The sequence below is a fragment of the Ptychodera flava genome, chromosome 3 (assembly GCF_041260155.1).
Source record: "Ptychodera flava strain L36383 chromosome 3, AS_Pfla_20210202, whole genome shotgun sequence".
In the NCBI taxonomy this organism is placed as follows: domain Eukaryota; kingdom Metazoa; phylum Hemichordata; class Enteropneusta; family Ptychoderidae; genus Ptychodera; species Ptychodera flava.
Genome location: NC_091930.1, coordinates 38,732,702 through 38,854,597, shown reverse-complemented (window position 1 = coordinate 38,854,597; position 121,896 = coordinate 38,732,702). Strand labels below are relative to the sequence as shown.

Genomic DNA, 121,896 nt, shown 5'->3' with positions numbered 1-121,896 from the left:
ATTATGAAATACCGAACTTTGCTGATAACTTTGACATTTCACGGGAGTATCGTGCATGACTTGACCCCCTCCCCCGACTGTTCTTAGCGCCAGTAGATGAGTGAGTGGTGACGTCATACTTGCCCTTAACGCTATCGCAGATAAGTCTTTCCAGGGCAGCCTTTTATTATCTAAGCAATGAACCACGCCTAACAACGGTACACCACCTGATTTGCATACCCGTTGCTGGGTGTGTTCACTACGTGCTATTATATCAGAACAGTATATTGAACATTTGGTATGACACGTCTAAATGGTATATTTCTCTAGCTTGGAGTTTGTTCATTTCCGACAACCCTACTACTAGTATATCGCGAATATATTTCCACGTCTCGACCAATCAGATCGTTGTATGAGTGCCATCAACATACTAGTATGATATAATTAACATTTATCCATAGTGGCATACGGTCAAATTTCTTTCAATTAACATTTGATAAATTGACCCCAAAATACGAGATAATCGCTCGTACTCTGTATGTTGTTGTCGAATTCATCGCTATCTGGCTTGGTCGGATAAATGAAAGTTTCGAGGAGGGATTAAATAGTAACATTCTTGTTTAATTTCAACAGGTATTGCAAACATTCTATAAAAGAATCTCACCAGCCTCGGTCAGGTCAGTTTGATAAGGCCAGATTACGTCATATGACATCAAACCATTCATGGTACCACAGCGAATCACACCACATCACAAAACGCTACATCACATTACATCGCATTATATCATGATTTCGAAAGAATTATGCGCTGCGATAATTTACACCCTGTAAAGAAAGACAGGCTGGCGATCAGCAGATCCACGAAAACGCAACTTTCATCCTTACACTTTATTAATCTTTGACCTGCCCACCTGTATGTACATTTTTTATCGTGAAACAAACGACATAGTGTTGTTATCATAAGGTAAACTCAGTGTTGTTATTAATGAGTCACGCTGTCATGGTCACTAGAAAACCACGTGGTGACATCTACAGGACAATTGCGACAATAAACCATCATCAGTTTAAAGTATTACGCTCTTCCAAATCGAGAGCATTAAACTTTTGCTCAAACAAACTCAGAGAAATGAAACTTTAAAACAAGGCCTTTCAGGGTCACTGTGCAAAGTTTGGTATTGGAGAGACAAATTATCTTTTACCGATATTTGAAATTGAAAATTGCCACCATCCCTGTGCTACTGACTTCATGGGGAAATGAAATTTCTCACTTTAGAAAAAACTAGGACGAATGACATTTTTTCTTACTCAAGCAGCTTTAAAGTGAGCCCCAACGCCTGGTAGTGAGATTTGTGACAGTCTGAGAGTCGAAATATCTAATCCCGAGGTACATTACACCTTTAATTAGTTTAAGTTTATGGATGATGCACTACAGAAAGTGACAGATATCTTTAACCTTGATACTGGTGATATAATGATATCAACTGATTGAGTAACATGCCAAATTAATTTCCCAGTACATTAGTATTGATGAAACATTGATGCAACAGTAACATAACTTGGCCACGTTTGCAACGCTATATAAACACAGGCTTGAGTTTTGTGTAATTCATTCTTTTTATTTCAACAACAATTCGACATAGTACTACAATTCATTATGGATCTTTGCTTCCTCTTCTTTGTACTTCGCTTTTTCTTCATCATCTGCTGTAGAACACACTTGTGTAGCATCTAAAAGAAAGCACAAATATATGTAGTTATATCGGTTACATTCATAAATACGTAATGGTGACAGACAGAGACAGACAGACAGACAGACAGACAGACAAACGCTGTCAGACAGATAGATAGATAGATAGATAGATAGATAGATAGATAGATAGATAGATAGATAGATAGATAGATCCTCGTTACGGGCAAGTTCACGATTTCTATGTTACCTGTATGTTTCATCAACTTAGGAATGAAATCATTCCAGAATGCACACTCCTTGGCTTTCAGAGCTCGTTTGGTTTCCATCTTTAGTGACAGGTCTTTGTACGCTAATCCGGGTACTTTGAAGAGTGGCCATTCTGTTTGCTTCTCATCTTCTGTCAATTCTGCGTCACCATCGGATAAGTTGGGGTTTCTGAAAATGAGTCAAAAATTGTCATAGCGTCTACAGGTCTTTCTGTCTTTCTGTCTGTCTCTGTCTGTATGCATGTACGTACGTAGGTATGTATGTATGTATGCATGCGTTTGTGTGTACGTATATATATATATATATATATATATATATATATATATATATATATATATATATATATATTCTTCTTAGGCAAATTTATATAAAACTAGGATGATGGCCCTCAGGACTGACGTCAAAAGCTTGGTTTTATGCCTAACTCGCCCACTTTAAGGTGTCCATCAGAGAGGGACACAGGCTTTCTGTTATAGTTGGTATACGTGCAAAGTGAAAATGTTCAGATGTTATTCTGCTATTATTTTGATATTTTCACAATGCAACAAATTATGCAAACATTTGCTGGCTGATCTGTTGTATTTACTGTTTCCTTATCTTACCCTGTTTTTGCAAAGTTGGTCCAATACTTCATGACCTTTAAGGTCACAGTGACGTCGTCTTCAGGCATTGTCCAGTTCAGTGCACTGTCGAAGTGCCAACCGAAGACGAATGGAAGGTCCTCTGCGTGCGTGGCTTTCAACCATTTCATCCGTAAGATGGAGTTAGCGGGCACGTGAGTCATTTGATAGAGGTACACGTTAGAACCTGCTTGTGAGTGAACTCGTGCCGAGTTATCAGCGGGGCACACAAAGTATATATCGCCCTGCGTCTGGCTTAGGGTCTCCGCGTAGTCAGCGTCCTCCGAATCGGCGTCCGCCCAGTTGACGTACATGAGCTTGACGGCATCGGCCACGGCCTGGTTAGACTTCCTTTCGCCTCCTAAGAAGGCAGGGTAAACGGCTTCATAAAATGTTTTGTTCATGGAGACTTCTGTGTCGTTTGCCTTCTCGGGCATAAGTAGGAGTAAAAATAACCGGCCTTCATCAGCCAGCGCCCCGATCATAAAATCTAGTCCCCTTTTAGGAAAGGTGCCGTCGCGAATCAGGTCAGCTGGTGCCGCGGACACGACGTTCCCATCGATGACTGGAGGAAAAGGGATAGATTCAAGCTCCGCTCCAAGTCCTGTAACATTTCCCAGTTTTCCCTGTATGATAGACATCAATTCGAAAATAAAATAAAATCAGTATATCAGTATTAATTCATAAAACGAAAATATTCACACAATTGGCCAAGAGGCGATACGGAGCCTCGCTGTGAGTTCATCGATTAGAATCATTGATAACCGTTACATGCTCACACCAATTAAACACACAGACGTGGACACATCACCTCAAGATATGCAGTATTTCATATATGTCACGTAGCGGTAGACTCCTGACTGGATTGGAGCACAACAGGGAACGAACTTTGCAATCATTAATGCACAAATTTATAAATTCTTGATACAGACGCCGTTGGCCCCTGAAGAGGGAAGACATATATCAGAACGTCGATTTCAGAGAGAGACTTAGTACATTCTGTAAATTAGGGGAAAATAGAGGATGACTGCCATTCCTATTAGACTGTTCTCTGCAAAATGACGGTCACCTTAGACTGGAATACCTCTCTCAGAATACTGTCAAACAGAAGTGAATACAACTTCGAAAACAGAACAACCATGGCTTCTTACAAAACATTTGTAAATTTGTTGTCAAGGCTCCCTCCATTACAGTCAGAGTCTAATGTGTAACATTCTACAAATAAGTGTATGATTAAACAGTCTATGTTTGTGTGGTTTTTCTACGATTCCAGAAGTCTCTTATGTACAATAAATACTACTATGAGAACGAGGGTATATCTACCGTGCAACATGGTAAATATCATAGGTGTAACACAAGTGTTGTCAGGGTAAACAATGCCTTCTTACAGAAAAATTTGCCTATTCAAATTTCACATTCATTTGACCAAAAGTGAATAAGGCAATCTAGACGAACGCTGTATGAAAGAAGGTTACTGGAAAAAAAACAAAAAACCATTCAATACAGGCATTCCTATAAAAAGCTACATAGCAAATTTCAAGGCATTCTGAGCATCTCAGAGATGTGTGCATAAGATATGAAAGGATTCTGAGCAGCGGTTTCTGGGGGAAAAAGGGCAAATTCGACGGAGGATGACAGATGGCAAAGGCTACCTTCACGATCTAAGTTCCTCTCACCATGAAGATAGGAAGAGTTGTCCTACCTCCACGCTCGCACTAATGCTCCGCGTCTCTGAGAGCGGATCTAAAATGAGCGGCGTTGTTCAATAAAAGGCTTTGTTACTTGTGTGTGCGCCTCCGTCTATCAATATTCTTCGAAACATCATCGCACAATCGTGCACACATGCAACGTGTGCGTCACATATCCCACACATACGCACTCAGACGAACACAAAGAATGAATACCAGATCTCACATTATTGGAATTAGATGCGTCACAGAGATCCTCAGCAGGCACGGTACGGAGACAGTCAACCAATTCCTCCGAAGTTTCTTTCTCGCATCCGACGAGTTTGCCTAAGCCGTGAGCCAACATTTTCTGCCATGCCACGTCGTCACTGAAAAACCCGGGCAGACTCGCTGTTCCACTCTGCACGAGAGAGAGAGAGAGAGAGAGAGAGAGAGAGAGAGAGAGAGAGAGAGAGAGAGAGAGAGAGAGAGAGAGAGAGAGAGAGAGAATGAAGACACTTAGAAATTTGTTCAGCACATATAAAAGGCCATAAATAAATATAATCGTTGCATTGTCTTCAACAGCACAGGGAACAGATCTAGTAAATCCATCATTGTCAGCGTAATCGTCTGTCCTCGCTGTGACACAGTACTTAACCTCACATTCTTAAATATTAATCCACTAGACTCGGGGCGATGAATGTTTATGTATCATCATTTTCACATCGAGAAAATTTAATTGAGTAGCTAAATAAACTACACTGTTTTCCTAGAAGGATTATCATAGTGTGCAGAGGACTTGTTCACCGCACCAAGTACAAATGGTACACTGGCACTTGACAAACACAAAATTGACCAAAATGAAGAGCAACTTTGTCGTTCGGAGACGAATATTACGCTTTCTGAGCTTTTGCTGTACCGCACTTCCGGGGAAATTCAGGGGAAAGTTGCGGAATACAGCTAATGACCCGAGTTCCACTCTAATACGACCATGTTGTCTCAAAAAAGTTCCCTAATGTATGACAGCGTATTTTAGTCTCAGAGACGAGTTCGATTATGCATTTGGTAATTACAGTGTTCAAAACAGCGGTGTTGAATTTCTTCTTCTCGCATTTTTTTCCTGTTGTCTTGACTGTTTAAATATTGCTACTCCTTTCATCGCCGTTGAAAGTTCAAGAATTTTGCTATATTCCGCCTGGACATTAGTGAACATCTCGTCATGTTTCAGTCTCGCGTTGTCTGATGGTGAGAACTTGATCTTGCAAAGGCTTTCTTACGAAGCGATTATCGAATTACAGTTGCAAGTATTATAAAAATGGAAATTGTACGAGACGAAGGAAAACTCCTTCCTTACACTTTTCCTTGCCCAAAGAAGACACATTGACAGGACTGCTTTTCAACTTCTTTTGATAAAATTTACCTGCAAAATCGCACGATGAAACAGGCCGTCGGTCAAGGGAGATAACGCGAGATATTCGGAACTTATCCCTCCGGCACTCTCACCGAAAATCGTCACTTTGGTGGCATCGCCGCCGAATGCTGTGGAATGAAAGGAGGGAGGTTGGAAAGAAATAGTTGAGAAAAGTGTGATGAGGAGGATATCAGAGAAGGTTAGAGTAGGGATGGAGACGGTAGTCAATTACGAAAGACGGCTCTTGCATAGGACTGTCCACGGTCCTTTTGTGGAGAGACCGTGGACTGTCGGCCGCCCCTGTACCCGTTTTGTTTGAACTTGGAATTGCATTGTCATTTTAAGCATAGACCCTCGACAATGTTAAAAGGTAGTGAGTGTCTCGTAAATGAAAGACGTAAACGTTTGCTCACACATTCTTCAATGAAACTGTCAACCATTCTCTTATCAAGTCAGGAGTAAAAATCAGGAGTCACTCTGCAAATTTTGGTACCAGAGGAAATAATTACCGAACAAACTTTGACGATATTTGCAGTCAAAGCCTCTAAAACAAATGGAAATACCTGGGTGCTTGCGCTTAAAAAGTGATCCAGGAATTCTTTGTCGACATACATGAGTCAGACAAATAACGAAAATAAACATGAGAATGTACAATGTATCCTATTCAGATGGCAAGAAAAAGTAAACGTAGGGTGGTATTTCAAAAATACTTGTTTAAAGTTCATCTTCATTTTGACTTTTTTAATTATTTTCAACAAGCTCTCTTTACCTGCTATGTTGTCTTGAACCCACTGCAGAGCCAAGACTTGATCCAGGAAACCATAGTTACCGGATGAGTGTTCGTCTCCTGTTGAGATACAACGAAGTTTAAACAATTATCGAATGCTGTGGCCGATTCTTTCTCATCATGGCGTCACGGAAAGAAAGATTGCAAGTGGCAAAAAAGACAAGCATCTTAAGTTTTCCCATTCCATCCGCGAGTTTTGACCCGTTGCTGATACACCCCCGAGCTTCTCAATTTCCCTTCTACGATGTTCTCTCTATTTCCCACACACATGCCAAATGTATGATCATCTTCCCGTTGCCAACCGGTCCCAGTGCCTCTACATACGGCTAGTGTTTTGTTTACAGTATTTGAACTGAAGACACAATTGTTGGTAGAAGGATTAGATGGCTTACCTGTTGACAAGAAGCCAAAGGGACCTAGTCTATAATTGATTGCCACCAAGATGACGTCACCAAGTGCGGCCAGCGGCGTTCCGTCGTAGTTTTGTCCTCCCGAGCCAAGGATGAGCGCTCCACCATGGATCCACACCATGACCGCTAGTTTATCCGACTATCCAGTGTAGAAAATGACGACATAATTGGTAAGAAAATTTTAACGCTTTAGTATTATGGACAAGAAATCACTACTTTCACATGAAGCCCAATAGTTGCGAATGTGTAATAAACCGAGCTCAAAATTTCCCCAGTTTTTCAAAAGTTTCTGTTTAAGACCATTTAAAGACTGAAAAAGTGTATAACACTATCATGAGTGTTGGAAGGACATACAAATTCAAACGTTTTAAACATCATTCTAGATTTCCAGTCATTTAACCCTTTCACCACCATGGTTTATCCCAAATGCATTGTTTTCTATGGTAAAGTCGGACCTGTATACATGGAACTGGGGTGAAAGGTTCAAAGAAACTAATCATGTGACAGAGAAAATAACGATTACAACAGCAAAATGTTGGCCATTGTGTGTTGTGCATTCAATTGAATGACGCCATTCTTGTTTCTTTTATGATGATGCAGTGTACGTGCAGGAAATACTGCATTTTTTGCACTTTTACGCGAGGGCGCCATTTGCTGAGTGCGGCAGCCGTTTTCACGGTCCAAATCAGCGAGCAGTGATACTTCTATACACGTCGTCCAGTTAGCACATCTGCATGAACCAACTTTGATTTGAAAATAAAATAATGAAAATAATGCATGAAATTCGCAGCTATTGGGGCTTTCAAGAATACCCTGTCGTTTTCATAACGTATCGCAGTGAATGTGCCGACGACAGTATCCTGAAATTCCATGTTTTATGTGTACAAACCTTAGGGTCTGGAAGGCAGCTCTTTTAGTTTTCTAATTTTCCCCAACTTTACTTACTGCATATGTATGTAATTTACTGTACATATATCTAGTGTCCCTGCGTGGAACGCACTCCTGATATCCGCTGTGTGCGTAGTTCGCGTTTGCATCACTCTTTAACATGTATACATGTGCGTCCTTTCTTTATAAAATCTCTCGTAACTTATTTTACATGTGACGTCTTGACGCCAATCTGGTTAAATCAATGATTAACGCACTGTCCCCTGTTCGTCTGCTCGTCAACACAGCTTAGCCTACGTAGTCACACTTATCGCATGGCAACCAGATTAGCGAGCCGCTCTCGATGGCATCCGCTTATGTTGGTTTTTACCCCTGTCACGTCAACGTTCAACGGAAAATTGTATTCAGTATTTCACTTCTACCTTTTTTTCCCTACCGACATGTTCGATGTTAGTTCATATTCTTTCACCTCCGCTGCTGCCATCATATGTGTATGAAACGAAATGGATATTCGCTTCCATCATAGACACTTCTACGTCCGTGCTTCCTCCACAGTCCCTTTCGAATTGACTGTGTTCCGCTGATTGCGAGATCTCGCGAGACTTTTATACATGCCCGTAGAAACATGATTCCAGCTTAGTAATACAAGTCAAACTTTCTATGGAACTAGAAAAAGTGCAGAACTGAGCAAAGATTGCCACTTCATATATTTTATGCAGTGTTTAACGTAATTAGCGACTTGTCCTGTTTTACGCAGTTTGTCCTGTGTTGCGAGAACACGTCCACTGCGAACCACACATTCTCGCGATATCTCGCGCGGTTCGGAACATGGTCTATTGCAATGTGTAGTACCATTGTACACAAGCTTGGTCTTGTGTCAACACATTTGGTTGCCAACCTCCTTTGTGGAGTTCTTTTGTTGAGGGACCGTGTTCTGTACTACTTTTATTAGTGAGACATATTTGTTCTTGAATATCTGTGTAGCGTCAAAGCCCGTGAAAAGAGTGCTGCCCTATCAATCCCTTTCGTAGATTTCATGACAGAAATTAGTCTCATTTTGTCGAAATTTCATTCGTATGGTCCTGTTTGGGACAGTCTGCGTTGAATTGCAAAGCATTTTCGAGTAATCTAAACCCTATAGACAGTGAGGGGGAAGACCTCCACTGTCTATGTCTCAACAGCCACACAATCAATAATGCATGAGCAAGTCCACGTGTAAGCAGGAGCCTTGGCGATTGAAGTCTCATCGCAAACAATAGACACGTAACTGGACTTCAGTTCAAAGGTCACGATATTGCCTATGCAGTTCATTGTCCCGTAAGACCACTCTCGTTGTTGTGGGATAGACTAGCTCCAAGCATACACGGAGTCTTCCCCTCTACTGTCTATGCTAAAAGAAAGATGTATAATATATATATATATATATATATATATATATATATATATATATATATATATATATATATATATATATATATATATATTGAAGAGAAGATTGAGTAAATAAACCCCATCAGACTATGTTACCCTATGGAGAAAATAAATTTTTGATTTCTGAAAAACTAGGACGATTAAGTTTTTTCTCACACCAAGACTAGTTTTAAATACAGCGTGTTGGCTCCCTCCATGACTGTATATACTTACCCCAATTTGTGGTACATAGATATTCAGGAATAAACAGTCTTCACTCTGTGGCTCGTCCATGGGGAATAATGGTTCGTAGGGTTGGACGCACGCTTTGCCGAGTTCCTTTGCATCGCGAACTCCTTCCCATGGGGCTTTCGGCTTGGGTGCTCGGAATCTCAAGTCACCGAGCGGCGGCTCGGCGTAGGGTACGCCCTGAAAGACGTGCACCGTGCGTTTGACCTCGACGTCTTCGTGGGCGAACTCCACCACTCTGCCGGCGACTTTACCCGATTTCACCTCTACGATCGGGTCGTCGGCGACAACGCAGCCGAGCAGAGTTGCGACAAACACGACGATTCCTACGGACGCCATGGCGGACACTCACCTCTCTTCAGCGTTTACGATCAATCGGTTACATTACGTTACATTACGTAATCAGACAGGTAAATGTTTACCGATTATTGATCAATTCGAGCTCATCGTCAACCAATCATCTTGAGCCAGAGTAATGACGTAATTATTATGCAAATGAAAGCTCGCGTGCCTAATCAAGAACCTTGTATCCGCAGAGATTAAAAATCTGCGCTACGGACTGACTGCAATGCTCGTAAGATCACGCTGATCATTGTTTATCGGGAAAGCGATAGTAGTTTCAATCCAGCGTGTTTATATCCACCTAAACTTGGTTCAAGTCGGTGAATTTTTTAAATCATTTACAACGGTTTCTCTTGTATCTCTTCCATTTCATACAAATCTATTTAAAATTTGGCGGTCCAGGTCAGGTTTTCCTACGATCGAACGCGTTACCTTTGAGTCTGCGCAGTAGTGAGTTAGCTTCTGCCGACTCCCCAGGCCTGTTAACGCATACACTCCCCTCATCGCTTTCAGTCCACTCACGCGTTTCACAATCATCGCGTTCACCCCATTCAAACATTCACAAATCACAGACTCGAATGAAGTCTAGTAAGACCACTCCACACATTGTTTTGTCGGGAAAGCGATAGTACTTTTAATCCAGCGTTGTTTATATCTTCCTAAACATCTGTCCCTACACGGAAGAAAAAGCGCTTGCGTGAAAATATAGCGCAACACCACGACAGTTGCGCTCGTGTGGTACAAGAACCAAACACACTGAACGTCTGTGTCAGTCAAAACAATATTATTTGTTGCTAGGACCTCCTTAACTCAGAAGAGGAAATACGCATGGTCGAATAATTTAAAACGGCACAGTTACCAAGGGATATTAAAAATATTTCACACATTTTTAATTATGGTCGTTTCAAAAATGATAGTAGAGGGGAGCATAAACGAACAATTAATTGGCGTGACAAACCCGTCACCTTCACACAACTGGCGCGCATTGACGATCGCCTACGAAAGGCTGAAACGTATTCATCAAACGAAATATTACTTGTGGCGAGGAATAAGTGCCGTTACGGTTGCTGCGAACTGTTTTTTTGAGAAATAGTCGTCACGAATAAATATACATTTTCATGATAAAAGAAAAACGTTTTTTCTTATTCTTAGCATTAAGGTAGTATACGTTTCGAAAGTGAAAGACTTAAACTTTTGCTTAACTTTCCACAAGAAATATTTCAACCATTTTCTTTCAACCATTTTCTTTTAGAATTCTCAAGATTTACCAATATTTGAAATGAAATGGCCTCCATCCCTGTGTTCACTCTATTAATAAAAATAAACTTTTCTATTTTCGAAAAACTAAGATGGCGTTCTACCTTAAGGGAAATTTATATTACTATCCTCTCCTTCAAAGCCACCCCCTCCCCCCAAAAATACGTGAGACGTACGCCAGCCATCTATTATTAGCTTGGAAGAACATGCTATGGATTTACTCGTCCTAACGATGAACATACTGTTGCAAGACTCTGGCACTTCACCGACAGACTTGGTTCAAGTGGATGGTTCTGTAAAATGATGTCATTTCAGCAAGCTTTAACGCAATGATATATGGCCGACTTAGTATTTGAAATGTTTTGACTGAGATTTCGTAATACGATTCTTCATGCTTCACGGTGTGAGGTGAATCACTCTGGGTAGTGGAGTTGCGCATGCGTGAGTGAAAGCGATCGGCAATAATGCTGGGTCATTTCACTGCTTATGTGCAGCTTGAATAAGCTCTTTCTCTGATTGGCCCATTTTCACTATTCACAGCCACTTAGGGAGTCTATTGTATTGTTTTCATTATATTGGTAAGATTCAGCTACCCCAGATCTTATTCAGCGCTGCACATTAGCCCTCATTTCATAAACATCGCAGTCAGATAAAACAACAGTCGCGCGCGATTACTCTACATGGCATGCACTAAGTAAGTTTTTATTCGCACACTTCACCAAGTCCAACCAAACCGCTTCGCACAACGGTGAACTTGTCGATAATATTCAGGAGATTTCGAATGTGTTGTAGACCGTCCCTACTGTTAACGGTGGTATGATGCGCCTCGAAAGTGAAAGACAAACGTTTACTAAAACTTTCCTAAATGAAACTTGAAACCATACTCTTACCAAATCAAGGATAAAAATCAGGGGTCGCCGTTCAAAGTTTGGTACCAGTTAAAAACAAATGGCCTGACATTTACTGATATTTTAATTTCTAATTGGCCGCCATCCCTGTGTTACCTCTATGGAGGAAAATAAATTTTCGATAACAATTCTAACTCAAAGAACTTTAAAACGAACCCTAACAAGTGGAAGACCAGAAAAACCTTATCAAAATTTGATAGTCAGAATAACTGTCCTCGAGGTATGTTGTACCTCAAACAATGGCCGTTTGTACCTCCGGACACAATGCATACGTAAGCAGTATCCCGTATCAACGCTTTATTAGTCTGCAAGGCAAAATAAAATACAGAAACAAATCTATGCCCAGCAGCAAACCAATTGTACGGTCAATAAGGTAAGAATGAATTTCGCGAAGTTCGGACGTTCGATAGTCTGTGTCGCCATTCTCGTAAAATGACAACTCGTGACGCCAGGCACTACCAAGGCTAGACCCTGAAGTCATCATCGATATCCTCCTTTTCAAGCTTTCGCCGCTTTTACCAGTCATGTCCTTACAACTAATGACCTTACAACGAAACAATAAGGCATTGAAAAACATTAAATGCAGTACATTTTATTGTTGCCGAAATTTTCTGCTTCAGCCCCGATAATTTCAAGATTCGCTAAAGGTAAAGGGATTTAGTAGCTTTTTTGTGATGGCACTCTTCGAATACAGCATATAAATGAAAAGTTGTCAAACGGTTCCACCATATGGCTGCTTATTTTGCTCTTCTTTGTATTTTGCTTTTTCATCATCATCTGCCTGGCACGCTTGCGCAGCGTCTACAGAGGAAAAAAAATATGGACTCGTATTAGAAATAGGTAGATTGATGGTGTGGACGTGAATCGAGCTACAACTTTCCACCTGTCTCTTACACTCTCCTTTATATGTTTGAGACGTACCATTCTATTTGTAGGTGGTTTTAAATTTTGATAAATAGCATTTGTTTTGGTGGCGACAGTGTGAAATCAACTCAGAGTGTTCAACTGCTTGTTTGTCTGTCGACTGTATGGTTCACAGGCTTCAAATTCAATATCACTGGATAACTCAAAACCTCGAGGACAACTTCAGTTCATTTGTCCGTTACTTGTTTACTCCATCGGGTTCACTAAAATTCTTGGCTTTAAAAATACCTGTATGTTTAATCAGCTTAGGAATGAAATCATTCCAGAATGCACACTCCTTGGCTTTTAGAGCTCGTTTGGTTTCCATCTTTAGTGACAGGTCTTTGTACTCTAATCCGGGTACTTTGAAGAGTGGCCAGTCTGTTTGCTTCTCATCTTCTGTCAATTGTGCGTCACCATCTGATAAGTTGGGGTTTCTGAAGTTGAATGAAAATTTTTATATAAAAAATATTTTCAGAATATTTGAGAGGTTAATATAACGAGGCACATATACACGTAGACTGGCCCCAGTCGTGGATTTTGTCGGCAGCAGTTACTGGCTAGCCAACGCCATCACCCCATGATCTATGCAAAACCATAGCACTAACGCGACAGTCTGCAGAAGTTCATTCCCTCAACTTATAAGTTGATATTTACATGCCCTAAGACTCTGGGCAAGTCAAATATACAGCATACAAATACAAATACATACAAATAGTTTCATAGTCCCTCCCCCCCTCTCTCTCTCTCCGTCAGGAATACATATAATACAAATACATATAAGGAATCTAGCATAATTAACGGCAGGTAGGAGAGAAAATATTTCATCAACATTTTTCGTCCCCCCCCCCAAGTTATCCAAAATACCGAGATCTTCCTCCCTCCGTTGGCAAGGAAAGTTTTGTGACCCCTCCTGCCAATTTCAAAATGTAGAGCCGACAGGCACTAACGTACCAATAAGCTCCTACTCATATCTTATTTTAAACATTAATGTACTTACGAGAGTAAGGTAATTTAAAGCGCATTTCTGTTCAAGAAATTTGATCAATGAGGGAATTTCACCTGAAAGTGTCATTTCTCTGTATGTGATAGTCTATGGTACAAACTATTGACAGTGGTGTCCCCAAACAAAACCAGATATATTTGTGCATTTATAGATATTTATGTTTGACAATTGAAATAAATGTAATTCACTAGAATATGGTGATTAGAAGTACAAATTTGAAAAGGAAATTTGATTTGAAATTTTAACCCAAAGTGTCATTTTCCGATACATGGTTGTCTATTACGCAAACTATGAACAGTTTGTTTACAATACAAAACTGGCAATGTCTGTGCATTAAGGATGCTCTTCAATAGACTGTGATTAAGAGGGCGATAGTGTACAAAAAATTGATTTGGAATTTCTCATTTTCACAACAGTATTACAGCGATCAGCAACTGTAAATGATCATCAGTCGTTGAAACACAGCTGTTTTATTGGATACCCTCAGAAAACTGGCTTATGAAAGATTTGTTTTCTGCCCTGTTCAGAGTGATTTAGTGGTATGATTTGTATTGGTTGGAAATTTGTAGACCCTCCTTATATTATGGTACTCTTGAATTTCCCAAGGCCCCCTGTGAACACTCTGGTCTTTTTTCGTGCCCCATTTCTCTTTCGCCCCTCTCTATCGTTAGTTATGCTCGTTCCCTAAAGTATATTAAATGGAAATGTATAGAAATAAACTATAAACAATGCATGTTAAGGTTGAGTTAAGATAAGAGAAACAAAAAAATACAGTATTTTCAATCTTACCCTGTTTTTGCAAAATTAGTCCAATACTTTATCACCTGTAGAGATAACTTGGCATCATCTTCAGGCATTGTCCAGTTCACCGCACTGTTGAAATGCCAACCGAAGACAAAGGAAATGTCCTCCCCGTGCGTGGCTTTCAACCATTTCACCCGAAACATGGACTTGGCTGGCGCATGTGTCGTGTGATACAAATACACATTAGAGCCTGCCCTCCGAGTGCGCACGCGCCGAGAGGTCTGCAAGGCACACAAACGTCATGTCGCCGACGGTCTGGCTTAGGGCTTCTAAGTAATCGGCTTGGACCGAGCCTGCGTCTTCCCAGTTGACGTACATGAACTTGACAGCGTCCACAACAGCTTGGTTAGACTTCTTGTGGCGTCCGATCATGGCAGGGTACAATGCTTCATAAAGATTTCTGTTTAAGAAGACATGAGTGTCATTTCCCAAGTCGGGCATTGCCATAGATATTAACACCCGTCCCTCATCAGCGAGTGCCCCTACCATCAAATCGATTCCTCTTTTCGGGAAAGTACCGTCACGAACGACATCCACTGGGGACGCTGTCACGAATTTTCCGTCAATGACTACAGGAAAAGGGATTGAGTCAAGATCCTGACCAAGCCTAGTGATACTAGCTAGTTGTCCCTGGGTAATAATATTAAAAAAAACCCATTAAACATCATAAACAAAAAAATTCAACATCACCAAAGCATTGCAAGAAACTGAGTCGGTTGGTATCAGAAGCATATTCAGTATACACGGTTAAAAACACTCTTTATGGGACGTATATTGGTAAGAATCGAATCAAAAGAACAAGTTGAATTCCTGCAAGAATTTTGGTGTTGGAAGCGATGGAAATTTTGCAAAGACTGTTCCAGCGTGTGCAGCTGCGTCGCAGGCTGTAGTTGTGTGATGCAAGATGTCGACAACTGCATTTTAGGCCAGCCTACAGTTCATTCAGTAAAAAATATGTCATATGATGCATTTTGTTGACAATATCAACACTTTGGATTTCAACGTGCTTTAAGAACTTAGAAAAATAACTTTACAATTTTGCTTGAACTCAAACCCTTAAAATACTACCAATAGTTGCGGCCATTGTCTCACTTGCTTGACGATTCCTTGCACATTACAGAAATACTGTGCAGTATATTATCTGGGTGTACCATGTACGTCTGTCTGTCTGTCTGTCTGTCTGTCTGTCTGTCTGTATGTATGTATGTATGTATGTATGTATGTATGTATGTATGTATGTATGTATGTACGTATGTATGTATTGTTACGTGCAGAGAAAAAAACAAAAGGGTGAACTCAGCAGTTTCCGTTTAAACAAAATTTATTACGAAAATAAAACTAATCGCTAAGTCAGGGATAAAGTACAAGCTTTAAAAGTGTACAGACTACTTATCTCAGCCGGGACGGCAAAGCTCCAGTCTCAGAGTTGTAACAGTCAGTCGGATGAATGAACAGTCCTTTGGCTTGCAGGCTTGAAGCTGCACAAAGTCAACAGTATAAATCCAGCGTTCGCAGTGAAGATCTTGAAAAGTCTTGAGAATGACTACTGCTGGAGTTTAGTAACACACAAGAGACACGATCCCAAAAGTCTGACTGGAAGCTGAGCACGTCCCTTTTATAAAGGCATATAAGAACAATCTAGAACTTTTATTGACATGCTAATTACTGTTCTAAAATTATCTCCCTTACACAACTAATCAACTTTCCAGAACATTCCAAACATGACTAATTGAATTCAAGGTTGTGAGGTCATCAAGGGCAGTGACCTTGAGAATGTTCTAGACTATTGAACTCAGGTCATGATGAGTGTGGGGGAAATGACCTACATAACACACCCCCTCTTCAAAAAAAGAAAATTTTTCAAAGAAAAATCTTTCTTTTACAAATGTAATCTTGAAAAGGATTTAAGTACTCAAATTTTGTTTTACTCTAAAGTAAAGTTTCTTGAAAGTGAACAACAATAAATTTCTTGAAAGTGAACAACAATAAACTCTAAATGCGAGAGAGACAGTCTGCAATTAAATTGTCTCTGCCTTTGATATGTCTAATGTCAAGATTAAACTCCTGTAACATTAAACTCCATCTTAGCAATCTCTGATTTTTGCCTTTAAATTTCTGCAGAAAAACAAGAGGGTTGTGATCAATATAAACCACTATTGGCTGATTTGAAGAAGTAACATAAACTTCAAAATGCTGTAAAGCTAATATCAAAGATAAACACTCTTTTCTCAATTGTAGAGTAGTTTCTCTGGATTTGTTAAATTTGCGTGAAAAATAGCAAACAGGATGATCTATACCTGACTATCCTCTTGCAATAAAACAGCACCAGCAGCCGTATCACTAGCATCTACAGCTAATTTGAATGGCAAAGTGAAATCTGGTGCAGACAACACTGGGGCACTTTGCAGTATGGCTTTAAGTGTATCAAATGCCTGTTGGCATTGCTCTGACCAAACAAACTTTACTTTCTTTTTAAGTAAGTTAGTCAAAGGCTCAGTAATTGTGGAGAAATTTGGACAGAATTTTCTGTAGTAACCAGCCATACCGAGAAAGCGCATCAGTTGTCGTTTGCAGTTTGGTATGGGAAAACTTGAAATGGCACTGATTTTGGCATCAACAGGTTTTACCTCACCCTGTCCTACAGTATGTCCGAGGTAAGTTACCCTAGCCCAACCAAACTCAGATTTGGCAAGGTTGACAGTCAACATTGCTTTGCTCAGTCTCTCAAAGAACTTCCGCATGAGCTTGATGTGTTCCTCCCAGGTGTCACTATACAGAACGACGTCGTCAACGTAGGCTGCACACCCGTCTAGCCCGGATATGACGTCGTTGATCACCGTTGGAACGTTGCCGGAGAGTTCTTCATTCCAAATGGCATCACCTTGTACTGGAACAATCCGTCTGGTGTAACAAAGGCGGATATTTCACGAGCACGATCCGTCAGAGGGACTTGCCAAAATCCCTTCAGTAGGTCAAATTTCGTCACATACTTGGCTTTTCCCACTCGGTCGATGCAGTCATCAATCCTCGGGATTGGGAAAGTGTCTGTCTTTGTTAAAGTGTTGACCTTCCTAAAGTCCGTGCACATACGATAACTGTGATCTGATTTGGGAACAAGTATACACGGCGAACTCCAGTTACTTTTACTGGGTTCAATAAAGTCATTGTCCAGCAGGTATTTGACTTCTTCCTGGAGATATTTCGCTTTTGTTGGGTTCAGTCTGTATGGATGTTGTTTTACAGGCTTACTGTCCCCAACATCAACGTCGTGATAGATGACGTTGTCCTCGTTGGAACATCTTGAAACAGGTGTTTATATTCATGGAGCAGTTCTTTCACCTGTTGTTGTTGTTCTGGCTGGAGGTGTGCCAACTTTGTAGACTCCAGCTTCTCCAGGATTTCTGAGTTCTGAAGCTTGACCGAGCCCAGCTTTGAGTTTAGAGTATTTTCACTCAAGTCAGTTTCAGTATCACTATCTTCATAATGGTTTGAACTGACTGCACTGACAGGCTTTGTCTTAGTAGGATTATCCCTATCTAAATATGGCTTAAGCATATTTATGTGACATAGCTGTTTTTGTTTTCGCGTGTCAGGTGTTATTATGATGTAATTTAAATCACTCAATTTCTTATCAATTAGGTATGGCCCAAAGTAACGAGCATGGAGTGGTTTGCCAGGAATTGGAAGTAGAACAAGAACTTTTGACCTGGTTCAAACTTCCGTTTTGAAGTGCTTTTATCATATTTGGTTTTCATTGACTGCTGAGATGACTCAAGATTTTCTCTGGCTAATTCACATGCTTTAGAGAGTTTTGTACGAAAATCTGACACATATTGCAAAATATTCAGACAATCATCATCGTCTGATAGGAATTTCTCTTTAACTAGCTTAAGTGGGCCACGGACTGTATGTCCAAATACAAGCTCAAATGGGCTAAAACCAAGAGACTCTTGAATTGACTCTCTAACAGCAAAGAGCAGAAAATGAATTCCTTCATCCCACTGCTTCTCTGTGTCAAAACAGTAGGTCCTAACCATGTTTTTCAAAGTTTGATGAAATCGCTCAAGAGCACCCTGACTTTCTGGATGATAGGCGGATGACCTATACTGTTTAATGCCTAGCTGATCCATTACTTGTTGAAAAATACCAGACATAAAGTTGGAGCTTGATCGGACTGGACACATTTAGGGAGGCCAAATAAAGTGAAAAATTTGACTAAAGCTCTCACTATAGTCTTTGTCTTTATATTTCTCAGTGGTATGGCTTCGGGGAACCGAGTTGATGTACACATTATTGTCAGCATGTACTCATTTCCTGATCTTGTTTTTGGTAGGGGCCCAACACAGTCTATTAGTATCCTACTAAATGGTTCTTGAAATGCAGGAATTGGCTGTAAAGGGGGCCTTTGGAATGGTCTGATTTGGCTTTCCTACCATTTGACATGTGTGACAAGTTTTACAGAAATGTGCTACATCCTGCCTGAGATTAGGCCAATAAAAGTGACTGAGAATTTATGATAAGTTTTCCTTACTCCCAAATGACCAGCCCAGGGGGTTTCATGAGCCAGGCGCAATATTTCAGCACGATAGGGCTTTGGAACCACAATTTGATGTTTTATAGCCCAATCGTCATCAACCAAGACATCTGGAGGTCTCCATTTACGCATGAGAATACCAGACTTTGTATAATAGGAAACAGAGCTATCTGAAGTTTTACCTTCATCATCTACCCTGTCAACAAAGACAAAATATCTGGGTCTTTGTGTTGTTCTGCAATGAGATTTGATCTAGAAAATGTCTGACTTTGGTCAGCAGAAGTTTTACTGGAAGTTTCAAATCCACGAGGGATAACGGAATGATCCGTGTCAAACACCTGACTGAGAAAGGTGTCATTTAAGTCAACATCTGTGACATTATTTTTGAGAGTATTTTGATTCTCGGAAGTTTTCTTTGACATGGCTCGAGTAATGGCACATGAAGGAAATAAATCGGGTATCTCTTGTTCAATTGGCTCTGGATCCTGATCTAAACTAGGATTATCAGTCACAAGTGGATTAGTAATGACCTTGTCCCCAGCAAGGTCGTTTCCAAGAAGAAGGTGAATCCCTTCAAAAGGCAAAAAAAGCCTAATACCTAAAGCCACAGGTCCAGAAACAAAGTCCGAAGACAAATAGACATTATGGAGAGGAACAGGAATGTAGTCATTACAATCTACCCCCTTAATAAGAACTTTAGAACCTGAAAATGACTTTCAGAAAACGGCAGGGTATCTGCCAACAAAAGAGACTGGGAAGCCCCGGTATCTCTTAAAATTTTGACAGGGGTAGCGGAAGAGAAATCACTAGAAAGTGATATAAAACCATCATGAATAAATGGTTCGAAAATACCCATAATGCTATCTTGAGAAGAATTGACCTTGACCTCATTAATTGGGGATAAGAGGGGTTTAAACCTCAGAAAATGTGTTGCACACATTATTAGACTCTAATTGAGTTGATGAAGAAATAAAGCCGTTTGGCTTAGATCCCCTTTGACCACTTTGACCTTCACGTTTTCTTTTCAATTTGAAACAATCTGACATTAAATGGCCGTCTTTCTTACAATAATTACAAGAAAGTGTACCAAACTGTTTGTCAGAAGGAGATTGAGACTTGGGATCTGATGATGTGGGAGTGTTACTTGAACTGTGTGAACTGTTACCATTTGATTTCCTTCTCTCCTTTGAGAAATTCTTGGATGAAAAGGAGGAGTTAAATTTACCTGCATTGTTTCTGTAGGAAAAGGACTGGGATGGTTTGCTGAGAAATGAAGATTTGTGTGTCAATGAATAATCATCGGCCAAACGTGCAGCAACCTCCAATGTATCTGCCTTTTGTTCATTGATAAACGTTTTGATGTCACTCCGGATGCACCTTTTGAATTCCTCAATCAAAACAAGTTGTCGTAATTTGTCATAATTCTGACTGACCTTTCCTCAGAAGAACACAACCGATCAAACAGTTGTTCCTTGGTTCGAGCAAATTCAAGATAAGTTTGATCCTTCGCTTTCTCACAATCCCTAAATTTCTGAGTGACAGTAAGCTTCAGGCACCAACTCATTGCCCTTTAGGATTAAATCCTTCACGGAATCATAATCTGAAGGCTGGTCTACTGATAACTGAATGTAAATTTCTCAGCCTTTACCCACAAAAGCACTCTGAAAAATCATTGACCAGGGCTTCCTAGGCCAATTCAGACTCTGGGCAATTTTCTCAAAATGAAGGAAATATTTATCAACATCCTTTTCTTGGAAAGGGGGAACTAACCTGAAATGCTTAGTGATGTCAAAACCGTGTGAAGGGAAGGATTTTCCTGACTGTCCAAGCTCTAAACGTTTCATTTCTAATCTTTCCTGCCTATCTTTCTCTCTCTGTCTTTCTTCCATTTCTAACTGCATTTGTATTTTTTCTTTTTCTATTTGTAATTCTAGTTTCTTGATCTCCAAATTTGTCTGCATTTCTAATTCTAATTTTCTGAGTTCAGAGGTAGACTCGGGCTCATAATCTTTCAGGGTGGATTCCTCAAATTGGCCTAAATCAACTAGATGTTTGGCAATACGGTACTGTATTTCCCTCTTGCGCATAGATCTTTTGACTTCTACTTTAAGGAAATTGGCCAGTGTTATGAGGTCGTCTTTTCTGAGGGAATCAAATGTGTCCTGATCAAGGTCATCCATTTCCTCTGGTTTAAATTCCGCCATGATTAAATTTCGCTGAGTTCACAGTATACTGTAGTTTTTGAAAAGGCAGGCAAAATGTTGTCAAACGGCTCAAAATATTCGTATCCCGGACAAGCCCCCAATTTGTTACGTGCAGAGAAAACGAACAAAAGGGTGAACTCAGCAGTTAATGTTTAAACAAAATTTATTACAAAAATAAAACTAATTGCTAAGTCAGGGATAGAGTACAAGCTTTAAAAGTGTACAGACTACTTATCTCAGCTGGGACGGCAAAGCTCCAGTCTCAGAGTTGTAACAGTCAGTCGGATGAATGAACAGTCCTTTGGCTTGCAGGCTTGAAGCTGCACAAAGTCCACAGTATAAATCCAGCGTTGACAGTGAAGGTCTTGAAAAGTCTTGAGAATGACTACTGCTGGAGTTTAGTAACACACAAGAGACACGATCCCAAAAGTCTGACTGGAAGCTGAGCACGTCCCTTTTATAAAGGCATATAAGAACAATCTAGAACTTTATTGACATGCTAATTACTGTTCTAAAATTATCTCCCTTACACAACTAATCAACTTTCCAGAACATTCCAAACATGACTAATTGAATTCAAGGTTGTGAGGTCATCAAGGGCAGTGACCTTGAGAATGTTCTAGACTAATTGAACTCAGGTCATGATGAGTGTGGGGGAAATGACCTACATAACAGTATGTATGTATGTATGTATGTGTGCGTGCCTGCGTGCACGGTGCCTGCGTATGTATGTATGTATGTATGTATGTATGTATGTATGTATGTATGTATGTATGTATGTATGTATGTATGTATGTATGTATGTATGTATGTATGTATGTATGTATGTATGTATGTATGTATGTATGTATGTATGTATGTATGTATGTATGTATGTATGTATGTATGTATGTATGCATGCATGCATGCATGCATGCATGCATGTATGTATGCATGTATGTATGTATGTATGTATGTATGTATGTATGTATGTATGTATGTATATATGTATGTATGTATGTATGTATGTATGTATGTATGTATGTATGTATGTACGTACGCATACGTACGTATGTATGTATGTATGTATGTATGTATGTATGTATGTATGTATGTATATATGTACGTATGAATGTATGTATGTATGTGTGTGTATGTATGTATGTGTATGTATGTGTGTATATATGTATGTATCCATCTATCTATCTATCTATCTATTTATCTATCTGTCTATCTATCTATCTCATATTTGTCAATCTATGCATTTTTTTCTGTAAGTTTTTCTGTTTGTTTGTCTGCCTATTTCAACTTATAAAGCTATCGTTAAGTTTTTTTTTTATTTCTCTGTCTGCCTATTACTACTTTGGCATTCTGATCTACAGTGAGGTCTGTCTGGTTTTTCACGTGTCTGGAGTTCTGTTTTCCACATCATTGATCTAATGTGAAGATTATCGTCATCGTGAAATTCCTAATAATGACAGCCTTCAGGGAATTCGTCTGGGATCGTCATATCCATAATATCTCCACAGATGTTCGACGTCGCGGGCGTTTAATTATATGTCGATATTAATGGATTGGTCTTGGCGGCAGTGTTAGCACATTTTAATCTCACCGGTCTCATAAACAGTGTAAATTTTGTTTATTGCTACAGCAAATTATTAATGAAGTTTTAGGCCTAGCGTATATTATACAGTTGGTGACACTTTAGCTTTAAAAATCAACAATGAAAGTGATTCACACATGGTCGCCCTGACACCTAATCATATAATTTAGCGCATATACACAAAGGTACGGTTACTTCTCACTGTGTTTAAATCGCTTGGATCCCTTAGATATTCAGCAGGCACGCTACGAAGACATTCAACCAACTCCTCGGACGTTTCCTTCTCGCATCCGACCAGCTTACCGAAACCGTGAGCTATCTTGTTCTGCCAGGCTACATCTGTGTTGAAATATCCTGGCGTTGACGCTGTTCCACTCTAGGAGAGAGAGAGAGAGAGAGAGAGAGAGAGAGAGAGAGAGAGAGAGAGAGAGAGAGAGAGAGAGACTATTTGTATGTATTTGTATTTGCTTGCGTCATATATTTGACTTGCTCAGAGTCTGTGGACATATACATATCAACTTATAAGTTGAAGGATAATCTTCAGCAGACTGTCGCTTTAGTGGTAGTTGCATAGATCGTGGGGTGATGGCGCTGGCTAGTCGGTAACTGCTGTCGACAAACAGACAGACAGACAGACAGACTGACAGAAAGACACAGAAAAGAGATACCGAAAGAAGATATAATTTGAGAGACAGAAGAGGGAAAGAGGGAGACAGGGATATTCAGACAGAGAGAGATGGAATGAGGACACATTGACAGACCGACATGAAAAGATAACAGAAATTGAAATAAAAATAGAACGAGACATAGTCTTCAGAAAGACAGACACAATGATAGACAGAAAGGTAAAGAAAGACAAAAATAGACCGAGATGACAGGAGAGGCCAACGTAAACAGGCAGACATGTGTGGAACTCAAGACGAAAGACAGAGTCTCAGAAAAAGAAGGCCTTAGGGAATAATGTAATTATTGATGAACGTACAGACATGTAATGAAACCGGCATATTTTTCAGTTGCAGTTTTCCATTATTACGTGAACGAATGATGCCACTATTATACAGCTACGCATTCTCAACTAACGCATACAGATCATTAAGTGAATATGGGAAATCGTTAATTCTGCCAGTCATATTTATTACCCCCTTATAGTTTGACGATGTTTGATAAAAAGACTACTGAGAATAAAAAGTTTAATTTTAATTAACAAAACGACTCCACTGACACTCAGTACAGAGATTGTCTCGCACCCAGTAGAGGTTACACTTTTTCTCAAAAAAAAACTTCTGACAAATGGTTTCATTAACCCTACCGGGTCAATGTTTTGATACGCCTACCTGTAGAATTGCTCGATGGAATAAGCCGTCTGTCAAAGGAGATAACACTAGGTGTTCGGAGCTCATTGCACCTGCACTTTCGCCGCATATCGTCACTTTGGAGGCGTCTCCACCGAAGGCTGTGGAAGAAACAAGGCAGAAAGAGAACGATCAAGTTGAAGATGATGACAGGTGTGCTCTAGCTACAGAGTATTTGAAAAGACATTTTATTTGAAGGAACATAGTCCATAAACATGGTTATTACGTACGTGCCCGGTATATCGAAGGTCGCGCTCCGCTCCGTAGGATTAAATGGTACCTCGTCGATGACGTAGTGGGTAGCATAGCCATCGTTTGACTCATAGTGAACCAAAACTATTTTCAACTCGACAACTGTGGGATTCACACACGGGGACACATGAATGGGCATTGAAATATGAAAAAGAATAAAGAATACTGCTTCTAAAGCTTGTTTTGTGTACGAACCATTTTTACCTGTTGTCTCTTTTTTCTTGTCCTATTTCCTCGCTTTGTACCCTCGAGGAAGGAGACCATTTGCCCTCCTGGCGTTGGACATTTTGTAACCTGCCATCGGGCGCATAGATCCTTGTTTTGGCCGTAATATTCTGAATTCGATGGTTTGAATTTCAGTCGCCACTCTTTTACCTGCTATGTTGTCTTGAACCCACTGCAAAGCCAACACTTGATCGAGGAAACCATAATTACCGGTGGCGTGTTCATCACCTGTTGAAGGACAAGCGATATGCAATAAAGATTTCAAATCAACATTGTTGCGTGTGTGACAAAAAACTCAGAACCATGAAAACGATAACGTAAACGAACAATTCAGACGTTCTTGTAAATGTTGTTGCTTTGCTTTTTGACAATACCAACATCCAATTGCACTTATTTCAGGTTTTGAATAAGACCCCGGTGTGTTTACCTCAAACATCTTTTCGCCTTCACCTTCTCTGATTTTATGTTTATTTCAGACCTTAAGTGCATTGTAATAAAGAAGAAAATAATATGGCATTCAGATCAGTTTTTGTGTCTTTTGTTTCGATTCATGTTGTCTGTTTTTTAACGCATACTGTCACGAGGATAAACCTTTACCGGCAACCTACTATGTGAGTATATTGCACCGACAAGAATTTATCTGCGGTGAGCCGTGACGAAGACAAGAGAGGAACTCATACCAGTGGATAAAAAGCCAAAGGGACCAAGTCGATAATTGATTGCCACCAAGATGACGTCACCAAGAGCAGCCAGAGCTGTTCCGTCGTAGTGTGTTCCCCCGGAGCCCATGAAGAAAGCGCCGCCATGAATCCATACCATCACCGGTAGCTTACCGGACTGAGTGAATGAAGTTATAAAAATACACTTAGAATTGCGGTCATCTTTAACCTATCCTAGAAGACTTTCCTTATCGATTCAAGTTGAAGCAAAGGTACGTTTGCAAGTGAGCCTTTTCTCTAATTACGTCACAGAAAGCCCTTTTAAGTTTTATTGCATGATTGATTGTATAAAGGGCATTATTCCACCATATTTTATCAACTACAACCGTCATAAAATGACCCAGAGCCCTTGTAAGATACACGCTGCGACCATAAAGGCTTGTCGACAATCACCACTTTCGTCCATACCTTGTTTTTGGCACTTCAAACTTAAAGAACTACCGTTCTATCAATCACCAGACGGGGAACCATTCGTATTGATGGATATAAATGTAGATGCCTTGTTTTTAGCTCACGCATTCACACACGTAAGCTTGAGTCGTACCAATGTCTCTCTCTCTCCCTCTCTCTCTCTCTCTGTCTGTCTGTCTGTTTACACGAAACTAAAGAATTACTGAACAGATTCAACTCTGAGTTGGTAGACATGTACCATATGCTAATGGGAAAAACTGATTAGATTTTGGTTCGTGTTGCTCGCATAGTTCATGCTCATTTGCATAATTAATGATTTTAGAAATAAAAAGACATAGAATTGGATGAGATTTGCCATAGAAATTGATCACACAATGCTTTACCCCTATGAAAGACAGAAAGGTGTGACAAGAAACAAGTGCTAATTTTCATATTTGATGAAATTTCCTAATTAGGGATATATATCTGAATTTGATCAAAATTGACGAAACTTTGTACGGATATTGAAGATACTATGATCGAACATCAAACAGTGATTATACATTTTCACCTCAGCCAATCCCTGATTTGCATATTTACTGAACTTTCTTAATTAGTGATATATATTTTGATTGACTCGACAAAAGTTGATGAAATACGTTATGTACATGGATATATACTATGATACAACATTACTTAATATATTAAGGATCTTTACTTCAGCCAATTCCTAATTTGGGTTTTTAATGAACTTTCTTCTGGGGATACATATCAAGATGGACTTGATCAAAATTGATAACCTGCTTTTTACATTGAAGAAACTATAATGACCAAAAGTCGGTTAGAACATGTACTTACTAATTTGCATATTTAACGAACTTCCCTAATTAGAGAGATATATCTGGATTTGCTTAGTCAAAGTTGACAAAACGTACTTTATAAATTTGTAAATTGAAGATAACTACGATATGACATTATTGAAGTCATTTAGCATTTTTATTTTAGCTAACTACTAATTTGCGTATTTAATGAACTTTCCTAATAAGGATGTGTATTTGGATTGATGTGACCAAAGTTGACGAAACCTGCTATGTATAGATACTATGATATGATATTACCAAGAGTCAATTTTGATTTTGTTGAACATCTTTTTACTAATTTTCATTTGAAAAAAAACTTTTCTAATTAGGGTTATATCTTAATTGACTTCATCGAAGTCAGTGAAACCTTTTATGTACATTGAATAAATATGATAAAAGATGAATGAAAGTTGTTTAGAATTTTAACCCCAGCAAGTTACTAATTTACATATATAACTAACTTTCCAAGTCAGGGATATAAGCCTGGAAGGATTCTAAAAAGTATATGAAACTTTCTATGTGCATTGATGAGACAATTATGTTGTATAAGTGAAATGTATCTTGCATTTTGTATGTCAACTAATGCATAATTTGCATATCTAATCAGCTTTCATAGTTTGGCATATATAGCTTGATAGACTTGACCAAAGACAATTACACTTGCTATATAAAGTCGTGATACAATGACAGCGATCAAAGAAATTTAGTTTATTTTATTTCAGCTAATAACATATTTATATACTTAAATGAATTTCGGAATTAATTGTGTATTGTTCATGATGTTGTTGATAACACTTTCAATGAAGTTGCAAACATATGGCAAAATTTAAATTCACCGGCAAATGCAATATATACTGAAACACGTGAGCATTTTCAGTTCATATCTGGTTTTATTTAGAAGCATTCACTGACTATGATGGCAACGGTAGGCTAGCAAAATCGGGTTGGAGTCCTCCCGAAATTGTCGGGGGAGGAGGTGGGGTAGGGTCCTGGAATGGAGAAACATAAGATGGGTTTGTTAGTATTTTTCACATGGCAAATAAGGTCGGGATACACCTCATCAAGCCTTGGTGTATTCATTTATTTCGGGTAATAGAGTCATCCTAAGGACAATTTTCTCTGACATCATTCATGCATCATGAATACTAATATTATCCTCCTTAAAGACATCTTGCCTTGGCAAGACTATCATTAAGGCTCTAGAGTCCAAAGAGTGCTGGAAATAACGGGTTCATAACAGACTTTGGCTGAAGTAAAAAAGAAGAATTTACCCGCCCTACTCCTGTCCTTTATGACTGAAAGCTTCCTTGAATTCGAAGAAACGATAGCAGCTAGGCCAGGAGGAATAATTACATCGCTTTTTATCTTCTGACCAATCTGCAATTTGTTGAATTGCGACAAATATGAAATTTTGCCCTGCAATTGGTTTTACATTTAGGACAGTTTTGTTGTGCATATTTTAGATTTTTGTTTTCTTCTGAAAGCATGTGCAAATGCTAGGAACAACCCCAGGAACATTTACAAAGACCGTCAGGACTGGCCGTATTTTTCATGCACGTTTGAACTTTTACACGCTCAAAAAGTGGTAAATGAACGAATATCCCATCAGCTCACTGCGAACCTCACTGATGAATGGCTTGCACAATTTGATGGCAGATAGTATATCGTTCGTAACGTCATGCACGAACAGGTAGCATATGTGAAAAATTCGTACCCCTAGCCTCTGCTGTTCCGCGTTGATAGAACAGTTCGATTTTGTCGAAATCTTGTCCGGCCGTTTGCAAGATTCCAATCAACACGTCAGTAGTAATCTGGACTGCCAGAAATGCAATATATGTAATCTTTGTACAGGAGGATTGAACAATAAAAAGTAGAGGCCTGAGACGATCTGAAATGGCGTGAGCGCAGCACGATGTTCGGCCAAAGGTTAGGTCAATGTATTTGCACGTTTTGATCTTTGGTGCATACTGGCCACCGTCAAATATCGTGGCTGTCCTACAGTACTGAAGCATTTTGGCGGCATGCTACTCGTATTAAATAGTCTGGTATCAGCGTTGTACATTTATACGACAGCTGACGATAAAGCTGTTGTCCTAAAGCCTGTGCTGTTGAGTAAATGTTGAAACGCTACTTAAATCACGGTTACTCTACCCCAAGTGAGGTAGAATGACCCTTTAAATGTAGAAACAAAAGCGAAGGCAAGACATGGACATTCTGATTGTAGCCCTGGAAATCGTCCTTTGAGGCATTTATCAACGGCTCAACATTCGTGCATCGTTCTGTGCACGTGTGAATGTCCCAGGGGTGTTTGTTGAGGACCGGAAACTCTACCTTTGAGCACAGTGACTGTGAAATAGGTCACGTCTTAACACACGTCGCAATGAAACCATGCATGGACGACGGCGGTGGTGCACTGCATGGTCAGGAACAGACAACTAGACCTGATGGCATAGGTATGGCAGTCAAAATTGACAAAGAATGAATGTTACCCTATCGGTCATTGCGAATTGGATGATGCACATTACAACACATAACTAATTTAAAAACTCACCTCATCCTGTGGTGCATAGATGTTCAAGTATAGACAGTCTTCACTCTGTGGCTCGTCCAACGGAAAAATTGGTAAAGGGGGTTGTATACACGCCTTGCTAAGTTCCTTTGCATCGCGGAGCCCCTCCCAAGGGCCTTTGGGCTTTGGTGTTCGGAATCTAAGGTCACCAATCGGTGGCTCGGCGTAAGGTATGCCTTGAAAGACGTGCACTGTGCTTTTTACGTCGACGTCTTTGTGCGCGAACTCGACCACCCTACCAGCGACTTTACCTAATTTCAACTCTACGATCGGGTCTTCGGCGGCAATACGGCCAACTAGAGTGGCGACAAAAACAACTATTCGAACGGACGCCGGCGCCATGGCGGAAACTCACTCGACGTCTCGGAAATTAACCTGGGAACTACGAATTACTAGTGCCTGGACGCGCGCCAGTCACGCAAATCCATCAATGAACAAACAAATGATATGAACCTAGTAAAGGAGTCGTTCTTGTGCTGCCCGAATTGGTACCACACATGCGCAAATCGCAATATGTAGGAGCGACTACATAGAACGTCGAAAACCCGAAGAAAATAGCCGTTTTTGTTTTGGATTTTTGAAAATCTTTGTTAAAAAGACTGTCATAATTCGATTTTTCTGGAACACATTTTCTCTCAGAAATTCCGAGAAAATGGTCGCGATTTTTCTACTAAAAAACCACTTACTTCAAATGACCTTTTTCTACGACCTATCATTTCTACCCTGTCAAGTCAATAACCGCAACAGTATCACTGTAAACGATTTTTTATGCATGGTGTATTTTCTACTTTCTGACAAGTTGGTTGGCATTTTGTAAACATCAAGAACAAAAGAGATAGCACTGCATTTGAAAAGCGAATATCTATATTAGTACACAAGACCTGAAAGTGGATGCAAATATTCACTAGTACATGTAGACCAATAAATGACTGCAGCTCTATAGTATTGAGAGTTTGATCATATACTTCTCAATTGCGGCCGGGCCTTTCAGTAAATGCAGAGGTGCATCGTATGGAATGGCCTGTGCATATTGCGATTGCAACGCTGGAGTCGAGCGGTTAATATAATTACCTCTCAAAATCGTTTCTGATTTTAAAATCTAGTGACCCACTGCTGACAAATAGTCATCCATCTTTCGCGTACGTTTGATAGGCGTATTTTTTGTAAAATTTACTGTTTCCTTCTAAATAGTAGGGATTTAAATTGTCTTTTGGTCGCATTTGCGCGCTTGCCGTTGCTCACTAACTTGAATTTACAATAGCATGGCTACGAGGGGTCAAATCAGGTTGTATGAGCACAAAATCGTCCTTAGACTAGGGAACGCTCTCTATGGCTGAAATACTGAGGAACGACTAAATTGTTCTTTCAAAATTTTCAACAAAACCGTAATGTTGTAATATTAATAGGAGAAAAAAGAGTAAGTGATGAAGATGGTTTTGTTAAGTTGGTCGTCGATCAAACGAGACCAACCAGGCAAACAAGCGTTTGTTCAAGATTGGTAAAATGAATGAAGCATGGTGCTATACTCTCGTCTTTCAAAAGCAACATATCATGCATGGATCAGTATCCATTGAAAGATCAACCTTAATCTTCCGATAATTTTCAGTATATTTAGTTAGTGTGTGAGGAAACACGATACTTATTCCTTATTACTTACGTAATGCATTTTGTAGCATGTCAGTATGTGACTTTCAACGCAGAACTGTATGGACACAAGCTTCGCTATTTTTGTGTGATATGATATGAAATATTCAATAACTTTGAATATACCTGATTCAACCTGCATATAACGTATAACAGTGCAGATTACACAGGCTTTGCTGATAAGCGAAGTCATGTGTATCGTAAAAGTAAAACAGAAATCTGTGACAAAAACATAGTAAGACTGTATAAAATACTACAGATGCTACCCTATCAATATTGCTGTTTTGTACAATTATTGGAAGTGACTGTAACACGGCATTGTAATCGCTCCGTTTGCAAAAGTTCACTTGTTTTCCATATGTAACCATGGTTTCTAATCTTTTTATCAGAAAGCGTCGGTTAACAAAATGTCTCAATTGAAGCTCCGGGAAGTATAGGAAAATTTGCAACATTGTAACAGTAAATCTAACTTTAAAACGAACCCCAACAAGTGGAGGGTCAGAAAAGAATTGTCAAAATTTGAGAGTTCGAATATCTGTAACCGAGAGGTGTTCTAGCTTAAATCATTGCCATTTGTCTCTGAAAACATCACAGCTAACAATACGCTCAACTGGTTTTGCTTTCTGAGAATATCCACGAGAAGCAGTATTCACCTCTTTATTAGATCGCTAAAGCAAAAGAAAATTGCAGACAAAATCTATCGTCAGCAGCGAAATCAATTGCACGGTCAATAAACGAAGACTTAAATGATAACTCGTGACAAGCCGGCACTACTAAGGTTGGACCCTGAAGTCATCAACATTCCCCCTTTTAAGATTCTTTACCAGTCGAAAGGTAAAATATTGACCTTACAACTACAAAAATGGCGTTTAAAAACATAAAGTACATCTAATTATTGCCGAAATTCTCAGCTTCAGCCGCGATAATTTGACAAGATTCGCTTAAGGTAAAGTACATTTTAGTAGCTTTTGCTGTGATGGCATTCTAATTCAACATGTAAAATGACATCCGTCAATCAGTTCCGCATAGGGCTGCTGATTTTCCTGTTCTTTGTATTTGACTTTCCATCATCATCTGCCTGGCACACTTGCCCAGCGTCTACAAAAGGAAAAAAATATGGAATCATAGTATAAATAGAGAGATTATGGCCGTTATATACGAGCTAAAACTTTTCAACTTTCTTTTGTTAAGCATTTAAGTTTTTATTATATATATATTTATATATATATATATATATATATATATATATATATATAATATAAGCTTACAAATATATATATATATATATATATATATATATATATATATATATATATATATATATATATATATCAGCTTGAATCTCTGAGTCACAACAATTACAAGTGTCCATAAATGTATCTGTACATGTACAGTAGGGTACATGTTGCATAAAAATCAAAAAAAAACAAACCAACAGGGTAGAGACAACTTGAGGGCACTTGTTTGTAGTCTATTCTTTATCAGGTCTACTGCAAATCTTGGCTTTAAAGATACCTGTATGTTTCATCAGCTTTGGAATGAAATCATTCCAGAATGCACACTCCTTGGCTTTCAGAGCTCGTTTGGTTTCCATTTTAGTGACAGGTCTTTGTACACTAATCGGGGTACTTTGTAAAGTGGCCATTCCGTTTGTTTCTCATCTTCTTCCAAATCTACGTCACCATCTGATAAATTTGGGTTTCTGAAGGTGAATAAAAAAATCATTGTATATAAAACATTTTACAATATTTGAGAGAGCAATAAAACGAGGCACATATACACAATAGACCAGTCTTGGCTTTGTCTGCAGCAATTACTGTTGGCCAACGCGTTCTACCCTTAATGCTGTATCACCCCAATATGTAATAATTATCCCAATATGTAATAGTAACCCAATATGGAATAACACTTAACCCAATATGTAATACTAACCCAATATGTAATAACACTTAACCCAATATGTAATACTAACCCAATATGTAATAACACTTAACCCAATATGTAATAACACTCAACCCAATATATAATACTAACCCAATATGTAATAACACGTAACCCAATATGTAATACTAACCCAATATGTAATAACACTTAACCCAATATGTAATACTAACCCAATATGTAATAACACTTAACCCAATATGTAATACTAACCCAATATGTAATAACACTTAACCCAATATGTAATACTAACCCAATATGTAATAACACTTAACCCAATATGTAATACTAACCCAATATGTAATAACACTTAACCCAATATGTAATAAAACTAAACTTGGAATATAATACTAAGCAAAATAATACAAAAAATGCCTAACAACCATCAACACGTCCCTGTGTAGCCAAAACACTTGAAAACTTAAGATGAAAAGGCGATAATTATTGAGTTCAGTAAACGTGCAAAAAAGCTAAGAACGCCCAGGTACCATAATCAAGCCGTCGGCGAGCATTTAAATTTATATTTTAATTGTTCCTTAATTTTCATACAGCGGAAATACCTGAAAACACATACATTTCTTATAATCATTTAGCAATAATTTCATGACGGAAAGAAAAGTTTCACCAATATTGCTTGTTCCTGACCGCACGACAATCAGAAAATGACAGCAATGGTTCAATTTTTTTACTTGTTTGTTTACATGCGGAACACTTATGGCTGTCAACATTCATAAAACCAAACACAATTTATGGTAAATATGAAAGCGACTACCGATATATTAATATGATGTGTAATATCACAACATTATGGGCAAATTAACGGGAATATTATCCTGACAGAAATGTTTCCAAAGATTAATAAAGAGGAGAAACTATACATGATAGCTCTGAAAGGCTGAAGTCACCAACTTCGATTGAATGATAATACCAGCCTTTCGTATATAAGGCTAACTTAATGGGATAAAAAGAAACATTCATTTAACTATTTTTGGTATTCTCTCAAAATATGTGCTCCCACACAATATTTTTGGGTTAACTCAATATGTAATTAACGATCTATTTTGGGTTAATCAAATATGAAATAAACCTTCCATGTAATAAAGTCCCCCAAGGAGAATGCACTGAAGTTTTATTGCATATTGGGTTAACCCAATATGTAATAAAGTCCCCCATAGAAAATGCATGGAAATTTTATTACATATTGGGTTAACCCAATATGTAATAAAGTCCCCATAGAGAATGCATGGAAATTTTATTACATATTGGGTTAACCCACTATAATCAGTCTTTTTCCCGAACAAAAACCAGATATATTATGTGAATTTATGTTGACAATTGATATAAAAGTAATCAGTAGGATATGGTGATTAGAAGTACATATTTGAAAAGGAAATTTGATTTGAAAAATAATCGCAATCATACCAATCCATAATCCAATAACACTAGGTCAAAATTTGTAAGACAATAGTTGTAAAACATAGACACAAAACAGCACAGAACAGACAGTAAATAGACGGTACAAACAAAGTCAAATTCAAAGTGAAATTTTAACCTCAAAGTGTCATTTTCCTATACATGGTTGTCTATTGCGGAAAATATGAACAGTTTGTTTACAATACAAAACTGGCAATGTCTGCGCATTTATGTATCTTAGAAAACGATATCAATGTACTCCACTAGAATATGATTAAGAGGGCGATTGTGTACAAAAAATATTGAATTTAATTTCCCTCACCACACTTTGACAGTGACAGCATTACAGCGATCACAAGCATAAATTGTAAATGATCACATTTTATTGAGTTACAGCTGTTTCATTGGAAAACCTCAGAAAACTGGCTTATGGAAGATTTGTTTTCTGCCCTGTTCGGATTGATTTAGTGGTATGATTTGCATTGAGTGAAAAGTTGGAGACCCCTTTATATTACGGTACTCTGAATTTTCAAGACCCCCTGTGAATATCCTGGTCTTTTTATTGCCTCCCGTTTCTCTTCTGTCCCCCTGTCGTTAGTTATACTCGTTTCCGATGTATATCAATGGCAAATTTATCTAAAAAACTATACCTAATGCATTTATAAGGTTATAGGTTATGATAAGAGTAATAAAATATTGTTAAACACTTTCAGTCTTACCCTGTTTTTGCAAAGTTAGTCCAATACTGTATCACATTTAGAGATAACTTGACCTCATCTTCAGGCATTGTCCAGTTCACCGCACTGTTGAAATGCCAACCGAAAACAAAGGGAACATCCTCCCGTGCGTGGCTTTCATCTTCCATTTCACCGCAGGACGGACGTAGCTGGCGTATGCGTCATGTGATACAGGTACACATTAGAGCCGGCCTCCGATGTGCGCACGCGCAGAGAGGTCTGCAGGGCACACAAAGGTCAGGTCACCAACGGTCTGGCTCAGGGCTTCTAAGTAATTGACATGGTCAGAGTCTGCATCTTCCCAGTTGACGTACATGAACTTGACGGCGTCAACGACAGCTGGGTTAGACTTCTTGTGGCGTCCGATCATGGCAGGGTACATTGCTTCATAAAGAGTTCTGTTGAAGAAGACGTCAGTGTCATCTGCCTTGTCGGGCATTGCCATAGCGATATGAACGCCCGGCCCTCATCTGAAGTGTTCCAATCATCAAATCGATTCTTCTTTCGGGAAAGTGCCGTCACGAACGATATCCACTGGGGGTGCTGACACGAGTTTTCCGTCGATGACTACAGGAAAAGGGATGGGTTTACATCCTGACCAAGCCCAGTGATACCAGCTATTTGTCCCTGCGTAATGATAAAGAGAAAAAAAACATTGAACATCACCAAGAATTGCAACAAAAAACAGGAGAGTCGAACGGTACAGAAGCATATTGAGAATTTCGGTGTTGTAAGCTATGGACGATTTTGCAAAAAAGTGTTCCAGCATGTGCAACTGCGTCGTTGTGTGCTAATGCAAGATGTCGACAACTGAATTGTAGGCCAGCCTACAATTAATTCAGTAAAATATTTCACATGATGCATTGTGTTTACAATATCAAAACTTTGTACTTTGTACTTTAAGAATTAGAAAAAGAACTGTACTAGGTCTTGAACCCAAAACCTGAAAATAATATCCATAGTTACGACCATTGTCTCATTTGCTTACAATTCTTTGCATTGTTGCAGATATACTGTGAAGTCTATTATTTGATGATTGAGCACCACCTTGACAGCTACCTATTTTAAATGATTGGAAATAAATCCTCGATTTGCAGCTAACCGAATCACAAATAGCCGGACAGACCATCGTAAACTGCTAGTCTTTAGAAAAGCAAGTCGTCAACAAGTAACATAAACAAGAACCTTTATCATTGTTCTGCTTGCATTAATTTATACTTCATATATGTATGTATGTATGTATGTATGTATGTATGTATGTATGTATGTATGTATGTATGTATGTATGTATGTATGTATGTATGTATGTATGTATGTATGTATGTGTGCTTGCTGCGTGCACGGTGCTGCGTATGTATGTATGTATGTATGTATGTATGTATGTATGTATGTATGTATGTATGTATGTATGTATGTATGTATGTATGTATGTATGTATGTATGTACGTACGTATGTACGTACGTACGTACGCATGTATGTATGTATGTATGTATGTATGTATGTATGTATGTATGTATGTATGTATGTATGTATGTATGTATGTATGTATGTATGTTTATTTCGTTTCTCTGTCTGCCTTTTACTACTTCGATCGGCTTTCTGTTCGACAGTGAGATCTGTCTACTTTTTCGCGTGTATGGAGTTCTATCTTCCACATCATTGATCTTATTTGAAGATTATCCGCACTATGAAATTCCTAATAGTTCACAACCTTTTTCTGTGATCGTAAATATCCAAAATACTTCCACAGTTGTTCGACGTCGCAGGCTTTTAATTATGTATGGTAATAGTCTTGGCCACAAATTTATTCTCACCGTTGTCATAAAAAGGTTAAATTTGTTAATATTGTTACAGGGAATTATCAATGAAGATAAAGGCCCATCGTATTTTACCTAGGCGAATTTTAGCTTTTAACAACTCAATAAATGAAAATGTTTAGAGCACTAGTTACTCATGCATAAACGACGTGGCGACACGTAGTCATATAAATTCTCGCTCGTTCACAAAGAATTACTGCTACTTCTCACTGTTTGTACATCGCTTGGATCTTTCAGGTCTTCAGCAGGCACGCTACGAAGACATTCAACCGACTCTTCAGACGTTTCCTTCTCGCATCCGACCAGCTTACCGAAACCGTGAGCTATCTTGTTCTGCCAGGCTACATTTGTGTTGAAATATCCTGGCAGTGACGCTGTTCCACTCTGAGAGAGAGAGAGAGAGAGAGAGAGAGAGGAGAAGAGAGAGAGAGAGAGAGAGAGAAGAGAGAGAGAGAGAGAGAGAGAGAGACAGACAGACAGACAGACAGACAGACAGACAGGACAGACAGAAGAGACAGAGAGAGAAGAGAGAGAGAGGAGAGGGAGAGAGAGGGCAAAACAGACAAACAGACCGACATGAAAGGATAACAGAGACATTCAAATAGAAATAGAACGAGGCATCGTCGTCAGAAAGACAGACAAAAGACAGACAGAGAGACAAAGCAAGACAGAAATAGATAGAGACGAAAGGAGAGATAAGTGAGCAGGCAGACATGTAGAGAGCTCGAGACGAAAGGCAGTCTCAGAGAAAAGAAGTCTTAGGGAAGAATGTAAAGATTAATGAACGTACGGACATATAATGAAACAGGCATATTTTTTCAGTCACAGTTCTCCATTATTACATAAACGAATGATGCCACTATCATAGAGCTACTCATTGTCAACTTGACGCATACAGATCATTAAGTGAATATGGAAAGTCGTTAATTCTGTCTGACATATTTCTAACCACTTACAGTTCGACGATGTTTGATGAAAGACTATAGAGTACTACGGAACAAAAACTTTTAACTTCAATCAACAAAGCGACTCCACAGATACTCGGTACAGATATTGTCTCGTTTAGAGTAGAGGTTACCTTCTTCTAACGAAAAAAATTCTGAAAAATTCTTGGTGCTTCGTTAATCTTACCGGGTCTATGGTTGATAAATTACCTGTAGAATTGCTCGATGGAATAAGCCGTCTGTCAAGGGAGATAACACTAGGTGTTCGGAACTCATTGCACCTGCACTTTCGCCAATATCGTCACTTTGGAGGCGTCTCAACACGAAGGCTGTGGAAGAAACAACAGGGTAAAACAACGAGCAAGGTGCAAAGATGAGAGGTGGTGCTCGCGCTGCACAGCATTGGAAGAGCCATTGTGTTTGAGAGAGCAGGCCAACAAATAAGGTTATTACATGTCTGATATATCGAACGCGAACGTCACGCGCGGCTCCGTAAGATTCAATGGTAACTTGTCGATGACGGTGTGGGTAGCACAGTCATCGTTTGACTGAAAGTGAACCAGAGCTTTTTTAAAACTCTACATTTTGGGATTCCAAAGTTGATCAAATTATATCTTTTTAAAGGAAATGCGATTTTCAGAAACTTATTCATTAAAAATCGATAAACTGCATAACAGTGCTTTGAACATATTAATGCGCTATTCGATTATGAAAATAGAAAAAGAGCATATGATTATAATTTCAAATAATTGAATAACCAATAAAAAGAAAGGCATGTAATAAAAAACATTATAGCCTTAACAATGGACTACATACCCTCGAGGCAGGAGACCATTTGCCCTCCTGACGTCAGGTGAATGGTAACCTACCATCGGAGCTGATAGGTCTCTTGTTTGGGCTATAATATTCTGGATTTGATGGTTTGAATTTCAGTTGCCGCTCTTTTACCTGCAATGTTGTCTTGAACCCACTGCAAAGCCAACACTTGATCGAGCAAACCATAATTACCTGTGGCGTGCTCATCACCTGTTGGAGGACAACAGATGGAATGATGTTTTCCTATCAGCATTGGTTGCGTGAGTGTGGAAAAACTCAGCATCAGAAAACCATAATGTCAATATACAATTCAGATGTTCTTGTTAACGGTGTAGCTTTGCTATGGGACAATATAAACACCTAATATTTTGAGGTTTTGAATAAGACCCCGGTGTGTTAACCTCAATATCTTTGTCTTTTCACCTTCCCCGATGTTATGTTAGTTTCATACTTGAGTGCATTGCGATAAAGAAGAAAATAATATGGCATTCAGATCAGATTTTTTCTGTTGTTTCGATTCGTGTTGCCTGTTTTCTGTTTCACGCATATATTCTGTCACTGGGATAAAACGTTAACAGTACCCTAATACAGAAGTATATGGTACAGACAGAATTTATCTGCAGTGAGGCCGTACGAGGGAAAGAGAACTCCTACCAGTAGATAAAAAGCCAAAGGGACCAAGTCGATAATTGATTGCCACCAAGATGACGTCACCAAGAGCAGCCAGAGCTGTTCCGTCGTAGTGTGTTCCCCCGGAGCCCATGAAGAAAGCGCCGCCATGAATCCATACCATCACCGGTAGCTTACCGGACTGAGTGAATGAAGTTATAAAAATACACTTAGAATTGCGGTCATCTTTAACCTATCCTAGAAGACTTTCCTGATCGATTCAAGTAAAGCAAAGATACGTTGCAAGTGACTATTTTCTCTAATTGCATCACAGAAAGCCTTAATGTATTCAGGGCATTATTTCACCATATTTTATCAACCACATCCGTCATAAAATGACCAGAGTCCTAGTAGATATACGCTGCGACCATAAAGGCTCGTCGACAATTACCACATTCGTCCATAGCTTTTTTTGGCATTGCTGTTCTATCAATCAGCGGACGGGGAACCATTCGTATTGATGGATATTTGCGCAGTGTGAATGTAGGTGCCTTGTTTAAGCTCACGCCTTCGCACACGTACGCTAGGTCGTACCGATGTCTCTGTTTGTGTGTGTGTCTGTCTTTCTGTCTTTTATACGAAACTCAAACATTCCTGAACAGATTCAAGTCTGAGTTGGTAGACATGTACCATACGCTAATGGAAAAAGATTAGATTTGCTTGGTGTTGCTTGCATATTCCATGCTCATTTATATAATTAATGATTTTAGAAAAACAAAGACATAGAATTGGATGAGATTGCCATAGATGTTGATCACACAATGCTTTACCCATGAAAGACATAAAGGTGAGACAAGAACAAGTGCTTATTTGCATATTTAATAAAATTTCCTTATTAGGGATAATTTGATCAAAATCGACGAAACTTTGAACATAAATTTAAGATACTATGATTTAATATTACTCAAAGTGATTATACATTTTTACCTCAGCCTATTCGTAATTTACATATTTACTGATTTTCTTAATTAGTGATATATATTTTGATTTTCTCGACAAAAGTTGACGAAATTCGTTATGTACATGGAATATATACTATGATAGCAATATTACTTAATATATTAAGGATTTTAACTTCAGCCATTCCTAATTCGGGTTCCTTTATTTTCTTTGGGGATACATGTCTGTGAGACTTGATCAAAATTGATAACCTGCTCTGTACATTGAAGAAACTATAATGACCAAATGTCGCTTAGAACTTTTACTTACTAATTTGCGTATTTAACGAACTTTCCTAATTAGAGATGTATATCTGGATTTGCTTACTCAAAGTTAACAAAACATATTTTGTAAATTGAAGATACTACGATATATCATGATTGAAACCATTTAGAATTTTTTTAGCTAATCAATAATTTGCGTATTTAATGAACTTTCCCAATAGGGATGTATATCTTGATTGACTCGACCAAAGTTGACGAAACTTGCTATGTATATTGTAGATACTATGATATAATATTATCAAACAGTCAGTTTTGATTTTGTAGAACATCTAATTACTAATTTGCATATTTAACAAACTTTTCTAATTAGGGTTATATCTTGATTGACTTCATCAAAGTCGATGAAACCTTATATGTACATTGAAGAAATATAATAAAATATTAATGAAAGTTGTTTAGCATTTTTACCCATGAAAGTTAATAATTTACACACTTTCCAAATCAGGGATATATACCTGAAAGGACTCTAAAAAGTATATGCAACTTTCTATGTATTTTGATGAGACTATATTGTTGTATAAATGAAAGATGTTTTGCATTATAATACCAACTAATGTATAATTTGGATGTCTAATGAGCTTTGACAGTTTGGCATATATATATATATATATATATATATATATATATATATATATATATATATATATATATATATATATATATATATAGCTGAAGGACTTGACCAAAGGCAATTACACTTGCAATATAAAGTCATGATCACAATGACAGCGATCAAAGAAATTTGTTTGTTTAGCTTTTTATTTACAGCTAAGAACATATTGTTGTATATTGTTCATGATGTTGATGATAACACTTTCAATGAAGTTAAAAACGTATGGCAAAATTTAAATTCACGACAAATGCAATATATACTGAAACACATCAGCATTTTCAGTTCATATCTGATTTTATTAAGGAGCGTTCATTGTCTATGATGGCACGGTAGACTACCAAAATCGGGTTGGAGTCCTCACGAAATTGTCGGGGCGGAGGAGGAGGGTAGGGTCCTGGAATGGAGAAACATAAGATGGGTTTGTTAGTATTTTTCACATGGCAAATAAGGTCGGGATACACCTCATCAAGCCTTGTTTATTCATTTATTTCGGGTAATAGAGTCATCCTAAGGACAAGTTTTTCTGACATCATTCATGCATCACTGAAAAACTAATATTATCCTCCTTAAGACATCTTGCCTTGGCAAGACTATCATTAAGGTTCGAGAGTCAAAGAGTGCGGGAATAACGGATTCGTAGACAAACTTTGGCTGAAGTAAAAAAGAAGAATTTACCGGCCCTACTCCTGCCCTGAATGTCTGAAAGCTTCCCTGAATTCGAAGACAGCGCACTTATAAAACGATAGCAGATAGACCAAGAGCAATAATTAAATCGCTCGTTCTTTTCCGACAAAATTACAATTTTTTTGATTGCGACAAATATATACTTTCACGTGCAATTGGTTTTACATTTAGGACAGTTTTGTTGTGCTATATTTTACAGTTTTTGATTTCTTCTAGGAGCATGTAGAAAATGCTACGAACAATTACCAAATGAACATTTACAAAGACCAGCGGGACTGGCCGTCTTATTTGCGCGCTTTGAACTTTTACACGCTCAAAAAGTGGTAAATGAACGAATATCCAATCAGCTCACTGCGAACCTCACGATCACTGGATGAATGGCTTGCACATATTTGGTGGCAGATAGTATATCGTTCGTAACGTCATGCACGAACAGGTAGCATACGTGAGAAATTCGTACCCTAGCCTCTGCTGTTCGGTATGATAGAGCAGATCGATTTTGTCGAAATCTTGTCCGGCCGTTTGACATTTTCCAATCAACACGTCAGTAGTAATCTGGACTTCCAGAAATACAATATATGTTATTTTTGTATATGAGAATTGAACGATAAAGTAAAGGCCTCAGGCGATCTGAGATGGTATGAGCGCAACGCGATGTTAGTCCAAAGGTCAGGTCAATGTATTTGCACGTTTTCCTCTTTGCTACGGGCCACCGTCCAATATCATGACTATCATATTGTACTGATGCGTTTTGACGGTATGTCACTTGTATAAAATAGTCTGGTAGCAGCGTTGTGCACTTATCTGGAGCTGACAATAAGGCTGTTATCCAAAGGCCTGTGCTGTGGAGTAAATGTTGAAACGCTACTTAAATCATGGTTACTCTACCCCAAGTGAGGTAGAGTGACCGTGCTTAAATGTAGAAAGCAAAAACGAAGACGAGGCCTGGACATTCTGATTGAAGCCCTTGTATCGTCATTAGAGGCATTTGCCAACGACTCAACATTCGTGCATCGTTATGTGGACGTTGAGTGTCTGGGTGTTTGTTGTGGACCGGAAAACTCTACCTTTGAGCACAGTGACTGTGAAATACTGGAAATAGGTCATGTCTCACTGAAACCATGCATGGACGACGGCGGTTGTGCACTGCACGGTCTGGAACAGACAACTAGATCTTGAGGATAGGTATGGTATTCAAATTGACAAAGTATGAAAATATTTCCATAGGATGTAACCCTATCGGTCATTTTGAATTGGATGATGCACATTACAACACATAATTAATTTAATATAGAGACTCACTTATCCTGTGGTGCATAAATGTTCAAGTATAGACAGTCTTCACTCTGTGGCTCGTCCAACGGAAAAATTGGTAAATAGGGTTGTATGCACGCCTTGCTAAGTTCCTTGGCATCGCGGAGCCCCTCCCAAGGGCCTTTTGGCTTTGGTGTTCGGAATCTAAGGTCACCAATCGGGGGCTCGGCGTAAGGTATACCTTGAAAAACGTGCACTGTGCTTTTGATGTCAACGTCTTTGTGCGCGAACTCGACCACCCTACCAGCGACTTTTCCAGATTTCAGCTCTACGATCGGGTCCTTCGGCGGTAATGCGGCCAACTAGAGTGGCGACAAACAGAGCGATTCCAACGGACGCCGGCGCCATTGCGGAAACTCACCTCTCTTCGACGCCTCGGAAATTAACTTTGGACCACGGATTACTAGTGCCTGGACGCCCAGTCACGCATAGCCATACCAATGAACATACAAATGACATAAACCTAGTAAAGGAGTCGTTCTTGTGCTGCCATAATTGGTACCACACATGCGCAAAATCGCAAATTTAAGAGCGACTGCATAGAACGTCGAAAACCCGAAGAAAATAGCTGTGTTTCTGTTAATAGTTAAGGATGTTTGAAAATCGCTGTCAAAAAACTGTCATAATCCAATTTTTCTGGAGCATATTTCCTCTCAGAAAGTTCCGAGGAGATAGTTGCGATTTTTGCCATAAAACACCATTTAATTCAAATGACCTATTTCTATGACCTATCATTTCTACCCCTGTCAAGTCAACAACGCAACTGTATCACTGTAAACGATTTTTTATGCATGGTGTATTTTCTACTTTCTGACAAGTTGGTTGGCATTTTGTAAACATCAAGAACAAAAGAGATAGCACTGCATTTGAAAAGCGCATATCTATATTAGTACACAAGACCTGAAAATGGATGTAAATATTCACTAATAAGGCAATAAATGACTGCAGCTCTAAAGTATTGAGAGCTTGATCATATACTTCTCGATTGTGGCTGGGCCTTTCAGTAGATGCAAAGGTGCATCGTATGGAATGGCCTGTGCCTATTGCGATCGCAACGCTGGAGTCGAGCAGATAATATAATACCTGTCCAAAATCGTTTTCATTTTAAAATCTAGTAACACACTACTGACAAATAGTCATCCATCTTTCGCATACGTTTGATAGTTTTGTTTTTATTTTTCTGCTGCCTTTGGATCAGTATCAATTGAAAGATCAGCCTTAATCTTCCCATAATGCTTCAGTATTTTTTGGTTAGTGTGTGTAGAAACACAAGATTCATGCATTACTGCTTGTGTAATGCATTTTGAAGAATGTCATGTGACTTTCAACGCAGCACTGTATGGATTCAAGTTTTGTTCTTTTTGTGTGATATGATATGAAATACTCAATAATTTCGAATATGTCTGATTTAACCTGCATATAATGTATAACGGTGCAGATTATACAGGTTTTGCTGATAAGCCAAGTCGTCGACAAATCGATATTTCGTAAAACAGAAATCTGTGAAAAAACCTAATAACCCTGTATGAAATGTACAGATGCTATCCTATCAATGTTGCTGTTTTGCAAAATTCTTGAAAAAGTTACTGTTATACGTTATTGTTATCTCCGTGCGGCAAACGTCCATTCGTTTTCCGAGCGGTAATCATGGTTTCTAATCTTTTTCTTCAGAAAGTGTCAGGTTCATGAAATGTTCATAAAATGTCTCAATTGAAGCTGCGGGAAACACAAGAAATTTTGCAACATTGTAACCGTAAATCACACTTTAAAACGAACCCCAACAAGGGGAGGGTCAGAAAAGAAATATCAAAATTTGAGAGTCCGAATATGTGTCTCCAAGAGGGGCTCTACCTTAAAAAATGGCCATTTATCCCCGAAAACAACACAGCTACAATACTCTCAACTGGTTCTGCTTTCTGAGAATAACCACGCGTAAGAATTATTCAACGCTTTATTAGATCGCAAAGCAAAAGAAAATACAGAAAAAAATCTTTGATCAGCAGCGTAATCAATTGCACGGTCAATAAACAAAGAATGCATTGCGTCACTCTCGTAAAATGATAACTCGTGACACCCGGCACTACTAAGGTTGGACCCTGAAGTCATCGCTGTCCCCCTTTTCAAGATTTCACCGCTTTTACCAGTAAAAGTAAAATATTGACCTTACAACTAGTGACCTTACAACGAAGAAATAAGGCGTTTAAAAACATTAAATACAGTACATTTTATTGTTGCCGAAAGTTTCTGCTTCAGCTTCGATGATTTGATAAGATCCGCAAAAGGTAAAGGGATTTAGTAGCTTCACTGTGATGGCTCTCTCTCTCTCTCTCTCTCTCTCTCTCTCTCTCTCTCTCTCTCTCTCTCTCTCTCTCTCTCTCTCTCTCTCTCTCTCTCTCTCTCTATATATATATATACCATTAAGTGGCAGTTGTCAAACAGTTCCCCCATGTGGCTGCTTATTTTCTTCTTCTTTGTATTTTGCTTTTTCATCATCATCTGCCTGGCACGCTTGCGCATCGTCTACCAAAGTTAAAACATACGGAATCGTGTTACAAATAGATAGATTGATGGCTAGGACATGATTCGAGCTACAACTTTTCAACTTTCTCTTGTTCAGCATTAGGATTTTATGATTTCTATCTATCTATCTATCTATCTATCTATCTATCTATCTATCTATCTATCTATCTATCTATCTATCTATCTATCTATCTATATGTGTGTGTGTGTGTAGTCAAAAGTAGTTAAAGACTTTAAATTCACTCGGATGGAAATAAATACAGCAATGATGTAAAGTAATGTCATGCAAGTGCAAGCAAAACGGTAGATCATTATGGGTTCTCTATGATGAAGATATGATATCAGCAGGATTTTTTATAACAATGAATATACAGCAAAGAAATAACATCATCAAAATCTCCTAGGTGTTCATCAGTTATTTACCAGGGCGACTGTTTCGGGGATTTGAAAAATACAGTTATATATAATATATATATATATATATATATATATATATATATATATATATATATATATATATATATATATATATATATATATTATATTATATATATATATATATATATACGCTGTGATATATATATATATATATATATATATATATATATATATATATATATATATATATATATATATATATATATATATATATCACAGCGTGTTACATTTCAAGTGTCCATAAATGTATCTGTATATGTTCAGTAGTGTACACATTGTATAAAACTTTAAAAAATAACAAACCAGGTGGAGATAACATGAGGACACTTATTCGTTAGACCATTCTTTATCAGGTTACTGCAAATCTTGGCTTTAAAGTTACCTGTGTGTTTCATCAGCTTAGGAATGAAATCATTCCAGAAGGCACACTCCTTGGCTTTCAATGCTCGTTTGGTTTTATCTTTATTGACAGATCTTTGTACTCTAATCCGGGTACTTTGAAGAGAGGCCATTCTCTTTGCTTTTCATCTTCTGTCAATTCTACGTCACCATCTGATACGTTTGGATTTCTGAAGTTGAATAAAAATCATTGTATACAAAGCATTTTACAATATCTGAGAGAGCAATATAACGGGGTACGTAGACTAACCACAATCTTTGCTTTATAGCAGTTACTGTTTGCCAACGTGTTAACACCACGATCCTACCCCCAGTGCGACAGTTTGTTGAAGGTTATTCTTTCAACTTATTCTGTTTGATATTTAAAAGCCCACAGACTTTGAGCAAATCAAATATACATACACACAAAGAGTTTATCTCTGCCTGTCTCTCTGTCTGTCTATCCACCTCTGCCTCTCTCTCTCCTCGCAAGGATACTATATAAGGGAACAAACGATATTTCATCGACTTTTTTCTCGCATCCCTTTCACGACGTTCTCCAAAAATATTCACCCTTCATTTTTGTGCCCCTCCAGCAATTTCAAAATTGTAGAGCGACCAGCACCAACCTATCGCATAAGCTCCTACACTGTAAAAAATAGCGGACGCTAGACGCGTCTTTACGCGTTCAAAATGTACGTGTCGGTGTTCAAATTTGAACGGCTAGTGTTCATATTGTTAACACTAGTGTTCATATTATTAACAATGATGTTCTAAACCTGAACACTATGTGTTAACAACCATCTCCTTCAAGTGTTCAAAAACTCAGCATCACAGAAATTTTACAATACTGTGAAATAATTAACAGTCTTTTGTGTTTTTTACTTTACAATGGCTATATTCAATTTACTACTGCCTCGCTGTCCGGCAAACGTACACGGATTTTGGTGTGACGAATTTCCCACTAAGTGAAAAATATTTCCAGTCTACAATTGCTGAAAGCATGTTTTTTCTAAAAAAGAAGTATGCAAAATAATTTTACACGTTTATTACGTGTTGAAATTTTGAAAATTTGAAAAAAAAAATCAGAAAACTACCATGAACGTTTTAATTTTAACATCGGCGTGCAAGAGGCGTTCTACTTCTAAACACTTGGTGTTCAAGTTTGGTGCCTTTTCCTATCCCATGATGCATCAAAACGGAAGTTGCGACATTTTTCTTGTAAGCGCACCCTGAAGTCGTGATCGTGCGGAAACATGACCAGAAAGGGTAAGTTTTCTCTCCAAAATAGTAAAAGGTATTAGATTTTGAAGCATCTGTATTAATATCCTTCGAAATTAATGGTATTGTACTTTGAAATAGCTTAACTACGTGAAGAAACGTTTTTTCAGTGGCTGGTATACCAACAACAAGCTGTGATACACGAGGTACTTTTGGCCATGGCCTATCGATCGATCTCACTCGGGTCAAGGGTCATCGTAACACCAACTTAAGCGATAACCCTTTACCTGAGCGCGATCGATACGCCTTGCATAGTACCGCAGCGTAATCACAGCTGATGTCTTTTAGTAGAGACAATCGCATGTAAAAAATCGGGCTAATGTGCAGCACTGAATAAGATCTGACCCAATTGGGTAGCTGAATCTGACCAATATAATGAAAACAATACAAATAGACTCCCTAAGTGGCTGTGAATAGTGAAAATGGACCAATCAGAGAAAGAGCTTATTCAAGCTGCACATCAGCAGAAAAAATCAGTTAAACATCGTAGAGTATACAATGTATTGTTTCAGCATATGAGAGTTTGGCTTTTTTATTTTAATCAATTGATGACAAGAAGAAACCAATATTTTGTAACAGTATTGAAGAGAGGCACTGTATATGAAAGTCTCCCCTTTTCCTTAACCTAATCAGTCTCTTGTCTTTCATTTAAAGTCTCATCTCGCCATATTACCTATTGTTGCATCATTTTCAGGATGTAAAAAGTTGGATTTAACTGAAAATCGAAGAGTTGTTACAGAAGCTGGTGCACGCGGTACAGTAATGAAGAAGATGAGTGTACAGGTAGCTGTCTTGAAACAAGCTTGAGAACCTCAGTTCATCTCTAATGTAGATTTAAACTTCCAAGGGTCAGTAACTGAATTTTGATAAGTTTCTGTATTTTTTTCTGAATTAATCTAAGCTTTGGTAGCATGCTATGATCAACTACATGTTGCCGGAGAATAAGTTTTCACAGACGTGTAGTCTCCTTTATCAGATGCAAGGGTGGAATGAAAAATTAAAGCTGAAAGCGACGGAAAATTCAGAGTAAAAATGTCCACTCTTAATTACTGAATTTTCTGAAATTTTCACTCTGAATTTTCTGTCACTTTCTGCTTCAATTTTTCATTCCCCCTTTCATCTGATAAAGGAGACTTCACGTCTTTGGAAGCTTATACCCTTATAAAATTTAGTTGATCATAGCATGCTACCAAACCTTAGAGAATTTTGTATTGTACCTTAACACGACTCTTATTCTTAGCAACTGGTTTTTAGCTTTGCCGTCAGCTAAATAGGTGGATGTGTAGCATTGTCCTCAAATTTCCTCAAATTTGTACATCCCAAGGTTTTTCTTCAAAACAGCCTGTACGAATCCTTTAATATTTGGATTACAGGTCCCCAGGGATTACCCTAATCACATATGTTCAAATTATGATGAACTATGCGAATTTATATTTTTGAGGCTAATTTTGCTATTTTTGGCAAAAATCTTCTTCTCTTTTACTGACGTCTTCAATATTTGGTAAACATGTCCCTAAGAATGACCCTAGTCAAATTTGTGCTAGTTGTGATGAAATATTCAATTTTTATATTTCTTGGCAATTTTTGTCATTTTTGGTCAAAAGTTCTTTAAAAATCTTTTTCAAAACTGCTAATTGAACAGCTTTATATTTAGGACATAGATCTCTACTTGATAGCCTTTTTCAGATTGTTCAAATTATGCAGAAATTTGAAACTTTGTATTTTAAAGACATTAAAGACATTTCAGACATTTTAAGATATGAGGGATTACCAGAATGTGATTTATTCACATTATGATGCAATCTACATTTTTTTATTTTAAGGGTGATTTTTATCACTTTAGGTAAAAACATTTGTATAAAAAATTAATAGCAAGGTACACCAGAATCTGAAAGGTCTTAAAGAATATGTTTTTAATTTCTGAGAAGTAGAGTTTTGAAATGTCACCGATTTATGTCATTGTTTATTTAAAGATATTACAAACAAACAAAGGTTTTTGTTCATGAAGGACTTTGTTGGACAAGGAAATAGGTTTTACCCTAACAGGGACCAACTTTCCCCACTTTCTGCATGTTGTGCCTTACTGTGACACTTTGACAACTTTACATGTTGTGTTTACTTTAATGTGGACAACTATGTATCATGTGCACTAGAGAAGCCTTGACTAACTTTCTTTTTCTTCAAAATTTACAATTGTCTATACAAGAGGAAATGTCTTTAAGAAACCATCTTACAACAATGAAGTATGCATTCCATACATACACGTGTTTTCAACACAGTAAGTAAGCTAAATTTTGAGCTTTTTCAGTTGATTTTTTGTACATTTTAAACAAGTATGAACCTTAAGAAAAACCTGTTATGTCATTACTTTGTTTATATTTTTTAAAACGATCTACATTTTTTATGGTGATTTTTAATGCTTATGTTTTTGATAGGAGGGTGTTAACACCGTTGGTATTTTCCTCTGACAAACTTTACATACAAATTGGCCAATGTTTATTTGCCCATTTTACAGTAATTGTATTTTACTCTAGAAATGCTTTGTGTATTTTTAGAATAAAATAATTTTATTGAATATCAGTGGTCTGTAATGTTATTCCAAGGCTTGAACACCCCCTGAACGCCCAAAATTAAAGGTGTTCAACAAGCGCGCATCATGTGTTCTAGCCTTTAACACACTTATCGTTGAACGGCGTCCATGCGTTCAAAAAGTGTTACAGCCCTTTGAACGCGTAAATGCGTTCAATTTTTTGAACACATTTCATGTGCAACGTGTGTTAAGATATGGAACACCATGGTGTTCAATATAATGTCTGATGAACACGTAGCGTTCAAAATCTGCACACGTGTGTTCAAAATTGAACGTTGGTTGAACACGTAGTGTTAAATTTCTGAACTTCTAGACGCGTTCAAAAAGTGTTACAAAAAGGCGTTTAATTGGTGTTCTATCCTTGAACACTTAACTTTACAGTGTATGTCATATCTTAGACATAAATCTACTATCGAGTCTAGGGTAATTAAAGCATAAGAAATCTGTCACTCATTTAATTTCACCTAAAGGTAGTCATAGTGCAAACTATAAACAATCTTGTCCTAAACAAAACCAGATAGTTATGGGAATTTATGTTTGACAATTGATATAAACGTAATTCAGTAAGATATGGTGATTAGAAGTACATATTTGAAAAGGAAATTTTATTTGAAATTTTACGCAAAAGTGTCATTTCCGATACGTGGTTATCTATTGCGGAAATTATAAATAGTTTGTTGACAATACAAAACTGGCAATATCTGCGCATTTATGTATCTTAGAAAACTGATATCAATGTACTTCACTAAAATATAATTAAGAGGGCGATTGTGTTCAAACAAATGAATTTGAATTTCTCATAACCATACTTTGACAGTGACAGCATTACAGTGATCACAAGGACAAATTGTAAATGATGATCAGTTATTGAAATACAGCTGTTTCATTGGATAACCTCAGAAAACTGGCTTATGGGAGATTTGTTTTCTGCCATGTTCAGGACGATTTAATGGTATGATTGGCATTGAGTTAATAGTTGGAGGCCCCTTATATTACGGTACTCTGGAATGTCCTTGTACTTTTCGTGCTCCTTAAAGGGACAAAGTCGGCCATTTTCATGAACTTTGTTTGATATGAGATACTACTCATCATTATTTGACACTTTGAAAGATACTGTATGAATGGGAAACCATGCATATATTCAAACCCGGTTTTAGACACATTAAATACAACTACCACGAAAATAAATTAATGTTCATAACCAATTTGTTTATTTTTGCGATCAATTTATGTGTCGTGTCTAAAATCGGGGTCGAATATATGTATGGTCACCCATTCATTCATTGTCTTTCAATATATCAAACAATATAAGCAGTATCTCGTATCAAAAAAAAATTGTGAAAATGGCCGACTTCGTCCATTTAAGTTCTCTTCCGCTCTTCTCTGCTGCCCTTAGTTATGCTCGTTCCCTAATATATATCAATGGAAATTTAAATAAATAAACTATACAAAACGGCATTTGTAAGGATAAGGTTATTAAAAGAGAAACAAAAAAAAATCGTTAAATACTTTCAATCTTACCCTGATTTTGCAAAATTAGTCCAATACTTTATCACCTTTAGAGATAACTTAACTTCATCTTCAGGCATTGTCCAGTTCACCGCACTGTTGAAATGCCAACCGAAAACAAAGGGAAGATCTCCATGTGCGTGGCTTCCATCTTCCATTTCACCCGCAGGACAGACTTGCTGGCGTATGCGGTCATCTGATACAGGTACACATTAGAGCCTGCCTCGTCGAGTGCGCGCGCGCCGAGAGGTCTGCAGGGCACACAAAGGTCAGGTCACCAACCGTCTGGCTCAGGGCTTCAACGTAATCGACATGGTCCAAGTCTGTGTCTTCCCAGTTGACGTACATGAACTTGACGGCGTCCACGACAGCTGGGTTAGACTTCTTATCGCGTCCTATCATGGCAGGGTAAATTGCTTCATAAACAGTCTGTTTAAGAAGACGTCAGTGTCATCTGCCTGGTCGGGCATTGCCATCGCCATTAACAACCGGCCCTCATCTGGAAGTGTTCCAATCATCAAATCGATTCCTCTTTGGGGAAAGTGCCGTCACGAACGATATCAACTGGGGACGCAGACACAAGTTTTCCGTCGATGACTACAGGAAAAGGAATGGGGTTTACATCCTGGCCTAGCCCGGTGATACTAGCTATTTGTCCCTGCGTTATAATAATGAAAAAAACATTGAACATCACCTAAGAATTGAAAAAAAAAGGAGAGTCGAACGTATCAGAGCATTTGAAATTTTCCGTGTTGGAAGCTATGGACATTTTGCAAAGAGTGTTCCAGCATATGCAACCCTTGTCGTAGGAGCGTAACGCAATATGTCGACAACTGAAATTTAATTCAGCCTACAATTAATTCAGTAAAATATTTCACATGATGCATTGTGTTTACAATATCAAAACTTTGCACTTTGTATTTAACAATTAGAAAAAAAAGAACTGTACTAGGTTTCTTGAGCCAAAAACCCTGAAAATATTATCCATAGTTACGACCGTTGTCTCACTTGCTTACAATTCTTTGCAAATTGCAGATATACTGCAGGACTATTATTTGAATGCACACCTTGACAGCCACTATTTCAGATGATTTAAAATAAATCCTCGATTTACAGCTAAACGAATCGTATGTATGTATGTATGTATGTATGTATGTATGTATGTATGTATGTATGTATGTATGTATGTATGTATGTATGTATGTATGTATGTATGTATGTATGTTTGTTTATTTTCGTTTCTCTGTCTGCCTTTTTCTACTTCGGCGTTTTGTTCGACAGTGAGGTCTGTCTAATTTTTCGCGTATGTGGAGTTATATCTTCCACATCATTGATCTTATTTAAAGATTATCCGCACTATGAAATTCCTAAATATTCACAACCTTTATCGAATTTTTCTGGGATCGTAAATAGCCAAAATATCTCCAGAGATATTCGAAGGTCTCAGGCATTTATTATGTGTGGTAATTGTCTTGGGTGCTCTGTTAACAAATTTATTCTCACCGGTGTCATAAGAAGTGTAAATTTGTTAATATCGTCACAGGGAAATATCAATGAAGAAAAAGTCCTATCATATGAGAGCAATAGTTACTCATGCACATAACGACTCAAACGTGGCGACAAATAGTCTTATAAATTCTCGCTCATTCACAGAGAATTACTGTCACTTCTCACTGTCTGTACATCGCTTGGAACTTTGAGGTCTTCAGCAGGCACGCTACGAAGACATTCAACTAACTCTTCCGACGTTTCCTTCTCGCATCCGACCAGCTTACCGAAACCGTGAGCTATCTTGTTCTGCAGGCTACATCTGTGTTGAAATATCCTGGAAGTGCCGCTGTTCCACTCTGAGAGAGAGAGAGAGAGAAGAGAGAGAGAGAGAGAGAGAGAGAGGGAGAGAGAGACGAGAGAGAGAGAGAGAGAGGAGAGAGAGAGAGAGGAGAGAGAGAGAGAGAGAGAGAGAGAGAGAAGAGAGAGAGAGAGAGACAGACAGACAGACAGACAGACAGACAGACAGACAGAGGAGAAACAGACGGGCGGAGGAACAGATTAGAGATAGAAATAGAGAGGCAGAGACAGATACATAGACAGACACATGGAGGGGGACAAAGATAGACAGACCAACATGAAAGGATATTCAAATAGAAATTGAACGAGACATAGCAGCCAGAAAGACAAACAAAAGACAGACAGAGAAACAAAGTAAGACAGAAATAGATAGAGAAGAAAGAGAGACTTATGTGAGCAGACAGACATGTAGAGATTTCGAGACGAAAGGCAGAGTCTTAAAGAAAAGGACGTTTTAGGGAAGAATGTACAGATTATTGAATGTACAGACATGTAATGAAACAGGCATATTTTTTTCACTCACAGTTCTCTATTATTACGTAAATGAATGACATTATCATATATCATATAGCTACGCATTCTCAACTTAACGCACACACATCATTAAGTTAATATTAGATATTGTTAATTTTGTCTGTCGTATTTCTTACCACTGACAGTTCGACGATGTTTGATGAAAGACGATTGACTACTACGGAACAAAACTTTGAATTTCATTCAACAAAACGACTCCACAAATACTCGTTACATATATTGTCTCGTTTAGAGTAGATGTTACCTTAACGAAAACTTCTGAAAATTATTGGTGCTTTCGTTAATCTTACCGGATCAGTCTATGTTTTGATAAACTTATAATTACCTGTAGAATTGCTCGATGGAACAAGCCGTCTGTCAAGGGAGATAACACTAGGTGTTCGGAACTTATGGCACCTGCACTTTCGCCGAATATCGTCACTTTGGAGGCGTCTCCACCGAAGGCTGTGGAAGAAACAACAGGGTAAAACAACGAGCAAGGTGAAAAGGATGAGAGGTGGTGCTCTAGCTGCATAGCATTGAAAGAGCCATTGTATTTGAAAAAGCAGGCCAACAAATAAGGTTATTACATGTCTGATATATCGAACGCGGACGTCGCGCGCCGCTCCGTAGGATTCAATGGTAACGTCGATGACGTAGTGGTAGCACAGTCATCGTCAAAAATGATCACATTACATCTTTTACATAGGAAATCCGATTTTCAGATATTTATTCATAAAAATCGATAGACTGCATAACAGTGCTTTCAATATATAAATGCACTATTCGATTATCAAAATAGAAACAAAGCATATGATTATCATTTTCAAATAACCCGACAATTCTCAGAGATGACTATAAAAAGAAAGGCATGTGATAAAAACATTATAGCCCAGACAAGGGACAACATACCATAAAGGCAGATTACCATTTGCCCTCCCGAAGTCAGGCAAATGGTAACCTCCCATTGGGCATATAGTAGTCGCTTGTTTGAGCTTATAATATTCCAGATTTGATGGTTTGAATTTCAGATTTATACGTTGCCGCTCTCTTACCTGCTATGTTGTCTTGAACCCACTGCAAAGCCAACACTTGATCGAGCAAACCATAATTACCGGTGGCGTGCTCATCACCTGTTGAAGGACAAACGATGGAATGAAGTTTTCCTATCAGCATTGTTGCGTGTGCGTGAAAAAACTCAGCATCAGAAAACCATAATGTCAACAAACAATTCAGATGTTCTTGTTAACGGCGTGCTTTGCTATGGGACAATATCAACACCTCACATTTTGAGGTTTTGAATAAGACCCCGGTGTGTTATCCTCAACATCTTTTCTTTTCACCTTCCCGATGTTATGTTAATTTCATACTTGAAGTGCATTGTGATAAAAAAAGAAGAAAATAATATGGCATTCAGACCAGATATTTCTGTTGTTTCGATTCATGTTGTCTGTTTCATGCGTTTCACGCATATATTCTGTCACTGGGATAAAACTTTCTCAGTACCCTAATATAGAGAGTATATGGTACTGACAAGAATTAATCTGCAGTGGGCCGTACGAGGGCAAGAGAACTCCTACCAGTGGATAAAAAGCCAAAGGGACCAAGTCGATAATTGATTGCCACCAAGATGATGTCACCGAGAGCAGCCAGAGCTGTTCCGTCGTAGTGTGTTCCCCCGGAGCCCATGAAGAAAGCGCCGCCATGAAGCCATATCATCACCGGTAGCTTTTTGGACTGAGTGAATGAAGTTACAAAAAAACACTGAATAGCATTGTCATTTTCAACATATCCTAGAAGATTTCAGGTCGATTCAAGTTGAAACAAATGTCATGGAAAGTCCTTAAGTTTTACTGTATAGCTGATTGTATTCAGAGCATTATTCCACCATATTTTATCAACCACATTCGTTACAAAATGACCTAGTGTTCTTATAGGATACAGGCTGCGACCATAACGGCGCGTCGACAATCACCACTTTCGTTTATAGATTGCTTTTGGCACCTCAAACGTGCAGAACTGCTGTTCTTCAACCACTAGACAGAAAATCATTCGCATCGATGGCTACTTTACCGACCCAACCCTGTCATTTATGACAGAAGGCTTCCATAAAGTCGAAGACAGCGCCACTTAGGCCGCGTTCAAAAAAATGGTGAGGGGGGGGGGGCTGGAGGAATCGCGATTGAAATCTTATTTTTTTTCAGATCCCCCCTCAATACCCTCAAAAATTTTCAAGTCCCCCCTCAATACCCTCAAAAATTTTCAAGTCCCCCCCCCAAAAATTACCATATAGCCGCATATTTATTAGGAATGCACGCAGAGTAAAAAAAAACATGTAATGTGTCGTTCTGCACGCAGATGTTCAACACTACCTCTTATCAGCAGGTTGTAGAGCCATACACCTAGGGCACGCTCTTGAACTGATTCATTTTCAAATGCATCAGTGGACTTTTTGGATTTCTCAGTCTAAGCCGACTTGAGTTTATCCAACTCTGGCCAGTTCAATGGCACCAGCTGAAAAGCACACAAAATGACAATCATGAGAGAGTATGAAAATTGTGTATTCCTAGCTACGTTTAACCAAATTGTGAAAAAATGAGCACAGTGACCTACCGATTTTTTTTTTCAAAAGTACAAGACATATACAACTTAGATGCCACTTATAAAATGTTTTACAAAATTGACAATACTGGAAGGTTAAAATATTCCATGAAATTAATGTTTTAATCTCAGAAATTTTGGGTGTAATAATGGCAAATTTGATAACAAATAAAACATTCCATTTAATCACACATTTTTCCATTTAAATTAGAGTCTTTACTGTTCAGAGTTTTACTTTTGTGTTATTGGTACAATGAGACGTGAATTTTCATTCACTGCATGAATTTGAAATGAATGGTTTTATATATTGATTTTAAGTGATTTTAGAAAAACGGACTTTTCATCGTACATTTGTATAAGATCAAGTATGGTGACCCCATCTTTTTTCTCTAATATTTGATTGTTCTCATATGCCAGAATTCAAAAATTCATGGTAACTGTTAGTCCCCTAGTCTTCTATGTGTTGCTCTCTGGCTGGATCTTGTGTACAAGAATAGATGTATGTTTCACTGTCAATTGAGTGTCCTATGACCGAAACTCTTCTTAAACTACATCAGAGTCAGAGCTACATGTATCACTGTCACTGCCAGTATGTAGTAGCAGGGCAGTAGTTGTATTAACTTTTCATTTTGACAATATTTTTGTTCAGTTTATACAATTGTGTTCTTGTTCTACTCCCTACAGAATGTTGAGCTATCCAGTATTCATCTTGCCAACACAGCCTACGTGTACCGTGCATTTGCATCATTCAATTATCACCAATATTTAGACAAACGGGCTTTGTTGACCAACTGAATATTGTGTTTTTCAGCAGCATGCTGTAGAAAGACACCAAGAAACTGTGTTTGATACATTGCATAGAAATATTGAACAAATTATCAACAGTTGTAGCTCCTACCCCATTACAAGGCCAACTTGTTCTATGAAAATTTAATGGCATTCATACATTTTTAGACTTTTTCGAGATTAAAGACATAAAATGTGACAAAACAGTTCTAGATTTTGTTTAATTATTACTAACATTAGAACCATTGGACGACATCAAAATGTTGGGAGTCAAAATATTTTCAGGTCCCCCCCCCTATAGGCAGAGCAAAACTTTCAAGTCCCCCCTCGACTACCCCAAAAATTTTCGAATCCCCCCTGAATTCCTCCAGCCCCCCCCCCCCCCCCTCACCAATTTTTTGAACGCGGCTTATGAAACAATTGCAGCTAGGCCAGGAGGATACTTAAATGCTTTTCCTTCTCTGGCCAATTTGGAACTTTTTGAATTGCAATAAATATATAGTTTTGCACTGTAATTACTTTTTTTACATTTAGTTCGGGTTTGTTACGCATATTTTATAGTTTTTTTTCTTCTGGGAGCATGTGGAAATGCTACGAACAACCCGAGGAACATTACAAAAACTTAGGATTAACCGTATTTTTCCAGCACGCTTGGACTTTGACACGCTCAAAAACGTGGTCAACGAACGAATATCCAATCAGCTCACCACTTCGAACCTCACCTAAGGAACAGCTTGCATAATGTGGTGGCAAATAGTATATCGTTCGTGACGTCACGAACAGGTAGCATATTTGAGAAATTGGTATCCCTTGCACCTGCTGCACGCAATTTATGTAGCCTAATGTTTGTACATGAGGACAAAGTGAACGATAAAAATAAAGGCTTGAGACGATCTGAGATGACCTGAGCGCAACATGGTGTTCGCCTACAGGTCGGGTCAATGTATTTGCGCTTTAACCTCTTTGGTACGGGCACCGTCCAATACCGTGATAACACGGTACTGAGGCGTTCTGTCGTTAGGATGCTCGTATCACATACTGTGGTAGCAGCGTTGTACATTTGTGTTACCCAGACGATAAAGAAATGCCCGTGCTATTGAGTAATTGGTGAAATACTATATTACGTAAATGTAGAAACAATTAGACGAACACGAGACGTACGCATTTGTCAACGACTATGCTAAACATTCGTGCACAGTCACCTGTGGTCTATTCCGCTCTGCGACTATGCGCCCCACAGACTTGTGTTCTCAAGCATATGTACACATGTTTATGGGACGAATAGACGCAGAGCGAAATAGACCACAGGTGACTGTGATTCGTGCATCATTCTGTGCACGTCCGAGTGTTTGCTGAGGACTGGAAACCCTACCTGTGTAGGGTCACAGGTGAAATGGGTCATGCTCACTAAAAGAATGAACGACGGCGGTGTGCTGCACGGTCAGCAATAGACACTACATTGAGGGGATTGGTATGGTGGTCAAAATTGACAAAGAACAAAATAATCACAACGGAACGTAACCTTGTCTGTCATAGCGAATTGGATGATGCACATTACAACACATAAGTAATTTAATATAGAGACTCACCCCATCCTGTGGTGCATAGATGTTCAAGTATAGACAGTCTTCACTCTGTGGCTCGTCCAACGGAAAAATTTGTAAATAGGGTTGTATGCACGCATTGCAAAGTTCCTTGGCATCGCGAAGCCCCTCCCAAGGGCCTTTGGGCTTTGGTGTCGGAATCTAAGGTCACCAATCGGTGGCTAGGCGTAAGGTATGCCTGAAAAACATGCACTGTGCGTTTTACGTCGACGTCTTTGTGCGCGAACTCAACCACCCTGCCAGCGACTTTACCTGATTTCAGCTGTACGATCGGGTCTTCGGCGGCAATGCGGCCGACTAGAGTGGCGACCAAAAACAGCGATTCGAACGGGCGCCGGTGCCATGACGGAAACTCACCTCTTTTCGACGTCTCGGAAATTAACTTTGGAACTACGAATTACTAGTGCCTGGACACCCAGTCTCGCATATCATACCAATGATGTAAACTACTGCGTCTTTGTCGACGTCTTTGTGCGCAAACTCCGCCACCCTGCCAGCGACTTCCCCTGATTTCAGCTCTACCATCGGGTCGTCGGCGGCGAACCAGAGTGGCGACAAACACGATGATTCGTACAGACGCCATGGTTAACACTCACCTATATCTTCGAGTCTCTTAAGTCTCGTTAGAATGTTAAATGTTAAGCACAGATTACAAGTGCCTGGACGCCAATTTGATATTTACCTCTCAAAATTGTTTTCCATTTTCAGATTTTAAAATCAAGTGACCCACTGCTAGAACCTGTTATGTGGCGATGACCCTTGAGCCAGGCGCGATCGATACGCCACAGCACCGCTTCGTATTCACAGCTGACATATCCGTACCAGTGATTTAAAATTCTGCAAGTGAAAACTCTCATAAATTAAAAAATTTCATAAACCTAGTAAAGGAGTCGATTTTGTGCTGCCCGAATAGGCCAAACCCGGAATTCGAATCGACCACGGTACAAACAAAGCCATGTGCGCAAACGCGCATAGACGTACGTGTATTTCTATACGCGCTAGTACACATGTGGGTTTGTTTGTACCGGCATCACGTGATTATTTGGGCGTACTGAGTCTGTAGAACGCATCGCGTCCTTTTTATTCCGGAGTAGAACCATTGGTACCACACATACGCAAATCGCAAATGTAGGAGCGACTGCATCGAACGTCGAAAACCCCATGGAAATAGGCCGTTCGGTTTCTTCCAACTTCAAGATTTTTGAAAATCGATATGGCAGTCAAAAAACTGCCATAATCCGACTTTTCTGGAGCATATTTTCTTTCAGAAAGATGGTTATAATTTTTACCATAAAACACCGTATACTTATTCAAATAACCTGATTCCTTGACCGATCATTTTTATCCACTGTCAAGTCAATAACGCTACTGTTAACTGTAAACTGGTTTTTATGCATGGTGTATTTCACACATTTTGACAAGTTGGTTGGCATTTGGATAAAACATTAAAACATCTGGTGCGAAAGAGATATCAGTGTATTTAAAAAGCATATATCTATACTGGGATTTCCAAGATCGTGTGTGCGTATAAACTTTTATACAAGACCTGAAAATGGTAATAATTAAAATAGTATTGAGAGTTGATCATATACTTCTCGATTGTGGCCGGGCCTTTCAGTACATGCAAAGGTGCATCGCATATAGAATGGCCTGTGCATATTGCGATCGCAACGCTAGAGTTGAGCAATTAAATATTTTCCTCAGGTCCAAAATCGTTTTTGTCATTTTAAAATCTACTGACCAACTGCTAGAAAATAGTCATTCATCTTTCGCATACGTTTGTTGGCGCATTTTAAAAAATTGTATGCTGCTTTTCTTAGTAGTAGGGATTGGAATTGTTTTTCTGTCGCACTCGCGTATACGGAACCATGACGAGCCTCACGGCCAAGCCGCTGATACATGAGTCTGTGAATCTGCCAGTGCCTGAGTTGGTCCTAGTTAGTTTTCCCTGTTTCGGTCACTCAAAAAGTGACCGTAGTCCCGTCTCCTCCTCTTCGGTCCAGTCTGAGTTAATGTCCATTTACACAGTAGCACGTTGTCAAGCGAAACTCATCTTTTTAAGGTTGCACATACATACATACACACATACATACACACATACATACATACATACATACATACATACATACATACATACATACATACATACATACATACATACATACATACATACATACATACATACATAACATACATACATACACACATACATACATACATACATACACATACATACATACATACATACATACATACATACATACATACATACGTACGTACGTACGTACGTACGTACGTACATACGTACATACATACATACATACATACATACATACATACATACATACATACATACATACATACATACATACATATTAGAGTCAGAACAGCGATGAAATCGATTTCAGTCAACTTTAATTATTACGCTCTGTAATCATCATTAAGACTGCATGAGGTTACCAGTTTTAAATGATCTCAATGGCAATATCGATTCACTGTGCATGAAAATGTATCTTGCCTGATTAGCCCCGGGAAACTCGAAGTGTTACCAATTTTATAAACTGATCTTATTATACCTTTTACTCGAAAATGTTAATCAATGACAATTTTAGTGGTGTTCGATCTGATCAGCGCTTTCGAGCTATTTACGTGAAAAGGGCTCCAATAGCGTGTTCGACTAGCAAACGCATCGAAAGAAACGGGGATGCGTAAAGACGATGTAGCGTGTGCCATACTGTGGATATTTAATTCTTCAAGCAGTACAATATCTAGTTTAAAACGAATCATTAGTGTATTTTTGGCCAATAACTCAGTTTTTTCCTGTAGGGAAAGACCATTAGATTGTTGGAGGATTTGCTACAATAGGGAAAATCTGCAAAGGTAAATTGCCAACGAAATATTTCAGTGCATATGCTGATTTTTGAACAAATATATTTACACAAAGGTCGCCTCATAACGTTAAAGAAAAACCAAAGGTAGTGTGCACGACGCACTAAAAAAACTAATGTGGCAAATGTCGGAGCGGGAAAAATCATCTTGGAAAAAATCATCTTGCATATCATTGTATCCACGATTGAATGGTATATCTCACTGGCTTATGGCCATTTCTCTGTTAATCACAATTTGATCACGTTCGTTCCGGGTACTAACACTCGGTGCTATTGCACTCTTATATTTCAACGACTGCGTCTGAAAACTCCACTACGGCTGTTTGTTTTCGTCTTCTTTGTACTTTGCTTTTTCCTCATCCTCCGCTGCTGAACAGGATTGTGTCGCGTCTGTCAAGAAATCGAGAACATAAGATGACCAAATGTCTTGGAATGAAAAATCCTGTGCTATTATCATCATCATCTAATTTTTTGAACTGTGCGTGAATTTCAAAAAAATGACAATGTCTGTTACCTGTATGTTTCATCAACTTAGGAATGAAATCATTCCAGAATGCACACTCCTTGGCTTTCAGAGCTCGTTTGGTTTCCATCTTTAGTGACAGATCTTTGTACTCTAATCCGGGTACTTTGAAGAGAGGCCATTCTGTTTGTTTCTCATCTTCCGACAATTCTCCGTCAATATTGGATAAGTTGGGGTTTCTGAAAAATGGGTTGGAAATTGTCATAGCGTCTACATTTTTGTCTGTCTGTCTGTCTGTCTGTCTGTCTGTCAGTCTGTCTGTCTGTCTGTCTGTCTGTCTGTCTGTCTGTCTGTATGTATGTATGTATGTATGTATGTATGTATGTATGTATGTATGTATGTATGTATGTATGTATGTATGTATGTATGTATGTATGTATGTGTGTGTGCGTGCGTGCGTGCGTGCGTGCGTGTATATGTATGTATGTATGTATGTATGTATGTATGTATGTATGTATGTATGTATGTATGTATGTATGTATGTATGTATGTATGTATGTATGTATGTATGTATGTATGTATGTATGTATGTATGTATGTATGTATGTACGTACGTACGTATGTACGTACGTACGTATGTACGTATGTACGTGTGTATGTATGTATGTATGTATGTATGTATGTATGTATGTATGTATGTATGTATGTATGTACGTATGTATGTATGTATGTATGTATGTATGTATGTATGTATGTATGTAATGTATGTATTCTAGGGACGGATGGATGGATGGATGGATGGATTGATGTACGTACATATTGATAGATGGATGTCTTCGATTATCGTTGGTGATTTACAGAGAGATGAATAAATGTCAGAGGAATAATTTTTTTAATATACGGGAAGAATATACGTATCAAAACGCCGATTTAAAGACGGATTTGAGACGTAATTAGAATAATTAGCGATATCATCCGATCATTCTATTATACTTATGACATTTTCTTTTCCACTTTCTGATTTTCAAGCCTCAACCAGCAAATACATAATGCCAATTGTCATCTTACCCTATCTTGGCGAAGTTTGTCCAATACTTTATGATCTTTAAAGTCAGCGTGACCTCATCATCTGGCATTGTCCAGTTCATCGCACTGTCGAAATGATAACCGAACACGAAGGGAACGTCCTCCGCGTGCGTAGCTTTCAACCATTTCATCTTAAAGAGCGACTGGGAAGGTATGTGGGTCATTAGATACTTGTACACTTTGGAGCCAGCCTCGAAGTGCGCACGCGCCGAAAAATCGGCGGGGCACACGAAGTACAAGTCTCCGTTCGTCTGACTTAATGCTTCGACGTAATCGGCGTCTTCCGAATCTGCGTCCTCCCAGTTGACGTACATGAGCTTAATGGCGTCGACCACGGCTGGGTTGGTGTTTTTATCACTTCCCAAAAAGAGAGACGACACCGCTTCATAAGTGGTTTTGTTCATGAAGACCTCCGTGTCATTGGCGTTATCAAGAAAAAACATAATTAAGAATGCCATTCCTTCATCAGCCAGTGATCCGATCATAATGTCGGTGCCCCTCTTTGGAAAGCTGCGGTCTCGAATGAGATCCTCGGGTGACGCGGTGAGGAAGTTTCCGTCAACGACTGGAGGAAATGGAATAAACAGGTCTGCTATTCCAGTAACATTGGCCAGTTTTCCCTATGGAGAGAATCCAATATAAAGAAAAGGTATGCTATTATTCATAATAACTTCTTGTCGCGTCTTGAAACTACTTGTGAAATAAGTATTTCTGAATTATTTGATAAATCAGCGGAAATTTGAGTTTCGCTCGTTTATATATATGGACCCTATTGGTTTGTGTGTTTGGCCAATATATGGGTAACTTCACATAACACATCGGGCTGGCTTACCGTCATACCATGTCTATAATTATATAGCTCATTAACAGATCAGGTCATACGGTGTAGGATGTTAGAGTGTCAGTTTTAGTAAAATGAGCAAAAACAGAAAGGGTAAAGTGTACATTTATATTAAGTTTAATCTTTGAAACTATTAGAATTTTGTTCGAAGGATTATTAACTTCGCAAAGTCTTTGAGTCAAAACAAAATTATTCTGCCATCTCTTTATAACACGTCAGGGTTTACAAAGACTTGGTTTTATGAAACCGAGACAAGCTGCTATCTCGGCTATAAGAAAATGGAGATCTGAAACAAAGATCAGCGCAGCGTATTTGTGATTCGCCACGAAAGAGCAGTAGTATCGTAAAGTATATCACAGACAAACATTCAGGGATACAACTCACACGCAGAGAAAGAGACACACACACATACAGAGACCGTTAATTCTTACATTTTCCACATTTCCTGTTTCTGTAAGATCTTCAGCAGACGCGCCACGTAAACACTGAATCAGTTCCTCCGATGTATCTTTCTCGCAATCGACCAGTTTACCAACGCCGTGTGCTATCTTGTTTTGCTTTGTTTTATCACCAATGAAGAACCCTGGCATGATCGATGTTCCACTCTGAGAGAGAGAGAGAGAGAGAGAGAGAGAGAGAGAGAGAGAGAGAGAGAGAGAGAGAGAGAGAGAGAGAGAGAGAGAGAGAGAGGAGAGAGAGAGAGAGAGAGAGGGGGGGAGGGGGGGAGGGAGGGAGGGTAAGAGATGAAGAGACAGACAGACAGACAGACAGACAGACAGACAGACAGACAGCCGGACAAGCAGACAGAGAAAGCCAGAGAGGGAAACAGATGTGTTCAAGAAGTGAATTGAGATACAGAAGAAAATAGAAAATAATACGAACACTGTAACTGTTTATTGTTCGGGAAGCCACCACAAACTGCAAACCTCTAGCATTTGGGAAGAAGCTTAAAACAACCAAGAACTGCGTAAACTATAAAAATTACGTTCAGTTAGCACTTTGGTCGTCGTTCGTAACAGTTGGTACGCTATCCTTCAGGGACATTGTACAAATATTATAAGGCAAACATATTGCGTTGAAACTCAAACGTTATTATGTGTACAATTAATCATGGAACTCTGCGAAAAAGGCTATTTAGAAGAAAGATAAAATTGTCATCATTCTCAAAAACATTCTGATAATGCAGCCCATAATGGTTTCAGATAGAAATTTCCCTCAAAAACAGTTGTAGTCTTCTTAAAGCGTGGTTTGGCTATACATCCCTATCAGCTATCGTCTGCAAGTTTAGAGTGTCTCTGACAAATAGTGTTTCTTGGAGACAACATTAATTGCAGATGTTTGAGAAATGAGGACTACCGCTTTCACTTACGTAAAATAACGAGAGGACATAACACAATGCTCAGAGACGTCTAGAAGTTAAAGAAACGGACTGGCCGATAACGCACTGTACTGACCAGCTAAATAACAGGTTAAAATTGATCCCTACATCACAAGTTTTGAAGAGTACATGCTATTATTATGGCAATGTATTTATAAACTCAGTGTGCCTAGGAACCAAAATACCTTTAACGTGACAGTATGGTTCCAGACCAATTCAACCCTTTGAGCGCCAAAGTCAATATTTGTCACCTTAAAAAATATTTCCCAGTCAGTTTTTTTTCAGATTTTTGCCTAAATATTGATAAAAAACTGTAGCCGATGCAATGTGATTTCCATTTGGTTCAAAATTATGAAAAAAAACCCAGAAAAATTCATATAAATTTGTAAAATGTTGCACTAAAATTTTGGTGGAAAATATTAAAGCATTGAAAGGGTAAATACACCGGCATATATCTATTTCATCTCTAGCTCAATATTATATTACCTCCATTATTGCACGCTGAAACAGACCGTCGGTCAAAGGAGATAACATAAGATATTCGGCACTTATTCCTCCGGCACTTTCGCCGAATATCGTCACTTTGTTGGCATCTCCGCTGAATGCTTTAGAACGAGAGCGAATAAAAATAGAGTCAGTGCAATGCATAATGTGAAACATTCTTGACAATGGATCTAGAAACATCATTTTTTAATCCTTTAAAATTTGAATTCCAACACGAGATCAATACCTGCTATGTTGTCTTGGACCCACTGCAAAGCCAACACTTGATCGAGGAAACCATAATTACCGGTGACGCGTCCATCACCTGTAAGGGGAAAACAGATTAAACTTACTGGATGCTGAGTCACTGTTCGTTGGTTGTATGTTGTAAAACTTAAACAACCAAAAACTGCCTCTCACAATTGCGAATGCCACGATGTGCTACAAACCACAAGAAGAGTCATGTTAGTATTTCTCAAACTTTCCTAAATGAAACATTCAACGTTTCCCTTACCAAATCAACAATACAATTCAGAGGTCACCATACCAAATTTATTACTAGAAAGGAAAAACTACCTACAATGTGCCGATATTTTAAATTAAACATAGCCGCCATTCCCGTGTTAACTTAATGGAGAAATATACAATTTTCGAGTTCCGAAAAATTAAGACGGTGTTAAGTTTTCTTTCACAGAGAGCTTTAAAATGAGCTCTCCCGCTTGTGGTACACTAGGACAGTGTTGAATTAGTTTGAGAGTCCAAATATGTCCACCAGGTGCATTATACCTTACACCAACCATTTTTGATATTCTTTTGATTTCTGACATGGAACTTACCGGTTGACAAATAGCCGAAGGGTCCGAGTCGATAATTAATTGTCACCACGATGACGTCACCAATGGCAGCCAGAGCCGTGCCGTTGTAACCGAATCCACCAGAGCCGATGATGAGCCCGCCACCATGGATCCATACCATGACAGGGAGTTTATCTGCCTGTAGAGTGAAAAAAATATATAAAAGATTTAAATGCCATAAGGTGAACTTTGATGTATTTTACACAGTTTTTGTTCCTGTTTTTGAAATATAATTCATTGTGACGTACTCGCAAAGTGTTCGAGTCTTCAATGCCTTGAGTTGAACTCATCAATAGAGCCTCGATTCGTCAATGTTGTACGATGATACTGTATAGATAGGTGAGCTAAGGTCTGGCTGAGATTGATTTTCCAACAACACCATCGCAAATTTTACTTGATTTTACTTGCGCTATTCCTGCGAGGCTAACACCATGCAGTTAGCACACTGCCTCAACGCTAATACTCAGTATTTTGTCACACTTTTGGGAGAAATGGAGACAGTTGAAATGTTAACCTATGTTTACTGTAGCTAACCAATGAGTTCTTTGGTTAGCAATGCTAGTAATAATGGCCAATGCTATTTTGCACTCCAATGCTTTGTAAACAACGCGGCTGACACGCCCTCTTTAAATTCAGACACAAATATTTAGTACATATGCAAAACAAACAAAGATCATGCACTAGCTTGCGTCACTTTGTGACTTTGAACCTGCTAAATATCGATGAGAATATATGATTGTATAAATCGTGTAAATGTTATTTTCTTATTACATTCAATCACAAAAGTTGTTGGCCACATGCCGGCAAAATCATTTTGTTGTTCAAAATGTCGTGATGCCTGTACGGACTTGCGGCAACGCCTCGCTCAGTGCTCTGTTTGAAGTGTGAGCACTTTCCAGCCGAGAAATCGTGAGATTTAAGTGATGGGAAATGCCATATATTTGGCCAAAAAGGAAAACCTATAACACATCTCATCTTTTCCTCTAGATAATCGAATTTGATGAAACCAAAATATATCAGCGGGGATCAAATATTCAATTGATATTTATCTTTCTTTTCGAGAAATATGGCTACTTTTTTCAGACAAAATTATTTGTACTTTTGTTTACTAAATATATTCACTGTTTCGTAAAGTTATCTTGATTTGCTATAATGTTTGAATAAACTTATCCTTTTAAAAAATAATGTCAGATCTAAATGGCGCACAGCATTTGGCCGATGAATATCTTCCATTGATATTGACTCATTATTCGTTGATCTGCATTCTGAAATTATGTCTATTATTACAATTTTCATAAAGGAATAACATTCCTTAGAAAATTGACCAATAGATAGAGTCGAAGTCCAAAAGCCGTTCGGAAACTTTGGCTATTTTTTCTCGTTCACTCAAAACACAACAAGAATAAACCGGGTGCTCAAAGGTCACGAAACTATTCTCTGAGTTTCTGTACAAGAGACGTCTTCAAGAACCAGCGCCCTCGGTAAACAATATCACATGTACAAGAGTGGCGTACTTCAAGCACTATGCACGCTTTGTAGTGTCTGCGTGGTACCTATTGAGTGTTGACACAGTCGCTTTTGTCCCGAGTTCTATAAGGTCGAACACCCTCCTTGGACTTTGGCCGTCTTTATAATGCCCTAGCCGGTCTCACATCGGACGGCGTACTCCTAACGTCATTGAAATTGAGTGCACTGTGAGTTGCAGAATTTGCAGCCTTAACAGTAGTCTTATTATACCATTTTTTTCAAGACAATGAGTTACAAAGCAGAGGGCTCAAAGAAACATTTCTATAGGGACGAAGAGCATTATACTATATGCTAACAGTGTATCATCCCTGTCACCCTGACTGTAAATATGAAACATATCTGCCAAAAAATGCCTCGTAATCTCAAAATCTGAAATATGTAAAGTAGGGCAGTTGTTTTATGATTTTATCTCCTTGTATGGTAATCCATATCGTCGTCATGTGGACGAAAAAGGGAAAGACTCAATGGCAATTAGTTAAAGCAGTTGTCCTCGCTCCCTGGTTCTCGCATCAGTGGTTGTTTACATTGCCTGTTTATGTGATTTTAGTCCCTTGTTCTCCTATGAAATTTGGGTACAGTTAGTCAATTTGCTTAGAGATAAAAGCTGATGAAAAGCAGCCCCTTTAACGATTCGTAGCCAAGGAGTAGGTAGCTTGTTTAGCACAGACAGAACAGTAGATCGAGAAGAGGTCAGGTTGTCATATTTCAATATACATGTTAAAGAACTTTATTTCCTCCGACTGCTTCACCCTGGTGGTGGCCAGTATCATGTCATGTTAGGAACTTACCCCTGTCTGTGGTGCAAATATGTTCAAGTACAAGCAGTCCTCGCTCTTTGGTTCTTCAACCGGAAATATCGGATTTGCCGGTTGCATGCAAGCGTTACCAACTTCCTTAGCATCGCGAACTCCCTCCCAAGGGCTTTTCGGCTCGGGTGCTCGGAATCTCAGGCCGCTGACCGGTGGTTCGGCAAAGGGTATACCTTGAAAGACGTGCACTGTACGTTTGACCTCAACGTCTTTGTGCGCAAACTCCACCACTCTGCCGGCGACTTTTCCTGCTTTCAGCTCTACGATCGGATCGTCGGCGGCAACGGAGACAAGCAGCGTAGCCACAAACACGGCGATTCGTACGGCGGCCATAGTAGTACACATGTCACCTTTTTTCGACGCTGTCGATTGGGAAATACTGTGACGTCACAATATAGGTCAACATTAACTGAGCTCTTTATCTGTGACCTCAGAGCGGTGAGTCATTCATAGTGTCCAATCAGAAACTCAGTGATTCAGAAACAAGCTACAAATAATGGTACCGCAGGATTGCTTAGTCAAGTATTTATGTAGATGAAACAATTGCATCTTGAAATGTTTCGACACAGAAAAAAAATTAGAAACGAAGCATTGTTCAAGCAAACTATAAAGCACCCACATTGTATTGACAAATATATATATTAAAAACATACATTATTTTTCAGTAACTTATCATGCCAATTTGTGGTGACCATCGCCACTTTAACGCTACAGTGTCTTTCAGTCCTGTACTGTCATCCAACAATGGGAATTTTAAACTTAGATTTAACAATCGGTGTCTTCAAGCGTGTACTGTCAGCATTGGGACTTTTAAACTTGTCATCAACACCTAGGAAAGACGACTACTTTTAACTCACCCCAAATTAAATTTGTCGAGAAGTATTTCCAGATATGGACGACCCTTGGTATACCTGGACCATTGTCGTCGAGAAGTGGACCCCCGGTTCGACTTTGCGGGGTCGTGACTCTTTGACTGGAATCAAACACGACTAGAAATTTCAACCCGGTCCAAACAAACGGCGAGCAGGCGAAAGAAATTTCGGCTTAATTTCCAGCTCGGCAAAAAAAAAAAAAATCTCGGGCCAACGTACTACTGGTAAATAAAATGTGACGAATGTATTTTTTTGGTAGTACAGATATGAAAGGTACACGTACAAAGTAATAAAATGCAATGTGACGCTTACCACTGAGTGGTATGAATTAGTTAGAACAGACACAGATTAGCCAGTTTTCTCTACTTACTACTTCTTGAGCGTTACATGTGACATACATACATACATACATACATACATACATACATACATACATACATACATACATACATACATACATACATAGTCTGTCTGTCAATCACTCAGAACAGCGATGAAATTGACGCCAGTCAACATTAATTGATAAAAACTGTAATCACCATTAAGACTGCATCAGGTTACCGTTTTACATGATCTCAATGGTAGTGTCGATTCACTGTACGTGAAATTGTGTCTCGAAGTGTGACCTATTTATAAACTTATTTGAAAATACCTTGTACTTGACGATGTTAATCAATGGTGATTTTAGTGACGTCTGATCAATGCTTTCGCGCAATTTAAGGGTGATCGAGACACTAAATTTTTTACCAACTATTTTCGTTATTTTCTCTAAAAGTGAGACTTATATGTGAGGATGAGATTACGACCAAAAAAAAATCAATATGTCACCAGATTAATTTGGCAGCTAGAAGGATTTGAAATACACCCACTTTATCCCATTCGAATGACAGAGATTATGGATCTCCCGTAAGCGTTGCCCAACCCGATATATTTACTTTCAGTCCCTTTCTTGAAATGCTGCACTTGTTTTATTTACATGTGAACCACATTGAATAATAAATGAAAGTTTTAGCTATATTTCTGCTGAAAATGTGCATATGAATTTAAATTATCATTTCCAAGGCCTTCCAAAACAACAGTTAAAGGTGTTGCAAACTTAAAAGTAATGACCACGCGTTATCCATACTTTATACAATTTTTTAGATTATATTTGCAATCCATCACTTTTGTTTATTTTCACATAAATTATTGCTCAGATATTGCACATTGTATGCATCAACTAAAAATACGGGGTCACAAGCCTATTTACGATGCTTCATCGCTGAACACCACCCTCTCCCTATATGTGAAATGGGAAAAATCACAATGAGAAATATGTCTTTTCAAATTATTTTGTTGGGATTTTTAATTACTTTGTAAATATATCGACATTCATACATTTAAAACATACGACTCGAAGATAATTTAATGATCATTCAATCATCACTAACAATGTCCGCTTTCATGCTAAAAGCTCTGAGAAAAAGCTGTATGAAGATAGGTTTCCATCAAAATCACTGTGTAATTCTTACAGTGAGCACGGTCCCGTACAGTGGACGTGCGCGTCGTCGTAGAGTGCGCGTTCGATTGTTTGCAGCTATGATGACGTAGCAAGTGACTCGATCACCCTTAAAGGTCTACTGTCACCTGTAATCTAAATACGCCAATAGATGGTCAAAGGGGCGCTCCTTGGTATTCAAAATGCCCATGTGAGGGCGCTGTTTTTAAAAAGCGGCCACCCGCTTAAAATCTGAGATTAGATTTCTTTCTGTCCATGATAACTGGCGAAATGGGAACAGGTGACAGTATCCCTTTAATGTAGCTCACGCCTCGAAAGTGAAAGACTTAAACTTTTTCTCAAATTTACCTTGAGGAATCTTTCAACCATTCTCTCTCAAAATCAAGAATAAAAACCGGGGGTCACCCTGTAAATTTTATTACTAGAGAAACAAATAACCCAAGATTTACAGATATTTGAAACTCAAAATGGCCGCTATCCCTGTGTTAACTCTATGGAGAAAAAAATATTTTTTCGAATTTCAAAAAACTAAGATGGTGAAAAGATTTCTTACATCAAAAGCTTTGAAATGAACCCCCATAAGCAGGTCAGAAAAGAATTGAAAAAGTCAGAGAGTCCGAATATCTGTCCCCGAGGCGCGTTATACCTTAAGTGAAAGGGTTTTCAATTTACGACTTGCAAACACATCGAAAGAAAGGAGAGACATGAAGATGACGTAGCGCGTGCCATACTGTGCATTTTATTCTTCAAACAGTACAATATCTGGTATTTTGGCCATTATCTCTGTTTTCTGTAGGGAAAAACCATAAGATTGTGGAAGGAAGTGGTAAAAAATAAGGCAAAATCTACGAGGAAAAACATGCCAAAGAAATATGTCAGTAGCTATGCTGATTTTGAAAAAAATATTCACACGAAGGTCTTCTAATAATACTAAGAAAAAAAACTAGTATGAGTGACGCACAAAAACAGGAAAAAAACTAGTATTGCAAATGTCGGATCGGGTTAACCCTCCTGCATCTCAGCATTTACCCACGACATAATGGTATATCTCACGGGCTTATGGGCATTACCCGAATAATCTGATCACATTCGTCCCGGGTACTAGTACTTGGTGCTGTTGCACAATTATATTTCAACGACTGCGCATGCGTCTGACAGCTCCGCTACGGCTCTTTGTTTTCTTCTTCCTTGTACTTTGCTTTTTCCCCATCCTCCGCTGCTAAACATGACTGTGTCGCATCTTTAAAGAAATCGAAAAATAGGACGATCAAACATATATAGAAAATGGCAATAGACACGATACTTTCACTACATTTTATAGCCTTGGAATGAAAATATCCTGTACTAATATTATCATCTAATTTGTGCACTGTTCGTGGGTTTCAAAAATATGGCAATGTCTGTTACCTGTATGTTTCATCAGCTTTGGAATGAAATCATTCCAGAATGCACACTCCTTGGCTTTCAGAGCTCGTTTGGTTTCCATCCTTAGTGACAGGTCTTTGTACTCTAATCCGGGTACTTTGAACAGAGGCCATTCTGTTTGCTTCTCATCTTCCGACAATTCTACGTCACCATGGGATAAATTGGGGTTTCTGAAAATATGTTGGAAATTGTCATAACGTCTATAGGTTTGTCTGTCAGTCTGTCTGTCTCTCCATCTGTCTGTTTGTATGTATAGGGATGGGTAGGTGGATGGATGTAGGTGGATTGATGTACGTACATATGGATGGATGGATTGACGTCTTCGATAATCGTTTTCTGATTTACATGAGATGAAATTCAAAGTCAGAGGTATAGGTTTGTCAGTTAGAAGGACACGATCATGATGGCTGGTTTTCCCTCTATGACGAAAACTCATGGGGAGAAAATGAGTTTGAAAACGCCGATTTAAAAGACCGATTTGACACGAATGATATGGATTATTCTGTCATCCTATTAAACGTACTGACATTTGCATTTCAACTTTCTGATATAAAAACCTCAGCCAGGAAATACATAATGCTAATGGTAATCTTACCCCGTCTTGGCAAAGTTTGTCCAATACTTCATGATCTTTAAAGTCAGCGTGACCTCATCATCTGACATTGTCCAGTTCATCGCACTGTCGAAATGATAACCGAACACGAAGGGAATATCCTCCCCGTGCATAGCTTTCAACCATTTCATCTTAAAGAGCGACTTGTTTGGTATGTGAGTCATTTGATACTGGTAAACGTTGGAGCCGGCCGCGAAGTGCGCACGTGCAGACAAATCGGCAGGGCACACGAAGTACATGTCTCCGTTCGTCTGACTTAACGCTTCGACGTAATCGGCGTCTTCCGAATCTGCGTCCTCCCAGTTGACGTACATGAGCTTAACGGCGTCGACCACGGCTGGGTTGGAGCTTTTGTCGCTGCCCAAAAGGAGAGACGACACCGATTCGTAAGTGGTTTTGTTCATGAAGACCTCCGTGTCATTGGCGCTATCGAGAAAAAACATAATTAAGAATGTTCTTCCTTCATCAGCCATTGTTCCAATTAGAATATCGATGCCCCTCTTTGGAAAGCTACGGTCTCGAATGAGATCCTCGGGTGACGCGGTGAGGAAGTTGCCGTCAACGACTGGAGGAAATGGAATCAGGTCTGAAATTCCAGTAAGATTGGCCAGTTTTCCCTATGGAAAAAATCCAACATAAAGGAAAGGTTGATATTGCTTAAAACCACTTGTTGTTTTAAGACAATCATTTCTGAATGTTTAGATAAATCAGATGAAATCTGATTTTCTCCCATTTACATTGGCCTATTAGGATGCTATTTTGTTACGTGCATGACCAATATACGGGTAATTTTACGTTAAAAAATATGTAATACATGATATTTATTGATCATGTCCATAACTTCTAGATGAATAATTCCTGCAGTTCCAAGTTATATCACAGAGAGAGACGCAGAGATTCACACACTCAAACACAGATAGACTCATAATTCTTAAAAAAAATTCTTACATTTTCCAAATTTCCTATTTCCGTAAGATCTTCAGCAGACGCGCCACGTAAACACTGAATCAATTCCTCCGATGTGTCTTTCTCGCAATCGACCAGTTTACCCACGCCGTGTGCTATCTTGCTTAGCTTTGTTTTATCCTTACGGAAAAACCCTGGCATGGTCGATGTACCACTCTGAGAGAGAGAGAGAGAGAGAGAGAGAGAGAGAGAGAGAGAGAGAGAGAGAGAGAGAGAGAGAGAGAGAGAGAGAGAGAGAGAGAGAGAGAGGACAGACAGACAGACAGACAGACATAGCAGCAAGAGAGATGTTCAAGGAGTGAATAGAGATACAGATTAAAACGGAAAATAAGACCAAGACTGTTATCTACTATATATTAGGAGGACACTACAGACTTCAGACCTCAACGTTATTATGGATTAAGCTTATTAAGACAACGAAGAGCTACTACGTAAAAACTGTGAAAAACTTACGGTCAGTTAGAACTTTCGTATATGCTGTTCTCTTAAGAAATTACTCAGTAGGCCTTTATAAAACAAACTCATAATGGAATTCAGACTTTATTATGTGTGCATTTAACAATTGAACTATGCGGGAAAGGCTATAGCTGAACTAACTTAAAATTGTCATTTTCAAAATATTGCGGTAATGCAACCAAAGTTCCCTAGAAAATAATTGTAGTCTTCTGAAAGCGTTGTCCCCTATTGTCGTCTTTAAATTAAGAGTGTTTTTGAAAAATTGTGTTTCTTGCAGACAAAATGAATAGCAGGAGATGGTTGAGAAACAAAGGAATACCTCTTTTATTTACTCGAAATGATGAGACGGCATGATACAATGCTGAGAGACGTCTAGAGAAGTTACAAGCACGGAAGGATCGATGCAGTGTACTGACCAGGTACATAACAGATTAAAATTGACCTCTACGTCACAAGTTCTGAAGAATATAGGTACTATTATTGCAATTTGTAAACTATTCAACAACTACTTTAAATGTAACAGTACGGTCCGAGAGCAATTTAATACAACGGCGTATATAAACATAATCTCGGTCAAAATCTTACCTCCATTATTACACGATGAAACAGACCGTCGGTCAAAGGTGATAGCATCAGGTATTCGATACTTATCGCCCCGGCACTTTCACCGAATAATGTCACTTTCTTGGCATCTCCGCCGAATGCTGTAGAAAACGGAACAATACACGGAATCAGACCAATGATGGCGCATTGTATACTGTGAAACATTCTTGACAGTAGATCTAGAAACACTATTTCTTATCCTTTAAAATTTTGATTTCAACGGCAGATCAATACCTGCTATGTTGTCGTGAACCCACTGCAAAGCCAACACTTGATCGAGGAAACCATAATTACCGGTGGCGTGCTCATCACCTGTAAGGGGAAAACAGATTTAATTTACTGGATTTAGAGTCTCTCTTCCATGACTGTGTGCGGTGAAACCTAAACGACAAAGACTCCCTTTCACAGTGTCACCATGTTAAAAACCAGAACAAGAATCCTGTTAGTATCTGCTTGAGGTAGTACGCGCCTGGAAAGTGAAAGACTTGAAGTTTTGCTCAAATTTTCACCATGAATCTTTCAACCATTCCCTTACCAAATCAGAAATGAAATTTAGGGATCAGTGTGGAAAATTTAGTACAAGAAAGAAACAAATTCCCTACGATAAGCCGATATTTTAAATTCAAAATGGCCGCATTTCCGGAGATAACTTCATGGGGAAAAATAAAATTTTTCCATTTTCCGAAAACTAAATGGTGAAGTTTTCTTACTCCAAGAGCTTTAAAATGAGACCCCACACGTAGTAGTTCAGAAAAGTGTTGAATTAGTTTGAGAGTCCGAATATCTGTCCCCGAGACTCATTCTACCTTAAGCCAACCGTTTCGATATTATGTTATGTTGGTTTCTGAGATGGAACTTACCGGTCGACAAAAAGCCGAAAGGACCCAGCCGGTAATTAATTGTCACCACGATGACGTCACCAATGGCAGCCAGAGCTGTGAGGTTGCAGCCGGTTCCCCCCGAGCCCATGAAGAGGCCGCCACCGTGGATGAATACCATGACAGGAGTTCATCGGCCTGAGTGTGAGAAATATAAAAATGTAAGTGCCCTTAGCCGAAATTTGATGTATTTGTTGCCGTTTTCATTACCCTACTCATGTGTTTGGGTTTCGCTGATTTTGTTTTTGCTGAGTCATTTAACGTTAAAGTTTAATTTAAAAAAAGAATAATAAAGAAAAAATAATGCTTCAATGGAATATTTTCTTGACTAACAGGTTGGTGTACCCGTGCTGTAATATATTTTTATTATTTTCCTCTAAATAATCGAATTTTGACTAGGATGACTCAGCAAAAACCAAATGAGCGAAACCCAAAATACATAAGCGTATGTTGATGATATTATTCAATATTTTTCTATTCTTTGGGGCAAAATGACTACTTTTTTCAGACAAATACCTGTTACTTTTTTGTTTACTTGATATTTTCACAGTTTTGTAGATTTGACTTGATTTGCCATTAATTTGGGAATAAACATATATATTAGAAAAATGCAGTAGGATCTGCAGGGTGCACAACATTTAATCTTCAATCGATGTTGACTCACTATCCGTCGATATTCGTAATGAAATTATCTGTTGTCAAGCTTTGCATAAACGAATAGAATTTATGAAGAAATTGACCAATAGATGGAGCCGAAGTCAACAAGCCCGTTCGATAACGTCGGCCCATTTCTCGTTCATTCAAGACACTCCCAGAGTATACCGGGTGTTAAAAGGTCAAGAAACTATCCTCCGAGTTTCAGTACACGAGACGCCTTCCAGAACCTGCGCCTTTGTATAGTGGTACAAACGTAATACAAGCACCGTGCCATGTTTTGTAGTGTCTACACTGTAAAGTTAAGTGTTAAAGGATAGAACACCAATTAAACGCCTTTTTGTAACACTTTTTGAACGCGTCTAGACGTTCAGAAATTTAACACTACGTGTTCAACCAACGTTCAAATTTTGAACACATGTGAGCAGATTTTGAACGCTACGTGTTCATCAGACATTATATTGAACACCATGGTGTTCCATATCAGAACACTCGTTGCACATGAAATGTGTTCAAAAAATTGAACGCATTTACGCGTTCAAAGGGCTGTAACACTTTTTGAACGCATGGACGCCGTTCAACGATAAGTGTGTTAAAGGCTAGAACACATGATGCGCGCTTGTTGAACACCTTTAATTTTGGGCGTTCAGGGGGTGTTCAAGCCTTGAAATAATATTACAGACCACTGATATTCAGTAGAATTATTTTATTCTAAAAATGCACAAAACATTTATACGGTAAAATACAATAATTTACTATACATGCCGGAAAATGCCGAGAGAGTTTGACCGGTTAAGAAGGGCTTGACTACGCAGTTTCTGCGTAGTGCAGCTTCATTACGTATTCATGGTGACCCCTGGCCAGCTGTCAATAACTTTGGGGGCTTTTGTCTTTTGGCCTGCTTTGCATATGCGTCGTTGGACACGACCTGCCAATCACCCAGGTAGTCAATTAAACTATTAATTGACTGTTTACCGACCCAATTAACACTATCCAGCAGTATCAGTCATATTTTAATCGCGTGGCCACGGGTGGGCACAACGTAGGAACGCGTGTATTCTGTGTGTACGTTTCACTTGTGGTGTTGTTTGTACCATCGTGTGTCCTTGTTTCACCTACAGCATTACCTTCAAGGTGACAGGCTTACTATTAATGTTCAGTATCATTGCACCGAGTTCTGCCCACGGTGAAAACCACCTGTTTTGCCTACTAATTACTGCCCGTCGCTGCCCGTCCTGAATGTAGCCTATCTATAGCTACAGGAATCACATAAATCATTTATCAGTTTTGATATATACTCCTAAATTGTAAGTTTGATCAAATCGAGACCACATTCAAGGGCTATGCAGACTGTCCATGTAAGCACACACAGTGACAAGAAGGCGGCAAACACCTACTCACCAAGCACATCGAATCGGCGAAAAGAAGCATAAAAAGCTAGGCTTATCGCCAAAACAAACGCGCCAAGCGCTAACAAAAACCCATACCAAGCGGCCCTTTTCAGGGCCACCAAATACTCCAAAAGGGAACTACCAAAAAATACGATAAGATGACATAGAACACACAAACACTTAAAAGAAATAACAAAATCGTACACATAACAAACAACTGAAACACAACATTAAATACAAAATAAACAATCACAGTAACGTAACAGAAAACATGGCCGTGGAAATAAATCAGCTATTTCCAAAGAAAAGCCGACAACAACATGAAATTCAACAACAACCTATCATCGCTCAAACTATGAAACTCCGAAAAATAGTACTAGGCAAAAGCCTTTAAATTCATTCGGACACCAACAAAGCCAAACAGAATAAAACCACCTCAGGATTTCAACAAATAAAGTCGTATAATGTGACTACGCTACATCGTGAGACACAAACAATCGCAACAACACCAATTCAAAGAAAAGTCAAGTTGGACTCCACGAATAACAAAAAAACAAAAACTTGAAAGCTATCTGAAGCTTCTAAACTCGCACTTCTAGAGATACCCTTTCAAACAAGGAAACAAAACATGTCGCGTGCCAAAAGAATCGCGATAAACCAGCTTACAAACAATGGACAAATTTTGGGAAAATAACCCTTCGACAAGGGTCGGTTTTTCGTTATTGTCAACACAAACGATTACGTACTCGAATGCGAAAGGTAATTACGTAACACTCAGTATTATACAACAAGCCAGAACAAACAGTAAACAAAGTAAATGAACTATTAATTAAAATGTACGAGAACAAGCACATCAACCAGGATACTTGTAAGTATCTTGATCCAATAAACATAAAATCCGTACCCCGCAGTGGTACTTATTGCCTAAAAATTCACAAACCTCCGCAAAAATCTAAAAGGCACACCAGTCAAAACAAAATTTACCGAAGTAAAGAAATATAGAACAAACAAACCGAACCACCAAACGGACTCACAACGTGACCAAAATTAATATACTTGCCTCGCTAATCGGAAAGCAAGACCACTAAAATGCATTAAAATAAATTTTCACAAACACAAACTAAGGAAAGAATCTACACTGCGACTGATGAGAAACCACACTCGGGTTTCGAAACGCAAGCGTCAAAGGGCGACTCTATCAACTTTTGTAACAACATAGGTCCGGCTGCGTCTCGCCTTAAGCTTTCCCCACACAAACAAAACATTACCGTACACACTAATCCAAACTTCTCTACAAATATCCAAAGCGAAACAAACATTCATTAACACAAACAATCGGATAAGTATGTAGGAACACATTTTCGAAACGAATCAAACACAAACTCGACACAAAAACATTTAGGATAGTTAGGTGGGGAGCCTGTTTCACATTTTTTACATCTCGCTATACTGTCTATGATTCTAAAAATAAAGTCATCTGCCACTTTTTCTGTATACGCGGTTTGGCAAAACTCATCTCTTCAATCGAAAGTCGGGCGATTTCATGGTTCTTTGGGGCACTTAAGTGTACGTCGAGCTTAAGGAATGTAGTTACATTCGCGATGTTTTATTCGAAAATTATTTATTCCTTCAAGGGCAAATGCACATAATTTATGCTGTTGGAAATACTGGCCGCTCATAAACAAGACAATAAACTCAATATATGTGCATTTTTACTTATATTGTCAAAGTACCACCGACACCCACAAAAAACCAAATGGTTCAGTCCAGGTATTTGCAACTCTGCCATCCGACTGGTCAACAGGAAATCAACCATAGGTGTCTTTTGGCACGCGTATACGCCAGTCACCTAGGCGACGGTAATCTGCACCACTTATCACCATCGGGAAGGTACTCCTCCCCATATACCACTGGTGATCCCACCCTCAAGGCACTGCGTCATTCGACCAAGCATTGTTATTGTAATTTCCTGCATAAAATTAACAGCGAGGTCAACCGGTCAAACTCTCTCGGCATTTTCTCTCATGTAAAATTGGCAAATAAACATTGCTACTTTGTATGCAAAGTTTGTCAGAGGAAACTACTAACGGTGTTAACACCCTCCTATCAAAAACTTCAGCAATAAAAATCCATATAAACAATGTAGATCGTTTAAAAAATATGAACAAAGTAATGACAAAACTGGTTTACTTAAATATTGTGGATTACGTTTTATGTTTATACTTGTTTAAAACGTACAAAACCCATCTGAAAAAGCTCACAATTTGCTTACTTATTGTGTTGAAAACACGTATATGTATGAAATGCATACTCCATTTTTGTAAGATGGCTTCTTAAAGACATTTCCTCTTGTGTAGACAATTGTAAATTTTGAAGAAAAAAGTTAGTCAAGGCTTCTCTAGTGCACATGGTATATAGTTGTCCACATTTAAGTAAACACAACATGTCAAGTTGTCAAATTGTCAAAGTAAGGCACAACATGCAGAAAGTGGGGAAAGTGGGTCCTTGGCAGGATAAAACCTATTTCCTTGTCCAACGAAGTCCTTCACAAACAAAAAGGTTTGTTTGTTTGTAATATATTTAAATAAACCCTGAAATAAATCGGTGACATTTCAAAAATCTACTTTTCAGAAATTAAAAACATATTCGTAAAGACCTTTATAATTCTGGTGTACCCTGCTATTAATTTTTATACAATATTTTTTACCAAACATTTTAAAAATCGCTCTTAAGGTAGTGGTAAAGGCTATTTTGCACGAATTCTTTTCTCAGAGTTAATGTCAAGTTTCAAGTGTTAGAATCAAGATATTTAGTTTTCAGGATAACTCCCTTACTTAATACTTTCTCCAAAGAATATAAAAATTGTATATTTGCTGCCATGGTTTTGAAATATGACACCAGTAAATATTAAAATGTAATTTTTCACATTGTTTTACATATTTGAATTTAATAATAATTGGATAGTACTTAATACTACCAAATTAGTTATAAATATGTTGACACTATTAATTGTAAGATTTGTACGGCAGGATTTGTAAATAAAATTTGTTTTCATGATTTTACATGGGCTTACATATCAAAAAATTATTTAAAAAGTCTTTCAAATTTCAAAATGTGATTTTTCAAAAAGTACAAATACAGGAAAATTGTGCCATAGTCATCTTGTCTGTAACCTTGTTAATGGGCTGTAAAAATTCCATGTCCATATCTCATTTCAAAGGTTGGATTAAATTGGCATAAAATTATGTAGGAAAACTGTTATTCTGTCAAAAATGTTAGAAACAAGCCATATTTGCACCCCTCTTTTGAAGTCACAGAGCAGTCTTTTTGGTTAATCTCACTTTTGACACCTCTTTGACACTCAAAGAATCTAAAAATGCATTTACAATAGCAGTCATGCATTCTGAATGCAAGCACTGCCTTGTCAAACTTTCCTGAAAAACAGCAAAAAATGACTTTCCCTTTTCAAACATTTTTTTAAAAGCTAGGGGACCTCTACCATAGTTAATACACTAAGGACTCCCCAACTTCCTCTTATTTGGTCACTTTTTCAGAAGTTTCAACAGGCTATATCTCTGCAATGCCTTTGACCCCAAATGTCTAGTTTTTCTATTCCACAGAGAATGTTGACTACTTTTATATTTTAATAGTTTTATTGAAGTTTATAACTGACGCTCTAGCCTTTACCGCTACCTTAAAATAAAAGAAAACGTAGATTTCATCATAACTTGAATATATCACATTCTGGTAATCCCTAATATCTTAAAAATATCTGAAATGTTTTTAATGTCTTAAAAATACAAAGTTGCAAATTTCTGCATAATTTGAACAATCTGAAAAAGGCTATCAGTAGAGATCTATGTCCTAAATATCAAAGCTGTTAAATTAGCAGTTTGAAGAAGATTTTTTAAAGATTTTTGACCAAAAATGACAAAATTGCCATGAAATATAAAAATTTGAATATTCACCATGTGAAGTGTTCCGTATCCACAGACCTATAGCAATATCCATTTTGATGGATTCTTACAGTATACAGCAGAATCCATTAGAGTATCCATCATTATCCAGTACTGAGAATCCAGCACCGGAATACATAATGGATTCCCCCAGTATCCAGCAAAAACTAAGGCTGCGGGGAATACATGCCAAAATCCATTTTGGATACTAATGGATTCTAGTGTCACAATGCATTGTGGGTCTAAAAAACACAGACCTGGCTAGATTTTGAGAAGCCATTAAGTATTTATGATGGATACTAGCCTAGCCAGTGTAACGGAAAGTATGACTACTGCAGACACTTTTTTATGCTGAGTGAAAGCGTTGCAAAAGTTGAAACACCTAAAAATATTATCACTTGTAAATTCGTTTTGCAATCAACATTGGCAGTGTCAAAAACGCTTTTTCCTAAAGATCCTATACACATACAAATAAAACAAAATTCCAAAACTTAATGTACGTCAAGAACTTCAACGTTAACGATAGAGGACTATGGCCTTTCATGACCAATCATTTGAGTCAAGACATGGATTGCGTTTATACTTATCAGCTTGAAACCCCCTCCCCCGATCAAATTGACCCCTCTCCTGCTGCAAGTTTACGTTTATCGATAGCAGGATTTGTTCGAGCTCGTTACAATTTGAGACGGTATATAGTGGACGGAATCGTTCATTACCATCTGTGTAATAAAACCAAGCAAATATGTCATCGTGACGACGAGCTATACTCTCAAGAACTTGCGTCACATTGCCGAAAAAACTAAGAAAATCGCAGAAATGTGGAAGTGACCTTTACTAGCTCACTGGATGAAAATCCAAATTTAACATTCTTTATGCAATTGCATAAATTGCATAAAGTTGGTCAGCTCCTTTACGCACCTTTATGCAGTGCATAAAGGTGTGTAAACATGGTGTCAGTGGTGGTGCCTATATGCATCTGTATGCACTTGTATAAGAAAGGGTTTAAAGGCAGGGGGAGCCTATAAATACCCCCTATCTCCCTGGGGATTCATAATCCAACATGAGTGGCACATGGTAACAACGTCAACGAATGCTCCCGAAAATCTGGATCTTTCAACAACCATGGTGTAAATTAAAGCACTGTTCCAACATATTACGTTTTGTGAATACTTGTGGCATCACCCTGTTGGCGAAATTCTCTCATTTTTTCCATTTTAATTTGATTTTTTATGCCAAAACTGCTTCGATGCTGTGTTCGAAGCGTCCAACGAACAATAGATGAAAGCATTCAAACAGCTGCCAATCACGAGGGGACGCGCAAAGGTGCAAACGATCAAACATTTGTTGTGTACATCGGATCGATTACGATGTCAACAATGAATAAACGATTCTTACTACTGAACGTAAAAACTTGACCAACGGTTACTGAACACGCGCCTCAGTGAATTCAGACACAAACGGACTACTTCATGGTTTCAAGCAGATTGCCTCTCCCTTTTTGTTCGTTGATATGTGTACCTGTAGGCCTATGAATGGGTGATGTTTTTGTTGACCTGCAGTACGATATTTTACGATAGATCGCCTTTGGAAGTATGTTGTGGCATAGCTCTGCGTACGATGACGTGTATTCCCGGCGTTATACGGCCTCCCACCACAGCTCTGCTGATTACCATGGACAAAACCGGCAACATGCGGATCCAATTTGGACGGAGCACGAAAAACTACTTTCTAACTGTTTTCCGCCGAAATCAACTCGATTCCGATCTACATGTATGCAGCCTACCAAAACCACTCAACCGCTCACAGACTGCGAAAAAAAATGCTCTCGTGACATCCAAAACCGTTGTTTGCTCGCGATGCACGGTCAATGGCTCATGCAGTGGACGGGCATTGGATACGTTCATGCCACGATTACATGTATACAGGTGCGTGCCCATGAGCTTCATTATTTCCTGTCGGGTCGGGGCGATGAAACTAAATCGTGATTGATTCAGCTCTGTCGGATTTGACCAAAAAGAGACACTTGACATAGATTATAGCATCAAATGTTGACCGTTCAGACTGAAACATGATAAAAGATCTGAAGATCGCCGTGATCGGTGATGTCGTTCTTCTCTATACGTTTTTCTGAGCTAGTTTTTTACTAAATTGTTCGAGTATTAGCTGACGTTTTTTTGAAAACTTAATCAACTTTTCTTTCCCAACCAGGGCACAACATTACCTTTTTTACTTTCATGGTAACCTAGGATGAAGTAAATCGCAGATTAATAGACTCTTATGTTCTTCCTCGATTGTCTGTGACTGATTTTGCTATCTCCATATCGATATTGCGTTCGCACTCGGGTGTCTTGAAACTTACGTCATTCACTGAAATAGCTTTCGGACAAACTCAAGAAATTCGACAACTACTAACGAATAGTCGGCAAAATTTACAGAGACAAGCAATAATAATTATGGTCATTTTACCGTCTTTTTTACCATTTTTGCCGTCTTTAGATAAGCGGACTCGTTTGACGGAAGCAGTATATAACGATCTGAGTTCCCATATTTTTACCCTACCGTGTGAGTGTAGTATTCGAATGAGTGAGATCATTATCTTACGCTGTTCCGAGTGGTCCGGAGATTTTTTATATACGTAATATACAATAAATTGACCTTATCAAAATTATTGTTTTACACTGCTTGGATATTGATACTTTTTCCGTACGTTTTGACTGTTGATTTGAAGTCTTTTGATTCTCCATTGGCAGCAGCACATGTACGGTTACAACCGCCATATGTGATGACCAGAGTGTGATTGTAAAGTTGTCGGGAAGTTGTTCAGAAGAAAAATCATTTTGTATTTAGAGGCTTCAGTTCGGGATTTTTCAAGATAAACAAATCATTATACATTTCCTACGTCTTTGAAACGGGGATTACGGTAATGTGATGAATGTGATGACAATTTTGTGAACGTCTTTGCAATGTGTTCCGTCGATGAGTGTGAACTGATTCTTTGTTAGTAAAAATCGTCAGAAATGGTCCAGTGACCGTGATAAAATAAACACAGTTGCAAAACCATTGCGAGGAAGATAGTAAGAAATTCACATTGCAATATTTGCTGTCGTATTTCTCAGCAGGAATAATCAATTTTACTCGTTGTGTATAAGATCAGCAAGCAGGTGTTCGGCGGTCAATTGCTTCTATCATAATGATCTTGATCGCAGCTATTTGGCGAGAAGACAGCGGGTACTTATAATCTCGCAAAATTATTGATATCATGTCTTTGTGTTGAAAATTTTCGATCGGAGGCAGCTCAAATCAACAGCCGTGATATATTCGGAATCGTGTTCTCACTGGACACCGAACTACCTGCTATCAACAGTACGTTATGTACCATCGGCGGTAACACATTGGTCGTAATCTTGTCTAATTCTGCCCCGCCGTTTGTACAGTCCAGAAATTTCAAAGCTAGATTTTTTCACCCTGACATATAATACAGCGACCTTGCACACTAATGATCATTCCACTGTTTCTGTTGGGGTTTGTTGGTTTTTTAATTTGCTCCGTGGCCCGGTAAGATTTTTTCAATACGATACAAAGTTTGAAATTTTTTCAAGGTAAATTTCAGTATATTCCCAGTTTGTGGGGTAAAGTTTTCTGGAGTGAAAGTTTGAGTTGACGCTGATAGAGTTGACGTCGAGCCCGGCACAGTTGACTGGGACTCGGTCGGTTTGGGGTCGTTTAGTCCAGAAACCTGCAGCAGAGTTCTGTATGATCACCGTTCGGCATTTGGGTGATTTTTTGGTCAAAGTAATGCAGTAACAATGTACGCCAGATTTTTTGTTGTTATTTTTGTCACAACTGTCATGTGCGTATACGGACGGTTTTCGATTAAAAACGGTAGTAATATCCAGTGCTCGTAAATGCGTGCAAAATTTATTCAGTGACTGTTTAGGCAGCAGTCGTAAATACGACTAGGATTTACCACTACGTAACAACTGTAAACACCGCATCAATAGTCCATACGAAAATTTTGTGCTGAATCGAGGGAGATAACAATTGCGGTAGAAAAGGTCAGTCCATCATCCGTCAAAGTTGTTGATCGAAAAATCTTCACTGAGCGCCAACTACATGAGTGGCTGTTATAGTTGTACACGTAGTTCTGTGGGCTTTCCGCTGTCACTTGTTACGAGCTATGTTCAAAGTGCGTCAAGCTACGAATATTTTCATGTACTGAGTTACAGACATCGGTGAAGTACCGGGTACATTGATTTTGTTCAAAACCACTGCCTGTTTGTTCCTCGTGTTGTTTTTTGTGTCCCTAACGTCGACTGGCTCTATGTGCGTACAAACATAGCAGTCGGGATTAAGATTTCGTGGATAAATAGATTTATTCCACCTCTGACGCAAAGATACACACTGTTTTACATGTGCCACTCCTAGGCCCTGGGATCGATTTCCATACCTTTAATGGCTCACTAAAATTATGTACCTTTATGCAATCCAATAAAGTTGCATAATTTTACGTGTGAGGTAAAGATTGTAAAACAACACTGAGGATGACAACTTACAGTCTCTACAAATTGAAAAGGACTATATGTGTTAAAGAATAGCTGGATGTATAGTGAGAAACATATAATCACTTCCCTGGGCTCACATTTCTAACGTTCACTCTATATACCCATCTGGAAACCATCTTGAAGGGCTTAGCGTTTGCACTTTGGAGTCCCCGCACTGTAGTAGACACATATCCCTCCTTGAATTCTTATCATTTTGCAACTGTCTTTTTATCTTTCGACTGAAATAAAGCTTGCATTTTGTATACCACAGTATATGTTGCTGCAGTCATGACGAAAATAGCTAGGTCAGGCAATGGCAAGTCATGCAGGGCTCTGATTCATTGCTCCATTGTCTCAAGGTGTAAATAGCCATATGTCATTAACATATCAGGAAGGTTGCCATTGATATCGCCACAGCAGTTACACATAGGATACTTCCCTTTTCGTCACACATCATTCACTCAAATGACAAATGTGTGGAGTCAGTAGACGACAGCCTATCTTGTGATAGTATTTGGTAGCCGGTATCATGACAGTTTGTGTTCGTGTCGGCTACACAGACGATCTGCCCTCTTGCGAGTTCGACTTTGTGAAAAAAAGATATGACCTGCGACCAAAATTGCTTATTTGACACATAACCAGGAGACCTGCATTACATTTTGCACCGGTATGTCATGAAGAAAATAGTGATAGGTCAGGCAATGGCAAGTCTTGCAGGGCTCTGATTCATTGCTCCATTGTCTCAAGGTGTAAATAGCACAATCACGAGGAACCCCTTGAATGTATAAACAAAAGCGGTTTTCTTGCTTCAGTCACTGTTGCTAGAAAGTTTAACTGAAAATAGACTTTGTTCAAGTCTGCAATTTACATCAAATTCTTGTAAACTTGTTTTCTTTTCCTTAACGTGTTAAAAAGTTGATTGAACGCATTGTCATGGAGTTGCACCCGAAATAACATTTGCAGGATCGCTGTCAGCCCTACTGCACTATGGATGAAAAAAGGAATGTTATAAATTTGAAAGATTTTTGTGATGCATAGAAAATTATGAGTGAAGTTTGTGTGTGTGTGTGTGTGTGTCCCTGGACGTACCACAGATACGTCCATGGAGTGTCTTGGCCGTCCTGATCATGCCACAGCTGAAAAGGCCAGCGTCGACAAAGATAAAATAATAGGTGTGAAAGGGATTATCAGGCCCTCCTGTACCCTTACATTCACGACTGCACAGACTCCACTTCTAGTGCGTTCTACAACTTTTAAGAACGTCTACAGTAAAAAAAGTAACTTGAGTAGTTTTGCGTGAAATAAAGATGACCGTGATATAGCCGTGATTAAAACAGCCTTTGTTTGCTGTCTTACTCGACCTCAGCTGACTACCATGGCAAAAGTCGGAGACTGCTGAGACGGGAAGGCCATTATCAAATTTGAAAATTGTGAATGTATCGGTCGTTTTATCCAGATGATTTAGTGTCCTTTTCGATATTAAAGCCCCCACTCAATTATCAGATTTATCTAATATAAATATTATTTACTTGATAAAATATTCAATAGAAAACAAAAGAATGACAAACTGTTAATGGGCTGTTGACACATTGCTAATGCGAGAACCTGGGATTGAGAAGGGCGCTTTAGGTCGAACCAAGGCCCCCGGTACGCACTCTGTGGTCACAATGCAATGGCAGTACAGTCAGGGTGAAAGTGTGCAACACAGACAAAGGGAATTATTTGTTTGAGTGTGCAACAAGCATTGTCAGGGCAGGGACTTCCCTAATTACCGTGGTCATGGTCCCTCCACAAAACCGTACCGTGGTTAATGTCGGAATGTGGAGAGGTTGCCTGATGTCCTCCCACATTACGTGTATGGCATAATGTTATGAACACTCTGGTGCACGAATGCTTCAATCGTCGTTTGTGTGCAGAGGGTCTGTGGCTTGACGAAAACCTATGATACAACTTGTCATTTGCATCGTGCGGGTTTCGCATAGTTACTATCAAATCGCCTGTGCCCTTGCGAGTGCATAGCAATTATCCGGCGAATCGACTACCTTTCAAAATCGAACAACGAATGTTTTAAAATAATGAGTAAAATTAAATGCTGAACACAGAATCGACAATACTGAAAATACTTTGCTGTAGCTGATGGCATCAGTAATTTGAAATACGCTCAAAGGGAACCTACTATAGTCATAGTTTCCGTATGAGTAAATCGGTACAGCCAGCCATCGGTAAGCATGAATGTGAAAAGATACATCAATGCTGTAAGGTCAAATTATTTTGCTCTTGTAGGTAAGATGTGTCCTTTTTTTAAATTTTTCCTTGTGCTTCCTAGTGTACCAAGTATTTTCTGGTCAGATTTTAGAGTTGCAAACGTTGTATCTCATATAACGGTATGACCGCCAGGTTTGTCTGTTGGGTAAGTGTAAGAGTATCAGGGATAGACTTCTCCAAGTCTGTGGGCATATAAGTATCAAAAAATAATAAATTGAAGGACTAAACATCGGCAAACCGTTGTGTTAATGGTAGGCTATTGCGCAGATCGTGGAGTGAACGCCGCCTGGTCAGCAAGTAACTCAACTGAAGAGAAAGCGCGACTGGGGGCCAGTCTACACCTGGGACTGTGTTCCGTTAATAAATCCTGGGCTAAAATTTAATTTCCTAATAGTATAAAACAGCATCTAATGTGCCTATCAGATATCATGAAGTTTGACGCTTGATTGTAAAATATTAGTGCATGTTGCTTTCTAATGCTGAATTCTCATTGAGAAAACAGAAAAGTATCAGGAACTTATTATGCTTTTCATATGCGCTGCAGGTTTCATTATGATTAGTACACTTTGCAAAACAGACGTTCAATTTACAGACATCAAAATATTTTTATATATTTCTGATATATTAAAGTACAGCGCCCGGAGCGCGCGCTGAAAAATATTAACATCTGGATATCACTGATATATATGTCTGATATATGAAAGTCATGCGGCTGAAGGGAATGCTGAAAAATAAGTTCGATATTTTAAAGTAATGCGCTCGAAGGGCGCACCGACAACATTTTAAAACACAATACATATATCTCTGACATATATGTCTGATATATTAAAGTTTCGTGCTAGCTTGAAGGGGGCTCTGAAAAAAGTATTATTAATATTAAAGTTAAGCGCCTAAAGGGCGCGCCATGAATGCAACTGAATGATGAAATTTGTCGCTTGCACGATGCATTGTAGGCAAGTATGAGCCCGTGTCAAAATTCTAAAACAGACTGAACCCCCTCCCCAATTGGACATTTCAAAAAACATGGTGACCCCCCTATCATCATAGTCAAAAACGGGGTGACCCCTATGAATCCACTCCCCCCCCGCCGAATAAACTGACCAGTCCCTTTAGTTGACTTTAGCAATTATGACTCTCAAAGGCAGGCACGTTTTATAACAACGACTAAGATCATAATCTTTCGCAAAATGCGCTCGTTCTTCATGCAGTCTCATAACGATTTGTTAGGGTTGTCATCGATATCGCCACAGCAGTTACACATGGGATATTTCCCTTTTCGTCACACATCGTTCATTCAAATGACAAATGTGTGGAGTCAGTAGACGACAGCCTATCTTGTGATAGTATTTGGTAGCCGGTATCATGACAGTTGTGTTCTTGTCGGCTGCACAGACGATCTGCCCTCTTGTGAGTTCGACTTTCTGAAAAACAAGATATGACTTGCGACAAAAATTGCTTATTTGACACATAACCAGGAGATCTGCATTACATTTCACACCGGTATGTTTTTGAATATTGCCAATATACTCTTCGCCAGTGGTTTAATTCAACCAAAGGACCGTGCTTCAACCACATCAAAAATCGACTCGGAGGCGAGTCAAGGCTGTTCAGTGGCAATGTTAGCTTCACCGCTCGAAAGTTATTCTCGGAAACAGGACGGCAGCATTGGTCAGGGCCGGATTTCGCACATTATATGGAAAGCTGTGGTTATTTCTTCGAAAATATGTGATTGGACTGCATACTTCTTCTTTGGGCCTTGGACTTTCGCCGCCGAAACGTCAATTAGCAAACAAATCACAAGATAGTTCAGTCACATGAATCCGTAAATTTTGATGCATCGATCTATCGTGATGAATTCTGAACTAACGCGCATTAATTTCAGAGTTAGGGGAATTATTTGTACTAGTTTCGAGAACTTATAATATCAGTGTACCCATTGATATAAAAAAGACCGTACTGCTGCATATCAAATCAACTTTTAGACGATGAACTTCGAAGTTTTACATTGTACACATTTTTATATTAAAAACACTTTTCCGGAAAAGCGGGTGTATGGGAAAAGATACCGCGACTGTAGCGACTATTGCTCAAGAAAATGTCTTTTCCACTTTCTGCATTTACCTTCGTGGTCCATTAAATCCAACGTCAAGTCATAGTGAACTCTGAGCTCAGTCCCGCATGTAAATTGCGACCGTGATATACGATGATGGATTTCATAAAAAAGTGCTAGAATTTCGCTTTTCCCGTCAGTAGGCCTACATGTACAGGTTGGTAGTTATTATATCAGACTGATTTCAAACCGTGTTCATATTTCCCAAAGTTTTAATTAGGCCTAATAGCTGCTATATTTTGACCATCTTGATAAAGATCTCGCCACCGGAATATTCATGAAGGTAAAAAATGCGTAAATCGAAATCCCATTGTGTGCATGCTGAGAGGTAAACTGCACAGCTAGCAGCCTGTTGATGAAAATTGACCCCCTAGCTAGCTCGTAGCCTGCTGCTCTCTTTCTTTCTACCTCCATGCTTTAGCTGGCGAAAACGAATATATGGTTCAGTTAGCAATATTTTTATTTAACGAGAGCAAAAAAATAACATTTTCTTCAAGATTGAGTGAAAAGTGATAGTTATCAAATTCTTTGCAAAGTTCGTTTCGTGAATATTTGAGCACTTGGGGAGCCATACTCAGAAGACGCCATTGTTATGGATAGCGTCGCGTCGCCTACTCAGCGTTGCGTTGCGTCGTCTATATTTTAGTACTGACACGTCCCGCCGGTGTCTAGGAATGTCCACTAAAGACTCTAACCTTGAAATCCTGGACCGTCTCGACGACTATGCGGTACGTTTGAATCTAGTGCCAGTGTGGTGATCGCCAAAGAGTCCTGCATCAGCTGAACGGTTCTCGTGTAAGCTTACCAGGTATGTATGTACAGTATAGCTATTCACTTATTCTTGACCAGCAGAAGTGTCTGGGATACGTCTACTCCCTCTGGTATAAACGTGTCCAGCAAAATCTGTATCTGGCAAAGTATCGAACGTTTGTTTGTTTTAAATCATCGATATTCCTGATAATTTCAAACGAATAATGAACATCGAATTTCCGGGTCACTTTATGCTAATGAGTGTTGATACCTGTCAGGGACTGGACAAAAATTACGGGCGGGGGGATTGATTGGTGTTTTTAGAGGCCTGTGTTGGCACCAGATTGTCTCACCAGAAAATTTACCAACCAGATTACAGTTTCAATGGAAAACAAAAGGTAGTCCTCCTACATATTTAAACAAAGGCAATTCCAGGGATCAGCAAAAGTGCCTTATAAAATGGAAAATAATGACCCTTCAAAAAGTGTTAGCAAGGAAAAGATTGTCCCTCCAAAATTTTCATGTGCCCTGTGAGTCACAGTCTGTATAAATGATATCTTAATAATTGACATATAAGTTCTCATTTAACTTTGAACTGTTAAAGAATACTTTTAACCTTTACAAAAAATCACTAGGGTGAAAGTCCAATATCACATTTGTTGTTCACATCTGTTCTTTCAACCAATATTCTCATTGTGCACATTTCAATTGCCAAACAGATTTAGCTTGTGTTGTATTTCAAAATACCTTTTCATATTTCTTCAGAGACCAGAATGTACATGTTTAGTGAATCAACATTCCGGTGAAATTCCAAAATCAAATTTCTTGCACACACATTCACTAGTAACCAGCTCAATCTAATCAAGTGCATTAACAGTGTTCAAAATAACACCTGTCCGGCAGTCCGAGACTGGTTGTTTTTCTGCAGGACTTGTAAAATAAAAAAGTTACCAGTCTGGCGGACAGGTTGACTTAGCGTGGGGAGTCTTCTTTAAAACTATGTCTGCTATTTTTTCTCTGGGCTCCCATTCAAATTTTATGGCAAGACAGTTTTCTTTCCCGTAAATTCATCCTACTCAACAGCGCATAACAAAAATACTTAGGCACAAAAAGCAATCGCAGTATCAGGACTGGTAAGTTTTTGGCAGGACAGGCAACTTTTTGAAGTTACCAGTCCTGGTGACTGGTTGATTTTTTCCACAAATTTCGAACACTGGCATTAATATCAATAATTAAGCACTATAAACACACAGATATAGCTATTGATTTATTGCAAAAAATCATGGTTTCCTCATGGACTACAATGTATATTGAATAATCCAAAAATCAAATTTTTTGTACACAGATGTGTTTTGCATCCAAATTCCAACTACTAGAATTACATAAATTATCAAACATGGATAAATGTACATATAATGCATGTTGCATAGGGGAAAACTGTCAATATTTTGCCTAACAGATTCCAATGTATTAAATTTGATATTTTTTTGGTAAAGCACTGTATTGGCCACATCTTGTTTTCAAATAGTTTCAATAGTTGCGCAAAAATGGTAACCCTGCCCCAAAGGCATGCATGACAATTCAAAATGCTTTTTTAAAAAATGGACCCCAAAAAAGGCCTTACCCCCTGTAATTTCTGTTCAGTCTCCATGAAAAGTAATCCAAGGAACACATGATTTATACGCTCTATTGTTTGTTGAACCTCTACTCAAAATGGCTGTGCATGAAGGTTAATAATAAGATAATGAAGATTTGCTATCCTTTATTTTCTTTTGAAACTATAATCAGTTGAATGTTGGCCGATTTTTTAATTCAATCCCACAAGTCCACTTATTCAAGCTCAAATTTATGTATGTACAATGGCTCAAGGACAGAATAGGGCCCATTGGTATTTTTTGACCTTTTTTTTCTATAGTCATAGGAGACATTACATTTAATGATTTATGTTGTCAATTTATTTCCTTTGTCACAATAATAGTATTAATTTAGAAGGTTATAAATAATGCAAAGTTACATGTACATGACGACTAGCATGTTTAACCCTTTGCACCCTGACCCCCTGGTACTCTATGACGTCATCAGACATTTATGTCTGAGCCGGGTTCAAAGGGTTAAAGAACCACTAGCTGTAAGTCTTGAAATTTGTTTACCTCAAAATACATGTATCTCCCCATTTTGTCCTGGTTTTCTCTGAATTCTGCCCTATAGTATTGTTTATGTAACTTATGTGACAAATTATTGATATGTTGGACTTGCACAACTCTACAAATTGCTAAGGACTGTGATTTTACTGTGCGCACCGGTAGGATTTCTCCGAGAGTGCCCCTGCTTTGCAAACATAGACAATTACTCATACACTGCAGCACAAGAGAGTTACCTGTACGACCACGAAAAAGGCTAATTCACTGCCGCGAGCCAAAGTTCAGTTTGCATGATTAGCATTTTAAGCTAGTAGAAATAGGTGAATTTTCACTCTAATTCACTTTATTGTTTAATCTTCACTGTTAAATCACATTTAATGAGGCCTTGTATGTGCATAAAGTGGTGACCTGTGATATGTGTGTTCACGAATTCAACCTGTGCTGGCCGGTAAGGGACTGGAAAAAATTTATAGGGAGGCAGTGATTCAGTTACTCACTGGCCTTCGGCAAATGGCCGGTTTTTTTGCAAAATGTCCTAAAGTTTTTTTGTAATTTCTGACAAATGGCCGGAAAAAAATGTCACAAACCAACTTCAATCCGCCAGGCCCTGAGGCACAAAGTTGCAATCCCCGTCGGCTGTAGTTTAGTGGCTGCCTCCTCAACAGAAAACTACAGCTAAAATAAAATGTTGTAAGATGTTGAAACAGTTTACCCTCCTTCCTACAAAGTTGCAATGTATTGAAACAGTTTACTCTCCTTTCTACAAAGTTACAAATTCCCTGGTACGTGAAGCAAACATTGTTGCAGTTCGATACGTCCATGAATACACTGACTCACTTATGTGAGTCCCGGTCATCTATGAGTCCAAATTTTACCTACTTTGCTTGAATAAAAATTTGGCCTGTAACTACTCAGTTTGTTAGTAAAAACCATAATTTCAAAGGAAACTTTCACAAACAGAATCATAATACAAGGGAAGAGGAGAAAAACTGAGGTTTTCTCAAAGGTCAAATCTGGGTCATCTCATGTGATGTCATGAATGAAGACCCTTAAGTACAAAATTATGGTTCAAAAGAAACCACCTATGGAGGTCCAATAGGTACAATCTTATGTTCAAAGGTCCTTGGTGCCTTCCAATTTAATGGTATTAGCTTGACTGTCAGTTTTAAATCAAAAGTTTATTAAGAGTCATGGCAAAGGGACATTGTGAACAGTAGTTGCAATAAGCATATCCATTTTCAAATCGTCACATTTGAGAACTGCAATTTTGCATGGTAACTTAACATCAAAGCAACAATTCAAAAGTAGAACTACCGGTATGAAAATTGTCCATTTGGCCTATTTCAAATTGCTATAACTTCTACAAGAAATGATGTGATTCTGGATGATTTAATATTTTGCAGATTCCAACAGTTTAATGACGCAATAGTGAACATTACCAGACAGTTCTTGATGATATCAAAATATCAAATGAAAATATTTCTGGGCTAAATGTTGTCATAATCATTAATACAATGATTACTTTTAAAAACATTGGGAAATTAAATGAACGATATCATTGTGTCTTGCTTGTCTTACATAATTTGGGCCGACCCTTTTTGTCCTCAAGAAAAATATTATGCTTAAGATGCTATTGAGCCTGCTTGATCACAACTACCGTATGACACAACACCAGGGCCTTAAACACCACAATACTTGTATCTATACTGCCACTATGCTACCAAATGCTTTCTTCATCTAAAATTTTTATTTGTGTGGCTCACAAAATTTTCAACATGACTTTAAAGACTGCATAAATTAGCCACATGAGGAGCTTTTAGCTTACATATATGATAAGTTGTCATACTGTGAATACTGAATAAATGCTGAAGAAGTATTCTGTATCTGTGGTAATATACACTTCACATTGCTACCAGACTTGTAGAATTGCCACCTAATTTTATTTCTGGTGAAAAAAGTTACCACTAGAAATGAAAAAATATTTCTATCCTTCTAATGTCATAAAAACACAGATAGTTAATGTAATAAAAACTGAACAAATATTTGTTTACTGTAAAAATTATCATGAACAACATACAAAACATCTTGATTTGTATAATTGGGAACTTCTGAATGCCAACAAAGCTATTGCCACACTTGAAATCGTAAACTGTCTAAAGTTGTTCAAAGTGGCTACAAGATTTTTAGTCCCCACGGACACCGTCCGGGGGACTTATAGGTTTGGTCGTGTCCGTGCGTGTGTGCGTCCGTGCGTGCGTGCGTCCGTCCGTTCACGCAGATATCTCAGAGATGCCCGAAGCGATTTCATTCAAACTTGGTACAAGGATTACTTCATATGTCATACAGATGCACGTCGATTTGTTTTGTGATACGATCCAATATGGCTGCCAGGCGGCCATTTTATTACGATTTTTTCATGTACAGAGCCATAATTCAGGCATGTTTCAACTGATTTTATTCAAAGTTGGTACAAGGACATAGACCAATGTCATAGATATGCACGTCAATTCTTTTTGTGATACGATCCAATATGGCCGCCGTGCGGCCATTTTGTTACGATTTTTTCATGTACAGAGCCATAACTCAGGCATATCTCAACCGATTTTATTCAAAGTTGGTACAAGGACATTGACCTATGTCATACATATGCACATCAATTTGTTTTGTGATACGATCCAATATGGCTGCCAGGCGGCCATTTTATTACGATTTTTTCATGTACAGAGCCATAACTCAGGCATGTTTCTACAGATTTTATTCAAAGTTGGTACAAGGACATTGACCTATGTCATACATATGCACATCAATTTGTTTTGTGATACGATCCAATATGGCCGCCAGGCAGCCATTTTATTACGATTTTTTCATGTACAGAGCCATAACTCAGGCATGTTTCTACAGATTTTATTCAAAGTTGGTACAAGGACATGACCAATGTCATAGCTATGCACATTAATTTTATTTGTGATACGATCCAATATGGCCGCCGTGCGGCCGTTTTGTTACGATTATTTCATGTACAGAGCCATAACTCAGGCATCTCAACCGATTATATTCAAACTTGGTACAAGGACATCGACCTATGTCATACATATGCACATCAATTTGTTTTGTGATACGATCCAATATGGCCGCCAGGCGGCCATTTTATTACGATTTTTTCATGTACAGAGCCATAACTCAGGCATGTTTCTACAGATTTTATTCAAAGTTGGTACAAGGACATTGACCTATGTCATACATATGCACATCAATTTGTTTTGTGATACAATCCAATATGCAGCGTTCTCACCAGGCCGCGATCCGCGACATTCTCGCGTATTTTCTGTTTTGTCGCGGATTTCTTGGCGTTGCGCGCCAATAGTGGCGCGCCTTTGAAATTATAAACTTTCGCGGTGCCAGCCGTATGGCCGGCCGGCCATATCATACAGCCAGTACTTTTCATAATGGACGCAAATGATTGACGTGAGTAATTACACTTCCTGGTTGAAACCGAGGCAATCTGGAGGCAATACCCGTCAGAGGGCGTACTTAAGCCACAGTCACTTGGGACATGATGGCCGATGTGTGGATGGATTACGTATACCACACAGCGGCCGTCGTGTATTGAACCACACGAGACTGTGGTAGTCTGACGCACTGGACGTGTTCGCCTTGCATGCATACCGGTACATGTCCACGGAATTCGCGGAAGCTGGAGGCGTCATGGGCACGATAAATATTTTCATAGGCTACGACAACAATAATCCGAACTACGAAAACACAAGAATGTAAAGCTTGTATATCCCTAAGGAATTACATGAACATTTTTCGAAAACAACGAACTCGAAGCTGGTAGCATTATACTGTGAGTTCCGCATGGCAACCAGGGTCTTGACGGGAACGACGTTATAGTGTTCGTGCCGTTGAGATTCAGTGAATTTTTGTTCTCGAAAAATAACGCAACTTTGTCTGAGATAATTTTTAGGTCTTTGCTTTGTTTGGAATCATGTATAAACTTTGCGGGAGATACGTGTTGTGTGATGTTATCAGGCATTTGCTCCGTTCCTCGTCCACGCGACCTAGTACCCACGACTGGAAATGATCGACAACTGGCCCACTGCCGATTGATAATATTATTCCAAAAGTAGTTCCGAGGTTTAAATGTGGAATAGTTGGCCCACTGCCGATTGATAATATTATTCCAAAAGTAGTTCAGAGGTTTAAATGTGGAATAGTTGGAGGAAAGTTCTCTTATTATGCAAAAAATTATCAATTCTTTGCTTGCGCATGTGATAAGTATATTATTCCAGGCGAACTTATACGTGAGAACATGGACGTCTTTTTTCCATGCTTCAATCAATTGACAAAATTTGTAGCCTTGGCTGGCGACCAAAATTTCACGTCAAAAGTTGATGATTGTTTACAAACATCATAGGGATATGTTTCCTGATCTAAATAAATGCTGACTTGGCCTGTTCCTTCTGCTGGTTGTGAAAGGGGGTTTAATGTGCGAAAAAAACGTAACTAATGACAGGAATCAACTGGGAGCTGAACGGCTGGACACCCTAGCAACTACTGTTATTGTAGAGGGCCCCGAAATGGACTTTCACACTGGAAAGAACGAAAGTCCCATAGACTTTTCATTAAAAGGCACTGATATTCAATATCAGTTGATATGTTTACCGAATGTTTACAAAAAAGTGTGTCTTGTTGAGTCCTTTATTTTTTCCATGCATAGAATAAGGTTCGTATTTGCAGTTTGACTTTTTTAACATATTTATATATTGTCTCACAAAAATCATCCGTTGTCCCGCTTTTTCTTGGTCAGCGGGACAAAATGTCCCACAAAATTTTTTTTCTGGTGAGAACACTGAATATGGCCGCCAGGCGGCCATTTTATTACGATTTTTTCATGTACAGAGCCATAACTCAGGCATGTTTCTACAGATTTTATTCAAAGTTGGTACAAGGACATTGACCAATGTCAAAGCTATGCACATCAATTTTTTTTGTGATACGATCCAATATGGCCGCCGTGCGGCCATTTTGTTACGATTTTTTCATGTACAGAGCCATAACTCAGGCATATCTCAACCAATTTTATTCAAAGTTGGTACAAGGACATCAACCTATGTCATACACATGCACATTGACTTGTTTTGTGATACGATCCATATGGCCGCTGTGTGGCCATTTTATTACGTTTTTTCATGTCCACAACCATAACTCAGACATGTATCAAGCAAATTTATTCAAAGTTGGTACAAGGACATTGACCAATGTCATACATATGCATGTTAATTTGTCTTGTGATACGATCAATTATGGCTGCTGTGCGGCCATTTTGTTATGATTTTTCATGTACAAAGCCATAACTCAGGCATATTTCAACCAATTTTAATCAAAGTTGGTACAAGGACATTGACCTACCATATGTCATACATATGCACATTGATTTGTTTTGTGATTCGATCCATTATGGCCACCATGTGGCCATTTTATTATGATTTTTCATGTCCTGAACTACAACTCAGACATGTATCAAGCGAATTTATTCAAAAGTATTTTTTATCACAGACCTAATGAAGAGGACTCTATCCTCTCTGAGGACCTGTAATCAAAATACCCATTAACAAGTGGGGACTGTGTCATCAACAATGACTTGTTCATTTGGCTAACGAGTTGGCTAATCATTTTGGTGATCTAGGGAAGTCCTGCAGTTTGTGCGAATGCAGTAAACTAAATGATACTGAAGGTTTATGTTGGTACAATTTGACACAACACCAGTGGTTTATTACTTACCTTTAATGCACTCACCTGACTAGTCTATTTAAAACCAAATATAGTACCAGGTGATGATGATACACAATGACACTGTACAGTGTTATTTATTGAAAAATATTATGTCCCTTAAAAATGTAATTTGTCCCCATTTAAACCTACTATGGGTCCTTTGTCCCCATTTAAACCTACTATGGGTCACTGTGTCCTCATGCTAGCAAAACCTGGCTAAAACACTGCTTAATTACAGTATAATACCAGATAAATAATAACAGTAAGAAAAATAAATATTAATTAATCTTATGGACATTAATGAATGAAAAAAGCCCCCAAATTGAAGTCCATGGGCCAAAATGCCCCTACTCTCTGATCCTAGATTCAACACAGTGTCAGTATTTGTTTCACAAAACGTTTTATTGAAAAAATCATATTCTCACACCCCTCAGAAATGGTTTAACTGTTAACCATCAAGATATGGTGATGAGAGTTAAAATTAAGGGAACACTAATATTTGAGATGGATCTCTCAAGTGTCTTGAGTGAAGACAGGGCCATCTTATGGAAAAACTATTCTGTTGCAGATGACCCTGTCTGACAGTTAAAATTTAAAGTTCTAAAGTAATTTTCAGAAACAAAATTACAGTGAAGATACCACAGTTATGTGATATCCTCACTGTAATTGTCTGTGAACCTCACTTTGAGACTTGAAATTTCATCTTTCTGACAATTCACGGGATAAACAGCTCAGAGATGTATTCACATTCAAAATTTATTGTTTCATTTGTTTGTGTTCCAGATTTCCAAGTGTATTGTAGGTTCTGAATAAAGATACCAGCCTTGTTGGTTACCAACAAGGCTGGTACCTTTATGGTGTATATGTGTGTGTTAAAAACAATATTCTCTGACACAAACGCTGCGATTAGGTAAACAAGTGACCACAAAGGATTATGGGATGTCCTAAAGATTTTTCCTCGATTTAGGACATATGTCCTAAGCATATCTTTCAGCAGCAGAATCCACTGCTCGGAGGGAGGGCGAATTTTTCAAAACGATGCTGATAAAAGTGACTCTCCCCAATCGTTATGCTGTCCCTGTACGTGCTATAGTCAACATCAATAATATTTTATTTGACAGATCTTAAGTAATTCATGATGTGACGCCTCATCTCACCAAATATGAAAGCTATTGCACTATACTAGCAAATAAGTTAAATTCAGGTCAGAGGTCATCCTGGTTACTTGATATTTTTGCTGTACACTTTCCTCCATGATGGCCGTCCAGCAAAATCAAACCTATAGCCATATTGGCTGGGTCAAATGTCATCCTGGTCGCTTGATATTTTAGCAGAAATCTTAGTTAACATAATCATCTCTTTCCACTAAACTTCAGACCTCCACCTCTGTTAGCTACAGTGTTGGGTATTGAAATTGTTTAACATTTCACACTACCGGTATGACTGAGGTGAGCCCAACTTCACTGCGGGAATGTATGAACTACATGCATTAGCATGAACTCTGTGTGACCAAACAATTCAGAGAATGTAGCGCCCTGAGTGGCCCATCAAATGATGAAGTAAGGGCCATTCAACATTTTATCGCATGAATTGCACAATGCTCTGTGCATTACATTGGACTGCTTTGTGCAGTTTGTGTGAAGATTTCAGTGCAGATATGCACAGTATACAGGGTTTTTTGCTTGTATGCACTGTGATGGGATTTAATGTTTGGCAAATATTTAATCACATTGCAATCTTTATCTTGTCCAAAATTGCATGTACAAGGGGGTTTACACGTGGGAGTTAAGTCCGGAGTAGACACCGGAATAAATATAAACCTGTGTCAGTTGGACGTGTGAACAGACAACACCGAACTAACAAAGAACTAAATTAATTCGGTGTCAGAGGGCTGGTCCAGGTTCGGTGCTCCGTACTAAACAATGGCCTATTTACACGTGTGACCAGAACACCGAACTAAACGCCGAACTATATCCTGTCTTCGGTTCGGTCATTACCACAATGGACGGTGTTCAAGTAAGAAGCTCTCGCGATCGCGGCAACAATTGGTCACAGGAAGAGATCAGGCTACTAATTTCAATCTGGAGAGACGAAAACGTCATCCGTATGATGGACGGCACGTCGAGGGATCGGCAAGTGTATGAAGACGTCGCTGCCAAGGCCAGGGAGAAGGGACTCGAGAGGACCGAGAGGACAGCGGAACAATGCCACAACAAATCAAACGGTTGCAAGCTCAGTTCAAGTCCGTGTCCGACAACAACCGTCATAGTGGCAGAGCTAGAAAAACGATGCCATTTTACGATGAGTTGTTAGTAAAGGGAAAGCAACTGATAGTAAAGGGAAAGCAACTCCACACATCGTTCATATTGGGTTGTTTGCGTTTTGTGTATGATATTGTGTATAATATAAGTGTACATCATGTTTGGCTGTTTTATGTAAAATGTCGCTTAGCCATGGCGGGGTACGATATAGTGGGAATAGAAACCGTATGTCGCCTGTATACGGTAGTATGGTTACAGAAAGTATCCGATGAAGTCTGGCGCTTATAAGTGTGTCGCCTATATTTCTGTTCCATCTATATGCGATTATTGGTTGGTTTTGGAACAGTTTTTTTGTGTGTTTTCGTCTTTTTCAAGTTCACTCCAGTTTTATGTCAGGGCCTTCTTGATTTTTGTCGTGTCGATGTACGGGCTATACGTTGTTATGAAGACTATTGTATTGTTGGTGGCGTTATTGGTTTCTTTTTGTTGTTCAAGCAGTCTTTTCCTGCTTTTATGATCTGTCTCTCTGTAATGCGTTCTATTTCATTATTTTATATTGTCGATCTTGTAATTTTTCACTAATTTTTTTTCACTAAATTGTGTGACTTTCTGTGTAAAATCGGTTTCGTTGTTACGTGTTCTGATGTATGGTAATGTTTCACCTTTGATCAGACCGTTGAATGTTGCTGCCGATGGCATGGCATGAGTTTCTTTGTAAGAACTGGAAAATATCTGTTGGTTTTGTGTGTGTCTTGATGTCGAGAATATTCTCTTTGTTGTACCGACGACCTTTGTAGATAGTCAGGTCTAAATATGTGATTTCTTGAGAGGAGCTTTCAAACGAAAATTTGAAAGTAGGATGCATTTTGTTGATGTTTGATATGAATTCATTGAGTTCGTGTTGTGTTCCGATGAAAATCAGAAAAACATCGTCCCTGAACCTCAGCCAGGTCGGTATTTGTTGTTTGCGTTTCAGTATTATTCTCATTTCTGTCTCGTGAAATGAAGGCCTAATATCTGCTATTTCTGGCGAACAACCCATCGAGATTATTTCCGTATAAGAGCATCCCCATATTTGCCGGTAGAATTCATCGTTGAATTCAAATGTGTTGTTTATTAAGATTACTTCTAGCAGAGCTATCATGTATTTCGTTGTTGGTTACTTGATTATGTAATTGTTTGATGATCTTTCCTGATTTAATGCTCTGCCAACTGATTCAATTGCCTCATAATGTGGTGTATTCGTGTTCATGGAAATCCAGTGTTACTAGTGTCGCATTGGCCGGAACTTTGATTGTCTCAATTTTCCGTATAAGAGTCTGTATTGTAGGTGTCTGTCTAGGTGTTTCATCTTAACATGAAATAGATAATGACATCAGACGGGGCGAGGCCAACAATATTCTCTCCTAGTAAATTTCTTCGCCGAAGGCGTCTCGATTGGTTGACAGAACACAAAAAAGAGCGTAGACAGCAGCTACATGATGTGTGGGTCCGCCATTGCAAGCAAGCGATTGTTCTCTAGCCCAGATATTGCTGAGGGCGCTTGACCCGAACTAAATTCATACCTTGTATATGACGTGTAAACGTGAGATCGCTTACATCGCTGATAAGGAATATTTACAGAACGACTAATCAGATTCCCTCAGGTTCAAAAAAATACACGTGTAAACCCACCTACAGTCCCAGTGTAAGTTAATAATAAGTGTATACATCACCAAAATTAGAACATTCTCACAAACTTATTTTGGCTTGACGTTAAAATCATAAAAACAATGCTAGAAGATACAGCTAGTGGGGGCTTAAGTTAACATGAGATTAATTTTAATCTTACCTAAACATGATATGTCATTTTATTTCTGTTTCTGCTGAAAATGAAATGTGGTGTTACTTTCAACATGCACATTTTAGATATTGATATGCCCATGGATGTAAAAAGAGTCAATTTTTCATCAATGGTCTGACAGTCTACCAGCTCTGAGATACTGCAGGAATGCATAGTGCAGTGTGAATCCAATGAAGTTTAGCCTTTTCAGGCAATGAAAACGCTTGTCAATATATTTCTGATTCAAATATGTGTTGATGGACTGTCAGGTTAATATGGTGATTCATCGTCATTATTGTCACGTGAAATCTGATGATTCATCATCTGTGTTTTAAGATAATTTAATTTTTCACAGTAGGATTTTTAACTTTTTATTTATTTCCTTGCAAGTTGCAGGTCCCGTGGAGATATTTATTAGGCGTTGAACAAATAGGAAAAGTGTAGTGCCCCAAGGAATGACAGAGTCACACGAAAAGGCATGCCAACAACTGAGAAGAATATGAGAGGTATGTACTTCATACACATGTACAAAGTCTGCACTGATAAGTTTTTTGTTTAAAGTTGTGAACTTTGAAGGACATGCTGGTCACCAGTGCTTAGATTCTGGCTACACCGAATTTCAAGCGGATTTTCACCGACTTGGCAGGAAAAGGGTTATAGCAATTATGCAATCTGTGTAAACAGTGCAATGAAAGTTACATGATTCCTTATAATGCTTTGATGACCTTGAACTTCTTAAGTTTCAAACATTTGTCTCTTCAGTGTGCTTTCTCTGAGTATGTACAGTCTCAACTTATTCAACAGAACTCACAGTGTTAATCAAAGATATCCACCTTCTTCATCAATACATGTGTCACAAAAGGTTATTCTCTACATAACACAGCAGAGCTTTGTCAACTGTTGAGTTGCTTGTTCTTTCAAAACCGCTGGTCAGACAGCTTTAATATTTGGTATACAGATCCCTAGGATGACCTAAGTGAGATAATTTCATACAGTCAGGAAATACTTAATTTTGTATCCATGTCTATAGTAGCTTCAGGGACTTTGGCCCTATGTTTAATCGAAAACCGTTCGTATACGTGTATGATGGTGACAAAAACAACATAAGGAATCTTGCGTACATTGTTACTGATTACTTTGACCAAACAAAAATCACCCAAATGCTGAACGATGATCATACAGATTAAATGACCCCAAGCCTGATCTCAGTCAACAGTGCCGGGCTCGACGTCTACTCTATCAAACTGGACAAGAGAAATATACTAAATTTACCTTGAAAAAAATTCAAATTGTGTATCATATTGAAAAAAATCTACTGGGGCCACGGAGCGAATTTAAAAAACCAACAAAACCCAACAGAAGCAGTGGAATGATCAATATTGTGCAAGGTCGCTGTATTATATGTCAGGGTAAAAAAATTGTAGCTTTGAAATTTCTGGATGGTATAAAAGGCTCAGTGGTACAAATGTTTATTCATTGTTGACATCGTATCGATCTGATTGACACAAAAATGTTTGATCGTGCATCCCCTCGTGATTGGCAGCTGTTTGAAAGCTTTCCCCTATTGTTCTTTGAATGCTTCGAACACGTCCACAGCATCGCAGCAGTTTTCGCATCAAAAATCAACTTAAAATGGATATAATGAGAGAATTTCACCAACAAGGTGATGCCACAAGTATTCACAAAAGTAATATGTTGGAACAGTGCTTTAATTTACTCTTTGGTTGTTGAAAACTGCAGATTTTCGGGAGCATTCGTTGATGCTGTTACCATGTGCCACTCATGTTGGATTATGAATGCCCAGGGAGATAGTGGGTATTTATAGGCTCCGAGTCCCCCTGCCTTTAATCCATACTGGCACCATACGCAGTCAGTTCAGTCTTTGATTTGGGTGATTCCCCAGCATGACATGCCCTCTTTTTAGTTCAATATATGTAAATGTTACAAGGCACTGTAGGTCAAAGCTGCTGCATGGTACAAAAATATTTCTACCTCAATATTCCATCCTAATTTGACAGATTTAATATTCTAACGTATATGTCTTACTGTATTAGTTCTCGACCAACGTACAAAGACTTGGTCCATTTGCTGAAGCATTAATTGATGATATGTTTTGTAAAATTAATAGTGGAAGCACGACCATACACCATGTGTCTTGGAGATACATTGATGTTAGTCTCTCCTAACAAAAACAGGAATATTTAGTAAATAATAAAATAGGCAATGAATCAGTGAAAAAACATTTTTATCTTCATATTTGTATATTATGGCATAAACTTGTCAGTTTGATGTGCAACAGTACATAGATGACCAGTTTATTCATCAAGGGAGCATTCAGTTATTACAGCCAGCACAATTTGAATGGGTTGGGGTTCACTTTAAATTGTTAAAAAAGTAGTTTAAGTGTTCAAAACATTTTTTGGGAGATAAAATGATTCGCTGCATTATTTCACTCTCGGTAGTCATTTAAGTGTAAATCTGAACAAAAGTATAATTATCTGCCACATAAACATCTTGCCTTGGCAACTCTGAGGCTTGTCTTATTGTAAATCGAGCTCACTGAGAGCAATGAACAATTTCTATTACTTACATATTAAAGATATAGCAAGTTTTGTCAGGGAAAATATTTAACAGTGACCTGTTGACCACTAGTACCATGAAAATAGAAGTGTTTAGTTGAAATTCCAATATCATTACTGTTGTCCACATCTGAACCTTCAAACACCCTATTTGAATCAAGTACATTTGTATCAATTGTCAAACACCTCAGAAAGCACAGAATGTGTTTGTTAAGCATTGTAAAAAAATTATTCATAGTTTTCTCATAGACTCCAGTGTATAGTGAATCAACATTTCAGTGAGATTCAGAAATCAAATTTCTTGCATACATATCAACTTTTAACCATTCTAGTCTAATGAAGTACTTTCAAATGAATTATCAAAGGTCTATAAATTCACAGATTTAAACAAAAACAACTAAATGGATAATGTACAATTCTGATGATTTATTCTGTGTATCGTTATTTACAGAAATTGAAGGACGCAAACGGGGCTATCCAAGGACTAGCATGAAGCTGAAGACATTTGGTAGTTGTGTGTGTTTCTTCTGAGGACAGCGAGCAGGACAGAAGTTGCAAGGGTGGTGCCTTTATTCGGAGACACTTGCCATGGGATAGAGAGAGAAGTGAAACTGCGTACATTATGGAAAAACACTTGCATCAAAGGAAATGCATATTGAGGCTACCTTGCATTGAGGGCGTGGCCCCAATCAGACCAGAGCCTGAGGATGAGGATGGTGGGCCATCACAGTACTAGAGATTTCCCACAATACATCATGATTTGTACCAATGTAGATTCCCCTGTGAAGTCTACCATGTCTCCCATGTGTAGACAAATTCCTGGACCACGTGTAGAAATTCTGAGAACGTACTTTTAAAAACACCTTTCTTCTCAATTCCCATTGTAAAGGATTAAGAAAATTGTGCTTGATTGAGAGAAGAGAAAGGATTTTTGTAAATTTTCCACTGATTGTGTCCTCAGCCATACAGAATAAAGTGATGGAAAGTAGGGAGAATTGTTGCACCTGTTTTATGAAACAAAAGGATATTGATTTTTTCCAAATAGAAAAGACAAAAGAAATTTACATGCTAACTATTTCAGAGAATGACCCCTTCAGTTGGTAATAACTTGCTTCCCAAAACTGTGACATTTGTAGTACCTGAAGAATGTGACTTTTATGGTTATTTAATGGTTTCTTTGAATTTATACTGCAATATTTCAACGTACTTTTAATAAATAAACAAGTCATTGTTTGATGACACAGTCCCCGCTTGTCCATTTTGTATAATCTTTGGTGTCTAGGTAGCTGTGGAATGACATTGATGCAACGGGTGCATCAGGCCTGTGACTTGCATAATAAAGTTATCTGAGGAACGTTCAATAAATGACTCATCTCTGCCGGTAATGACCACTGAAGGAACTTTTGATTACATCACACATAACGATGCCCTCACTGCCTCTAGTGTCATGATGGCACATACTATACACATGGTTTGGTGGAATTTTGGAAATGCTATGGGATCGGGTATGTTGTTGTAATCAGCCATCAGCCATTTCGAATCATATAATGAAACAAATTAATGTGCACAAGAATGCAGCCATAGTATTTTATCTTCGTATCATGTTTGAACAAAATCAGTCCATCGAGGGACAGTGATCTATGTTTATGTTTCAAAAACATAAAAAAATCACACCAAAATTGAAATCAAATGGCTGTCTATTAACCATATGGATCATAGCACAAATTAGTAGACATGCATATGTATGCCATAGTACTTTATCTTTGTACCAAGTCTCAACAACATTGGTTAAGGAATATTTGCATATGATTAAGCCTCAAAGACATGAAAAAATCCAAAAATGACCATCGGGCAGCGATATTGGAAAAAAATGACAATCTGGCAGCCATATTGGAACATGTCACGAAGTAAATTGACATGTATGCCATAGTGCTTGATCTTTGTGCCAAGTTTGGGCAAAATGGGTGTAATGACCTTTGAATTACGATTCAAAGACATGCAAAATTCCAACAAAATGGCAGTTCTGCAGCCATATTGGATCCTATCGCAAGGTTAATTGATACATGCATATGCATGCCATAGTACATGCTTTGCCTTTGTGCCAAGTTTGAACAAAATCGGTTCAAGGATTGTTGAGTTACGGTTCAAAGACATGAAAAAGTCGCAAAAAAATGGCCGCCTGTCAGCCATATTGGATCATTTCACGAAATAAATTGGTGTTCATATGAAGGGCATACTGTTTTGCTTTTGTGCCAAATTTGAACAGAATCGGTTCAAGAATGTCTGAGTTATGGTCCAAAGACATGAAAAATCACAACAAAATGGCCGCCTCACGCCCATAAATTTGACATGCATCTGTAGGTCATAGTGCTATGCCTTTGTGCCAAGTTTGAACAGAATCGGTTCGAGGATGTTTGAGTTATGGTTCAAAGAAACAAAAAATCGCAAACAAAATGGCCGCCTCGCGCCCATATTGGATCGTATCGCAACCTAATTTGACATGCACATGTAGGCCATAGTGTTATGCCTTTGTGCCAAGTTTGAACAGAATCTGTTCAAGGATGTCTGAGTTATGGTCCACAGACATGAAAAATCGCAACAAAATGGCCGCCTCGCGGCCAAATTTGATCGTATCACAAAATAAATCGACGTGCATCTGTAGGTCATAGTGCTATGCCTTTGTGCCAAGTTTGAACGAAATTGGTTCAGCAGTGTCTGAGAAACTGTTGATGACGGACGGACGGACGGACGGACGGACGGACGGACGCACAGACGGGACCCAATCTATAAGTCCCCGCCGGACTTCGTCCGCGGGGACTAATTAATCAATTATCGTGAGACTTCACATTATTGCTTTTATGCAGAACTGAAAAAGTTACAAGAAAACTAACGTCGTTGGTACAAATCGAACAGCATTGTGGGTAATTGATTGTACTGTGGGCCATGAGCCGTTATACAGACAAATGACAATATCAACAGCGCTGACAACTCATTACAGGACAATGTTTAATGTATAAGCATATGTTTTTGCATTTTCTTGATTCTGCTAAAAGCTCAATGATGCATTTTTAGTTTTGAACAAAGACCACTCAACTTTTGAATTTTATTGACTAGATACAGGCTGTACTCATGTTATTCCACCGACGAGTCATAAACAGTGATTATTTGTATAATTGTATTTTTTGGGATTTTTCTATTCTTGGTCAAGAAATCTTCTCTGAGACCACAACTCCAATTGATTTGAAAGTTGGTGTGGAGGTTTTTAGGGTACAGCTCAGTAAGACTGTTTCAAATTGTGGTGAAGTTTGCATAATTGTATTTTTGGCAAAATTTTTACCATTGTCTTTTGCCAAGTCTTTTTTTTTAAATCGCTGCTACAATTGTACAGACGTTCAATGAATGACTTGAAATATTGGTTTCAAAAAGTCTGGTTATATTATTGTTTGTGATTTTTTTTTCAGAAACCGCAGCTTTTGTTTAACACATGTGCATGTGTCAATTATTGTAAATATTTCATTGGATTAGTATTATTTAGTGAATAAAAAGGACATTATTTTTTTAATTGCATAACAGTTGTCTGAACTTAAATTGTTGATGTGTGTAGTGTAACATGTGAGTATGAGTAAAATGAAAGAATACTAGTATATCATGAGAATACCGGTAATACATTTTAATCAATAATGGTAGATATTGTGCATACCATCCTATGGCAATATGCCTGCACATAATTCTGTAAACACAAAATGGAAGAATGCAGAAAAGATATTAAATATCCGCGCTGTACATATATATCAACTTGGTCCTGTTTGTTTCCCCATAATAGAACTAACTGCCCCATATCTATTTTCTAAGCATGTCTATGCATTATTACCAGTGTAATTGTTGATAATTGCACTGAAGTAAGGCCTTTTGAAATGGATCTGTCAAAAATAACATAAAGGATACAGAGGCCATGTTTAGAAGCAGAATACAAGGTTATTTTGGTATACAATTATGAAAATAAAATGATGAAACAGTACAAAATGTGCAAAAGGTACAGGTTACTGTTTCAAGTAAGTATCGATTCATGAGAAATTCAAAAATTTAAAAGGAATGACAGCAGAGCAGTGATATTTTATTCGATTTCACGCAATGTACCATGGAAAATTTAAGGCAAGAGGGTGGATTCCCATGATCACTAATTTCACGCAGAATCCATTGAAATCCTGCACAGGATTATTCAGGAGACTGTCTTATGGAATCCATTAAAATGCTGTAATGGATTCTGCTGTGGATTCTAAAAGTGTTCCGTATATAGAAGAATCCATAATTGGATACCTTAGGATTCCCTGAGTACCCACAATGGATATCTCTGGATTCCCTTGGATTCTGATTGAATCCACGGAGGAATCCACAACAATGCTTGATGGATTCTGGCTTTTTCACATAGTGATTTCATCACAATTAGCACAAATTTGACTAAGGTCATTATTAGTGACATGTTTACCAATAATGAAGACGTCAGTAAAAGAGAAGAAGATTTTTACCAAAAAAATAGCCAAATCAGCCTCAAAATCATAAATTTGCATATTTCATCATAATTTAAACATATCTGATTAGGGTAATCCCTGGGAACCTGAATTCCAAATATTTAAATGGATTCGTACAGGCTGTTTTGAAGAAAAACCTTGTTATGTACAAATTTGAGTACAATGCTAAACATCCACTTATTTAGCTGACAGCAAAGCTAAAAACCAGTTGCTAATAACAAGAGACGTGTTGAGCTACAATAAAAATAATCTTAGGTTTGATAGCAGGCTACGATCAACTAAATGTTAAAGGGGCATAAGCTTTCAAAAACGTGAAGTCTCCTTCATCAGATGCAAGGGGGAATGAAAAATTGAAGCAGAAAGTGACAGAAAATTCAGAGTGAAATTTAAGAAAATTCAGTAATTCAGATTGGACATTTTTACTCTGAATTTTCTGTCGCTTTCAGCTTTAATTTTTCATTCCACCCTTGCATCTGATAAGGAGACTACACGTCTGTGAAAGCTTATTCTCCGGCAACATATAGTTGATCATAGCATGCTACCAAAGCTTAGATTAATTAAGAACACAAATACAGAAACTTATCAAAATTCAGTTACTGACCCTTGTAAGTTTAAATCGATATTAGAGATGAATGGGGTTCTCAAGCTTGGTTGCAGACAGCTACCTCTTCTGTAACAACTCTTCGATTTTCAGTTAAGTCCATTGTTTTATATCCTGAAAATAATGCAACAATAGGTAATATGGCGAGATGAGACTTTCCATGAAAGACAAGGGGCTGATTAGCTTAAGGAAAAGAGAAGCCTCTTTTCAATACTGTTACAAAATATTTGCTTATTCTTGTCATCAACTGATTAAAAGCCAAACAATACATTGTATAATCTACGATGTTTAATTGATGTTTTACATGCGATTGTCTCTACTGAAAGACATGTGTTAGCTGTGATTACGCAGCGGTACTATGCAAGGCGTATCGATCGCGCTCAGATCAAGGGTTATCGCTACAGTGTGTTCCGATGACCCTTGACCCGAGAGAGATCGATCGATACGCCATGGCCAAAAGTACCACTGCGTATTCACAGCTAGTTGTTGGTATACCAGCCACTGAAAGAAAAAAGGTTTCTTCACGTAGTTAAGCTATTTCAAAGTACAATACAATTAATTTCAAAGAATAATAATACAGATGCTTCAAAATCTAAAACCTTTTACTATTTTGGAGAGAAAACTTACCCTTTCTGGTCTTGTTTCCGCACGATCACGACTTCAGCGTGCGCTTACAAGAAAAATGTCGCAACTTCCGTTTTGATGCATCATGGGATAAGAAAAGGCACCAAACTTGAACACCAAGTGTTTAGAAGTAGAACGCCTCTTGCACGCCGATGTTAAAATTTAAACGTTCATGGTGGTTTTCTGATTGTCTTTTCAAATTTTCAAAATTTCAACCCGAAATAAACGCGTAAAATTATTTTTTATACTTCCTTTTTTAGAAAAAACATGCTTTCAGCAATTGTAGACCGGAAATATTTTTCACTTAGTGTGAAATTTGTCATACCAAAATCCGTGTACGTATACCGGACAGCGAGGCAGTAGTAAAGTTAATATAGCCATTGTAAAGTAAAAGACACAAAAGATTGTTAACTGTTTCAGAGTATTGTAAAATTTCTGTGATGCTGAGTTTTTGAACACTTGAAGGAGATGGTTGTTAACACTACGTGTTCAGGCTTAGAACATCATTGTTAATAATATGAACACTAGTGTTAACAATGTGAACACTAGCCGTTCAAATTTGAACACCGACATGTACATTTTGAACGCGTAAAGACGCGTCTAGCGTCCGCTATTTTTACAGTGTATGTGTTGACACAATAGCTTCTGTTCAAAGGTCAGAGACCCTTGATGGACTTTGAGACCCAAAGCGGTCTCACATCGGACGGCTTTCTCAAAATGTCATGCTTGAAATAATTGATTGACTTGTAGAATTTTCAGCCTTAGCTGTAGCCTTAAAATTCTTTTTTTTTCAAGTTAAAGAACAACAAAGCAGACTGAAAGACACACAGTTCAATACTGTCGAAGGACATTTAACTATATTCTGTGTATTATTCCTGTCCCTCTCTTTACTGTCTGTACTGTAAAACAAAAACAAGAAATACCTCTGCCAATTAATATCTCGTAATCTAAAATTAGAGAGGTGTATAGTAGGGCAGGTGTTTTATGATTTTTTTTGTATAGTAATCTACGCCGTCGTCATGTAAACGAAAAGGAGCAGGCTCACTGGTTCACTGGTTCAAGTCGTTCATATTGACTATATTATTAGTGATTTTAATCCTTTAAGCGCCACTTAAAGTTTAGCACAGTCAATGTGCTTTAAGATAAAACTGATCAACAACCTGCCTCTTTAATTATCCATAGCCAAGGAGTGGGAAGGTTATTTGGCATTGACATTATAGTTGATCGAGAAGAGGTCGGGTTTGCAAGACTTTAAAAATAAAAAGAACTTTGTTTTCGTGGTGGTGGCCAGTATCATGTTGGGAACTTACCCCTGTCTGTGGTGCAAATATGTTCAAGTACAAGCAGTCCTCGCTCTTTGGTTCTTCAATTGGGATTATTGGACTTGCTGGTTGCATGCAAGCGTTACCAAGTTCCTTAGCATCGCGAACTCCTTCCCAAGAGCTTTTCGGCAAGGGTGCTCGGAATCTCAGGCCGCCGACTGGTGGTTCGGCAAAGGTATACCTCGAAAGACATGGACCGTGCGTTTGACCTCGACGTCTTTGTGCGCGAACTCCACCACTCTACCAGCGACCTTTCCTGATTTCAGCTCTACGATCGGATCGTCGGCGGCAACGCAGACAAGGAGCGTAGCCACATACACGACGATTCGTACGGCGGCCATCGTACACATGTCACCTCTCTTTGACGCTGTCGATTACGAAGTCCTGTGACGTCATAGGACTGACCTCTACTCCTGCGACCTCAGCGGTGAGTCATTCATTCAGTCCGAACGGACACCCTGTGATTCGCAAGCAAACAGTAACTACCAACAATAGTAACACGTGATTTATACAGTACTTGTGTTCGTTGAGATAAAACAATTGTATCTTGAAATATTTCATTGTGAAAGCGAATGCAAAACTTCCTATGATAAAAGTAGCCTTAAAGTATACATACTTTGTACTGACCATTACATTGTTTTAAGCAAGGAACATAGCAAGTTTGCGGTGACCGCCACTTTACCCTACGAGATTTAACGAACAGTATCTTTCAGTTATGAACCGTCACCATTGGGACCTTTAAACTTATACATCGAGGTCTGGGAACCTACGACTACTTTTAATTCACCCCGAGGTTAGATTTGTCGAAAAGTATTCCACCACAACTGATGGCATAGTTGGAACATTGTCGTCGAGAAGCGGACCCCAGCTCGTACTTGTCGCGACTCATTGACTGAAATCAAAAAACACGACTGCAAATTCTAGCCCGGTCCAAACCAACGGCGAAAGAGCAAAAGGAGTTTCGGCTCTAGTTAATTTCCAGCTCTGCGGAAAAAAAAACATTTCAGAGCCAATATCAATGACATATGACGACTACATTATATTGTTGTAGTACCGATGTGGAACATACGTGTGAAAAATAATAAAACGCAATTATGACGCTTACCACGGAGTGGTATAAGTTGCTTTGAACAGGCACAAATTAACCAGTTTTCTCTGTTTAAAGGACCAGTAATGATAACTTTTGATACTTTTTCATTGCAAGTTCTTATTCTACTACCAAATAATTGTAAAATAGCCACATACCCACTATTTAACTGGTCAACATAGCGTCTACATGAGTAATATGCACTTCTTTTGTTCTCATTTAAATTCTAGTCCGGGCAGAATTAACTTGTGAACAATAATAACACAGTTTATACATGTACGGGCTGAGCCTCGTTGACAAGCTGAACACTGTGTATATCAACGTGTTTGGGGGATTAGGGCAATAAACTATGGTTGACTTAAACACAAAAATAGTGTGAAAAAACATCAAAAGTCAGCATTACTGGCCCTTTTACGTAAAATCACCTCGCAGGAATCCAAAAGTATCTTGCTTGATGTTGACAATGCCCGACATAGCCACAGCTTGTGAACCCATAGTCATCGTAAAATGCGAAGGAAACTAGTCAGACTTATATACTGCTGCTTATTAGTCAAATCATAGAGAAAGATAGATAGAGTCGCAACGGGTATTGTTTAAGGCGTGAAGCGGTTACGTAACCCATCAATGTTCGCCTCGCCTCAGGTTGCTCTCGCCTCTCTTTTCCGAAGAGTGCCGACCATGAATCCTTCGGTAATTTCGGATTTTCGCCAATTGTTAAGCGAAAGTATGTTCGGCAAAGTTTGTGTTGTTGTTTTCGTGTGGTGCTGCGCAGAATTGACGTGCTGGCGAAAACGGGAGTGTTTTGAGGCTTCAGGAAAGTGAGTTTTACCGTTTTAAAAATTCTCCTCATATTTTTATGAATATATAATGAGTGTGTTTGAACCAACTTGAAAGTCTTTTATCGATACTGTCTGGTTTTACTAAATGGTTTACGGTCAGTCATACCGTCTTTCACACGTGCGTCAAGGAAGGACATGTTTATGAAACTGCTGGCGTGTTATGTTTTGATTGCGTGAAGCAGTGTTTCTGGCCTGAGAGCTCACAAAGTATCTATGGTTGCTACGCGACTGGCAGTACGATGTCGTCGTATATTTCGCAAAATCTCGTGTAATTATCAACCACAAACAAAGCCTCCAAAAAGTTTAACACCTTTGAAGCTCATTTTAATATGAAAAGCCAATAGTCTACCGAGACGACCATGGAACAAAAGGCATGCAGGCGTTACCACTCTGTTATCTTACTCTGTAGTCAAATGGAGAAGATTTCTTGACTGGCTACATAAACGTCGCAATTTACAGAGTTACTGTGTTTTCGGCGCAAATCAAACATCGATGCCACCGTGTTTTTAGGAATTGTGGAAGGTTTCGCTGTGATGCAGGCGGGACCTCTGCAACCGATCAAATATTTATTCTGTCTGAGTTGTCAGAGATTGGATATAAGGAGCCGATAAGTGATCTTTGCAGACTTATACAGACATGTTGAATCTTTTTTTAAGGTTCTGGATAAATATTATTGCACATGGGAATTTATCACACTCTCTTCCGTGGACCTTTTTAGGAATTTGCATGCTTCAACATATATGCAGTCTGCAACTGGCATAGTGCGCCCCTAAAGTGCGCCGGCTATGTTCAGTGTTCGCCTTCTTTATGAGTAGACATCGTGTGCTCATGCGCGGTAAAACTCAAAGTGTAAGAATATGCATACTTCTACGATGCAGTATTGCTAAACATGTTGGTTGGTGTCGATTTAAAGTACTGCAGTATGCGCCTCAAAAATGAGAGAATTAATTTTCTTTCAAATGGCACTTTAAATCATTCTCTCACCAGGACAAGATTAAATAAAGGGTAACTGTGGAAAGTTTGATAGATAAAACAAGTTACCTATTACAATATTTAACGATTTTTGACATTCAAAATGGCCGCCATGCCCTGTATTAATTCGATGGGTTGAATATAATAATCGTTTTTCGTACGATTAAGACGGTGAATACCTTTCATACTCAAAGAGGTCTAAACTGAGTCGTGCGTGCCATAGACGAGGATTATTTCAAAAAATTGAAAAGTCCAAATAACTGTCCCGAAGGCGCCCTTTACCTTGGGATGGAAAGACTGGCAAACGGTGGAAAATCAGGAATATAACATCACCATAAAGGACTGACATATACACAACGAATAGTGGGACAGAATTTATTTTTGTTCAAAATTACACAACGTCTTCATATGGAAACTTAGTTGTTTATTATCTGCCATTATTGAGGGATGGTTCATTTGTTTTGAAAAGTGCCTGCCAAAATGCCAAAAAAAGCTGAAAGCAAAACCTGTATTTTAGCAGCCATGCCCATTGATGATAAAAGAAAAACATTAACATCAGGGTCAACTGATAAAGAATTGCAACCGCAGAAACCTTACAGTGTGCACGATGTAAAAAGCAGAATTAAAGCTTTAGTAATTTAGAAAATTTTGGAAGGATAAAAACAATCAGTCACGTGTCCCTTTGGCTAATTGCCCCCCAACCCCGGACATGTTCATTCCGGGTACTACTGGTGCTTGCACCAATATATTTCCACGACTGCTCTGACAACACCCCTATGGCTGCCTGTTTTCTTCTTCTTTGTACTTTAACTGTCCATCCTCCGTCTCCTTTGAGCATGTTTGTGCAGCGTCTGCAAGGAAGTGCATGGGATGATCGGAATTTGGGGAAGCCGAAAGAAATACAATACTAGTATACATCTGATGAAGTACATCTGATAGCAATGGGCGCAATATTTCCTGTATATAATTTTTTTCTGGTTCACGAACTGATTGAAGTTAAAAATATGTCATTACCACCATTGTCAGTATTCCATTCTATCAGCAAAACGAGTCTCATTTGTCATCAGAAACAACGATACAGGAAATATAATGACCACTACAACAGATCGTTACTAACGTGTACACCGCTTGTGGGTTTCAGAAATATGTCTGTTATTACCTGTATGTTTCATCAGCTTTGGAATGAAATCATTCCAGAATGCACACTCCTTGGCTTTCAGAGCTCGTTTGGTTTCCATCCTTAGTGACAGGTCTTTGTACTCTAATCCGGGTACTTTGAAGAGAGGCCAATCTGTTTGCTTCTCATCTTCCGTCAATTCCACGTCATTATCGGATAAATTGGGGTTTCTGAAAACGGATCAAAATGTCATGTCTAAGTGTTATAGTACAAGGTATGTATGTATGTATGTATGTATGTATGTATGTATGTATGTATGTATGTATGTATGTATGTATGTATGTATGTGTGTGTGTGTGTGTGTGTGTGTGTGTGTGTGCGTGCGTGCGTGCGTGCGTGCGTGCGTGCGTGCGTGTGTGTGTGTACGTACGTACGTACGTACGTACGTACGTACGTACGTACGTATGTATGTATGTATGTATGTATGTATGTATGTATGTATGTATGTATGTATGTATGTATGTATGTATGCATGCATGCATGCATGCATGCATGCAGGCAGGCAGGCAAGTAGGTAGGTAGGTAGGTAGGTAGGTAGGTAGGTAGGTAGGTAGGTAGGTAGGTAGGTAGGTAGGTAGTTATGTAGGTAGGTATGTGGGTATGTATGTAGGAAGGTAGGTAGGTAGGTATATCATCTACCATATTGATATCAATACGAGGTCAAATCACACGTTGGAATAAATTTTGTGACTGTAAGGGAAATGATCTTCATTGATAACATTTGCTTGTTTTTCGAATACAGGGAAAGAATTCATTCCTCAAATTGCCACTTTGAGAGGGGGAGTTTATTAAACCATTATCTAATGGTTTAATATTGCAACTGATTTTAGAATTTTTCTCACTGAACTCGAAGCCTTCGCTATTACAGTCATGATTATAATCATCATGATATTGGGGTTTTTACAAATGAATTGTTGTTTTATTATTTTACCCTGTCTTAGCGAAGTTTGTCCAATACTTCATGATCTTCAAGGTCATCATGACGTCATCATCTGACATTGTCCAGTTCATCGCACTGTCGAAATGATAACCGAACACGAAGGGAATATCCTCCATGTGCATAGCTTTCAACCATTTCATCTTAAAGAGCGACTTGTCGGGTATGTGAGTCATTTGGTAGAGGTACACTTTGGAGCCAGCCTGGAAGTGCGCACGTGCAGACAAATCGGCGGGGCACACGAAGTACAAGTCTCCGTACGTTTGACTTAACGCTTCGACGTAATCGGCGTCTTCCGAATCTGCGTCTTCCCAGTTGACGTACATGAGCTTAACGGCATCCGCAACAGCCGGGTTGGAGTTTTTATAGCTTTCCAAAAAGAGAGACGACACCGGTTCATAAGTGGTTTTGTTCATGAAGACCTCCGTGTCATTGGCGTTATCGGGAAAGAGCATAATTAAGAATCCCCTTCCTTCATCAGCCAGTGATCCGATCATAATATCGGTGCCCCTCTTTTGAAAGCTACGGTCTCGAATGAGATCCTCAGGTGACGCGGTGAGGAAGTTGCCGTCAACGACTGGAGGAAATGGAATAAAGGGGTCTGCTATTCCAGTAACATTGGCCAGTTTTCCCTATTGAAAGAATAAAAAATATAAAGGAAAGGTAACGCATAATAAATTCTTAAAACAACTTGAAATAAAGTGGACAGGTTTTTAAGGTTACCGTAAATCAGCGGAAATTTGATTTTCCCTCGTTTAAAGCGAAGTGGTCGTCGAAACTGCGCATGTGCAACTTTCTTGTCAACAAACAAATTGTTTCATGCACTATATATAGAAGCATCATGTGAAAATAGCTGCAACATTTACATTTTACGAAGTACATTAAGACAAACATGTTTTAACTTTCATCAATCGCCAACGTAGCTTGGATACAGTATTTATATTGGTCGTAGGGGTCCCTAGCGACCTTTGAGCGCCGTTCTGACGACCACCGCCCTTTAAATATATGGACCGTATTTGGTTGCGTGTTTGGTCAATGTAAGGGTAACTCACATTATACTATGGCCTGTCTTACTGGCACACTATATTAACTCGTTAACAGATCAGATCAAACGGCGTAGGATGTTATATGTGTTAGTTTGCGTAAATGAGCAAAAAACGGTTACTAGGTGCAATTCATTGAATACATAACATTTAATCTTCGAAACCACTAGACCTTTTGTTTCGTTCGAAGGACAAATTAATTTCACAAAGTCTTTGAGTCAAAACAATTTAAAATTACTCTGCTTTCCCTTTTAACACTCCAGGTTTATCATGGCCTGGCTATATTAAAATGGAGATCTGAAAAAAGATCAGCGCATCTGAAAATCGCCACGAATTAGCAATTGTGTTGCAAAGCATATCACACAGAGACACACAGAGATACACGCAGATCGAGAGAGAGACACGCAGACAGTTAATTCTTACATTCTTCACATTTCCTGCTTCCTTAAGATCTTCAGCAGTCGCACCACGTAGACACTGAAGCAACTCCTCCGATGTGCCTTTCTCACAATCGACCAGTTTACCAAGGCCGTGTGCTATAATGCTTTCTTTAACTTTATCACTACTGAAGAACCCTGGCATGATCGATGTACCACTCTAACAGAGAGAGAGAGAGAGAGAGAGAGAGAGAGAGAGAGAGAGAGAGAGAGAGAGAGAGAGAGAGAGAGAGAGAGAGAGAGAGAGAGAGAGAGGGAGAGGGAGAGGGGGGACAGAGAGGGGAGACAGACAGACAGACAGACAGAGACAGACAGACAGACAGACAGACAGACGAATAGTGAGAGAGACAGAGACAGAGACAGACAGACAGAGACAGACAGACAGAGAGACAGAGAGACAGACAGAAAGAAAGACAGAGAAAGCCATAGAGAGAAACAAACGTATTCAAATAGTGAAGAGATATACAGACGAAAATTGAAAATAAGACCCACACAGTTAACTGTTTATTGTTGGGGGGGGGGGGCATCATAAACTGCAAACCTAAACGTTTGGGATTGGGATTAAGCTTAAAACAACGAAGAATTTACTGCGGAAAAACTATAACAAATTCGGTCATTAGCACTTTCGTAGTCGGTCGTAACAGTTGGTACGCTGTCCTTTAGATAAGTTACTCCGTATGTAATTATAAGACAAACATATCGCGTTGAAATTCAGACGTTATTATGAGTACAATTAATAATAAAACTAAGCGGGAAAGACCATTTAGAAAAAAAACTTAAAATTGCCATCATTCTCCGAAATATTCCGGTAATGCAACCCATAACAGTTTCCCAATCAATTGTCGTCTTCAAGTTTAGAGTTTCTGAAAAATAGTGTTTACATGAATTGCAGAAGATGTTTGAGAAAATTAAAATATACCGCTTTCATTTACACAAAATGTTGAGACACATTGCTAAAAGACGTAAAGAAGTTAAAGTCACGAACGGGTCGATGCAGTGTACTGACCAGCTAGGTAACACTGTCAGATTGAAATTAATCTCTACGTCACAAGTATGAAGAATAGGTGCTTTTATGGCATCGTAAACTGTGTCTAACAACTACAATACCTTAAATACAACAGTATGATCCGAGACAAAATTAATACACCGGCGTATACCAAGTTGAACTCGAATTTTACCTCCATTATTGCACGATGAAACAGACCGTCGGTTAAAGGAGATAGCATCAGGTATTCGATACTTATCCCTCCGGCACTCTCGCCGAATAGTGTCAC

General features: G+C 38.6%; 6 protein-coding genes and 2 long non-coding RNA genes across 10 annotated transcripts in view; 1 reads left to right on the top strand and 7 right to left on the bottom strand.

Moving 5' to 3' along the window:
- Window positions 1-1,569: 1,569 nt before the first annotated feature.
- LOC139129968 (acetylcholinesterase-like) lies at window positions 1,570-9,738 on the bottom strand. The gene is made up of 8 exons (XM_070695674.1): window positions 9,364-9,738; window positions 6,814-6,970; window positions 6,404-6,481; window positions 5,644-5,762; window positions 4,471-4,644; window positions 2,539-3,182; window positions 1,917-2,104; window positions 1,570-1,707 (listed from the first exon to the last, which is right to left on the bottom strand). Exons 1-8 carry the CDS (start codon window positions 9,715-9,717, stop codon window positions 1,622-1,624), a joined length of 1,800 nt encoding a protein of 599 aa, XP_070551775.1. The 5' UTR covers window positions 9,718-9,738; the 3' UTR covers window positions 1,570-1,621.
- A 2,512-nt stretch (window positions 9,739-12,250) lies between these two features.
- LOC139129971 (carboxylesterase 1D-like) lies at window positions 12,251-29,671 on the bottom strand. Its single transcript, XM_070695677.1, has 8 exons — window positions 29,268-29,671; window positions 25,428-25,584; window positions 24,898-24,975; window positions 24,253-24,371; window positions 23,121-23,294; window positions 14,584-15,228; window positions 13,038-13,225; window positions 12,251-12,686 (listed from the first exon to the last, which is right to left on the bottom strand). Exons 1-6 carry the CDS (start codon window positions 29,625-29,627, stop codon window positions 14,782-14,784), a joined length of 1,335 nt encoding a protein of 444 aa, XP_070551778.1. The 5' UTR covers window positions 29,628-29,671; the 3' UTR covers window positions 12,251-12,686; window positions 13,038-13,225; window positions 14,584-14,781.
- Window positions 29,672-31,543: 1,872 nt separating this feature from the next.
- Window positions 31,544-59,320, bottom strand: LOC139129973 (carboxylesterase 5A-like). Of its 2 annotated transcripts, none has more exons than XM_070695680.1 (8): window positions 59,155-59,320; window positions 55,759-55,915; window positions 55,234-55,311; window positions 54,525-54,643; window positions 37,049-37,222; window positions 35,003-35,647; window positions 32,445-32,631; window positions 31,544-32,027 (listed from the first exon to the last, which is right to left on the bottom strand). In XM_070695680.1, the coding sequence occupies exons 2-6, from the start codon at window positions 55,895-55,897 to the stop codon at window positions 35,588-35,590; spliced, it is 570 nt and encodes a 189-aa protein (XP_070551781.1). In that variant the 5' UTR covers window positions 55,898-55,915; window positions 59,155-59,320; the 3' UTR covers window positions 31,544-32,027; window positions 32,445-32,631; window positions 35,003-35,587. The 2 variants fall into 2 exon arrangements, with proteins under 2 accessions (XP_070551781.1, XP_070551782.1); XM_070695681.1 differs by lacking the exons at window positions 54,525-54,643; window positions 55,234-55,311; window positions 55,759-55,915; window positions 59,155-59,320 and adding exons at window positions 37,993-38,111; window positions 38,731-38,808; window positions 39,253-39,409; window positions 43,090-43,485.
- Window positions 59,321-61,567: 2,247 nt separating this feature from the next.
- LOC139129970 (fatty acyl-CoA hydrolase precursor, medium chain-like) lies at window positions 61,568-69,871 on the bottom strand. The gene is made up of 8 exons (XM_070695676.1): window positions 69,478-69,871; window positions 67,145-67,301; window positions 66,556-66,633; window positions 66,312-66,430; window positions 64,879-65,052; window positions 63,589-64,226; window positions 62,572-62,759; window positions 61,568-62,447 (listed from the first exon to the last, which is right to left on the bottom strand). Exons 1-8 carry the CDS (start codon window positions 69,841-69,843, stop codon window positions 62,371-62,373), a joined length of 1,797 nt encoding a protein of 598 aa, XP_070551777.1. The 5' UTR covers window positions 69,844-69,871; the 3' UTR covers window positions 61,568-62,370.
- A 2,393-nt stretch (window positions 69,872-72,264) lies between these two features.
- On the bottom strand, window positions 72,265-73,501 carry LOC139129967 (uncharacterized). Its single transcript, XR_011551729.1, has 2 exons — window positions 73,276-73,501; window positions 72,265-73,108 (listed from the first exon to the last, which is right to left on the bottom strand). It is a non-coding gene; the product is annotated as an uncharacterized lncRNA (long non-coding RNA).
- Window positions 73,502-73,884: 383 nt separating this feature from the next.
- On the bottom strand, window positions 73,885-114,507 carry LOC139129289 (pyrethroid hydrolase Ces2e-like). The gene is made up of 6 exons (XM_070694928.1): window positions 114,119-114,507; window positions 76,792-76,947; window positions 76,166-76,243; window positions 75,914-76,032; window positions 74,855-75,028; window positions 73,885-74,523 (listed from the first exon to the last, which is right to left on the bottom strand). Exons 2-6 carry the CDS (start codon window positions 76,928-76,930, stop codon window positions 73,885-73,887), a joined length of 1,149 nt encoding a protein of 382 aa, XP_070551029.1. The 5' UTR covers window positions 76,931-76,947; window positions 114,119-114,507.
- Window positions 92,294-107,984, top strand: LOC139129966 (uncharacterized). 2 transcript variants are annotated; one of them, XR_011551728.1, is made up of 3 exons: window positions 92,294-92,534; window positions 104,872-104,981; window positions 107,506-107,984. It is a non-coding gene; the product is annotated as an uncharacterized lncRNA (long non-coding RNA). The 2 variants fall into 2 exon arrangements; XR_011551727.1 differs by having other exon boundaries at window positions 104,866-104,981.
- A 2,942-nt stretch (window positions 114,508-117,449) lies between the features above and the next one.
- The window catches only part of LOC139129288 (cocaine esterase-like), an 8,570-nt gene continuing 4,123 nt past the window's right edge, over window positions 117,450-121,896 (bottom strand). The window contains exons 4-8 of the mRNA XM_070694927.1: window positions 121,801-121,896; window positions 120,609-120,782; window positions 119,137-119,774; window positions 118,188-118,375; window positions 117,450-117,879 (exon numbers count right to left, since the gene is read on the bottom strand). The exon at window positions 121,801-121,896 is cut by the window's right edge and continues 23 nt beyond it. Of these exons, the coding sequence (XP_070551028.1) occupies window positions 117,803-117,879; window positions 118,188-118,375; window positions 119,137-119,774; window positions 120,609-120,782; window positions 121,801-121,896 (1,173 nt within the window). The 3' untranslated portion in view covers window positions 117,450-117,802. The remainder of the gene's footprint in view (window positions 117,880-118,187; window positions 118,376-119,136; window positions 119,775-120,608; window positions 120,783-121,800) is intronic.

What these genes read in the sequence shown, in the direction of transcription:
- LOC139129968 (XM_070695674.1), bottom strand. Translation starts at nt 9,717, where the DNA reads ATGGCGTCCGTAGGAATCGTCGTGTTTGTCGCAACTCTGCTCGGCTGC. An exon ending in GGTTCAAGACAACATAGCAG is followed by an intron (nt 5,763 to 6,403) that starts GTAAAGAGAGCT and finishes TTCATTCCACAG; the next exon opens with CATTCGGCGGCGATGCCACC. An exon ending in ACGCATCTAATTCCAATAAT is followed by an intron (nt 3,183 to 4,470) that starts GTGAGATCTGGT and finishes TCTATCATACAG; the next exon opens with GGAAAACTGGGAAATGTTAC.
- LOC139129970 (XM_070695676.1), bottom strand. Translation starts at nt 69,843, where the DNA reads ATGTGTACTACTATGGCCGCCGTACGAATCGCCGTGTTTGTGGCTACG. An exon ending in GGTCCAAGACAACATAGCAG is followed by an intron (nt 66,431 to 66,555) that starts GTATTGATCTCG and finishes CTCGTTCTAAAG; the next exon opens with CATTCAGCGGAGATGCCAAC. An exon ending in AAACAGGAAATGTGGAAAAT is followed by an intron (nt 64,227 to 64,878) that starts GTAAGAATTAAC and finishes TTCTCTCCATAG; the next exon opens with GGAAAACTGGCCAATGTTAC.
- LOC139129973 (XM_070695680.1), bottom strand. Translation starts at nt 55,897, where the DNA reads ATGATATGGCTTCATGGCGGCGCTTTCTTCATGGGCTCCGGGGGAACA. An exon ending in GGTTCAAGACAACATAGCAG is followed by an intron (nt 54,644 to 55,233) that starts GTAAGAGAGCGG and finishes TTTCTTCCACAG; the next exon opens with CCTTCGGTGGAGACGCCTCC. An exon ending in ATCCAAGCGATGTACAAACA is followed by an intron (nt 35,648 to 37,048) that starts GTGAGAAGTAGC and finishes ATCATTACGCAG; the next exon opens with GGACAAATAGCTGGTATCAC.
- LOC139129289 (XM_070694928.1), bottom strand. Translation starts at nt 76,930, where the DNA reads ATGGTATTCATCCACGGTGGCGGCCTCTTCATGGGCTCGGGGGGAACC. An exon ending in TTCATCGTGTAATAATGGAG is followed by an intron (nt 75,029 to 75,913) that starts GTAAGATTTTGA and finishes TCTCTCTCTCAG; the next exon opens with AGTGGTACATCGACCATGCC. An exon ending in AAATAGGAAATTTGGAAAAT is followed by an intron (nt 74,524 to 74,854) that starts GTAAGAATTTTT and finishes TTTTTTCCATAG; the next exon opens with GGAAAACTGGCCAATCTTAC.
- LOC139129971 (XM_070695677.1), bottom strand. Translation starts at nt 29,627, where the DNA reads ATGGCGCCGGCGTCCGTTCGAATAGTTGTTTTTGTCGCCACTCTAGTT. An exon ending in CTTTGGCTTTTTATCCACTG is followed by an intron (nt 24,976 to 25,427) that starts GTATGAGTTCCT and finishes GTCCTTCAACAG; the next exon opens with GTGATGAACACGCCACCGGT. An exon ending in ATCCAAGCGATTTAAACACA is followed by an intron (nt 15,229 to 23,120) that starts GTGAGAAGTAAC and finishes ATTATTACCCAG; the next exon opens with GGACAACTAGCTAGTATCAC.